Here is a 144,179-nt window from a genome sequence, read left to right as displayed (position 1 = left end):
CAAGGTTAGAAGCATCACAGTAGACAATGAAATCGTTGTTTCCGTCTGGCAACGTGAGAACGGGAGCATTGCAGAGCTTGCGCTTAAGGGTTTGAAAAGCAGACTCTTGTTCAGTTCCCCAAACAAAAGACCTGTCTTTATGGGTAAGAGCGGTAAGCGGCACAGCGATCTTAGAGAATCCTTCGATAAATCGTCGGTAATAACCCGCTAATCCAAGAAATGATCGGACTTCAGACGGGTTCTTTGGCGTAATCCAGCTTTTAACTGCTTCAATCTTCGCGGGATCGACATGAATACCCTGACTATTCACGATGTGACCCAGAAATTGAACCTCCTCCAACCGGAATTCACACTTGGAGAACTTGGCGTAAAGTTGGTTCCCCTGAAGTAACTCGAGAACCAAACGTAGATGTTGTGCGTGTTCGGCTTTCGACTTGGAATAAATCAGGACATCGTCGATGAACACAATGACGAAACGGTCAAGATAAGGCTTACACACGTGATTCATCAGATCCATAAAAACCGCAGGTGCGTTGGTCAGACAAAAAGGCATAACAACGAACTCATAGTGGTCGTATCGAGTGCGAAAGGCTGTTTTGGGTACATCTTCCTCTTGTATACGCAACTGATGATAGCCTGAACGTAAATCGATCTTCGAGAAACACTTGGCACCTTGCAGCTGATCAAATAGGTCGTCGATTCGAGGCAAAGGGTAACGGTTCTTGATGATCAGCTTATTCAATTCCCGATAGTCGATGCACATCCTGAACGACCCATCCTTCTTTTTGACGAAAAGGACTGGCGCGCCCCAAGGAGAGGTGCTCGGGCGAATAAAGCCTTTTTCAAGTAACTCCTGGAGTTGGTTTGAGAGTTCCCTCATTTCGGATGGCGCGAGTCGGTAAGGGGCTTTGGCAACAGGGTTAGCTCCAGGAATAAGGTCGATACGGAAGTCGATATCACGACTTGGCGGTAGTCCGGGAAGATCATCAGGGAACACCTGAGGAAATTCACGAACCACTGGAACGTCTTTGACTTCAACCTTCTTTTTCTTTTCCTTCTCCGCTACTACAATGTTGGCCAAGAAAGCGCTGTATTCCTTGCGGAGATACTTGCTAGCTTGGACGCATGATATAAGTTTAAGACCTTTCGAAGCTGTTTCACCGTACACACACAATAAATCACCATTCGCGAGCGAGAATCGAATCATCTTCTCGAAGCACACAACTTCAGCATGGTTTTCGCGAAGAAAGTCCATGCCTATTATGACGTCAAAGCTTCCGAGTTGCATCGGGATAAGGTCGATTGGAAAGAGGTGATTGTTGAGCTCGAGGGTACAATCACGGAGAACAGATTTAACAGCGACGGTCCTTCCAGTAGCAACTTCGACTTTGAATGACGAGGGAAGATAAGAACGCTTACGACTAAGGAGCTTCTCGAATTCAAACGACACAAAGCAGTTATCGGCTCCAGTATCAAACAAACATGATGCATAAATACCATTCACAAGGAATGTACCATTAACCACGTTGTTGTCAGCCTGGGCTTGACGAGCATTGATGTTTAAGATTCTGGCACGGGCTGCTGGCTGTTGCTGCTGAGGCTGCTGTTGTTGTTGCTGTTGCTGGGGTTCTTGTTTCACAACCCGGTTCGGGCACATGTTTGCAAAGTGGTTAGGGTCACCACATGCAAAGCAGACTCGAGCATTGACTGCGGGCGCTTGAGCTGCTGGTTGGCCTTGAGGGGCTGGAAGTAGAGCTTGATGAGCGGCGGCTTGGGCTGGGGCTTGACGGGGACCATAGCGGCAGTTTGTAGTGAAATGCCCGTAAAGATTGCAGTGAGCGCAGAAACGACAGGCGATTCCCACCGGATGATGGTATGAGCATGTCGGGTAGAGCGGGTGGGGACCTGTGTAAGCGCGCTTAGCTGGCGGCGCATTGATCACTAGGGCTTGTCGATGGTGAGACTGCTGCTGAGCCGGTACGGCCTGCATAGGGGCAGCAGTTGTTGTCACAGCACAATTCTTGTTGCTGGAGCTGTTGTTGTTGTGTTTCTTCTTTCTTCTTGATGACTTGGAGGGTTGAGCAGTGGTGGTGTCGACGGTTGACGTGGCGTTGGCTTGGTGCAGAGACTTGGTATGCTTATCCCAGAAACCAGACTTTACCCGCTTGTCATTGATCTCAGCGGCAAGCAGGTAGGTCTCTTCAATCGATGATGGCTTGGTGGCATGAACGAAATCGACAACACAATCGGGTAGAGATCGAATGTACTTCTTGATGGCCATGTCTGACGTCTTGACCTGATCGGGACAGATGATGCTGAGCTGTTTAAAGCGTGCAGTTAAAGCAGCGTTGTCTCCATCCTTCTGCTTGATGTTCCAAAACTCGTCCTCCAACTTTTGGCATTCATGGGGAGGGCAAAATTCGTCCATCATAATTGCCTTTAACTCCTCCCAAGTCAGCTCATAAGCTGCATCATTTCCGTGCTTGTTTCGTTCGGCCATCCACCAGTCTAGAGCTCGGGACTGGAAGACGCCTGTAGCATTGAGGGTGCGGAGATTCTCAGGACAACCGCTTTGGCGCAGAGTGACTTCAACTGAATCGAACCATTGAAACATGGCGGTAGGGCCATCTTCTCCGGTGAATTCCTTGGGTCCGCATGTTTTAAACTGTTTGAAGCTGAAACCAGTCTTGCTGGCATCCTTAGGAGCGTCGATTCGCGACTCTTCAGATAACTTGCTGGCATTTTCGAAGACATTACTCACAGCTTTTGCCACGCTCTTGGCGATGATAGTAGCGAGACGTTTGTCTCTCTTCTCTTGGCGAGTGAGTGGGGTTTGGTGTCCAGATGACAACATGGTCTGCAACAGACATCGTCGTATGTCTCAGACACAACAAATCGAATCTCACCTAACACGTCTACTACTTACTAAAGCTTAGAAACACGTCGAATCACGCATCACATAAACACGTAGACACACAACCACGGATTCACGTAATCACAGAAGCACATAGGCACATAGAGCACAGAAACACATAATCACAGAAGCACATAAGCATGTAGGCACTTAATCACGGATGAAGTCAGAATACAGAAACCTATTATTCACAGCTCGTGCGTCGTTCGTATATAGCGACCGTGTATAGTATATCGAATAGTAGCATATATTTGTATAGCATGTCGAGTACAACATAGCATAGTGTATATCCTAGCATAGTATCGTCTAGAATTGCAGCGACTTGTTACCGTTTTGAGATAGCAGGGCAATGCGAGTCGTGTGTGTCGATCGAAGTGATAGCAAAAATCGAACGAATCATCAAAATTAAACACATAAACAGGCAAATACGAATAAAACACATAAAAAAAATCGACGAAGCATCAGAGTCGGCAGTTGCGGGCTCAGAATCGAAACACATAAAATCGAGGAAATGGACTGTCTGCGGCTACTAGACATCGACTACCCAAAGTGATTCGACTATTCGCAGTACACTTGTCGTCATTTTCCGACTTTCGGGATCGCGTTTCTGCCTCGATTCTTGGGCATTCCACGCGTACTCCCTAGGTCATACTTGTGAGTTCAGGTCGTTGGAGTCCGTCGAGGCTTTGGTGAGATAAGTAAAAGTTGGAATAAGTTGCCAAGATTCGGGTTTCACCCCTGGCTTAGCAATTTCTTCCTTGTTTTAGTAAAATTTGAGGAGATTATTCATCAAAATATGGATTTCACTCCTGATTTGGTATAATTCTCCTCGTTCGTTATCGAAAATAATGAGGAAATCATTGATAAATTGATAAAATCGACATCGATCAAGTAATTTAGTCGGGAGTTTGCGGTTTTCACACCTAATCTTGACCAAACCGCTTGATTTTATTCGAAAATTCCGAGTGCAGTGATAGCGTAGGATAGCAGGATATAGCACCTAAACTTGGTCTGTTGGTTCCTAACTATTGTCTAGGTCTCTAAGACAGCGACCCGGACTAGGTCGTGTCCTGCCTAATTCCCTATAGTTATGGCTCTGATACCAATCTGTCACACCCCAACCGATGGCGGAATCATTGGGGCATGGCACTGAGCGAAACAGATTGTCCAGAAGTTTCCATAACAATTATCATCACTATTCAGTTTAAATTAACACGTCCCATACCGTGTCCCAAATAACAAACAAATTATTACAGATAACAGCTAGACAAATATTCTGTTCCGACAACTCAGATTTAAATAAAACAAATAAATATTGTTCAAATGCTCCTAAAGACCCAGCCTGACAAGATCTACAGACAACTATGCTCTAGTTGCTTTCTCCTGACAGACAACTATTTGTTGGGGGCCTCTAGAGCTTTATTCTAGCCTCGCTTTCCTAGCTAGCAAACATCTTAAACACCTGTCACATACGTTAAAATAAAGTCAATACACATAATGTAAAGGTGAGCATACAAGTTTGATAATAGCATATAGAGTTTAAAATAGTTTACGCGTAACCAGCACGTACACAGAAGAAAACGAAGCATGTTAATTATCGACATGGACCTATCGATACCAATGACTGCGGGTTGACCGTCCGAGACGGTTCGCAATACATGATTACCACCGTAATCCATGCAAGTAATTGTCCTTAACAACCCCCGTGTGAACGGGTGCTGAGTCCAAACTATAGTACTACGTCGTTAAGGCAGGTAGACAACATTCCACGTGTAAACACAATCAACAAGCATTCATTTAGTCACGTAATACATGCAATTCGGTTAGCGTTCAAACATTTGAGTGGTGTGTTCTATAGTGATTTTGATAAGTAAAGTATGTAACACCCAAAAGTGCTATAAGCAAAAAGGGATCGAGTATACTCACAGCGGTTGATTGATGGATTGAAGGGAGCGCTTGAGAGTAGGGTTAGCCTGAACAGTTCGATAGCATAACGATGAATACACGTAGAATGGAAACAAGTGTAAGTGGGTCGAACAGCCTGGTCGATCGAACGGCAGGTTCGATCGAGCGGGTTGTTCGTTCGGCTGGACAATCCGTTCGGACAGCCTGCTCGATCGGCCGGTAGGCTCGACCGGTTGGACTGTTCGAGTGGATTGTTTCTTCCCTTGAGTAGGATGTGTTTGTGTATGATGGTTTGAACTTTTGAAGTTTTTGTTGTAGCATTTGAGAACTCTGAAGTGTACCTACCTTTCAGGTCGATCGATCGAACGGTCTGTTCGATCGGTCGGCTTAACCGATCGGTTAGGAACTTCAGTAATAGTTCTCAGCAGTGTGTCACTCGATCGAGCAGCATATTCGATCGAACAGCCTGTTCGTTCTGATAGCATGTTCGATCGGGCGGCACTCCAATGCGTCGAACGAGTTGAAAATCGATTAAGTGTTGAAGCATAGTATCTCATGATCTGAAGAGTAATGTTTACCAATCATTCGTTCGATCGGACATTACTTCGTTCAATACCATACCTCATGAGCTTGTCAAATTGTGGGGCCACATGCTAGTCGATCGGCTGGCCTAGTCGATCGGCTGGCCTGTCTGATCGGTTGGGTTGTTCGTTCGAACAGCCTAACCGTTCGGTTAGCATCCTGACCTGGTCGGCTTGTTCGTCTAACACTTGGCTGTTTTGGTTATTTGACGTTATATCGAGGTAGTTTGATACCGAGCTGAACCATGGAACTTCCATTCTTACTTGTTTCACCTGTCCGGACAAGAATCACCCAAATCCGGCCAGTGAACGGTTCGGAACAGTAGTTTAATGTTTAACCCAAAATCGGTGAACCTCGTAAATAGAATCCGAATCTTGAACCACTCATCCACTAGAATATTTGGTGAGTTGGCTCGAGCTCCGTTTCTACCGGTTTGTAGGCATTGAGCGTAAAAGAGTTGAAAGAAAGTTGGAATTCCTTCTTTCAATCCTTCACATCATGGAAATGTTTAGATCTTCGGTAGATCTTAGCTTGCTTATGTGGAAATCGGTTAGATCCAAGCTATTCATGGTGGATTGAAGTCAGGACATGGTGTTCTTGAAGAACACCATGATGACATCACCCAAGAATGCCCAGATCTTGGTGATTTCACGGTTAGAAATCAAAAATCGAAAGATAGAAAGGTGTAGGAGCATGCTTTGATTAAGAAAGTACAAGATTTAGGTTGGAAACTTACCGAAATCGGAAGAAATCTGAGGAAAGAAGAGGAGCACGAGCTGGTCGGTCAGAACTTTCCAAAAGTGGTAAAGAGTGACAATGACAGCCCTATTTATAGGCTCCAAAAGAGGAAAGGGCTGGCCGATCGGCTGGCATCCCGATCGGACAGCCTGCCCGATCGAACAGTCTGTTCGATCGGCTGGGCTGTTCGATCGGCTGACAGCCTGATCGAATAGCAACCTGGTTCGAGTGTTCGGTGCGACGATTTTCGATATTTCGATTTCGATTGAAGACGATACGAGTACGATAGAGTTTCCTATTCAAATTACTTTCAGTCCCAACTACTATATCTAACATACAATCATCTATATTCACCCTATCCTAACGTTACCATTTGTCATAGTTCGATTTCGATTGCATTCGATTCGATTCGAGTTTCAAGTTTCGATTGAGTACCACACAAAACGTAAAGTAAACACACACAGGTAACACATAAGGCACACACACACACGTAATACAACAACCAGAGTTCGCGTAATTCGAGATTCGAGTTCGATGATGGTTAGATCGGTTTGATTACTGATTAGTTAACTTTATCGCATTGTTACTTCCTACTATTCACAGCCGTAAATCGGTTCGCGTCGATTAAACATTCGATTGCTTCGATTCTTTCTGATTACAACACTTACTCCACATAATACAAATAAAATATGAAATAGACTATTTACAGTCAAAGAAGTCAAAGTTGACTTGGACTTTGACTTTGACTTTGACATTCGAAAACACGGGGTGTTACATTTATACATTTTAACATTTAACAGCCAATCTTAAAAAAAACATTTTAACATTTAAACTTACTATTACATTAAGTAAAAACCTTTTGTAACACGTAAAAAACCTAACACGTGTTGCATTGGATGTATCATCAAGCTGAAGATGGGATTATAAAAAGGAAAATGCACAACTTTAAAACCGTTGTAACACGTGTTACAACGGTTGTTTTAAGAACTTTCAAATAAACAAGTGTTGCAAAGTGGATGTTTTTGAATAACTGTTTAAATCAACGTAATAGAGACGTGTAAGTAGGTAATTTCCTTTTGTAACACGTTTTACATTGGATGTATCTTTACGTTGAGGAAGGGATTATAAAAAGGAAATTGCACAGCTGAGTAAAAAGATGTAACACATGTTACAAGGGTTGTTTTAAGAACTTTCAAATAAACAAGTGTTACAAAGTGGATGTTTTAAAAAAACTGTTTTCATCCATTTGTAATAGAGACGTGTAAGTAGGTAAAAACCTGCTGTAACACGTGTTACATTTGATGTATCTTTACGTTGAGGAGGGGATTATAAAAAGAAAATGCACGTCTGAGTAAAACGTTGTAACACGTGTTACAACGGTTGTTTACAGAACTTTCAAATAAGTGACAAGCCGGACGATAGCCAGTGGTACAAATGGATATTTTGAAAAATCTTACACGTGTTGCGTTGGATGTATCTTCAAGCTGAAGATGGGATTATAAAAAGGAAAATGCACAACATTAAAAAAGTTGTAACACGTGTTACAACAATTGTTTTAAGAACTTTCAAATAAACAAGTGATGCAAAGTGGATGTTTTTAAATAATTGTTTAAATCAACATAATAGAGACATATAAGTAGGTAATTTCCTTTTGTAACACGTGTTACATTGGATGTATCTTTACGTTGAGGATGGGATTATAAAAAGGAAAATGCACAGCTGAGTAAAAAGATGTAACACGTGTTACAACGGTTGTTTTAAGAACTTTCAAATAAACAAGTGTTACACCGTGGATGTTTTAAAAAACTGTTTTCATCCATTTGTAATAGAGACGTGTAAGTAGGTAAAAACCTGTTGTAACACGTGTTACATTTGATGTATCTTTACGTTGAGGAGGGGATTATAAAAAGAAAACGCACGGCAGAGTAAAAAGTTATAACACGTGTTACAACAGTTGTTTACAGAATTTTCAAATAAGTGAAAGAAACAACAAAAACAAAATCATATAAACACATATTCAAACAAATCAACAATTCAACCAGGGGGAAACAAATTCATATAAACAGTGAAAGAAACAACAAAAACAAAATCATATAAACACATATTCAAAAACAAATCAACATAAAACCTATTCAAAAAGTTAAAACATAAAGTTCAAATGAGAAAAAGATCAAAATAATGTAACTGTGATAAAACAGTCCATTATATTATAATTCCTATGCAGATTTATGCTTGGAGATAACAAACAAACAAACAAACTAAGGAAACCATATAAACACCGATGGAAAAAAAACTAAGTAAGTAAACCATTAAAACAGACTATGCTTGAACATGTTTATGCTTGAACAAAACAAAGAAACAAACTAAGGAAACCTTTATACATGTTTATGCTTGAACAAAACAAAGAAACAGACTAAGTAAACCATTAAAACACATTACACACAAAGAAAACACACACCACACACCTGAAGAAGATGAACCACCGTGAGTCGCCGAAGATTCATCAAGGATAAAGCGGTTCGGGATAACATTGGTGGGAGAGTATGTAGGAAGATCTTCCATTATTGGTGTGGATCTCCCATTCTAACGCAGAGAAAATTGAAGAAAGAACAATGGAGTTTTGAAAAAGAAATGGTTTCTAAGAAGATAAGAAGTACAAAAAGGTGATGGATGATGGGTTGGGGTATAATCGAGTGGGGATGGTGGGGAAATGTGTTGGTTGGTGAAAAGTAGAAAACACATTCTTCAAAGAAAAGAACAAAAAGGCCAAAATACCCTTAAAGCATGGGTTCACTATATATATATAGGGTTAGGTTAACGTACAAATGCCCTTATCGTACATTACGTACGCTACAATCTCAGCCGTCCGACCATCTTCCCGCATTGAATTCGCATGTTGTTTTTTTGTAACAATTTCGCATGTTGGTTTTTTAACATGCGATTTCATCAAAATTACCACATGCGAAATTGTTACAAAAAAACAACATGCTATTTCATCAAAATTATCACATGCGAAATTGGTACAAAAAAACAACATGCGAATTCATCAAAAATTATCACATGCGAAATTGTTATAAAAAAAAACATGTTATTTCATCAAAATTATCACATGCGAAATTGGTACAAAAAAAGCAACATGCGAATTTATCAAAAATTATCACATGCGAAATTGTTATAAAAAAACAACATGCGATTTTAAAATGCGGGAAGATGATCTGACGGCTGAGATTGAAGCGTACGTAATGTACGATAAGCAATATTGTAAAGTACACTTTACATATATATATATATATATATATATATATAGGCTAATTATAAGGAGAAAACCCACTCCAGTTGACTAAACCCTGAAAACCCACATGTGTGGCTACAATTCAGCCACATCACATATGAATAAAGTTGAAGAGAGGGGTATTTACGTCAATTTACCATAGCCTGAAAATGTAACAGGTACATTTATGAGAATTCTGACAACTTTTTTACATATTCTCTCTCTAGAATTTATAATGGCTACACTTATAAAAAAAAACTTCCTTACTTCATTCCAGATCTAAGATCTGAAACAAAACTCCCATTTCCATATTCCAAACTCTCTGCTCCATTTCTCTACCATCAACATCGCCTCCTCCTTCCACCACCACCATCACCGCCGTAACCTACTTCCAACACCAACACCACCGTCGTAAACTATCATCCCCTTTCTTTCCCCCATCTCCCATCTCTCTCTTCGGAAATAATCAGAATTAAACATCACTCTTCCTCTTTCTTTCCACCATCTCCCATCTCTCTCTTCGGGAACCAGATCTGCAATGGTGGTTGCAGATTTGGTGGAAGGTTAGGGTTTGTTCGAAATAAAAATTTGGGGTTTTCAGATCTGCAATGTTGGTCGCAGGTGGGTGGTGATCGTTGAAGTTTGATGAAGGATGGTGGCAAGTGGAGTGGGTTTTTCATCTTACACGATTGAAGATCCAGATCTTGAAGATCTAATTCATTTTTCAGATCCGGTTTGATGTTGAAGATGACCCCAAAGATCCTCGAGGTCCATAAGTATGTTTGTTTTCAGTTTTTTTTTTCAGATTTGCAATTGTTTTGCGTTTTGTAGTTCTTCATTTTTTGTATTTTTTAGATCTGCAACTTTTTTCTGGATATGTTGTTTTTTTTTTGTTCAAGAAGATGAATGTTTTTAATTTCTTGATTTATCAATTTTTTAATTTCTTGATTTATCATTTTTTTTGTATTTTGTAGATATGCAACTTTGTTTTTTGTTCAAGAAGATGAATGTTTTCAATTTGTTTTTTTGTTGTGGTTTGTGGATCTGCAATTTTTTATTATTAAAAAAATGCATGTTACATTTTTTCGTGTTACATAAATAATGTACGTTACTGAAAATAAAGTGTGTTGTGTTTCTGGCATAAATTGATAATTAAAAAATGCATGTTACATTTTTTCGTGTTACATAAATAATGCACGTTACTGGAAATAAAGTGTGTTGTGTTTCTGGCATAAATTGATAATTAAAAAAATGCATGTTACATTTTTTCGCGTTACATAAATAATGCACGTTACTGAAAATAAAGTGTGTTGTACACTTTTTTAGACTGTTGTTTTTATTATTGATTGCATCATTTTTGTGTAAAATTTGTTTAGATCTTGTTCAAGAAGGTGAATAAGTATGTTTTTTCAGCTTTGTTTGGAAATCTACACTTTGAAGATGATGTTTCAGATGTTGAAGATGATGTTTCAGATGTTGAAGATGATGTTTCAGATGTTGAAGATGATTGCAAAAATGCATGTTACATTTTTTTGTGTTACAGAAATAATGTCCGTTACAGAAAATAAAGTGCATTTAATCATGTAAAAATTATATATTACGTTTCTGTGTAATATTTTATGTTATAGAAATGTGGCATAAATTGATAACTAAAAAATATGTGTTACATTTTTATGTAATAAAATACAGATGTTTCTAAAAAAGAAACAAAAAATCTGATTTATATAAAAATGAAAAAAACAAAATTACATCAAAAGAAATAAAAAATCTGACATATAGAAGTAGACTTTTCCTATTTTACCCTCCAAGTACATCATATATATTTAAATATTGAGAGAAAGGGAGAAAAAGCAACACATATCCCAAAATTAATCTTAGCCATCCATCATGCTTAATCAATGGTGATTAATGAGTTTTCAGGGTTTAGTCAACTGGAGTGGGTTTTCGATTTATCCTTGCCCTATATATATATATATATATATATATATATATATATATATATATACACTAGTTCGGTGCCCGCGCGATGCGGCGGGGGCGACACTTTGCATTGCATTGCGACACTCGTTTCTGGTAGTTTTCTTATTCGTATAATATTTATTGTAGCATCATTGTGATTAGATAGACGTAATAAGAATTACACATGTCTAGTAACTAATAAATTTAGCATTTAACCTGGCAATGTTTTAAGAAACCATTGATGCAATACAATAACACACCGATAAGGAAATTGTGCTTCTCTCATCCGCGCTCTCTCTCTTTCTTTATATTGTCTTTGTGTAACTAACTAACTATGAGAGGGAGAATAAGTAGTAGGTCATGGAGATGGATAGTAGTGTTAGTTTATTTTGAAATTTGAATAATCTTTTAAATTGAATTTTTGTTAGTTTCTGTTGACATTTCACATTTGACTAATTTCTTAAAATTAGGAAGTTTTGCTAAAATTTGAGCAAAGTATAAAGAAATTGTTTAATCAATTATTTGACAATAGTTTTTGTTTTAAAAATTTTAGAATGAAAATGTTATAGAACCTATTATTTAACTCATAAATTAAATGATTATATAGTATAGATTAGTTGTTATATTCTTCTTTAATCACTTGTACATTAAAGCATTATCGACTTGTACCTTTTAATCCGTGCGTCGATATTGAACAAGACAACTACCGAAATGTCGTCAAAAAGGTGTAGGTCATCATGCTATCTTTCGAATTTTTTTAAACACTATAGTTTATAAGATATGTCAAGAATACGTAAAAAGTTTATAAGTTTGTTGTGGATGGGTGAATTGTAATAATTATCTATAATTTTGTTAAATCCTCAGGGATTTAGGTGTAATAAGTTTAGGGGCTAAAAAATAAATAGTTTTTAAAAGACCAAACTACCCTCATTTTAGGGGTCTTTCTATAAATAAAGGAGAGGAAAAGTTCTTATTTTTTGGGTATCTTAAAATACCCCTCCCTCATTCATTATAATATAGTGTGTATATATATATATATATATATAGGTAAAGAGTACTGTACAATATTGCTTATCGTACATTACGTACGCTTCAATCTCAGCCGCCAGATCATCTTCCCGCATTTTAAAATCGCATGTTGTTTTTTTTTATAACAATTTCGCATGCGATAATTTTTGATGAATTCGCATGTTGTTTATTTGTACCAATTTCGCATGTGATAATTTTGATGAAATAGCATGTTGTTTTTTTATAACAATTTCGCATGTGATAATTTTTGATGAATTCGCATGTCGTTTTTTTGTACCAATTTCGCATGTGATAATTTTGATGAAATAGCATGTTGTTTTTTTGTAACAATTTCGCATGTGGTAATTTTGATGTAACCGCATGTTAAAAAACTAACATGCGAAATTGTTACAAAAAACAACATGCGAATTCAATGCGGGAAGATGATCGGACGGCTGAGATTGTAGCGTACGTAATGTACGATAAGGGCATTTGTACGTTAACCTAACCATATATATATATATATATAGTGGGGATCCTACGGAAAGTGTGTTTTTCCTAGAAAATCTAGGAAGCGATCTGGGCCATCCAATGGGTGTGTTTAATGGTTAAGATCATCTTGGTGGCATTTTGGTAATATGTGTTTCTTAAAAATAAGATTATTTAATTAATCAGGGGTAGATATGTCATTTAGTTTGTTTTAAATATGGAAATAATTGTCATTCCATAACCACCCCACATTTCATGCGATTTCTCTCTCTCTCTCTCTCTCTCTCTCTTCTATCCTTCATGAAGAAACACATCAAGAAAACACATCGTATTAATCTGCTTGCTAATCTGCTTGCTGTTAAAACACAGCGTCAAGAAATCCTCCAGCATTACCAGCATGGATGGTAAAACACAGCGTATGAATCTGCTTGCTGTTAAAACACAACTGTATGAATCTGAATGCTAAAACACAACTGTATGAATCTGCTTGCTGTTAAAACACAACTGTATGAAACTGAATGCTAAAACACAACTGTATGAATCTGCTTGCTGTTAAAACACATCTGTATGAATCTGAATGCTAAAACACAACTGTATGAATCTGCTTGCTGTTAAAACATAACTGTATGAATCTGCTTGCTGTTAAAACACAACTCTATGAAACTGAATGCTAAAACACAACTGTATGAATCTGCTTGTTGTTAAAACACAACTGTATGAATCTGAATGCTAAAACACAACTGTATGAATCTGCTTGCTGTTAAAACACAACTGTATGAATCTGAATGCTAAAACACAACTGTATGAATCTGTTTGCTGCTAAAACACAACTGTATTAATTTGCTTGCTGTTAAAACACATTGTCAAGAAAACGGAGATGATACAAACAGTATTTGAATGGTGATGATGAACTCGGAGATGGTGGAGATGGAGAAGTGTTTGATGATGACGAAGATGAAGAAGGAGAAGGTTGCGAAATACAAAAAATCTTGGAGAAACAGTTTCCATAATTATAGGCATTGTTAATTAATGAGAGATAAAATTCCAAAAATAAAATAAAATGTAAAATTACACAAGTGCCCTTTTAGTTAAAATCCCTCCATGCCACATGTCACATTCTTATTGCTTCTTAGACTTTCTAGGAAAAACCCACTTTCTACCCAACTCCTCCTATATATATATATATGTTGTACGTATATGTGTGTGTGAGAGAGGAGGCACATCCTCGTCGTCAAGGGCCGGACGATCTTGACGAAGAAGGCATGGCGACGAAGCTAGGGAAATGGAGAGGGGGGTCGGCGCCGCCCCGGGACGTCCCTCGAATGACCCTCGTACCGTATGGCGATAATAATAAGAATAACTACTTTGCAAATGATCCTAATAAATCGAGATATTGTGGTTGTTTTGACGCGAATAAACAAGTTTGGTCATTAATTTCCTAGCCCTGCAACTCTGCTATAGATAGATATACATATATGAATAATTTTTTTTTTCGAAAGGAAATTATGAATAAATATGGAAGCTGATAACATGTTTGATCAATTTTGTGGCCCTACAATTTTGCGATAATCAACGAGAAATTGGTGTTTTAAAAGCAAACGAGATACTATCAAAAAATAAGTTGCTAAGTCCATTATGCCAAGTTTAAGCACTACATACTCCAAATGTATAACTACAACAATGAATTAGACATTCAAGTAGATGGTAGCAAATATAATATGGTATTGTGTGATAGCATGTGTTGTGGTTGATGTGAAATGGGCGTGAATCCCGCTACTTAGACGTAAAGGGTATGCACACCACAACGAGGCATGGAGGGGGTGTGCATGTAGGTAGTAGCAAGCGTGGTTGCATGGCCGGCCCTGGGGTGGGCGGGGAGGACCACCGGCCAGGGCCCGATATTTTGAGGGGCACATTTTTTTATGAAAAAAACTCGATATGTATACGTAAAATATTTTTTTAATAGGGTACACCCATACAAACACCAACATAGGCCCCCTTACAAAATTATTCTTATGGTTTAGATTAGTTATTAACCCTTTTGGCATTAGGTTTAGACCTTTAGTGAGCCCAATACCCAATTTCGTTAAGGGCTAAGGGCACATTTTTTCGAGCTCGTACAGGGTACACGAATTCTCAGGGCCGGCCCTGTGTGGTTGGGGTTTAAATTAACTTATCTTTGTAAAATATTAAATAATATATAATCTAATCTTATAGAGCTATTTCAATCCATCATCACATTTCAAAACATATATCTATGTTGATAATCATATAGGACCAAAGTTACAACAAAACCTTATAACATTCTATGTCCAAATCTCTATTACAATTACGCCCTGCTTGCGTTGTGCACATATAAGTTATATACGTGTGGGCCATCGGGAAATTGCGCTAATTTTAATGTTATTTTACTAATTTCATGAAAATAACGCTAAAAACGGCAGACGGTTAGTCATGTATCATGTGGTGGCGTTGATAGCCTAAAAACAAAAGGGTACATACACTAATCGGCCTTTGTCCCAATTACTGAGTGTTATGTGCCCTATGACCAAGGCTTGATGCAAAACTACTATCGAGCCAGAGGTTTGACTAGAAGCATCCTCTCTATTTATACGGGGTAGAGGTAAAGTTTTCTATATCGTACACTTCTCAGACCCTATCTTAGCTTTGCTATTGATGGGATTTACTGAATATGATAATGATATGATGGGACCAAAGTTACAACTTACTACAAAACCTATTTTTAGGGTTGTAATATAGATAAAGACTTTGAAAAGAAATTCACCATTTATAACTTTCTTAAAAGACAAAATCGGTGGGGTTTCTATTGGCTTTGCCTCCTCTCCCTTAAAGTTCCATAAAATTGCAATGTAAGCCCCTTACTTTTAATAACATCAAAGTTTTAGAAAATAATAATTTTAGTCCCTAAACTGCTATTTCATTTTACGAGTTTTGTAAATTAATTCCATAGATTTCTAATATTCCAACTATACCCTTATACCATATATAATATACGTTTTTAACATATTATTTTCTTCGATAACTTTCGTTCATTAATTTCGTTTTTAAAGAACTAATTTGTCGCTAACATCCTTGAGTTTCTAAGTTTCAAGTTTACCCTTTTCGTTCATTTACTTTAAAAAATTAATATTTTTATTTACGTGCCGGTATTAATTTGAGTTGGTTTACGTTTAGACGTAAACGTTTTTAGTTTCTAAGTTTCGAGCTTACCCCTTTTGTTCCTTTACTTTAAAGAATTAATATTTTTTATGTACGTGTTAGTATAAATTTGAGTTGGTTTATGTTAGATGCAAACCTTTTTTTGGAAGCGAGTCAACTCAAATATAATACGTTTCCGTGTTTATTTTATGTACGCAGTTGGTGTACGTGTTAACGTAAATTTTGTTCCAGCCCAAGTGAGGTTAAATATAATACACTATCATTTGACGGTATATACTTGAGTTACTCTATGTTTCAACCTCACGCGATGCAAGACAAGTAAAATTACAATTATATTATTATTATATATCAATGCTAAAGACCAAAGTTGTTGACGTTTACACCTCCCAACTTTGGTCCTTTCACTTTACAAAACACTTATGGTTACCCTTAATGTGAATGTGTTTTCTTTTTTCCTTTTGTGGTTTCTATTCACGCTTTATGTTTCTTTGGTGCGTTACGTTTTAAAATTACAATTATATTATTATTATTATATATCAATGCTAAAGACCAAAGTTGTTGACGTTTACACCTCCCAACTTTGGTCCTTTCACTTTACAAAACACTTATGGTTACCCTTAATGTGAATGCGTTTTCTTTTTTCCTTTTGTGGTTTCTATTCACGCTTTATGTTTCTTTGGTGCGTTACGTTGTAACTATACGACATAAATTCGATTTACATTACGTTTTGATTCAACCACAATACTTATATAGGTTACACGGGGTTGAACCGAGTATGTTGAAACATATGTTTTCATATGGTTAATACATGACATAACGTTTGAATAATCTATTTGATGTTTGTAACGGCCCGCGGGTCATATTACTAGTTTAACATAATGAGGGACCAAATGTGTCTAAAGAGGAAAATTAAAATGAAACATGGTCAATCATATGACACATGGGGTAGCCACGTTTCATCAAAAAAGAACAGAGAAAAACAAAACACATTTGTATTGTGGTGGAATTTGACAACTCACCCTTTATGAATTGAATCATCGTCAAAACCTTTGGTAAGCTTCTTTTCTATCTGGCTCTCAATTTCTACGTTAAGACTCTTTAAGTCTTATGATAAATTCGAGTTTAAATTGATAATTAATTAATATATATATGCTTAGAAGCACCATTATTCATGTTTATTAGAACCCACCCTTCTTGATTACTTTATTAAAAGAGAAAATGATTTTTTGGTATTCTTGAGTGAAATTCGGGGGTTTTGCGATTTTCTAACCCAAGATTTAAAGATTTTCAAAGATGTTAAAACACCCAACCTGATGTATGACAATCAGTGGGAATTCAATTCATAATCATGAAATCTTAGTCAATTTTAAGAAATTTATATACGTGTTCTTGATGGGATTTTAACCTAATTTGACCAAGAGGAGGGTTTTGGGCTAAACATGATGTATTCGATTGTGAGTGATGGGAAATGGATAAAAATAATATTAAAATATTTTAAAAAATTATTAAAAAGGGGTCAAAATGATGAATTAGTAAATAATTTGATCGAAGTTTGTTTTAAAATATCATTTAGATTCAACATAAATTACCTGTATAATTTAAGATTATGGATCAATAAAAGTTTGATCATATGGTTTCGGGTTTGTAGACATCCTGCGTGTAATTACAAAAACAGTAGGGAAAACTTTACAGCTTTACAAAAGAGTTAACTGCCATTTTCGTTCTTGTGGTTTGGTTTGTTCAATTACGCCGGTTCAGACCAAATTTCAAATTTGTACCATTTCTGTCTCTGACATTTCGTCCTTGTGGTTTGGTTTGTCCAATTATGCTGGTTCAGGCCAAATTTCAAATTTGTACCATTTCTGTCTCTGACATTCTTGAAACATACCGGTTCCGTCCAAAAAGTTAACGGTCTTTAACTTTGACTGATAAATAAGGGGCAAAAGGGTAATATTACCCCTTATGCCATTTATGTCCCTGTGTCAGGGACATAAATGACAGTTAACTCTAAAAGGGGTAACATTACCTTTTTACCCCTCATTTAATAGTCAAAGTTAACGACCGTTAACTTTTTGGACGAAACCGGCATGTTTCAAGAATGTCAGGACAGAAATGGTACAAATTTGAAATTTGGCCCAGACTAGCATAACTGGACAAACCAAAGAGACGAAAATGGCAGTTAACTCTTTATAAAACATTGGGATAATTTATGTACATTGAATTTAGGCCACTGGAAGCCAAGTTGGTGTTGTTCTCCTTTTTCCTTTAAATCTTACTCGTTTGTTTGTTTCGTTTGATCATAAGCTACTGGTGTTGAGGTAAATGATTCTTTTCTCTTTTTCATAAACTCTGTTTTTTTAAATATATTTTAATGTTGAAAAAATAATATAGGCAATACTGGAGGTATAAATCATAAAAACTACAGAAGAATGGCAGATCTGTTCTTGAAACAAGCAAAGCAATACTGGAAGACTCGACCCGGTTATCCACAACAACTCTTTGATTTCATCGCCTCCAAAACGCCCTGCCACGACGTCGTTTGGGACGTTGGCACTGGCAGCGGTCAGGCTGCCGTCTCCGTAAGTTACTTTCCCCCTCACCCGTATCATTATTATCTATCATAGTTATTATTAATTAATTTTTGATTTATCACTTTATATTAGAATAGTTATTAACGAGTTAACGACCTATCATTATCGTTAGTTTGTTAGCTTTTTCGTTCTCTTTTTCTTAGTTTGTTCGTTTTCAGTAATTCGGTATACAGAAAATATTATCCACCGATATCGTTTTGTTTTTTCGTTCCAATGTTTTTCCATTACAAGTAAATGAGTTTTGTGATCGATCGTATTTGTTCATCGCAGCTTGCGAGCATATACAAAAGTGTAATCGGTACAGATACAAGCAAAAATCAGATAGAATTTGCTCCAAAGCTCCCCAACGTCCGTTACGAATGCACTTCTCCCAATATGTCTATGTCTGAATTGGAAGCGAAGATCGGGGCAGAGTCGAGTGTTGATTTAGTCACGGTAGCTCAAGCGCTCCATTGGTTCGATCACGACGCCTTCTACAATCAAGTCAAATGGATACTGAAGAAACCACATGGTGTATTCGCAGCATGGTGCTACACGACTCCAAAAATTGATGATGAGTTCGATCATGTGTTCCATAAATTTTACGCAGAATCAAAACCTTATTGGGAATCGCAACGTGGATTGGTGGATGACAAGTATACCACCGTCAAATTTCCTTTTGATCCGTTGGATGGATGTGATCACACGGGTCCGTTTGAGTTTGAAACCAAGCAGCCGATGAGTTTGGATGCGTTCTTTACGTACGTTAGGTCATGGTCAGCATACCAAACGGCAAAAGACAAGGGCGTGGAGTTGTTGAGCGATGGTGTGATCGAGGAATTCAAAAAGGCTTGGAAGGAAGACACGAGTGTAGAAAAGAGCGTTACGTATCCGGTTTATCTACGGATCGGGAAAGCTGGAGACGCGGTTAAACCGGCGATATGATTTGCATGTTAAATCCGTGGTATGAACAATAATTAGTGAAGTATCTCATAGCTGGTATGATGTATTTTCGTAAGGGGTGATTGCCTTTTGTACTAATGATGAAATAAAGCGGAATTTGAGTCCATAAATTATGTACAAGTTTCTAAACGTGACAAATACATATTTCATTCAGCTCCAAATGCAAATTTAGGTTTATAGCGTGGTAACTGGTAAACGTAAACATTGGGTACTCTTTTCTGGTAAAGGCTTTTGCCTTTTGAGGAGAACTAGTGATAAGACTCGCGCGCGTTGTGGCGCGGGTACATCACAAACGTCGAACGGATTAGTTCAAGCGTTTTGTGATGCGTTAATCATATAAAAATGTGTGTTTCGACGTATCTGGCTGAACTCAATGTAACCTATAGATGCATCGCAATAGGATTAAAACGTAAAGCAAATCGAGTTTATACCGTACAATCATAACGTATTATATCAAGGGCGGACCTAGTAAGATACCTGGATGGGCGGGTGCACCCCCTGGAAAAAAAAAATTTGTGTATTTTATAGGGTAAAATTCTGCCCGCACTCCTTGAAAATTTGGTTAAACCCCTCATCCGCACCCCTTGAAAATATTTTCTGGGTCCGCCACTGTATTATATGCGACTCGACTAACTCGAATTTATACCATTAAATCAAAACGTATTATATGTGACCCTATTCATATGTAGGAAACATACAAAATAAAGCACGTAAGTGTATACCAAATTTTCGTCAAAATATAAAAAAACAAAGTTTAAAAGTTGAGGGGTCAGTATAAAGCATATGTGCCAAAAACGTAAATTACCAAAGTATAGATAAAAAAATGCAAGTTATAAAAGTAGAGGGTAAGAAAAAGGAAAACTTATATGCAAAAAAAATATGAATTACAAAACTACAAGCTAAAAGTGAAAATTTTGAAAGTCAAAAGTGGTGAAAACACCATCGACTTTGTACTTTAAGTTATATAAAAATACATGGACTTTGTACTTTAAGTTATATAAAAATACATGGTTCGATTTCTGGGAACCAAGCTTTGTATAAGAACGGTAAAAACCAATATAACGTTGACATATAGCCAGTGGCGGACCCAGGATTTTTTTCCAATGGGGTCCAGTTTTTTCGATACATGGATTTTTTACACCCAAATGATAGAATTTTTGGGTCGGTCATTGTTTGGGTCGGGTCGGGGTGATTTATTGAGCTTGGAACCTTTAAAAAAAGATAAATAAATAACAAAACAACACATGTCTAAGCACAAAGGCATAAATTGAGTAAACTTTCATTCATTTTAACATTTTAAAAGTGTATTTTAACAAAAAATTGGTTGGTATTAGACTTGAACCCATGACCTCTTTGTTAGCAAACAAGGGATTAACCACCACAACAACTTTGCTTTTGATACTATGGGGTCCAACTAAATATTTTTATGGGATCCTTACAAAAATTAATATACCGAATCTACTAATTTTTTAAAAAAGATTGGGGTCCGTGGACCCCGACCCACTCAATGTGGGTCCGCCCCTGCATATAGCATATTGTGTAATTAGTGATTAGGGGTATTTAGATATAGCATTGAGTTGGTTTTTGGAAATTCCTAAATTCGTGCCATTTATTATCCAAAATATCATAATTGCAAATCATCAGAAGACTGAGTATGCATCTATAATCGATTCATGTTTAGCGTATGTGACCCGTTATCATATTATTGTTCTTAGATGGTCTGATTTTGAAGATTGTGTATGATAGTTTGATAATAGTAACACTACTATAAAACAAGCAACAAACACTAAATAAAAGTAGCAAAACTTATGCTAGAACTAGTTTAACTACAAAACTATAAATCTTCAGGTACCAAAACACCATTCTTGTCATAATGAAGCGCGCCCGACACGTTCAACGGTCGACACTTTCTCCCCATGATTATCCTCTTCTTACACAGTTCCAAGCTTCCATCTTCTACGTCTTTCGCTTCATGCATACGCATAGAAACCGCTCTACCAATCTTCTTCAAACCTCGGCTCGGGACCCTAACCAACGACGGCAGCAAACCCACTTTATAAAACACAGAATTAGAGAGCTTTTTATCATCTTCCATGCAAGCATTATCAACCTTATTATGATCATGTGCAACAAAGGGTTTGAACTTGAATCTGAACTTGCCGTGAATGATTGATCGTAAAAGTTTGCTTCTTTCCCTCCATTTTTTGGTGATCTGGAGTTCTGTTGTCATTGTGAGTTTGCATGTTTGTTTAATGGAAGGATGAATGAAGAAGATAAGGAAGGAGAATGAAGAAGGTGTTGGTAACTGATGGAAACGTGGGGTATATGGAACGTGAAAGGTTACATAGGACGTGGGATATGTTGTGGATAATTGTAACCAGATTTCGGTTAAGGTTTAATTAAGGAATCAAACCTTTTTTTGTTTGTCTTGTAATTCTATGTTTTGATTATTATATAAGGGGGAATGGGATCAAATACAAACACTTAAGTTTGTAAGAACCATAAGAACCAATACATAATTGACAAGTGTCCATCAATAAAAAATTAGTTTAGGGGTAATTTAGACTTTTTGACCATATTTATTTATAACTAATTAAAAATAATTACAAAAAATATAATCAGCACAACACTATATAATTAGCACAACATCATTAATCGTTCTTCATTATCAGCACATCGTCCTCGAATCGTTCTCCATTATCAACATAAACGACATTAGCACAACATCTTCAATCGTTCTCCATTATCAGCACACCAGATGTGCTGATTATATCTACTTTTGGTGTTTGTTTGTATTATTTTGTAATTAACACATAATCAGCACCTTATTAGCACAAATATAAAACACCTTTTGTTAACTTTTTTTAAAAAAACACTTTTATAAATACAAAAAGGTATAGCAATATGGTACTCATATTAAAGATAAAAAAATACTTGATTTTATGGTATATATTTTAAAAAAAAAATAATGAAGTATACAAAAGTTATTTTAGTTTAAAAAACCTTGGTGGAATTTGTATTTAATAGAAAATGGTCAAATGACTAGCAATTTTACAAAATTACCCCTAATTTGTTAGTAGTAATTTTTAATTATAAGAGTTTTATTTATAATCAATATCAACCCTTGATTTAAATTAACAATGGTTCAGATCTGTTCTTACGGTTCTTATAATTAGCACTGTTTGTACAGGATCTCAACCCTATATAAGGGTGTAAACGAATCGAGCGCGAGCTCAGCTCGTGAGTAGTTTTTCAAGTTTGGGTTCAACGTGTTTATTATTTGTTAATTAATTTTTATATAAAGGTGAGATAACGTACAAAGAGGTGTTAACCTACAAAGTGTACAAAACCACAAAGGAACGACATGTGTCCCTAGCCAAGAGGGTACTCTTGTATATTGCCATAGTTATCCATAAGCACACATAATTACGCACCTTATACGACAATTATGTACGTTGTGTTATAATCACGCAAAACATAATAACGCGTCATATTTCAAAATTATTCACTCTATTATATAATTGCGCACAACATATTGAGTTTTTTTAGAAACGAAGTTAGTTTTTTTTTTCTAGAAAAAGTATTGTAATGTTATACTCAAATTAAAAAGAATTAAATGCTCGTATTTATAGGGCAATCATTCAACACAACTTAAATGCCAATGGGAGTTAGGCATGTGGATAGTCATATCATAAAATATATTTATAACAATCATAAAATACATTTATAACACTCCCCCTTGACTATCCGCATGATAAAAGCAAAACAACGTATTATACGCTTGGTAGTGCTGCCTCGTTAAAAACCTTGCTAGGAAAACCCAGTGGGACAAAACCTCAGCTAAGGGAAAAAGAGTGCAGCGCGTATTGTCTCCCCCTAATACTTCTGGATCAGGTATGTTGCCTCATTAAAAACCTTACTAAGAAAACCCAATGGGACAAAACTTAGTCAAGGGAAAAAGAGTGTGCAACTTGAATAAATCTCCCCCTCATTATAATATGTATCCTTTAAGTAAAGTGTGTCCATCATCCTCGAAAGTTGCTCAAAACTTTTGTAGAATGATTTGTCGTTTGATGCCTTGAAGTGCAATCCTTTATATTGAGTAATATTGTAAAATCTTCTTGTGAGACTTCTAGTGCTTTTTCTTGCGAACAAATACCATAAGATCCAAGACTATTTGTGTTACATTCTTTATATCTACAAGACTAACAGAACTAGCTTTCATGGGTTAGTAAAATATAGACACATATCATTCTTACCTTTAGGGTATCGACATATCTGCTTTACCATTCAAATGTCTCTTCATTGGACATGTGCTATATCATGTTGATAAATTCAAATAAAAATATATATTATCATGCATAGCTAGAAAGTTAAGTTAATGCACAATTGCACTTTAGCCATGGTACTTTTTGACTAAGTAGTTCAACATCCCTTTCTTGGGTTGATAAGAATATTTTTTTCTATGTTAAGCGATAGGACAATCGTTCATGTACTCAACGAATGAGCTTTTTCTATATGACATCTTCTAGATGTAGTCAGATTGATGAGCAAAAATAGTACATATATACTCGATCTACAGGTCGAGAATAACTACACTTTGTAAAGGTCATTCAGAATTTTCCTCTTTAGTTTGAGAGTTCCCTCTCGATGATGTTTACATTATCACTGTAAGAGTGAAATCTTGTTTAAATAGATGTAGCTCATTTTATCAAAATTATACCTCTCTTTTCAGAGTATAGTCGACTGTACCACATACGAGTAGTTTCCTTTAAGATTCATATATATAACACCTATGGGGTTATTGTTTCATAATGCTTTGAGCATTTTTAATCCTTCAGGGGGTTTTCATACATATGTCATTTGCAATTATCTCATACATGTATATGGTGATGACATCCATAAGTTGTTTTATCTGAAGTCATTCTGAGATTGCGAGGCCGCTTAAACATCTAAAGATTATCGCATCCACTACAGGGGTATACGTTTCCTCATAATCAACTGCTGGGATTTGGGAAAAATCTTTATGTCAAAATGCGTGCCTTACATCGCAAAAACTCATTATTTACGTTTCCTTTTATTTAAAGACACCCATTTATAACCTACTGGTTTGACGTCTATGGGTGTTCGAACTGCTGGTTCGAAAACGTTTAGTTTGTCGAGCAAATTTAGTTCAACCTTAAGTCATGTAGCCATTTTGGCTATTTGTGTGCGTACACTCTTGCACACTTTCTATATATGTAATCTTTTTTTTTCATCGATTACATCTATTGCTATAGCATAATCAAATATATCATTTTACACGTGTTTCATTACGGTTCCATATTGTACTTGTTTTGTACATAATTCATCGCGATCTCATATTTGTTTGGTACTAGAGTTTCTTTTAGAACTCCATTAGCCTCTTTTGGGGTTTTGACAACAACCTTCTTTAAGGTTAAGTATGCAACCACTTCTGGGGTTTTGTATGCAACCACGTATGGTGTTTTGTGTGTCACCTCTTTTGGGGTTACACCAACTGCGTTACTCTTCTCTTTTTATGTTTGTGGGTTTTATCTTTTATGGAACCGGTTTATCTCTCACAATTTATTAATATGATAATCATTTTGTGAGTACTTCCATTCGAGTAGATAAGTTTAAGCTGGTATATGTGACTTTGTCACATTATTTGTGTTAGTGAATGCATCTTGTATTTCATTTGTTATTATTTGCAAATACACGCTCTTTCTTTTGGACTTCAGATTTGCATTGACCACTTCAGGGGTCGATATATAATATGATGCATTTTTATATGTTACCAGTCTTTCATTTTCTTGTCTCCCCCTAAGACTGGGAATACGATGTACATATCCCATTTTATATGTTATGGTGGTGCTATTGGTACATAGGCTACACAACAAAATATATATAAAAAAATGGAAACTTGGTTCTCTTCAGGAGACCAGTTGTTATGGGGAGTATTTGTGATAAGCAGTTGGTTTTGAATTGATATAATCAATCGACGAATTCTGTCTCGACTACATATGCCTCTCACTATATTTCACATTGTGCCCAACAATTGTCCCTACAATTTGGTTGTCAAAGAACAATGTTAAACCATGTAAAAAACAATGTTCCATAGTGTTGGGCATATGCTACATACGGGTAGCTAAAAACTCACATGTAACCATATATGAATGCCACAATCCACACAACAATACATTTCAATGGTCCCATATAAGAGGGATTGTTTGTAGGAGTTTATTGTTTGGAAGGGCATAAAAATTTATTTGCCAAAAAAAAAAACTAACTAGACATATGATAAGGCATTTCGGGAGCAATGTTTTTAGATTACTTAGAGGTGCTAAGGTGCCGATTAGCATGTTTGATTGTTTAGCATATCATGATGCTATCTTGATGACCTATTTGGTCATGCCATGTGGTGATCGTATAAATATTATAGTAACTTCTGGTTACTCACCATATTTGATTTAATGGAATATTGTGGAAAATTAGTATCATTTCTAGTAACTTCTAATATAGTCTTCTGGCCATATTTGCTATACTCCCATACAACATTCATGGTGGCATCATTACAATTTTCTTAGTTATGTTTATGATCATAACCTTTGAATTGATCATCATCACATTCATATTAGGGAATGGATTAGAACCACATAACTTTCATGCTTGTTGTTTCAAACTTTATATATTCTTTAACAATTAATGATATTTAACGATGGAAATTGTTTTGCTCAATGGATTATCATATATATTTTTCATTACATTCTCTTCAAGGAATGGAATAGAGTTAGACAACTTTCATAATGACTGTTTCAAACCTTATATATCAAGAGCGCATTTGAGGTTTGACAAGTGGAAATTGTTTTATTCCACATGTATAACTAATCTTTTCACCACATAACATCAATTATATGACCGAATCATTAAGATTTATCAGTCCAAAATCTTACAAGCATCAAAAAATTTACAATAAGCTTTAGTGAGTTTGAAACTTTGAATGTCATATTATAAATAAATCTTGCTCACTATTCAATCATGTTTATAACATGTGATCATATACACAACTTTAATTTAGCTGCTTCATTGAAGACTGTTTATGTACATAAACAATGGCATATTAATGTACAAAGTCAAATTGTACAATATATAATTGATATAAGATGTCTTCTCATCAAGTACAATATAAGAAAATACATATAATTAATTTGCCTTACTGTCATGATTGAATATTAAAATATATCAAGAACACTATTAAAAAGGTTTATGGTAATATGTAAAGGTGATGATTATACAATGCATCACTTTATATTAAGTCTCTATAAGAAATGACTTATGACACAACCTTATGAAATAATATTTTTTCATCACTTGTAAGAAATATATAATTTTTTTTTTATTTGACATATCATCTACATAAATTAAAGCATATAAAAGACGCAATAAATTGCAATAGTGATAAGCCTATTATTATAGGTTATGCTCTAATTTATCGACATCGTGTGCGTTAGCTTTCAAATTAGTGGTGTTCTATAAAGGACAAAGTTGATATATGATGAAAGCCACAATAAAATCATACATCTTGATTAATAGTAAGATAACATTTATAAAGAAAGATGAGTAAATCAATATATGATTTTTTTACTACTAAAATATAGCTATAACTTGTCATCAAACGGATTAAAAATTATATGATAACATCTCATGTAATGCCATATAAAGCACCAAATTTCTTATTCTTATATATCAAATAAGAACACTATAAACATATACTTATCATATTGTATTTCTAGTTAAATTGTTATGAACAATCACATTAAAATTTATATGTTAAATACAAGTTTTACACATCAGAAGTGAATGTACATGAACATATTAAATACTAAACAGACTTTTTTCATAGTATAATAATCTGTCAACTATTGTATACTACAAATTTATCTCCATCAAACGTTATAATGGAGAGTCACTATCACTTCTCAATGATGTATTCATAACATAGTCACTCTTAATGATGTATTCATAACATAGGAGTTAAGGATGTATTAATGATGTATTCATAACATAATTAACAATATAATTAAAATTAATAAAGAATGAATTAAATGATATTCAATGAATTTAATTTCTAAGCATTAACCAACATGATGGGAAAAATGATATTTAATGATTTTAATTTTAAGCATTGACCAACATTAATATCATTTAAGCGTTCTTTAATTTCTTAAGAATACAATTGGTTTATGCATAAATAAACGTATAACCAAATATTTTATCCTATAACATCACTAAATCCATTTAAATTATAAACTATACAAAATGAAATATAGTATATACATCATTTATATCTTACCACCAATACAAACAGATATACCTAATACAATTGCACTGTTTAGTCCATAAATATTGAGTTTCATACTTTGTGATATTGAATTTAATTATTTTTCATGAGTTCTAAAAACACATATAATATTCTCTAGATTGCAAATTAACTTCCTCAAATCAAAATAATTCAACAGTTTTACTTATAACTTAACAGGGTTAATATTTAACATCCTCAAATCAAACTAATTCAACAATTTTATTTACAACTTAACAGGGTTAAATATATGATCATGGTGGCTCAAGGAATATGCAGATGAGCATCACTAGATTGTAAACATTTTATTTTATGGATAGCGATCATGTGAGGAGATCAATGTTAATAATACTCATATTTATTGGGATAGAAGACAACCCAAGTATGTTTATTTAAAATTTAGAGATCATGCAAAAATTACTAATTACTGACACCTTAATAAATAATTACTGAAATTTACATAAAAAAAATCTAGTCCACATTATACGAATCTTTTTTTTTTCTAATTTTTTTTTATATTGGATCAACATCTACCTTTTTTTATAAGGTTGTATCAAATTCTTTCTGATTAGAATACTAAATATATCAACCAAAAATTTTATAGAAACCATTGTTTTTGTTAGCATCATTTTGATTTGTTCAAATTTAATTAAATAACATCTCAATGATTGAAATCTTCAATATTGATCCAAAAGATTTATTTTATGATATTCAAAAATTTCTTTTCAATATTTTTATGGTAATATGTATGATGGCTTTTGGATGCTTGAAATTGAAAATATAAATTAATCATCCAAAGATTTAATATGGATAAGTAATACAAGATTAATAATTAATAAATCTCATGAATCAAAATAAAACTTACTTGTAGGATAGTCACGCCGACTAATAATCTTTTGAGAACTTTGATTTTTGATGACGACCTGGATGTGAATTACCAGAATTCCGTGTTTAGAGTCTCGTGCTGATAACGTGTTGTGAAACAACGACATACTAGCAACCAACGTATAACTATAAACATAAAGAACAAGTATTATAGAAAGAGAGAAAGAGAATAGAAGAACTTATTCTTATTCATGTGTATGTATGAAATACAAAAGCCACTATTTATAGGGCAATCATTCAACACAACTTAAATGCCAATGGGAGTTAGGCATGTGGATAGTCATATCATAAAATATATTTATAACAATCATAAAATACATTTATAACAATACTCAAATTAAAAAGAATTAAATGCTCGTTTTTATGGTGTAGTTTGTTTTTTAAATAATGTTATATAAGTTATAAATATTTAAAAAATGTGGGGGAAATTTGAATAAGAAAAAACCATCAATGATAGGATATACCAATTTACCCTTCACTTTTTTTCTTCACTTTTTTTCTTACCTGAAAATTACTATCGACCATTCGTTCCCTAGTTCAATGGCTCAAAATCATTTTCTCTTTTCAGGATAAGAGCCCTTTGTAACTAATCGTCTCTCTATTTTTGTGTGTGTATATTATAAATATACATTTGTTGTGTTAAATAAAAATATATTAATAGGCTTATTTAGGTTGTGAGCCGGCTCAAGTCAATGAGTGAAAAAAGCTCATGATCATTTATTTAAAAAGTTTATTTTTAGACATGAGATCAGACTCGTTTAAGCTCGACTCAATTCAAACTTTTATCGAAGAGATCTTGAGTAGTTCACGACTGAAGGGCTGTTTGGCAACTTCTGAATGGTTAAGTGCTGAATCAGTAAGAGGTTTGAACCATTAAGTGCTGAACCAGTAAGAGGTCTGAACCATTAAGAGCTAGTATAATGCTTAACCGTTTAGAGGCAAATGTCTGACCAATTCAGATTAGAGGTCTTAACCATTCAGACTCAGTATAAAACTTAACCATTCAGAGGCAAGTGTCTGAACCATTCAGACATCTGCTCGCGAAACAAACAGTCTAAACCATTAAGTGCTAAATCAGTAAGAGGTCTGAACCATTAAGAGTCCCATTAAGAGGTAAACAAACAGCCCCTGAGTTGGCTCGTTTACAACCCGAGTTTGTAAATACAAAAATTCTGAAGTTTGTCGTACTTAGTCTGGAACCAGTTTAGCTTGATCCGATTGTCTGTTCCAATATTCTTAATTTTCTGCTCTCGATTCAAGCCCGTTTTGTCTTAACGAAACCAAAATTGGTGGGTGATGTTAATAACTAAACTTGTTTCACTAGATATATTATGTACTGCATTATTGTAAAAAAAAAGGTAAATACATTCTACCAAGCAACAAATACTGAATCAAAGCTGTGAAACTTGTAAAGGGTAGCTGTTTGCCGAAAAAGAGACTACGCTAAAACTAAAGGCGCTGCATAACTCGTTACCAGCAAACTACAAAAGACGGCACCACATAAAACCTTAAAAGGGGTGATGTTATTATTAGTGTAGTCATGAAAGCTAACTAATTCTTCCTGATCAACGCTGCAGCAATCCCGCCAGCTATAAGTCCAACAGCAGTAGCAGTAATACCGATTCCAATCACACCATCTGCGTAATCATAATAATACTATGTTTACAACCGAATGTTGACCTAATGACACAATAATAATATCCATAAATAACAAAACTGAGACCTTTAGTGATGCGATCTTCTATCGCCTTCTTAAGTGACAAAGCTTGGTTCCAATCCGGTGCAATCTATAACCACACCATCAAATCAAGATTTATACGAATATAAAATGTGGGGTCAAGTTATTCTACAAAGGCTTCTAATTGTAAGAAGTGTAAGAAGGATTTATAGAGTGATAAGTGTCCAATAAGCTAAAACTAAACCCATTACATCACCACCAAAAACCTAAACACCCACCCCCCCCCTCCCAAAAAAAAACCTAAACCCCCCCCCCCCCCCCGGGCAAAAAAAACAAAAAAAAACTATACATCACCAAAAAAACCCCCAAAAAACCTAACCCCCCCCCCCCCCACCCCCCAAAAACCTAAAAATAACCTAACCCCCCCCCCCCCCCAAAAAAAAAAAAAAAACCTAAAAAAAACTAAACACCCACCCCCACCCAAAAACCTAAACCCCCACCCCCTCGGCAAAAAAAAAAAAAAAATTTGGTAGGTGATGTGGGGGGGGGGGGGAGGTTTAGGTTTTTGGTGGTGGTGGATGTTTAAGTTTGTTTTTTTTTTTTTTTTTTTTTTTTGTAGTGGGGTTTTTTTAGGTTATTAGACACTTGTCACTCTATAAATCCTTCTTACACTTCTTACAATTAGGATCCTTTGTATTTGATCCTAATCCATAAAATGTGAATATTAAATCTTCTTTACAGGCATGATGAACGAAAGAGAAATAAACCTCTAAAGCTTGTTCAAGAAGCATCCTACTCTTCGGAAAGTCACCACTTCGGTAGTATCCAACAGCCAGTAGATATAGTTTCTCTCTCTTTTGCAACGGGCTGCTGGTGTTCACTAATGAAGCTGCGGATACAAGTTCAAAATTGAATCATACCTTAAACTAGAACTTTAAAGAGTACAATCAAAATGGAAATAGAAAATTATTATCCTTACCTTCAAGCATAGCTATGCCGCGTTGCACGTCTTCTGGTTGCCTAGAGTGAACCAACGCCCAAGATAAACGCATAATGCCCTCACTCTTTGCCTCATCAGAGGCATCATTTGAAGCCTCGGCAACTTCTTTTTCACACCCCTGTTCGGTATTAAGCTAATTAAGGTACTTCTTGAACAACAAACCAAAATAATAAACTGGTTTATCAATTAAAATTAGCTAATACATGCTTGAATTTACATTTTAGTTACAATTCCCATAACACAAAAAGGAATCAGGACAGCTGCAAATCTCAGTTGATTATGAGGTAACTTGTTGAAGAATATTAATAAACCTCAACATTAGCACATAAAACAAACAAAAATAATACAAAAAGAAACAACAAGAAGATCCCAAATGAATCCATAACCCGAAATCATTATTTTGTTCTTTAATTCAGATAGAAATCATAGAAGCATTATCATGATATCATCCGACCAATTATATGATGGATAGAGCCTAGCCTCCTCGCAGAGGTGCCAGGTTCTATCCTGAGCCCACCCAGGTTTTCGTCCCACCGTGTGTTACGCGAGAGAGTGTTCAGCTCTTGTGGTGGCACAACAGCTGTCAAGTGGCAGTCGACGGTATGGTTTCCCGGGGGATCGCCCAAGCCAAACTCTGAAGCCAGCATGGGCCCGGTTAAGACAACATAGCCTGTCCAGAGAGGAGCAACAGGGATCTCCAATCTGGGGAGTGTGGTAGCCTAATACAAGAAAGTCGTCGTTCTAAAAAAAAATATATGTATCTCATTTTGTTGGTTGTGGGCCCTACATGGGCTTAACTTGGGGAGCAAGTTTGCTAAACTTTAACTAGTCTAAACTGAACCACGTAATTCGTCGTGTTCGTTTTATTGCTTTTCGCGTGTAGTCGTTGTGTTTGATCCCAACACACTTTAACCACCAAGAACTAGGTTCCCAATTCTACTTTCAAATTAAGAACTTTAACTGAATCACTATGAAACACCAGTAATGCTATTTAACTATATCTAATTCAATAACTGCACATTAAAACCTTCAATATGTAAAAAGTAAACATATACATGTGAGCCATAAAAGCACACACATGTAACAAATTGACAAATTGGTCAGAATTGAATCAATCCAGTCTAGGTCACGAATAACTGCTAATCAACCTAAAAATAAATAACAGAATCGGAGAGTGAGAACCGATTATTGTTTCTTTCTTTACCGCAATGATATCGGGGGAGCACCATGGAAGCTGATCTCCACCGGTGAAGAAGGAATTGATCGATTCGAAAAACTGGTTCATCTTTCCAAAACCCTTGATGACTGACGTAATTGACACCGAAAGAATGATATATACAAGTTTTTGTGTAGATGTCAATTTATAGACTTTTTTTTAATTTTTTTTCTTGCTTTTCGTAGACGACATTAGTTTTTAACTTTTTATACAGATAACTCAAAACTAAAATAAATTATAATTTTCCTGTTGTTCCGAAGACACTTTGGTTTTTAAGAGACCTGGGTTTAATTCCTGCTTTTTCCCATTAGTTTTCGAAAGTATGAGGTGATGATGAGAGACTAGCCGAGTAGGCGGCGATCGCTAGTTCGATCCTTGAACTGAACGGGTTTTACCTCACCACACTGTTGTACCTTCGAGCGAGTGTTAATGGGCTTTTGCCCTAGGTGAGAGTTTTCCCCGGTTCGGAGGCGAGTGTATCTCGATGTGGTGAATTTCGCCAGTAACCCATTAGAAGGATTCGTTGGCCGCTTAAAACAAAATAACATGAGGTTTGATAATTGTTAATTAACGGAAATTTGCATGCTCGCGTGTTAAACCGTGAAGAAAAGTAACGTTGAAACGTTAATACAAACTCACACGTTGAGGGGGTGATTTGAAGCTTAATATAAAAGAAAATCTTGGCGCAACCTAACGCGATACAGCATGGACATTGGTATTATTCGAATCTTTATAGAAAAACGAAAGTGTTAAAAATATTGATGATGCCGCAGCTGAAATATTCGTTAAAAACTCAAAAAAAAATATGTTAAAGTTCAAGGGTTGTGGTTTAAATTGGTAAAAAAAAATAGGGTGAGGATCAAGTAGAAAGTTTATTTTGGCTAGAAAGGATAGGAAGTAATAGGATTATGACATGTGGCAAAATTTAAAATAAAGAGGAAGGGTATTTTAGTCAATTATATCATTTCTTCTTCCTTCTTCTCCCTAGTAACTTCAAAACCCACCATTTTCAAAACCCATCATCTTCAACCATTTCTTCACTTTCTATCTTAATAATCACTACATTATACTGCGATTTTCATCACCAATCAATGATTCAAACACCCGATCAACGGGTTCTTCAGCTTTTTGAAGAAAACGCAGTTTAATTTCATACAAAATCTCGTTTTTTCTGATGATTTTGAAGATAATCACTCGATCCGTTCGATTCGATCGCTGATAAGTGTTTCAATCATTCAAATTTCGTTAATCGTTGAAGAAATCGGCTCGATCCATCCATGTAAGAAATTCTTTAATTTCATTTTTACGATCTGGGTTTTTGATTTAGTCATTGCGTTTTACGATCTTGGCGGTGGTCCGGGGGCAGTGCCCCTGGTAGCAGGGTCCAAGGGGCGGCAGCCCCTGGCTGGGGTCGAGCTGCATTCGTAGATTAAATTGCTTTAATAAAAATGCATCAGAAAATTTAATTTCTGTAAATTGTCTCTGGAAAACCGCATTCGTAGACAGCTTTTGATCTCCTACTTCCTGGTTCAGACAATTCACAGACAAAACTATTGTCCTGGTTTAATGCATTTTAGAGAGAGAACACTTTCTTTGGTGTTTTTGGGCAATTGCGTTTTAAAACTAAGACATTTTTATGTGTTTTCTGGTCATTGCGTTTTAGGAAAACACATTTTTGAAGTGTTTTTAGTCATTACGTTTTAGGTAAAACACATTTTTAGGTGTTTTCAGTCCATTGCGTTTTAGAGAGAACACTTTCTTTTGTTTTTTTAGGCCATTGCGTTTTAGAAAGGAGACATTTTTAAGTGTTTTCTTGCCATTGCGTTTTATAAATAAGACATTTCTTTGTGTTTTTGGTGCATTGCGTTTTAGGCAAAACACTTTTTATGTGTTTTCAGTCCATTGTGTTTTAGAAAGTACACTTTCTTTTGTGTTTTTAGGCTATTGCGTTTTAGAAATAAGACATTTCTTTGTGTTTTCTGGCCATTGCGTTTTACAAATAAGACATTTCTTTGTGTTTTTGGTGTATTGCGTTTTAGAAAAATGTCATTTTTAGGTTTTTTTTCCATTGCGTTTTACGTAACTGGGTTTTTTCCATTGCGTTTTACGCAACTGGGTTTTCGATTTTTTTTTTGAAAATATAGCAATAGTATACTCGTTTTAAAGATAAAAAACGCTCGTTTTTTTGTGCAATTTTTGTAAAAAAAGTAATGTCGTATGAAAGAGTTACTAACGTTTAAAAAATGGGGGGGAATTGGAGGAGAGAGAAACTATTACCTAGGATTGACTGCAATGCCCCTAGATAAACCAACGCGCCTCCTTTTTCTCCTTCAATTTCACTCATTTAATCTTAGCTCTTGATTAATTAAATAGATGGTCAAGATTACTTCCTAGGCTTCCTACCCAAATAAACTTTCTATTATATCCTAAAAAAATAATAATAAGTTTATTGAAGTTTATGATGTCGCAACAAAAGATTTGTTAAAAAACTCAAAAAAAATTATAACTGTGTTGAAGTTTAGGGGTTGTGGACTTGTGGTTAAAATTGGTAAAGAAAAAAATAACTTTATTGAAGTTTTGGGTCCCTGTGATAATTTTATAAGTTTTAGAGTTAAAAATATAAAACAGATAATGAAAAAATATATAGTAGTTAAAGTGTTGGGATGTAGGTGAAAATTTTACGAAGGATTGTTCTTTATTTTTATATTCATTTTCAGGCGCTGTTCTTTATGTTTAAAATTGACGAGTTTTATCCTTTATGTTTTCATATCATACACGTTTTGTCCTTTAGGCCTAACTCAGTTAGTTTTTCAGTTAAATTTAGTCATATGCTTTGCACATGAGAGCATTTTTGTCAATTCAAATGTAAGTTCAACGGCAAATTTACAGCTCAAAGCTTCTGCAACCTTTGAATTGACAAAAATGCCCTCATGTGCAAAGCACATGACCAAATTTAACTGAAAAAACTAACTTGGTTAGGCCTAAAGAACAAAACGTGTATGATCTGAAAACATAAAGGACAAAACTCGTCAATTTTAAACATAAAGGACAACGCCTGAAAATGAGTATAAAGATAAAGGACAATCCTTGAAATTCACTCATAATTAAAAGGGTTAAATTAAAACTTATCTTGAGTCGTAATAAAAAAATAGAGGCTTGAGTCACCCGCATGTGACTCAAGTCAAACCCTATAGCCTTTTTATAGTATGTATAATATAATTAGGTTTCGCCCCGCCGCGTTCCGGGGCACTAAGCCAAATATTTCTCGTTTATATGCGTCTGTGTTTCGATTACTTGTACATACTACTTATAACACGATCTCAAAAAGCATTACATCGAGAAAACCAATTAAAACAAAACACTATCAATACTTTTCCTAAAAAAACTAAAACGATGGAAAGACTATAATTTTTAACTAGGGCAAAATTGTAATTTTTTAGGACAAATGAGTGTGTGTCACGCAATCGCCTGACACGAATAAAAATTACACCGAGTTAACAATTAAAACAAAACACTACCATAGATTTGTCAAAAAAAAAAAAAAAACTAAAACAATAGCATGACTGTAATTTTACACTGTGGGCAAAATCGTAATTTGACAGAAAAAACAAAAACAATGGGAAACCTATAATTTTGAAACCGATGGAAAATCGTAATTAGGATGGACGGGAAAAAACAAAACAAATGGCAAAACTGTAAATTTAAACGGGGGAAAATCGTAATTTCGCTGGACCAATGGGGAAGTGCCAGGCAGCTGTGGAAACAAAATCGTAATTTTTTAAATGGGAACAAAATCATAATTTTGAACAGAGGGCAAAAGCGTAAATATATTTTGAACTGGGTGCGGCATTATAATTTAAACTAAGGGGAAAATCATAATTTTGAGCTAGGGGGGACATCATTTTATTTTCCACTGTGGGCGAAAACGTTATTTTGAGCTGAGGGCAAAATCGTAATTTTTAGCTAAGGGGAAAACATAATTTTATTTTGAACTGGGTGCAAAAACGTAATTTTAAACGGAGGGTTAAGCTGTAATTTTAAACTGGGAATAAAATTAAAAAATGGTTTTTGAACTGAGGGCAAAAGCGTAATTTGAAGCTAGAGGCAGAAATATAATTTTATTTTAAACTGGGGCAAAAACGTAATTTTAAACGAATGACGAAATCGTAATTTTAAACTAGGAATAAAATAAATTAAAAATGGGTTGATCCAATAGGGAAGTGTTAGGCAAGCTGCCTGACACTATTCCCTCAACTTGAGATTGTATATGTATCATAATTTTGAGCTGGGGGGAGGGGGGGCATAATTTTATTTTGAGCTGAGGGCAAAATCGTATTTTTTTAGCTAAGGGAAAAACATAATTTTATTTTGAACTGGGTGCAAAAACGTAATTTTAAACGGAGGGCGAAGCCATAATTTAAACTGAGAATAAAATTAAAAAATGGTTTTTGAACTGAGGGCAAAAGCGTAATTTGAAGCTATGGCAGAAAAATAATTTTATTTTAAACTGGGGGCAAAAACATAATTTTAAGCTGAGAATAAAATTAAATTAAAAATTGGTTGATCCAATAGGAAAGTGTCAGGCAAGCTGCCTGACACTATTCCCTCAACTTGAGATTGTATATGTAGTAAATGTGACGGATCTAAAAAAACCTTTTGTTGTTAAATACAAGTTAAAGAAGCTTTAGTGCTTTACTTATACTTGTATCATGTACAAAAGAAAATTTATATGCGAAAAATAGGTGAGAAGGAGTGACAAGTGTCACGGAAAGGTGTTTTAGTCTTTTCTCAAGTGAAATAGTTTTCCCTTTAATTTTCAAACGACTATAACTTTCTAATACGTTAATAATTTTTAAAATATTACATTGTATTGCATTTCATTCTCTTTAATTGAAGTAATATATTGCTATAATTTTCTTAAATAAATTATAGGATTTTGAATATCCATTACGTGATTACGTGATTTTGAATACTTAGTACTCATTACGTGATTTTGAATGCCCGGTACATGTCTACGTGATTTTTGAATACCTGTTACGTGATTACACATTCAATATAAACCATTACACATTCAATACAAATTCATTACGTGATTACGCATTCAGTATAATTTGTTATAACTAATGTTAATACAATTATGTTTTGTTCGTGATTACATATTCAATAATAAAAACTTGATTATTTATGCTTTATTACATGATTAAATCTCTAATAGACGACATTATGTGGTTATTATAGGTTGATTTGGCTAATGTTTTATATTTAATTTAACCTTAATACGTGATTACACCTAAAATATTAGGTATTCCATATGAAATATTATGTATTACATCTTTTGCTTTTACTTAATTACATAATCACTTAATTAGGTTGTGGATATTCAAATGACAAGAAAAATTTTGTAAGAATAAAAAGAATAAGTTTTAAACTAATAAAAATGTTTCATTTAATTCATTTAATACGTGTATTTAATGTTATTAATAAGGTCATATAGGTAAATTTATAACTGTAATTAATTAGCTAACTAATTAAACGTGTAACTCACTTTTAAATATACTCTTTCAAGATAAAATAATTTATGGTGAAGGAAAATTTTCGACATGTGTAGGATAAATGTTAGTTTGTGTAGGATAAATTCTTAAATGTATATGATAAATTTAGATATGCGTAGCATAAATTTCGGTAAGCGTAAGATATATGTAGGATAAATTTTGAAATGTGTAGGATAAAATGTTTTGTGCTTTATTAATGAGATATAACATAATTAATAGGAGGAGTTATAAATTATTTAATGTTTTACCATTATGTCTTTTCTTCTTTTTTCTTCTCACATTAAATTTCTTTTCAAATGAACCTTCCACTAGTTAGGTTTTACATAAATACTATAATGAAATCATGTAATCACGAAATCACTATTCAAAATCAGGTAGTCATGTAATATACATAGTCAATTATTATTACGTAATTACGTAATCATTTAGTGAGGTTTCACATAAAATATTATAATGAAATCACGTAATGGGTATTCAAAATCACATAGTCACTTATTAGGTATTCAAAATCATGCAATCACGTAATGGGTATTCAAAATCCTGCAGTTTTTTTAAATTCAAGCCAAATCAAGCCGAGCCGAGGTAGCTCGGTTAAAAACCAAGTCGAAATCGAGCTTAAAATTTCAGCTCGGTTTCAAAACCGAGCCGACTCAGTTTGTCAGCTTGGTTGAAAATCAAACCGAGCCGCCAAACCGAGCTCGAACACAAATTTTCAGCTTAGTCTAAAAATCAAGCCTAAGTCTACAATTTTCACAAAACACACGTACCAACCGAGCATTTAACTCTCATAATTATTTCATGGGCAGATGGAAATTCCACAAGGGGTGTGTACCTAAAAAAAGTTGTCTGAATTATTAACCATTCCTTCTTCCTCCACTCAAAGCTACTTCCTCCTATTCCCATTACCTGCAATGGCGGATAATCCCGATGTTATCGCCGTCGAACCTGAACTTGAAGCCATGAGAATCGATGATTACTCTTGGCACCCTTGCCAGGTTTGTTTGAGGTCTGTTTCTTCCCCTAAAATGTGCTTCATCCATTCGATTTCATTTCCACTCGATATGTTTACCGATCATCTTAATTTGTAGTTGTTTCTTAGTGATCAGTTTGTACAGCTTGAATGTTTGCCGGATCCTTGTAGCTAGTGTCTGATTTTATACAATTACTGGGAATCTGGAATTCTGAAGATGAAATTGAAGTTGGTTTTATTAAGAGTTATTGTTGTTAGGGTTTTTACATTGAGTTTAATTACCTGAAATTAAATTATTAGTGGGATCCTTTAATTAAACCGTGTTTATATTTAATGTGCTTATTCATATCCTATTTAAGTAAACCTGTATTCTGTTAAAATCATTATTACTAAGGGCCTCAATTAGTTCAAACTTCAAACAAGCATTTCTTGAACACCATTTGGTCGGTGGTCAACGTGGTGTTACGCGATAACGTTGACCATACCAAACATTGCTACAACTTTTGCTAGAATGTCACGTTTTGTGCCTTTTAACCAAAATACCCATGACCCAACTTTGCAGTCGGATCCATGTATGATGCATAGTTGTCAATAGCGGGCGTAGCGATCGCCATAGCACGCTACGTAGCATCAGGGCCGACCCTGAGAATTCATGTACCCTGTTCAAGCTCGAAAAAACGTGCCCTTTGGCCTTATTGAAATTGCGTATTGGGCTCACTAAAGGTCTAAAACTAATGCCAATGGGCTAATAACTAATCTAAACCATAAAAATAATTTTGTAAGTGGGCCTATGTTGGTGTTTGTATGGGTATACCCTATTAATTTATTTATTTTTACATATACATGTCGGAGTTTTTAAAAAAATAATGTGCCCTTTGAAATATCGGGCCCTGGCCGATGGTCCTCCCCGCCCACCTTTAGGGCCGGCCATGCGTAGCATATAGGTCTAGGCTCGCTATTAGGGTTGTAGCGATAGATAGCGATAATAGAGACAATTTTTTTTTAAATATAAGTAGCAGTTAAATATAGCTATAAGATAGCTGGATTTTAGGTTTTTGTTAAATATACATGTAGAATAGCATATATACCAGGGTATTTTGATATAATATAAATATAATTTTTTTTCTAGTGTATCGGTATTTATAAAATAGTCGCCAGCTATTTATCGCTATTCGCTATGTAGCATATGGGTACCTTATCACTATTTGTCGCTATTCGCCGTTAACAACTATGGTATGATGTATGTGGTATGTGGTTTCAATATGTGTGTCCGGATGCACACTATCTTTGTTAGACCTGAATGTATATATGTGTGTGTATACACTTCCTTGAACGTTAAACAAATCACCAATCATTTATATCCAATTGGAAGCAATGCGTTAGAGTCGGATAACTATTATTATCTTTATCTTTACTTAAATACTAACGACGTGTTTTAAGGTAAATGGTAAAACATAATATAAACATACCAAATAATAATGATTATTTACAATCATGAAAATAAAAAAACGGTTATATCCATTCGGTTCCATTTAGGTTTCCTTTCTTAAAAAGAAAAGAAAAGAAGCAACATAGTTTATGCATTCTTCATACTTACGGTACGGTACTTATGTAATCGATTTTATCTGGTCATTTCTTTATCACATGATTATAAGTTATAACAATGTGACATCTTTTAATCTCAGCCCAAATGGTGCTGGCCTTGTTATAAAATACGAAAATAACGATTCTGAAGACATACTGGAGAGCGAAAAGGAAGCAATGATTCGAATTCGTGCCCGTTCACTTCCTCTTCAAGAAGACGAGTGCACTCTCATTAAACCAGGTGATCATGTTGTCGTTAGTCAAAACTCACAATCGGAGAACGGCTTCTTCGATGCAGAAGTAGAAAAGGTATGTCTTATAACTTATTACACCAAAAATTATTCTTCTAAATTATTTTCAGAGTGAATTTCAAGGATTGTCCTTTATCTTTATACCCATTTTCATGCGCTGTCCTTTATGTTCGAAATTGACGAGTTTTGTCCTTTATGTTTTCATATCATACACGTTTTGTCCTTTAGGCCTAACCCAGTTAGTTTTTTCAGTTAAATTTGGTCATATGTTTTGTACATGAGGGCATTTTTGTCAATACAAAGGTAAGTTTAACGGCGAATTTACAGCTCAAAGCTTCTGCAACCTTTGAATTGACAAAAGTGCCCTCATGTGCAAAGCACATGACCAAATTTAATTGAAAAAGCTAACTAGGTTAGGCCTAAAGGACAAAACGTGTATGATACGAAAACATAAAGGACAAAGCTCGTCAATTTTGAACATAAAGGACATCGCCTGCAAATGGGTATAAAGATAAAGGACAATCCTTGAAATTCACTCTTATTTTCACCATCCGTTATCTAATTTTCTACAATTTAACAGGTGCTGAAGGTAAGACATTCTAAAAGGGCAACGTGTAGATGTAGTTTCATGATTAAATGGCTTCAGCAGGATCTGAACGGTGAAAGTTTAAAAGTCCCTTCAAGTTCGGTAATGCGATTATCAAACAAAAGCATCACTGATCATCCAACAGTTGCAGCATTCATAGACGCAGTGGAACTAAATAACTCGAGTTTCTCATGTTTGTCTCCACCGCTTAACGTTGTTAGCGATTTCGATATGGATCTACATGTTATGTTGGAGAAACAAATAGAAGGAATCAAAAACTCGGTTCATGATTCCAAGAAAAGAATTAGAGACGAGATCTTCGGGTTAGATGGTAATAACTCCATAACCGACAACGTGCTTTAAGTTTATTTGTTTTTTTCAAGAGTAAACTGCCATTTTGGTCCCTGTGGTTTGGTCATTTTTGCCACTTTAGTCCAAAACTCAAACCTTTTGCATATGGGTCCCTGTGGTTTCACTTTTATTGCCATTTTGGTCCAAAAATGAAATCAAGTCATATTTGTCTTATAAAATCCTGCAATTTTGTCCTTTTCCTCAAGGGCAAATCAGGTTATATTTGTCTTATAAAATCTGGTATTTATTTATAAAAATGAAATGACCATTTTGCCCCTGATGAAAAAGACAAAATAGCAGGATTTTATAAGAAAAATATGACATGATTTCATTTTTGGATCAAAATGGCAATAAAACTGAAACCACAGGGACCCAGATGCAAAAGGTTTGAGTTTTGGACTAAAATGGCAAAAATGACCAAACCATAGGGACCAAAATGGCAGTTTACTCTTTTTTCAATTGTTTTTTTATTTTATAAAAAAATTGTTAATTTGTTATGAGGTTTGTTGATGCAGTTGATACTGATGAACAAGTAAAAGAAACCGATATCTCGATGCCAAACGTAAAAGAGCCAGATATTCAAGTTCCCGACACTAAGTCCCCTCTGAATCCTCTAGCTGCTCGTGCGGCTCTTGCTTCTTTGATGTCCACAGGGATTAACGAGATCTCCAAAATTACGGAAATACCCTTGGAAACGGAAGTTACTCCAAAACAAGATAAAACGAAGAAGAAGTCTCTTTTCTCTAAAAGTAAATCGTCAGATAACATTAAAGCAGAAGGCAAAGATGTTAGTACAAATGAAACCAGATGGACTCGTGGAAAAATACAGAAAGTCAAGGGCGTTCTTGATGATGATGATAATAAAAGTAGCAAGAAACCGAGCCCTGTGACTAACAGGAGGGTTACCCGTTCAGTACTTAACAATGAGGCTGCAGATATAAAAACAGATGCCGCAAAAGAATCAAGTGTCGATGAACTTCCAACTCGGGAAAACAACAAGAAAAGGAATAATTCTAGTGTTGCATGTGCAACCAAAGACTCGGCAGGTATATGGATTGATCACTTTCAACACATAGCGTGTGTGTAGGGCTGTAAACGAACCGAAGGAACACGAACAAGACCTTGTTCATGTTCTTTTGTTAAGAAATATATGTGTTCGCGAACCGTTCACGAACACTTATCGAACGAGATTTTATGTTCGTGTTCGTTTGTTAAGGAAATGAACTTGTTCGTGTTTGTTTGTTAATTTTAGGCAACGAACAAAAACGAATGTTGACGAACACAAATGAGCACAAACTAATGTTCATGAACACAAATGGAAACAAACGAACACAAACAATCGTTTCATGAACAGAATATATAATACACTGACACTTATTAGATATTTAATTAATTTTTCGGTATTTTGAAGTATTTAAATAGATATTAAAACTAAAAACACTAATGAACTATCAAACAGAAATGGACATGTTACCGAACGTTCACGAACATAAACAAACGAACACGACCTCTGTTCATGTTTGTTCATTTAACTAAACGAACGAAATTTCTTGTTCGTGTTCGTTTGTTTAATAAACAAACGAACACAAACGAACTTCCCGCCGAACGGTTCACGAACTATTCGCCGAACGTTTGGTTCGTTTGCAGCCCTACGTGTGTGTATAGAAATTTCGAGTAAAGTACACGGATGGTCCCTGTGGTTTACCAAAATTTTGTATTTGGTCCCTAGCTTTCCAAAAGTACACGGACTGTCCCGGTGGTTTGCACTTTGTAACGCATTTAGTCCCCAACTTTTCCAAAAGTCACATGGATGATCCATGTGGTGTGCACTTTGTAACATATTTAGTCCCTAACTTAGACCTGCTAAAACCTTTAGATTTGTTGGCTGGGACTAATGCGTTACAAAACGCAAAACGGACCATCTGTGTACTTTTGGAAAACTAGGGACTAAATCCAAAACTTTGGTAAACTACAGGGACTATCCGTGTACTTTACTCTAGAAATTTAGAGTTAATTACTGTTTTCGTCCCTGTGGTTTGTCAAAAATCACTATTTCAGTCCATTAGTTTAAAAATTGCGATTTCAGTCCCTGTGTTTTCACTTTCGTAACCATTTCAGTCCACCTCATAACCATTTCAGTCGCTGTACTTACAGAATAAATGGATTGAAATGGTTACGAAAGTGAAACCACAGGAACCGAAATTGTTACGAAAGTGAAACCACAGGGACTGAAGTCGCAATTTTTAAACTAATGGACTGAAATAGTGATTTTTGACAAACCACAGGGACGAAAACAGTAATTAACTCAGAAATTTATGATAACTTGTATATGATTTGTATTATGTGTGGCAGGGAATGTGACAAGCAATGGCGGAAGGAGTTATGGTTCTAAGCGGAAATCCGTTGATTTGGATAAGCAAAAAGTCAGGTCTTCACCGAGGTTTCTCTCTAAGAATTAATCACGAAACGAAGGCATTGTTTTGTGATCGTGTGTTAATCTGGTATGTATGGAATTTTCCTCATGTAAAAGAGGCTAAACTAGGAGTGGTAAGTTGGTAAAATATAATAATTTTAAAACTTTATTAAGTATAACCAATTAAAGACTAATTATGGCATCCTGGTTACTCCTTCCTTATGTATGTCAAGCATGTGGTTGTGAAACAGCTTTTGTTACATGTGGTTATTGTGGTCTTTTACAAATTGTTGTTGGTATTGGTTTAGGCTTTTATGGTTTACTTTTTGACAATATTAAAATAGGCTGTTAATTCATTTGTGTTACAAAAAATGTTTTTGATAAACCCGTTAATCTAAGAAAACTACCCGTTGGGTATACCCGAACAAAATACGTCGGGTATTTATCTGGTAACTATTAATCAATCAAATTTAACATATCATAATAAAGATATATCGAATAATTACAATGTATACAAATAAAATACTAAAATGTATATAAAAAAATATGCTAAAATGCATGGATGACAAAAATAGACTATGCCAATAATATATATCATATATACACATACTTAAAAAAAATTATATTAGGTATACAATAAGGTGAACGAGTATACTTTATCGGGTAATCGAGTCGGATAAATGAGTATATATCATCAAATCCCAAACTTGTCCCAAGCCCGCATAAAAAAAAAAAAAAGAAAAACTAATCCCAAGCTCGGTCTCATACCCGGTTACCCAACACAAACCCGTCCCAAATGTATCGGGTTTTGGTTTCAATTGCCATCCCTACATGTAGACAGTGGACTTTAACTGACCCATCTTTTTTTAACAAGTGCATAGTGGTTTAACTAAAAGATAAACAAAAGAACAAAGTTAAACAAAATTAGTTTGTGTACACATCTGATGGAGGGTAAACCCCAGCTCTCAATTGTGTTAGCGTTACGGGGTTGGCGCTCCCCCTTTGCACCCTCTTTTGGCAGCCGTCTTTTGGAATTTAGGGGCGGCATCAACTGAGCTGGCGTGGGGATAACGCCCACAACAAACAACCTAAGACCACCCGTAGTGGTGAACAAAAATAATGCCCCCACCATGGGGCATTATCCGACACATGGCATCCTAGTCAGCGTTGGACATTATAGCAAAAGTGACGTACTGGGGCATTATTCCAATAACGCCCATATTATTTTTAATGCAAAAAAAAAAAAAAAATCAAATGGATGTTAGGTTGAAAAGTGAAGTGTCGGAATTGAGGCATGTGGGTATCACAAAAGTCATTGGTGGACAAAAGTGGTTGTCAGAGGCATCTCAAAAGTGATTGGTGGGTCAAAATATATACAAAGCAATTTGAGCGTTTTAAATAAAACGCCAGCAACAAAATTTTTCAAACATAACGCCGGAAAACGCCGGCCGTAATGGGGGTGGGAGCGTTTCCGGGCGTTTTTTTTTTGCAATTTTTTTTAAAAATCACGCCCCACTACGGGTGGTCTAATGATGGTTTGGTGGTTGTCACATAACTTTTTTGCTTTCCATTTAATGCTCTTTTCTACCTGATACATTGATTTCATGATTCTTTTAATGAGTAAGAAACTTTGGTACATGTCACATTATCAAATATAACTTGTTCAACTAAAGGGGCTTTATTTCATACCATAGGTGTTAAGGGTGATAAGGGTGAGGGGCTTTAAAGCCCACCGTCTACGTGGCGCTTTAACGCCTCAAGGGGCTTTATTCCACACCCCCAAGCCTAACAATGATAACATGTCAAGTGAGAATGTAGGCATTCTATGTGTACCATAATCAAACCTAAAAACATATGTCATACATGCATATGCAATATAATCAATGTATCTTCAATTTTTCTCAGCATGCAATTTCTCAAGGTCTAACTGGAGGGAGCTTCAAGCAGCTTAATCCTTGCATTAGTACATTACACATCAAAAATTCAAAACATAAACACCATAAAAAAGTTATCGGATTCAGCTACATATCCAGCGCTATATTAAAAAAATTATCAATTGCCTTCATACTTGGTATCAGCCATCACAAAATGATAACCGATAACCAGAAAGAGAATAATGATGCCCAGAGAGTTGGCAAAGAATCCCAGGTCCTGATCATTAAACATCTGTTTAAATACATAAAACAAGAACATATATCAGAGATCAGAGCAGTCATTTGATAACGATTAGTCTAGCTGATGACAGTGTTTAGAACTTTATATTTAGTTTAAAGAATTTATTACATGAAAAGGGATGTATGCAAATCAGAAGTGACTAAATCCAACATGAAACTAGATAAAAGGATGACTTTAGATTATTAGAGATAATACATGTTTGATCTACAGTTGGATTCAGAATTCAAAGGAATGGAATTGCAAACATGAAGACAGCATTCAGAATTTGTAACTCCAGTGTTGGTAACTAAGCAGTCAATAGCGGTGCTATAGCGGTTAGCGGACCTCAGGGTGTGTAGCGGTCCAAATAGCGGTGGCCTATAGCGGTTCTGCTATTAGCGGTGCTAAATACCGCTATTTGGCCGCTATTTGGAAACCTATATAGCGGTTATAGCTTCAACTCATTAAAAACCCAAGTCGAAGAGTGTACTGCTTGGTCCTTAGTTGCTAGGTAATAATAGAGAAGAAATGGTGGCTAATCGAAGTTGCTGAATCGAACCTTACATGCTGATCGAACCTTACCTTCCCTGCTGTAACCGGAACAGAGCATCCATCATCATCATCGTCTAAAGAATGTGTATCTGGGAACAATGTGAATGTGGATGCGACCGTTCCTCTTGCAGTAGTGAAGAAGAGATGGGGAGTGGGAAAACCGCGTATGATGAAAGTGAGGATGTTTAGGGTTATTTAAGTTTGGGTATTTTAACATATAACCCCTCCATCTTCATTAGTTTATATTTAGTCCTCATACTTGTGAATTTATATATATTTTTTCCGAGATATATTTATATATATAAAAATACATAAATTATGCATGGTATAAAAATTACCGCTATATCACCGCTATACCACTGCTATAAACTATATATCATATAGCGGACCTTGACCGCTATCCGCTATTTTACCGCATTAACTGCATAGGTTGGTAATACTTTATAAGACCATTTGCAGTGCTATGTACAAAACTCACATCATGCCAAGTCAGCTTTTAAGCATAAGTATTTGTTTGGTCTCACATAATTACTATTTCATAACTAAACTGTTTATAAGACCATGTGTAGTCATAAAGCCCCTTAGGGGGCGTTATGCGACAAGTGGCGAAACGCGTAAGAGAGGGGCTTTATGGGGCTTTATATCCCAAGAGGGTGTAGTGGGGTTATATATGTATGGGGCTTTATATATATGTATGTATATATGCGTGTGAGTGGGGGAGGATGGGCCACGGCGTGATGATTTTCGCGAGGAGACAAAAAAACCAGCCCATAGCGCCGGCCGTAGCGGTGTGGGCGGGCGCTATGGGGCGTTATGGGGCAATCCGGCGGTATATACCGCCCCATTACAGACGGCCTAATAAGAACTACTTAGTTTGTAATATAGTGAATCATAATACAAGTTTAAAGTTAAGGTGAAACTTATATTGCATTGCTACAAAATCCATATAAATTTATCTAGTATATGAATAACTTGATATTTAAAAAAAATATCTTACAGCTTAAATTCAATTGTTAAAAAAATATGAACGAATAAGTATATTCTAAACACGTATTACAATTAAAAAATCAAAAGACTTTCAAAAAAGAAAAACTTCATTGCGACCACTTAACATAATTTTCAGTAGGTGCAAACAGTAAACAGGTAGATAATTCAAATGATTTTACCACAAATCAACATTCTGAACCAATCAGGACTTCTAGAGTTCTAGTTTGTAACAAATTTTCAGTTTGCCCTTGTTATTTTACGAAACTTCCTTTTTTTATCCATTTTCATCCCAACATTTTAATCACACTTAACACTTCAGCCTACAAGCAGTTTCATCTCAGATTGAAAGAAACACATAACTTGCCACAATCATGTTAAGCAAATCGCCCTCATTAAGGGGTTATTTGTTAAGCTCTTAATGTTCAGACCTCTTACTGGTTCAGTACTTAATAGTTCAGACTGTTTGTTTTGTGAGCAGATGTCTGAATGGTTCAGACATTTGCCTCTGAATGGTTAAGCATTATACTGAGTCTGAATGGTTAAGACCTCTAATCTGAATTGGTCAGACATTTGCCTCTAAACAGTTAAGCATTGGTTCAGACCTCTTACTGGTTCAACACTTAATGGTTCAGACCTCCTCTTACTGGTTCAGTACTTAACCATTCAGAAGTTGCCAAACAGCCCCTGAGTCTTCTGGTTCTTTTACCTAACCTCATCTTAACCGCAACGTTTTCATCCAAATACCCAAATCACACATAACCTAAACTCCTATTAAGCAAGATGCTTTAACTTTTGGCTCTGTTCATAATATGTAATTATCATACAAGAAGATAGACTATTACTATCACAATAACTTAAATTCATTTCCTTTTCGACATCTTTTCTCACTTTCGAAAGTACATTGCTTGCAAGAACTTTGTACAAGTCATTTTGTTTCAACATAGCAAATGGCGTCATGCTCCCTCGGCATAATTGTCGATAGCGAATCGCTATAGCGCGCTACGTAGCGAAGCGATGTAGTGTCGCTATTAGGGTTATAACGACTGATAGCGAGAATAGCGACAATTAATTTTTTTTTAATATAAATAGTGATTAAATATAGCTATAAAATAGCTGGATTATAGGTTTTTGTTAAATATACATGTAAACTAGCATATATACCAGCGTATTTTGATATAATATACATATAAAAGATTATATTTTTTTCTAGTGTATCGCTATTTATAATCGCTAATTCGCTATCGCTAATAAGAAGATGTTATCATCAAAATCTCACCAGAAACTCCCTATATCCTCAAATATCCCAAATTATACAGTACTTACCCCTAAAACCCTAAATCCATCACCAATAATAACTCTAAATATGTGACCAAATGAGATTAAAAATGTAAATCTTGTCAGAAACCCCAAACTAATCCAACAAGAACAATAGAAAACCTGACATCGGTTATCGACTTACAATCAAAACCCTAGATACATCTGAAACTGTCATGTTATCTTAACGGATCTAACATGCTGTGCGATCGTAATGCTTAACATGTGTATGTAAAGGATGAGTAGAACGAAACCCTAACGACGCGATTAGGTGAAATAAAAAGAAGTTGGTGATCTAATCGAAAGATAGATGAATGATTATAGTTAAAAGCACAAATTAATATAAATCGCAATAAGAAAAAACCTGACATTTGCTATCTTTGAGTGGACTTCTTCGTCTCGGCGATTGCTGCACACTGGTAAATGACAGTGGGGTTAATGAACCAAGTCGTGCTTGTATATAGTGAAGGTGTTTCCTCCCGTGGTGGTTTGAGGTAATTTTGCCGGTTTAGTTCAAAAATTTCATTTTTCGTCCGTGGATTTAAAAGATTTCATCGTTGCAATTTTAGTCTACTAGGTTAACTTCATCTATTATTTATGTTAACGAGAAGGGCAATTTAGTCATTTTATATGCTAAGCAGTTAATGCGGAAAAATATCGGTTATCGGTCAAGGACCGATATCTGAGATATCGTTTATCGCGGTGATATATCGGTGAGATATCGGTAATTTCTAATATAGTGCATAAATATATATATATACATATAGAACCTATATAAATTTATATATATAATGTTAAGTTGATACTTTTTATGCATAGATTTGTAAGTTTAAGGACTAAATATAAACTAGTGAAGATAGAGGGGTTAAATATTTATATACACAAACAAATAATGTGCTTTTATGTAAAAAAAATACAAGTTTAAAGGACTAAGTATAAACTAGTGAAAGATAGAGGGGTAAATATTGAAATACTTAAAACTTATTTAACCCTAAAAGTAACACACTGGTTTAGAGCAGCCGCTACTTTCTTCTTCATCATCATCAGCCGCTACTTTCTTCTCCTTCTTCCTGTCTCTTGCTGTTCCCTCACTGGTTTACAGCAGAAATTCCGGCAGAGGCGTCGGAATTGGCCGCCGGAGGTCGCTATACGGTCGATATGTGGTTGATAAGTGCCAACAGGTATGTTTCTTCTTATGTTTTCAGCCGCCGGAGGTCGCTATACGGTCGGAATTGGGCCCAGACGAGATATCGGCGAGACAACCGATATGATTTTTACAAAATATCAGCGATATTTCGGTGTTGACCACCGATATTATCGTTGACCGATATTTGACCGAGATACGAAACCGATATTTGGGGCTAGGTCCGATAACCGATATACCGGTGATATAGCACCGATATATCGGCCGAGTTAACTGCATAGTTTATATGGCCGAATTACCCTTCTAGTTAACAAAATTACATATAAAATGACCGAATTGCCCTTCTCATTAACAGAAATAATAGATGAAGTTAACCTAGTGGACTAAAATGACAACGATGAAACCTTTTTGGACCCACAGGCGAAAAATGAAACATTTGAACTAAACTGATAGAATTGCCCAAACCACATGGACTAAAATGACATTTAACTCTTTATTTTAACTTCTTTCAAAAGTGACGAAAAGAAATTAAAAAGTTTGCTAAAAAAATTAAAATTTTGGCTAAAAATTTTAATTAAGGTAAGGATCAAATAGGAAGTTTATTTTGGCTAGGAATGATAGAAAGCAATAGGATTAGGACATGTGTCAAAATTTAAAATAAAGATGAAGTGTATTTTAGTCAATTTCACCCAATCTTCTCCCTTCTTCTTCTCTCTGTAACTTCAAAACCCACCATTTTTTAAACACACCATCTTCAACCATTTCTTCACTTTCAACTCAATAATCACTACATTATAGTGCGATTTTCGTCACCAATCAATGATTCAAACACCCGATCAACGTGTTCTTCAGCTTTTTTTGAAGAAACCCAGTTTAATTTCATACAATATATCATTTTTTTCCTGTGATTTTGAAGCGAATCCCTCGATTCGTTCGATTCGATCGTTGATACGTGTTTCTAACACTCAAATTTCGTCAATCGTTGAAGAAATCGGCTTCGATCTATGTAAGAAAATTTTGAATTGCATTTTTACGATATGGGTTTTTGAATTGAGCCATTACGTTTTACGATCTTGGAGGGGGTCCGGGGGCAGCGCCCCTGGCAGGGGTCGAAAATTTAATAAAAATGCTTTAATAAAAATGCATCAGAAAATTTAATTTTCTAGAAATTGTCTCATTTCGAAGACAAAAATTCGTAGACAGTTTTTGATCTCCTACTTCCTGGTTCAGACAATTCAAAGACAGTTTTATGTGTCCATTGCGTTTTAGAAATAAGACAGTTTTATGTGTTTTATGGCTATTGCGTTTTAGAAAAACACATTTTTGAAGTGTTTTTAGTCCATTGCGTTTTAGGTAAACAAATTTTTATGTGTTTTTAGTCAATTGCGTTTTAGAAAATACACTTTCTTTTGTGTTTTTAGGCCATTGCGTTTTAGAAATAAGACATTTTAAGTGTTTTCTGGCCATTGCGTTTTACAAATAAGACATTTTTAAGTGTTTTCTAGCCATTGCGTTTTAGGTAAAACACATTTTTATGCGTTTTCAGTCCATTGTGTTTTACAAAGTACACTTTCTTTTTTGTTTTTAGGCCATTGCGTTTTAGAAATAAGACATTTTTAAGTGTTTTCTGGCCATTGCGTTTTAGGAAAACACATTTTTGAAGTGTTTTTAGTCCATTGCGTTTTAGGTAAACACATTTTTATGTGTTTTCAGTCCATTGCGTTTTAGAAAGTACATTTTCTTTTGTGTTTTTAGGCCTTTGCGTTTTAGAAATAAGACATTTTTAAGTGTTTTCTGGCTATTGCGTTTTACAAATAAGACATTTCTTTGTGTTTTTTGTGCATTGCGTTTTAAAAAAAGTCATTTTTTACGTTCTTTGTCTATTGCGTTTTATGCAACTGGGTTTTCGATTTTTTTTTCGAAAATATAGCAATAGTATACTTGTTTTAAAGATAAAAAAACGCTCGTTTTTTTGGTGCAATTTTTATAAAAAAATACTGTCGTATGAAAAAAGTTATTAACGTTTAAAAAATGGGGGGTATTGGAGGAGAGAGAAACTATTGTTCTTGATTGATTACAATGGCCTTACACAAATCCATGCGCCTTTTTTTCTTCCCTTCAATTTTCATCATTTAATCTTAGCCCTTGATTAAATCAATTGATGATCAAGATTACTTCCTAGCCTTCCTAGCCAAATAAACTTCATATTATATTTTAACCATTTTAATTAATTGCAGAAATTGTTAAAAAATTTAAGAAGCTGTGAAAATTATGAAAAAAAGTTAAAAACTGCGATTTTTTTTCAATTATTTATTACTTTTCGCAATTTTTAAATTATTTTAATCAAATTTTTAAGTTTTTTTCATAAATTTTTATAATTTTTAATACATGTTAGCATTTTTAAGTCATGTCATCATATAATAAAAAAGGAAAATAGAAGAAATGTTATGTAGGATTGGTTACATGTTATTTAGGTAAAATATATAGGATTGGAACATCAAAATAACCTTGAGATACCTGATTCGAACAAATTTTTTTTTATTGAGTGACTTGATTAGAATAATCTTCAAACCTGGTTACTGTTTTACAAAGTTATATAATTTTTTATTGAGTTAATTGTCATTTTCGTTCATGTGGTTTGTTCAATTTTGTCATTTCAGGCCAATTTTCAAAAAATGCATCATTTTCCTCCCTGACATACTGGAAACGTGCCATTTGAGTCCAAAAATTAAAACTCAGTTAAGTCAGACAGGTTAAATGAAGGGTATTATTGTCAATTCATATATCTTTTATTTTCACCTTATTTTATGAATTGACAATAATACCCTTTCATTTAACCTGTCTGACTTAATTGTGTTTTAATTTTTGAACTGAAGTGACACGTTTCTAGTATGTCAGGGAGGAAACTGGTGTATTTTTAAAAATTGGTCTGAAATAGCAAAAGTGAACAAACCAACGGGACAAAAATGGTAGTAACTCTTTTTATTATAATAGATAAATAATTTAAATCATGTTAGATTTTTTATAGAATCATAAGTTCAGTTCTTGTTTGTGATTGGTTTGTAAGATCACCTAAGCGAGTGGTTTGTAAGAAACGTAAAAGCACAACTAGTGTCACATCGTAATTGCACATATTCATGACACGCCGTAAAAGGATGAGGCGTATGCCTTGTTTAGTGCTTGTTTTAATAGGCTTTAGTCTTCTTGTGCTCTTAATGACTTGAAAGTTGCATCATAGTCCTTGTTAATGTGCATGATTTAAAAAGTTACAAGCTATTGATCAATATTTCAGCTTTTCAAGACGGTTGTGGTTATCTTGTTATTGTGTTATCAATTATAACGTACCAAATAAAACACAGATGATGAGGACCATTGGCGGACCTACATAGTGGTCAGGGTGGGCGGCCGCACCCCTTGAAAAAAAATTTTAGTGTATATTTTAGGCAAAAAACCCGACCGCACCCCTTGAAAATATGGTTGAACACCTCATCCGCACCCCCATCAAATAATTTCTGGGTCCGCCACTGATAAGGACCGGTGGCCAAATGTTATCCTCAAATTTCACGTTGTCATCTAAATATTAATAAAAGACTCCAATTAATGCCATATGACATTTTTTCCTTCAACCTAAATATTTTTATTTTATTTTATTTTAAATTTTTAAGAATTAATTAATGCATGGTTATCCTTATCTATATCTATTTATCTATACCCTTATTATTATAATTATAATAAATGGTTATAACCTAACCATAGATCCGTGTATGATAAAAATTAAACTTAAATAAATATGATAAATAATGAATAAATTAGGTATGACAAATGATGAATTTCATATGTTTTATCCTTACTAAACTCTAATCCTGTTTTTACGTAATAATTTGTCGTTATTATGTTTCCGTTATAACCATAGGTTTATTATTATTATTATTATTATTATTATTATTATTATTATTATTATTATTATTATTATTATAATAAAAATAAAATTCTACAAGCTACTAAGATCCAGATATATAAACAAAATATGATTTAATTAATATTTGTTTCTTCTCCCACGATATCTTTATTACCATGTAAAAGTAAATGTTATTATTCTTTAATTAAAATTAATTATAATTGATTGTATTTGTATATAAGTCACCCATATATATATCAACATACACTACGAAATGTAGGAAGATCTTTAGAACAAATGGGATCAAGATGAAATTTTTTAAGCATATACTCTTTACTAAAAGCATATACCCTTTGTTAACAGTATTATAAAGCGAATTATACATAAATGATCAATGGTAGGCAAAATATAAAATTGGAGCCTTACATAGGGCCTTGGTATTTGTAGCAGCTAACATGTGTAGTTGTGGTTAATGATCGGTTGATGTCACTGTTTTCAACCGAAGAAATAAAATAGCTAAGTTTGGATAGTTTATTAAAGTCAGAGTATCGTCATAATAATTTTGATGCAAGTCTATACTCACTAGATGTCCGGATGTGTATAATCCGAGTATTTCAATATTCGTGAATTTATTCGAATATCACTACTATACATATTGGAATTTAATTACAATTCAATTGCCACAAAATTATACCTTACAGTTTATTTTTAAAAACACTTACAGTCTTATCATCATTATTTTTATTTTTTAGTGTTACTGTTTTACAGACATAAATAATAAGATGGCGTATAGTGGACTCAAGGAGAGAGGTAAAACTTAGAAAATTATATATGGATACCAAAAATGTAATTTTTCATTATGTTTCGTTGTTTTATGTAACAAATCATTTCAATTATAAGTATTCTATACAAATTTATGATTTACATTTTTTTCGATATCAACATGTGTAATACACGGGTTTATAAGCTAGTTATTAAAATATATACACTCAATTTCGTCGTATTTAAACGTATTTGTGTTTATTGGTCATTGGGCTGCTAAGATGTTATGGGCTTATTATTGCAGGCGCCTGATGGGCTTCAGAAGTATAAAAGAATGTGGCTTGGCTCTCAATTTTGGGCTGGGCCATGCCGAGTTGCTGGTTCTCATCTTCTGTCTTCCTTAAAATATGGTCCAACCAAAGTTTTATTAAAGTTGTTCGTTTGTTCATTTGATAACACTAGTAGTTTGTATTGTATTTTGTATCTTCTTTACGTCATCTTGATGTAAAGATCGTTTGTGTTCTTTGTTGTAAACAATTTAAGGTTTGGGTAGTTTATGTGTTAAATCCATACAGTCACAATGATGACCCCACCATTTTCAACATTTATATGGAGCATGTTGTTGCTGTTTGTATGATCTTGTAACAATAACAAAGATTCCATTAAGAAAGAGTGTAAGTTATAATCTGGTGTAAAGTCATGTGATTTTCCTAATTCTTTGTATAATTATGTGTATAATGGACTGTGTATGGTTAATGTGTTCACTCTTTTTTTTTTCTTCTAATAGTTGCACCTTTATATATACAGTATACTCTATTAGATAATATTTGTACACGTGTATTTATTCCTTATTTATTGTCTAGATTGTTCATATTCATCAAGTCTATATATTGTACACTGTAACCTATTGCAAAGTAATGAGAATTGATTCTTCACATGGTATCAACCCTTTACCCTTCTAGTTGTTGAGTTTCTCAACCTTTGGCACATTGTCTTCTCTCTATCCGATCATCTTCTTTCTCTCGGTTCTATCCTTCCCTTCGTGTTTTCTGATCACTCTTTCCTCCTTCTTGCTCATCGCATTCTGCCCATCTTTCCATCATCCATCATGGCTTCATCCTCTTCTTCTAATACCAATCCTATGTTTAATGGTCTTGCCCCCATGATTGCTATCAAACTCACACCAAATAATTATATTTCTTGGAGAACCCAAATGGTTCCTATCCTCAGTATTCAACATTTATTATCACATGTGGATGGATCTCTCACTCCACCTACTCCTACTATACTATCCGGAGAAAAAGAAGTTACAAATCCCAATCACACAACTTGGATTAGGGATGAACAACAAGCCATCATTCTACTTAATGCCTCTCTGTCTGAAGAGGTTTTCTCCATCACTGTTGGGCTTTCCTCGGCTCGAGAAATATGGGTGGCTCTCGAAGCAGCTTTTTGTAATGCATCTGTTGAAAGGGTTCAAAATCTCCAGGATAATCTCCGCGTTCTCAAGAAAGGTAAGAAAGGTGACAAATCGGTTACTGATTTTGCCCGATCTTTTAAAACTATTTGTGATCAATTGACGGCTATCGGGCATCCTATTGATGCTATGGATCAAGTCCATTGGTTCTTATGCGGCCTTGGTACGTCTTTTGAAAGCTTTTCCACTACTACCCGTTTGGTACGTCCAATACCTTCTTTTGTTGATCTTGTTGCGAGTGCTGAAAGCCATGAACTCTTTATAAAAAAACTTACATGACACGTTACACAATGATACTTCAAATACTCTTGCCTTAATGGCTCAAAGTTCCAATATCACAAATAATAATAATTTTCGGCAAAGTAATTTTGGTGGATCTACTGCCAACAGTGGCCACCAGTTCAAGTCCAATAGATCTAACAATAATAGCCGCTCAAATAGAACCAATTATAACAGCCGTTTTGGCGTCCCAACAGGCAATTTTTTCAGAGGTCAAAACAAGACCAACAGGCCTCCTTTTAATAATTTTCAAAGACCCACTTTTCAATTGTGTCATAAACCCGGGCATTCCACGGCCCAATGTTTCCACCTTGCGTCCTTTGCCCAGTCCACCGCTTCGCCGGATCAGTTGGCTCAAGCTTTCCACGCTCAGTGTCAACTAAATGCTACCGTTCCCGACTGGACATCCGATACCGGGGCTACTACACATATGTTACCAAATGCTTCGCCACTTCAAAATACCGCTCCTATGCAAGGTAATCAAAAAGTGTTTTTTGGTAATGGTCAATCTCTACCCATTACACATATTGGTAACACAAGAATTTTTGGTAATATTGCTGTAAATGATGTCTTGGTTGTGCCTTCTATTACTAAAAATTTATTATCAATTGGAAAATTAACCGAAGACAATCCCGTTGATGTTTTTTCTCACCCTTATTTTTATATTCAGGATCGACAAACCAAGAAAACGCTAGCCCAAGGATGCCGTGAAGACGGCCTTTATGTTCTTCGTCCAACTCATGAAGCTTTGGTTTCCATATCTTCTTGTCCACAAGCTTCTTTTGAGTTGTGGCATTCTAGACTTGGGCATGTTAATTCTGAGACTTTATTTATGCTTAAAAATAATGGTTGTGTGAACTTTACTTCTATTTTGCCTAAACCGGGACTTTGTTCCTCATGTGAGATTGCTAAGGCGAAACGCCAACCTTTTTTACATAATGATAAACGTGCATCTATGCCTCTTGACATTATACATTGTGACTTATGGGGACCCTCTCCTATAATATCTATTGCTAACTTTCGATATTATGCGGCCTTTGTTAATGATTATTCCATATTTACTTGGCTATATCCGCTTAAGGCAAAATCTGATTTTATTGATGCCTTGACTATTTTTATGTCATTTGTTCAAACACAATTTTCCACAAAAATTAAAATCTTTCAAAGCGATGGTGGAACCGAATTTACCAACAGTCGCGTTCGCTCTATGTTTGAACAAAATGGCACTTTGCATAGGATGTCTTGTCCTTATACTCCGCAACAAAATGGTCGGCAACAAAATGGTCGGGTTGAACGAAAGCATCGTCACGTTGTTGAAACCGGTTTGGCAATGTTGTTTCATGCCAATTTACCTGCTACATATTGGGTTGATGCTTTCTCTTCGGCTGTTTATACGATAAATCGTTTACCATCCAAATTATTACAAGGAAAATCTCCGTTTGAAATTTTATATAATCAACGACCAAACTACACTTTTTTCAAACCGTTTGGTTGTCGTGTCTTTCCATATCTTCGTGATTACACTCCTCATAAATTGTCACCCCGAAGTATCCCATGTGTTTTTGTAGGCTATTGCTCGAAACATAAAGGTTATAAATGCCTTGATCCGAATTCCTCAAGGATATATATTACCAGACATGCTCGACTTGACGAGCACCATTTTCCGTTTGACAAAAACACCCACTCCACTAAACCTATTAACCTAATTTAGGTGTCTACATTTTTAGATACTTCTCCTTCTGTTATGAAAAATTCAAGTTCCACAACTCAACCCACTAATGTTTCTCCATTGGGCCGATCCACTAGCCCAACTACATCTTTGCCAAACTCCACTATTACCCTACCATTCTTCTCACCTAGCCCACATATTCAGCCTAACATGGGCTCCTTGTCCGGCAGCCCGTCTGTTTCATCGGCGGGTAGCCCAACGCCTGAACCCGGTTCATCGACCTAACCGACTGGAGGCCCAAATCCTGGCGACATATCTGAATCTGAGTCTTCTTCTGGCCCAGATTCACCTCATGCATCTGGCCCAGACTCGCCGCATTCAAAGGATCCTAAATGGATTAATGCTATGGAGGAAGAATTTCATGCTCTGATACCATGTGAAGAATCAATTCTCATTACTTTGCAATAGGTTACACTGTACAATATGTCACAACCCCCGATCCCTCAGGAACGGGCGGCCGTGAGCCAGTTTTGGTGGTATCGCGTATTGTCTAATTTGGCAGCAGAAATTTTCATCAGGACCGTAGTTAGGAAATATTTTATCAGAGTAAAACCACCATATTTTCATAATATCAAACACATGGGATAAAACCCAAGTTTGCAGTACACACATTTTTATAGGAATAAATTCTATTTTATTTATTAAAAACATCTATTTCATTTTAGGTAACTTTATTGCCACTTTTCCAAGCCTTCAGTGCTCTCCAGCTGGCTTTTATTGACTTCACACTAAGTTACCTGGAACACGTGTTTAAAACATTTTATCAGCAGGAAATACTGGTGAGTGAATCCCAGTTTAATCAAGTTTAAATAAAAACCAATTTGCAGTATTGAGGGCACATCCGCAATTACATTTGTATCCAAGACATCACAATTAACATCAGTGGTACGGTCATACTCAACTTATGGGATGTTACCACGCCAGTAACCAATTTTGTATACAAAACCCCAACATACCCACTATAATTGTATTCTTTACAAATACTCAATAACTGCTTTGTATATATTTAATTAAGTGAGGTTTTGTAAAAACATTTAACAAAAGAGGATTACTCACATTGCTATTATAGGGCTTTCCTTTGTGACTTTCTGGTTATAATCTAATTAAATAAACAATGCACACTTGTTAGTATAATAACCCATTTTAACATTAGTAATACCCTCCCCGAGACTTCATTCCAACGACTACGTCGGGCAGAACCACGACAGCCGTTACGGAACCCTAGATCAATCGGGCAGAGTATCTAATACGTATCCAGGGGTTATGATACTTACAAAGAGGCAGAGCTTCGCTAATTAGGGGGGTATGATACCCGAGTATAATAAGCCTACTATCAGAAATTTGAGAGAAAGAAACGTTTGTGAGCGAATTCAACTGAAGATCCGATGGCCTGCTTATATAGTGCTTCACCTGGGTTTTCTCGCGGCCCGCGTAAGGGTAGACCAAAGTCTACGCGGCCCGCGTCAACGCTGGTCAACAGCGTAGGTGATCCGGGTCACTATCTAGCTTCGACATGTGTTGGGCCACGTGGCGGCCCAGAGCTGCGCCACCTTTTGTGACTCTCGCGGCCCGCGTTAACTAATCGAGGATCTTTCCGTGGCCCGCCTAAACTTATATTTTCTTGTTTTTAATTATTTTTAATAATATATTGTATTTCGGGCTCGATTTTCATATACGGGGTGTATCTTAGGAAGTGTAGGGTGTCAGAAAAATATTCGGGAGGGTTGTTATATTTTGAGTACAACTCCTGGATTATTTAATAAAATATATAGTGCACTCACATTAAGTATAGTGACCCAATTCTACTTTATCCCTACGTCACGAGACAGAACCCCAACGAATTTAGGCAGAGCCTTGACATACGTTACGGGGCCCTACGTCACTTGGACAGGGTATCAGTAGTCAGGGGCTACCATACTTAAAACAGGGCAGGGCTTTGTAGTATTTAGGGGTGTAATACTAAAGAGAATGGGAATTACTAAAGAAATAGAGTGGCCGAGAAGAAGGCTGAGCAATTGAGAAGGTTGAAGTCACCTTCTATTTATACTACATTTGGTTGACTTAAAGTTCATGCAAATCTCCACAATTGGCCACGTACACTTTCATCAATTTGTTATACGTATACATGCCTGTACAAATTTTGAATTTCATGCATATTGAATTTTCATGCATATTGATTTCATGCATTTACTTTAGGTAAGTATTTTCAGTTTATAATTCATAAATTTATTTTATTATTATATTTATAATTAATTTAACTGCTTCAATCATTGGGCACTTATTATTTTCATAATATGACGTTTTATAAAATAATAAACATGCCATTGAAACAAGAATAATTTTATCTACATTTTGAACCAAGTTTCATTAAAACAGAGTAGGTTCAAATATAATGTATTTTTTTATAATTTAATTATTAAATGGTTCCTACGCTTGCCCAAAATACCTCATATTTCAACTTACCCATGATGTATCCTTTTAATAACATAAGTTTTTATATATTTTATAAAAATTTTGGGAATGTTACATCCTCCCCACCTTGTTTTAAATCTCGTCATCGAGATTCCCTGAAATATTTTTAGTTAATTTAGTTTCAAGGTGTATTCTGCTCTTTGTTTTGAATTTCACTTTATTTTGACCAGAACTATTTTCTATGCTTTGAGATTCTTACCTTTAATTTGTATGATCTTTTAGTGGATTTAAATTCTTCATTTACTTCTATAACTTTGAAGAGGTATAGCTAAAGATTTATCAGTTAGGTATGTATTCCTGTCATTTCAAATAAATTTAAGGGTTCCGAATGGTAAATCTTAGTAGAATCATAGGGGAAGAGAGTTCTTGTAAGTATATCTAGTCGTGATTACTCTTATCTTCTCAAGAGCTCTTAATAAAGGTAAAACGACTCTCTATAAGTTTTTAGATGTTTTGTGTCTTAGCACAACTTTTGGTTACAGGCTTCCTAATGTATTAATAATCACAAAGGGAAATCTTATACTTTCCATGGCGTCCCAACTTATAGGGTTTCCGTCGTTCATCTTGTTGCACGAGTTTCGAGACTGATGATCAAACGAAATAGTGTTTGATATCGGAATTATAGACGTATACGAGAGATTCCTGATAAATAAATGTAAAATTATCATTGACACAACTGTTCGTGATTTATTCCTAATTGGAAATCAATATGGTCCTTGGATTTCCTCATAGACATACATGTCTATATAATCATATATTTCACATACTGTAATATACACACCATCCATCAGGTCAGTGTATTTAATAGATTCATATTTCCAAAAACAGGTCAGTCATCAAGTCATGGTACTATTTAGGGAATTCCATATACCCCATCTCACCCAGTTTCGCCGGAGAGGTACCCTCATCTTACCCGAACAAGCTGGAGTGTATACCACATCATACCCAGACTTGCCGGAGAGGTAGTTTATCATTATATTTCCCATAAATAGAATTTTCTCAAATAATGATTTCAGAAGTACATCATTTATTATGGCTTGTATTAAGGAACAAGGAAATTAGTATTCTCATGATGGATCATATTCTAGAACCGAGTAGTATCAATAAACAAGAAATAACAGTGGCCAGGTATTATTGCTTATTTATCATACAAGCACTGTTCTAGTCATCATCCTCACGGGATACCAATAACCATCACATTTTATCCATGCAAGTAATTAGCTTATCTCAAAGCTTTATACTAAGGCATTTTTCTTAGATTCAAGTCTAAATATTGTCCTGGTTGTTACCAGTGAATATCAATATCGTAACTCTTTCATTTAAGCATAGATATTATTATGGTTGTAGTTTTCTTTTGGTTGGAGAATGGAGTTTCAATTATATCATTGTCTCCATTGATATTATAGCTAGGTTCAATGTAATAAATATGCTTCCAGCTAATTCTATTCATGCTTATATATTATAAGATTCCGATGCACGGAATATTTTATTGAGACAGATAGTATTTTAAAACATAATATGTTTCAGGATTTATTCTTATATGACTTCATATTTTCATAAGAATCACCAATGATATTTTCTCTTATGTTTATCTTACAGAAGATATTATGTTGGGTACACTATCAAGAAATTCTTATTGGGTATATGCATATATGTGTATAAAATATCAAATCTCTAGTTAATATTAAACTTACGGAATATATACACACATATATAAAATAATAACTATACATCCGATGGTATCAATCATCAAGTTTATTTCGATGACTTATTTTTATCCTTTTATAAAAGTAGTATATTGAAATAAATTTCTGTTAAATTTATTTTGGAATCAAAGGATGGATACTTTAACCAAAATATAAACTTTCTGGACTCATAGGAATAATTTCATTTTTTTTTCAAACCTTATGTAACGTACTTCATCCCATACTATCAAAGTATGTCTATTTTATATTCAAAATATGTTAAGATTAATACTTTATTTTGTACATATTTGAGATCTATTTTTTTTCAAGTATTTAATTAAATAGATCTTTTATAGATTCATGTAACCGACTTTATAAAATTTATTTGTGTCACGGTTACATCACTGGTATTTTATTACTACAGTTATTTTATGAGAATCTCCATCTCCATTATTTAACCAATCACAATTCAATCTCATCTCTTTTATTTTCATTATAATCTTTTTAAAGTATAAGAACTTCGAGACCACTTAAGGTAAGTTTAACATCCAATTTATCAACTCAACTCATTTACTAATTGACTATTATATATCAACCAGCTGACTCGAATCTTTTTCTTTATAATTTAGGATACACAATCCTATAACTAATATGATTGGTTAATCTTATATCAATTACTTCCATGCATAAGACCTATTCTGGACATACCTTAAAGATTTGTAGAAATGCTTTTAATGTTTAGTTAGGCCTTTCTACATAGTCCAACTAACCCAAATCTAAAAAAAATTTAGATGATTTTATTTAATCATGACTACCCATCATATTCATTTAACCATTTATTTTATTGCTAAGTAGCTTCGCGATCTTCTTTATATAGCTTTCAATATCGATAGATAAGTCATCCTTATGAAAACAACTACGATATCATTTTTTTTATAAAGCTAAAAGTGATATAATTCAGCTAGGATTATATTTACTGTATTTTAGAGTAGCTACATAATTAGTCATAACTAATTATAAAAATTAATTATTTTACATAGTTATGTAAAATAGTTATATAATTTAACGGTAGCTATGTATTAGCTAAATTAGCTAATCTGACATGACATGAATTTAAAAGTTAATACAACAAAATTGATATAATTAGCTAACTAATTTACATAATTTAAAATCTAATATATAGCTAATTAAATTAATTTTTCTACTGGTTACAAACCAGAAGGAATAAAGTAAAGTGGGAAATTAATACACCTAGGTTTCAAAACTGGCTTTGGCTTGATCCACTAAAGCAATCTTTTAAATTTTTTTTTATCCTTTCGGTTAATAGCTTTGGTTTTAAAAATTAATTTGAAACAATATTATTAAAACCACAAAGTTACAAAACTTTATACCATATATTTCAATATGTATTTTAAACCAAAGTAAATGATTGGTTCCAAAAGAAAGTCATGAACATGATTGCTTTGTTAACAACTAACTTAGTTTGATGTATATTATAATGTTATTTGAGTAGGTGGTATTAATTATCACAGACAAAATTCTAGTATAAACATTTGGGTACAATCATAAAATAGATTGATTAAAAACGGCGAACATTGCAACTTATATATATGTGTGTATTTATTACAACTACAACTGGGGTTCAAAATATACTAGTGATTATACATTCATAACTTATTTTAGTCTATCTAGATTATAAGAGTATTATGCTCAACATGCCTTTATGTAAGGTCTATTCTATCTCTTTCCTCTACTAAGTTGTTTATTTAATGGGCAAAGTTTCTTTAAAATTTCTGACTCATAGGTGACATGGGTGCTGGTACTAGTTTGGTGGTTCAACTATTTAATATAAGTTAGCATTTACTGCCGTAGTGGCTAACAAATGGAGATTTACCCACTGTTTATCTAATTCATTTTCCCCTAGTGGGTTATTGTCTGTTTCCTGAGTTTGTGCATTTATTTCCTTATTAATTTTCGTTTCCTTTGGTTGTGACTTCTTTATTTTCTTTATTTTCTCTTGACTTTTTCTAATAATTCTACTTCTCTTTTTAGTGGCAAATGGTTTCTTAGACTGTGCCTTACGAATGAATATTTCTTCCTCAGTATCTACTGAGTATCCTGAGGGATTTGGTTGAAATGATGTTCCCTTATCTTTTGGTGAACTATCTAATTGACGATAGATATCCGAAATCTTTTGCTTACCCATACTGTAAACTAACAAATAAGCAAATAATATAAAACACATAATCACATAAGTTATTTCCTAACACAGAATTTAAAACTTAAGTGTCAGCAGAACACTTCTTTGGATTGAACCAGTGGCATAGCTCTGATACTACCTTCTGTCACAACCCCCGATCCCTCAGGAACGGGCGGCCGTGAGCCAGTTTTGGTGGTATCGCGTATTGTCTAATTTGGCAGCGGAAATTTTCATCAGGACCGTAGTTAGGAAATATTTTATCAGAGTAAAACCACCATATTTTCATAATATCAAACACATGGGATAAAACCCAAGTTTGCAGTACACACATTTTTATAGGAATAAATTCTATTTTATTTATTAAAAACATCTATTTCATTTTAGGTAACTTTATTGCCACTTTTCCAAGCCTTCAGTGCTCTCCAGCTGGCTTTTATTGACTTCACACTAAGTTACCTGGAACACGTGTTTAAAACATTTTATCAGCAGGAAATACTGGTGAGTGAATCCCAGTTTAATCAAGTTTAAATAAAAACCAATTTGCAGTATTGAGGGCACATCCTCAATTACATTTGTATCCAAGACATCACAATTAACATCAGTGGTACGGTCATACTCAACTTATGGGATGTTACCACGCCAGTAACCAATTTTGTATACAAAACCCCAACATACCCACTATAATTGTATTCTTTACAAATACTCAATAACTGCTTTGTATATATTTAATTAAGTGAGGTTTTGTAAAAACATTTAACAAAAGAGGATTACTCACATTGCTATTATAGGGCTTTCCTTTGTGACTTTCTGGTTATAATCTAATTAAATAAACAATGCACACTTGTTAGTATAATAACCCATTTTAACATTAGTAATACCCTCCCCGAGACGGCATTCCAACGACCACGTCGGGCATAACCACGACAGACGTTACGGAACCCTAGATCAATCGGGCAGAGTATCTAATACATATCCAGGGGTTATGATACTTACAACGAGGCAGAGCTTCGCTAATTAGGGGGGTATAATACCCGAGTATAATAAGCCTACTATCAGAAATTTGAGAGAAAGAAACGTTTGTGAGCGAATTCAACTGAAGATCCGATGGCCTGCTTATATAGTGCTTCACCTGGGTTTTCTCGCGGCCCGCGTAAGGGTAGACCAAAGTCTACGCGGCCCGCGTCAACGCTGGTCAACAGCGTAGGTGATCCGGGTCACTATCTAGCTTCAACATGTGTTGGGCCACGTGGCGGCCCAGAGCTGCGCCACCTTTTGGGACTCTCGCGGCCCGCGTTAACTAATCGAGGATCTTTACACGGCCCGCCTAAACTTATATTTTCTTGTTTTTAATTATTTTTAATAATATATTGTATTTCGGGCTCGGTTTTCACATACGTGGTGTATCTTAGGAAGTGTAGGGTGTCAGAAAAATATTCGGGAGGGTTGTTATATTTTGAGTACAACTCCTGGATTATTTAATAAAATATATAGTGCACTCACATTAAGTATAGTGACCCAATTCTACTTTATCCCTACGTCACGAGACAGAACCCCAACGAATTTAAGCAGAGCCTTGACATACGTTACGGGGCCCTACGTCACTTGGACAGGGTATCAGTAGTCAGGGGCTACCATACTTAAAACAGGGCAGGGCTTTGTAGTATTTAGGGGTGTAATACTAAAGAGAATGGGAATTACTAAAGAAATAGAGTGGCCGAGAAAAAGGCTGAGCAATTGAGAAGGTTGAAGTCACCTTCTATATGCAAATCTCCACAATTGGCCACGTACACTTTCATCAATTTGTTACACGTATACATGCCGTACAAATTTTGAATTTCATGCATATTGAATTTTCATGCATATTGATTTCATGCATTTACTTTAGGTAAGTATTTTCAGTTTATAATTCATAAATTTATTTTATTATTATATTTATAATTAATTTAACTGCTTCAATCATTGGGCACTTATTATTTTCAGAATATGACGTTTTATAAAATAATAAACATGCCATTGAAACAAGAATAATTTTATCTACATTTTGAACCAAGTTTCATTAAAACAGAGTAGGTTCAAATATAATGTATTTTTTTATAATTTAATTATTAAATGGTTCCTACGCTTGCCCAAAATACCTCATATTTCAACTTACCCATGATGTATCCTTTTAATAACATAAGTTTTTATATATTTTATAAAAATTTTGGGAATGTTACACAATATATAGACTTGATGAATATGAACAATCTAGACAATAAGAATTTCATGCTCTTACCAAGAACAATACCTGGACTCTTGTTCCACGACCATCCAATGCCAATGTTGTAGGTTCAAAATGGATTTTTCGTACCAAATTTAAATCCTATGGTTCCATTGAACGATACAAAGCCAGACTTGTTGCTCAAGGTTTTACCCAAATTCCGGGCCTTGATTATTCCCATACTTTCAGTCCTGTCGTTAAAGCCACTACTGTTCGTACTGTTCTTGCTCTAAGTATAATTCACAATTGGCATCTTCATCAACTAGATGTCAATAATGCCTTTTTACATGGACATCTGTCAGAAAACGTTTTTATGGAACAACCGAAGGGTTTTATTGATGTTCGATTCCCATCTCATGTTTGCAAATTAAACAAAGCTATATATGGCTTGAAGCAAGCCCCCAGAGCTTGGTTTCATCGTCTTAGCATGTTTCTTGTCAACAATGGTTTCACATGCAGTCGTGCTGATCCTTCTCTATTCATTTATAACCATAACTCCTGTATCATGTATTTACTTGTCTATGTTGATGATCTTATCCTTACTGGTAATCATTCACCAACCACTAAATCCTTTATTACCACTCTTGGCAAGGAATTTGCCATCAAAGATCTTGGGAGACTCAACTACTTTTTGGGATTGGAGGTTACCTACACTACAAATGGTCTTTTCTTGAATCAATCAAAATATACGATGGATATTCTGACTCGGGCTAAAATGTTGGATGCTAAACCAGCACCAACACCTTTAAGCTCCAATGTTTCTTTTGTCACTGCAGGTACCCCTTTTTCCGATGTTACGCTTTATCGATCCGTTGTAGGTGCTCTCCAATATTTAACGATCACGAGACCTGACATTTGTTATGCTGTTAATCAAGTTAGTCAACTTTTACATGCTCCAACTGTTGATCATTTTAAGGAGGTAAAAAGGATTCTTCGGTATCTCAAAGGTACTATTGCCTTTGGGTTACACTATAGTCGTCCCACTACCACATCGCTACTTGGATTCTCTGATGCAGATTGGGCCCGTTGCTTGGAGACACGTTGCTCCACTTATGGCTATTCAATTTTTTTGGGTGGTAACTTGATCTCTTGGAGTGCTAAAAAGCAACCAACTGTTGCCAGAACTAGTTGTGAATCTGAGTATCGTGCTATGGCCAACACCGCCGCTGAAATTGTTTGGATCACTCATCTTCTTCAGGAGTTACATGCTCTTCCGCCTGATAGACCAACCATACTATGTGATAATCATAGTGCTTTATTTCTCACACAAAATCCTGTTTCCCACAAACATGTTAAACACATTGATTTGGATTATCATTTTCTACGAGAACTTGTCAATGCTAGAAAATTGGTTACTAAATTTGTTCCGACCAAGCTTCAGGTGGCTGATATTTTCACGAAGAGTCTTCCTTCGTCTCAGTTCGACATTTTTCGTCAGATGCTTCGTATCGGTCCACCACCGTTCAGCTTGCGGGGGGATAGTAGATAATATTTGTGCACGTGTATTTATTCCTTATTTATTGTCTAGATTGTTCATATTCATCAAGTCTATATATTGTACAGTGTAACCTATTGCAACGTAATGAGAATTGATTCTTCACATACTCAATGCTTTAAAATAAGACAAAAAACATTTGAATAAGCTTTAACTGAATATTGACTAGTTTTATCTAGATGTTATTGATATAATATACCCAAACTAAGAGCATTACAGATATGTAAGTGTTTTTGATGGATGTTTTTTATGTGACACATGACACTTGTCCTACTAATAGGAGCATTTCTCTCTCTCATACCCTACACACAAGACATAAAAACACTCACTTCCTAATCACGCTCACATACACTCTCTCATCCACATCACCCTCTTTTCTCTAAAAAAATACACTAAAAACATCTACTGTGGATGCCCTAAATGTTTTTATTTGACATATTAAAAATACTGCCTTTAAATATGAATAGTGTTAAATCAAATATGAATGAACTATTCGGCATTTGTGCGCCTTATATAGTCACTTAGACCATTGGTAGTGGTACCAAGATGTGAACGTGGGGCGCTCCACGTAGGCAAGTGTGGGCGTGGCAAACCGCGTCGAGGTTGGCTAGGGTGTGGCTACGGAAGAAAAAGAATATTTTCACACCCACATGAACACTACACTCTTCTACTTAGGTGGCATTGAGATGTCGTCTAGTATGCAACACTTTATATCACCAAGTTATAATATTAATTATTTTATCAATCAATCTTGATTTTTATCGTTGTTTGCAATTTTAAACAACAAACTCAAAACACACATCTAAAATTTTAAACAATCAATCTTGTCACCATGATTCTTGAATCCTAAACACTATCTGAATTCTCGTTAAAGAACATCTTAGGTTCACGCTCCAAGCTATTGTTGGACCTCATACAATTGTAACAATTCCTCTAGATCGGTATTGGTTGACTTGGTCAAAACCGATTATGCGGTTATTTTAGGACTGGTTAACCTATAATCGGTTATTAATAACCATTTTTTTTAATTAAGTTACCTGTTTTTAAGGTAAAATGGTAAAACAAACTTAAAAAAAGTAAAATAAAGTTTAAAAAAAATGGAATAACTGGTTAATATATTAGGTTAAAAAAACCAGGTACTAACTGGTTCTTGTTCTAAATCTCCAAACCAGTTGCTAACCTATGGTTTTTTGTAACCTAAACTGGTTTCTAGTATACTGGTTAATAACCAGTTATAAATATATTAACTACTAGCCTAAGATCCCGCGACTTTCGCGGGTGGCTTAACACAAACATATAATATCTACCGGCATTGAACCCCATGTAGGTCATCATTTTTTTATAGGCCTTTCCAAATTAAAACATAATGTATGATAACTACACGCAATAAACATACATTCACAACCCCTATCTATTGTTGTGGTTAAAAATGTTGAGTTGCTTTATGTACGCCTTGACCTTACAAAAGTCTTTCTTATTGTTGTTCATTCTTGGCTACCTTTCTTGCTTTATACTTCGCACACAAACAAAGTGAGGTGTAGATTTATGTGTGCTTAAGCCAATAAGGGATCATGTAATAATCAGTAAGCAAATACCATCCTCATAGCTTGATTAAAGTAAAAGATCAGCTTGAAGCCTATAATAATATGTGGTGAATTGTACCTTCATTAAAGCTTACTAAGTGGCTTGGTTTCCCTTCGGAAGTAAGTGAGCCATTTAGCAACTTCATCTCCCTCGTCCAATGCAGAGCCTAAGGAGCCTCGTAATCAACTCCAGATACCAAACAATGAATCATCTGGACTCCATATTACACCCTTCAACTAAGACATCATGGTTTTTTACTGAAAAATGCACATAAAAAGGCTTACTAAACCGTGCGGTTATATATTTACATAAATTTGACATGTTGAAGATTATGGATCCAATGAAAGCATGGTTTATAAGGGTACACTAATTTGCCAATCATAGAGAAATTAGACTACAAAATAAGCCATGGTACCATATTTAAAGACACACACACACACACATATATATATATATATATATAACATACCTGATACCCCTACTACTTCCACCGCAGTTACAGTAGCTGACTACCAGCTTCTGAAGCTGCCAAACACCCCGTTGTGACATCTGCCAAAGATCAAGAATCAGACTGCTGAATTATACCGATATTTTTCTGGTACATTTAAGATATATTATACAATTTATCAAGAATTAGTAGGAGGTATATCACAATAAAATAAACAAACAATGGCGGTACGTGTGGTTGCCACAAAAGGCGTATTGATATCCAGTTAAAGATTTGAGGCTTTGCAGGTTTCTTAAAATGAAGATGTGAGAAAATAGGCATTTGTAATACACAATTAAACAAATGGGTAACTCAATGGAATAGGTTAACCCGCTGACTCTTTTGTTAAGATAATAATATTCTGAATTTCAAAAATAACTCACAATCTCACATATAAAACACCTTATAAGAAAATTCATTCATTGTACACCAAAAAAGAAAGATTTAAATTCAAAAACAACTCTGGACGTTGCCATTTGACCAAAAAAAAAGCAATTAGAGGAGAAAGACGAAGATAAGAAAGAACTATTATTTATGATGAAAACCAGTGAATTAAAAAATCTAATGGCTTTACACTAACGGCTAGATAGAGTGAGCTATTTCGGCTAGATGTAGTTAGCTCCAAATCTGGGGAAACAATAATGTGTTCATTAATTTGCACCTTAGTGTATAAATGCTTGATGTATCTACTATGTAGATATGAGTCAAGATACAACAAAGTGTAGCCAATCTTGTAGATAAAAATACATACCAATGAAGCATTTCAAATCTCATTTTTAACTTAATAATAACCAGTTAGAAGCTAGGAATAAACCAAATATGAAAGCGAATGTCTTCTCCTCGTTCATGAGAATCTATACACCCTCTCGCTAGGTAGTCACTGACCCGGGTCAAAGGCGATTCAGGCGCGCGCCTCGATGCTCAAGAGAGCCCAGGACCCCAAGGCCTAGTCCACTCCAAGAGACAAAGGAATAGCCTTTAATTTACAATGTCAAAGCCCCCATGGCTAACAAAATGTAAATCAAACCAAGAAACAAAAACACTCATGTTCGTGTGTAAAGAATGATTATCCCCGCAAGTGTTTAAAACTACAGCACCACTGCACCAGTACATTTAATCTATCTACCTCAATGGCTATCAAATCTACAGTTTCTATAGGAAAAATTTCAACATACATTCTACTTCAAAGAAAGCATCAAAAGATTTGTGCAAGTTGGTGTTCCATTTCAACATCATCAAACTTACACTGCCATAAAGCAGAAAAAACATACAGAAATCCTAAAACAAACAAGAATTAAATAAATATTTAAACATTAACTAAATATCGATGAATACGAACTAAAGACAGATTCATACCGTCGTAATAAAGAACTTGTTCGAAGTTTTATCATCCCAAACCAACAACAAAACCCTAATCCCTTGCTGTGACTTATACTTCAACAGTTCAAGAGTCAAATCCCAATCACTTCGCAACGGTTTCATAGGCTCTCTAACCAGTTTCACGGTATCAAGATATATAAATCGGATTGAAACAATCATCACAAAACTTTATAAAACAAATCTAAAAAATGCTAATAATACCTGGTTTTATACCCTTAGAAATAAATATCATACTTTATAGTCTACTTACCTTTGTTTCTTCAATTCCACCGGTACCTAACCTTGATTCCACGTCACATGGCAAATGAAAAATCAAATCCCTAGCCACTTTTGAAAATTTTTGTTCCTTTGGGACTTTCAAACACGTAAACCTATAGAAAATTGCAAAAATCATATAAAGAAGATGAGGGTTAAAAGAGTTTAATTGTTCATCAAAGGGGAAAATGCTTCAAACAAAATTAATTATCAATTTATATTGTTTATGATCCATAAAATGCTTCAAACAAAAAGACAGGAGTACCGTTCTCATTATATATGTAGATCTTGAGGAAGATGACATAAGTACAGATGGGTAGATGTTGTAGGAACCGTTCGCATAAATAAATAAAATAAAACAAATTTTTTTAATATGATTACAATACAGAAATTAGAAAGCTAAAATACTAGTACGAATACAACTGAAATAAACCAAAATACAAGAAAGGAGTAGAAGCAGAGTGGCTGAGTCACGTGTTCAACACGCTTCCCTTAAAACAAATTCCGAGTCTCCCAAGAGTACTCGTTTTGTTTCCCAGGGTACAACAGCCGGAGCAGTAGTACTGCCGGAGTTCGCCTACAACCCGAAGGTTACCTTGAAAGCTGCAAGAAAATTCTGGAGAGAAAGTTTAGATTGCTGTTGTGGGTGTCCCTCTGAAGTGGGTATGGAGCTGTATTTATACAGCTCCTAGGTTGAAACAGTCAAAATGAATTAAATGAGAGGTTTAAATTGCATTAAACGTCTTCAATGCAATTTAATACGTCATTTAATTCTCAGTCAAAGCCTATTAACTCGTCAGTTACGAAGCTGGACTGAAACTGCCCTGTCATTCAATGCTGGAAGCTTCTGCGCGCGCGCGCGCCCATGCGCGGTGCGGCATCTTGGCTCACTGCCATGCGGCGTGCGGCATCTTGGCTCACTGCCGTGCGGCGTGCGGCCTCTTGGCTCACTGCCGTGCGGCGTGCGGCCTCTTGGCTCACTGCCGTGCGGCGTGCGGCCTCTTGGCTCACTGCCGCGCGGCGTGCGCCACGTCCCTGTGAGTCTATACGTGTGCGCCACACAGTCGCGCCGTATTGGCTCACTCTGGTGCGCCGCACACGGCACAGCAGGACCCATACACCATGCGCCCAACCGCGCGCCTCGTGTACCCGCGCGCGCATGCGCATGACTGCCACGTCATGCGCCGCATCACCTACCACTTGGTCCTTGCAACCCTTGTGCTTCACCACGCGCGCGGGGTCAAAAATACAAAGGCGGCTCTCAAGCGGCTCGCGGCGATGCGAGCGTGCGAAGTGCAAAGTGCGCCATCAAAGCGCCACATTGCGCCTCATCGCCCACGCCACGCGCGCGCGCGTGAGCGTGTGCGAGTGCGAGTGCGAGTTAGGGTGCTCCGCACCCTTCGCGAGGACACTAGTGTGTGCTTCCATGAAACAATAAGGATGGAGAGTTCCACCTTAAATACCCATTTAAGTTCCATCTCTCCTCCTATGTGGGACAAGATGCTACTTTCCCTTTAGTTTCAACATTGAATGTTCCAAACACCCAACTTTGAGCATCGATATCTCATTCATCTTAGCTCGGTTTTGGACGCGGTTTAGTTCGTTGCGAAGCTCTTCCAACATAGAACACAAACCCACAAATAAATACATAAAACCCGCTCATTTTATTATATTTATTTCTAGTCCAAAATAGGAAAAAATCATTTTCCTATATTTGTGAAAAATGCTATTTTCACTTATTTTCCAACAATCCCCCACATGAAAAATGCTATTTTCATCAAATTTCCAACAATCCCCCACATGTATGGAAATGGATCTTTTCCTTACACTTTTCAACGATAAACTTCGACAGTTGAGTATTGCAAGATAGGTAGGTTGAAGCCTTTGAACCTTCTTTTGTGAAGCGCACTTAGCTTACTAGCGGTGTGTAGACGCGATGTCCTTGAACATACCCCCATTTGTGTAAACGACAATACACTTCACACAATACTCTCCCTGGTTTGGCCAACTCCTCATTGTCGTGTCCTATTATGGTCCTGGAACACTGGCCTGGTTCTGCGAGAGCTCTAGGATTTGCGCACCCCACAAATCCATTTGAAGCGACCTCACTTCTCTCTAACATAGGTGATTCCCATGAATCATTAAAAGCATCATGGTTATTTGATTTCCCGAAATCATTAACCTTAATATGCTTAACCTCACTTCATGTCACTGATTGGAATGGACTAGGAAGTATATGTAACTCCCTTTTATTTAGTTTGGGGTACTCCCCCACAGTGACTCCGTTTTGGTAATATGATTAAGTTGTCCTATTGAACTTAGATCTTGGGATCTCCAGTCAACTAAGTTAGGTTTCCCTCATATTCCCATTAACCACGGGCTTTAGTCCCATCCCTCTTGACGACGTTTCTACTAACTCTCTGCTTAAGCCTTTTGTAAACGGGTCCGCAATGTTATCCGCTGATCTCACATAATCAATTGTGATAACACCCGTTGAGAGTAGTTGTCGTATCGTGTTATGTCTACGTCGCATATGCCTTGATCTGCCATTGTACATCAAGCTTTGAGCTCTACCAATCGCTGATTGGCTATCACAATGTACACATATGGCTGGCAAAGGCTTTGGCCATCTTGGAATATCTTCCACGAATTGACGTAGCCATTCCGCCTCCTCGCCTGACTTATCCAAGGCGATAAATTCAGATTCCATTGTGGATCTCACTATGACCGTTTGCTTAGAAGACTTCCAAGCAATAGCAGCTCCTCCAAGTGTAAACACGTAACCACTTGTTGATTTGGAATCTTTATTATCCGATATCCAGTTTGCATCAGTGTATCCTTCGATCACTGCTGGTTGTCGGGTATAATGCAGTCCATAGTCTCTTGTGTATCGTATGTATCTAAGCACCCTCGTGATAGCCTTCCAATGATCCGCGCACGGATTGCTGGTGTATCTACTTAGCCTACTCACCGCGTAAGCCAAGTCGGGTCTAGTACATGTCATTAGATACATTAGACTGCCTATAATTCTTGAATACTCTAACTGAGCAACTCCATCTCCTTTATTCTTCTTGAGATGTTGGGAGGTATCAACTGGAGTTCGAGCGACACTCGTATCTCCCGAGTTGAATTTTTCAAGAATTTTATCCACATAGTGAGATTGACTTAACACAAGACCTTCTTGGGTTTTTATGATCTTTACTCCAAGAATCACATCCGCTAAACCCATGTCTTTCATGTCAAATCTCGCTTTCAACATGCTTTTAGTAGCTTTGATAATTTTATCATTACTCCCAATGATAAGCATATCGTCTACATAAAGGCATAAGATGACATAACCTTCATTTGTGTCTTTGAAATAAACACATTTGTCGCACTCATTTATTTTGAAACCATTGTCAATCATGACATGATCAAACTTTTGGTGCCATTGTTTTGGTGCTTGCTTTAAGCCACACAAAGACTTGACGAGTTTACATACTTTACCCTCTTGACCTGGGGCGGAGAAACCTTCAGGTTGCTCCATGTAAATTTCTTCTTCTAAATCGCCATTTAGAAATGCGGTTTTAACGTCCATTTGGTGAACTTCCAAATTTCTTAAAGCCGCTATAGCAAGAACCAATCTAATCGAGGTTATGCGCGTCACAGGCGAGTAGGTATCAAAGTAATCTAGACCTTCCTTTTGTCTAAATCCTTTAATCACCAACCTAGCCTTGTACTTATCAATACTTCCATCAGTTTTCATCTTCCTTTTGAATATCCAACGATATCCAAGTGGTTTGCAACCAGGTGGAAGATCTACTAACTCCCAAGTATGATTTTGCAATATAGAATCTATTTCATTTCTTATTGCTTCTTTCCATTGAGGTCCTTCTGAAGAGGAAACCGCTTCGCGATATGTATTGGGCTCGCCCTCAACCATATAGCTAACGAAGTCTGGACCGAAGGATTTTTCAACCCTTGGCCTTTTACTTCGCCTACGATCACTTTCTTCAACCTCAGGTTGTTCATGTGTGTTATCATGAACCACCTCATCAACTGGTGTAGATGAACTTTCACCTACTTCAAAATTAGGTGTTGATGAAGTTGCATGTGTTTGTCTTCTCAAAGGAAACACATTTTCAAAGTAAGACACAACGTTAGAATTCACCTCCATAATAGTGTTTACGTGTACATCAGGATTCTTGGACTCATGTACAAGAAAGCGATGTGCACTACTTTGATGTGCATACCCAATAAATATGCAATCAACAGTTTTGGGTCCTATCCTAAGAGCCTTAGGAGGTGGTACAGTCACCTTTGCTAGGCACCCCCACACTTTCAAGTATTTGTATGAAGGTTTCTTCCTTTTCCATAACTCATATGGAGTTTCGTCTCTCTTTTTGAGTGGTATCCTATTCAAAAGATAATTAGCCGAGAGAATGGCTTCCCCCCACAGTTCGTGGCTCACCCCAGAACTTATCAACATGGCGTTCATCATTTCTTTCAATGTGCGGTTCTTTCGTTCCGCCACGCCATTTGATTGTGGAGAGTAAGGAGGTGTACACTCATGTACAATGCCACTTTTTGCGCATAACTCGGCAAAAGGTGCAACATATTCGCCTCCTCGATCGCTTCGCAAAGCCTTTATCTTCTTTTGAAGTTGATTCTCAACTTCATTTTTATACAAGATAAATTTACTTATTGCTTCATCTTTACTTTTTAGTAAATATACATAGCAATATTTAGTACTGTCGTCAATAAACGTGATGAAGTACTTATTTCCACCTGTTGTGGGTACCGCTTTTAAGTCACAAATATCAGTGTGAATTAAATCAAGGGGTTCGGTTATTCGTTCAACCGATTTTGATGATGTTCTTGTAAGTTTGGATTCAACGCATGTTTCACATTTATAGTGTGAATCAATATGGAATGTTGGTATACAATTTAAATTGATTAAACGGCGTATATAATTAAAATTTACGTGACCTAATCTACCATGCCATTTATTCGATTCAGAAAACTCAAGCATATAAGTAGAAGTAGTAGCAATTTTATTCATGTTCTTGACAGCCATTACATTCAATTTGAACATTCCATTTTGGGCATAGCCCTTGCCTACATACGTTCCTCGTTTAGTTAGTACAAATTGATCGCTCTCAAAAACTAAACGAAAACCAAACTTGTTAAGCAACCATCCCGAGACTAGATTCTTACGCAAGTCTGGGACATACAACACGTTGCTTAGAGTGAGCTCCTTCCCCGAAGTCCACTTCAAGATCACCGTTCCTTCACCCATGATGTCAGCGGTGGCTGCATTTCCCATATACAGCTTCTCTTCTCCAGAAAGCGCCTTGAAGGTGGTAAAGAGACTTTTGTCTGCACAAACGTGACGGGTCGCACCCGTATCAACCCACCAACCTTTTGGAGTATTGGTCACCGTATTGACCTCATTCATCATTGCGCTTTTGTCGGAAATCATTGCCACCAAAGGCATTCCGTCTTCATCCACCATGTGCGCACGCTCACGCTTTGGTTTCTTGCATTGGTTAGCCTGATGCCCCGGCTCGTCACAGTTGTAACAAGTCCCTTGGAACGTTTGAGGTTTCTTTTTCACAACCCCTTTCTTCGGTCCAAGGTTGCTAGCCTTTGCTTTCCCTTTCCCTTTGTCCTTTTTCCCCTTGCCCTTTGTGCCTTTAGAGGATTGCCCATGCTCAACCACGTTTGCACTAGCACTAGGCTGCACAAGGCTGTTTTTTAGGGCAATCCTATTCTCCTCTTCTATACGAAGACGAAGAACAAGGTCCTCCACCGACATTTCCTTCCGCTTGTGTTTAAGATAATTCTTAAAATCCAACCAAGCAGGAGGTAATTTTTCAATCATGGCTGCCACTTGAAATGTCTCGCTAAGTACCATTCCCTCGGCATGGATGTCATTTAGTATAATTTGCAACTCTTGGACTTGGTTCATAACCGGCTTGTTATCAACCATTTTGAAGTCCAAGAAACGGGCGACAACAAATTTCTTTGTTCCCGCATCCTCCGTTTTGTACTTTTTCTCCAAAGACTCCCACAACTCTTTGGAAGTCTTGATATTGTAGTACACATTATACAGTGCATCCGAGAGACCATTGAGTACATAGCCTCGACATATGAAATCCGAATGCTTCCACGCATCTACCGCGCTCAGAGCCTGAGCGTCGGTCTCCCCTTCCGCAGGTTGGGGAGCGGTTTCCGTCAAGAACCTCGCAAGGTTCATGGTGGTCAAGTAGAAGAACATCTTCTGTTGCCACCGCTTGAAGTGTAGACCCGAGAACTTTTCAGGTCTTTCAGCATGATTTGCCACTGTGGACGCTCCCACAGTGTTGGCAGGGGTTCCAACTACAACATTCGTATTGTTGTTGTTTGAGGTCGACATTCTGAAAAAAATTAAAATTACAATTTTTAGTCAATAAATTCTGATTTACGCACACACCAGAAGGAAACTACTAAATTTTAATTTTACCACAATTTACTGTTTTGGCTTCTAAGTCCAACTTTGAAGACCAAAGACAGAAAATTTATAATATTTAGAACTTACTAATCGGCTTCTAAGTCCAACTTTGAAGACCAAATCAGAAAGTTTAGCAAATTTTTAGGACAAATTCTGATGTAACCAAAAATAGTTTTCAACCAAAGTCGCTCCTTTGAAGATGAAAACTAAAAAAAATCTGTTTTTAAAACACAAACTGAGTGAAAGCAAAACTGGTTTGAATCACAATCAGAATGGTTTTGATTACACGAACGGTTTTAAAAATTTGTTTTAAGATTGTAGGAACCGTTCGCATAAATAAATAAAATAAAACAAATTTTTTTAATATGATTACAATACAGAAATTAGAAAGCTAAAATACTAGTACGAATACAACTGAAATAAACCAAAATACAAGAAAGGAGTAGAAGCAGAGTGGCTGAGTCACGTGTTCAACACGCTTCCCTTAAAACAAATTCCGAGTCTCCCAAGAGTACTCGTTTTGTTTCCCAGGGTACAACAGCCGGAGCAGTAGTACTGCCGGAGTTCGCCTACAACCCGAAGGTTACCTTGAAAGCTGCAAGAAAATTCTGGAGAGAAAGTTTAGATTGCTGTTGTGTTGCTGGTGTCCCTCTGAAGTGGGTATGGAGCTGTATTTATACAGCTCCTAGGTTGAAACAGTCAAAATGAATTAAATGAGAGGTTTAAATTGCATTAAACGTCTTCAATGCAATTTAATACGTCATTTAATTCTCAGTCAAAGCCTATTAACTCGTCAGTTACGAAGCTGGACTGAAACTGCCCTGTCATTCAATGCTGGAAGCTTCTGCGCGCGCGCGCGCCCATGCGCGGTGCGGCATCTTGGCTCACTGCCATGCGGCGTGCGGCCTCGATGCTCAAGAGAGCCCAGGACCCCAAGGCCTAGTCCACTCCAAGAGACAAAGGAATAGCCTTTAATTTACAATGTCAAAGCCCCCATGGCTAACAAAATGTAAATCAAACCAAGAAACAAAAACACTCATGTTCGTGTGTAAAGAATGATTATCCCCGCAAGTGTTTAAAACTACAGCACCACTGCACCAGTACATTTAATCTATCTACCTCAATGGCTATCAAATCTACAGTTTCTATAGGAAAAATTTCAACATACATTCTACTTCAAAGAAAGCATCAAAAGATTTGTGCTACAAGTATGTTTTGTTCACTGGGGCATTTTATCGAACAGTTGGTGTTCCATTTCAACATCATCAAACTTACACTGCCATAAAGCAGAAAAAACATACAGAAATCCTAAAACAAACAAGAATTAAATAAATATTTAAACATAAACTAAATATCGATGAATACGAACTAAAGACAGATTCATACCGTCGTAATAAAGAACTTGTTCGAAGTTTTATCATCCCAAACCAACAACAAAACCCTAATCCCTTGCTGTGACTTATACTTCAACAGTTCAAGAGTCAAATCCCAATCACTTCGCAACGGTTTCATAGGCTCTCTAACCAGTTTCACGGTATCAAGATATATAAATCGGATTGAAACAATCATCACAAAACTTTATAAAACAAATCTAAAAAATGCTAATAATACCTGGTTTTATACCCTTAGAAATAATATCATACTTTATAGTCTACTTACCTTTGTTTCTTCAATTCCACCGGTACCTAACCTTAATTCCACGTCACATGGCAAATGAAAAATCAAATCCCTAGCCACTTTTGAAAATTTTTGTTCCTTTGGGACTTTCAAACACGTAAACCTATAGAAAATTGCAAAAATCATATAAAGAAGATGAGGGTTAAAAGAGTTTAATTGTTCATCAAAGGGGAAAATGCTTCAAACAAAATTAATTATCAATTTATATTGTTTATGATCCATAAAATGCTTCAAACAAAAAGACAGGAGTACCGTTCTCATTATATATGTAGATCTTGAGGAAGATGACATAAGTACAGATGGGTAGATGTTGAAGATTGATCATAACCTGTTTCAATCATAGATCAACCCACAGTAACATCAATAGAAAGTTTAATCACAAAATTTAAAACCCTAATTGGGTATCATTTAGGGGATTTAGATGATGCTACTGGCTACGATTACACCATACGAACAAAAAAAGGCCATCAATTTTAGGGTTTGAAACCAATGCGACAATGATCTGCGTCCCAAAAATATCTTCAGATTTCAAGACCGAGAAAAAAAAAGTGGAAGATCGTCTTAGTTTTAGGGTTTCTGAGATGAAAAAAAAAACGATTGAAAGGAAATGGGATTATAATTATCGAAACTACGTTTTGATTGAAAGTATAGATGAGAGAAAGGAGCTGTCTGATTAAGAGATGCAATGATGAGTTAGAAGGCGTAGGGAAAGATTGAGAGGAAGGTTCAAGTACCATAAAACCACCGCCGCCGCGACTCCTCCACCATCAACATTAGACCACCACTGCCGCCGCTAGACACAACCACTGCCTGGTTTCGCTGCCTCTCTGTCATGGTTGATATTTCAATTATGGTTTTGATAGGTATGAGAAACTCCAATTTTGATTGAATATGACTGTCAATTAGGGTTTTGATAGGTTACGAAGAAACTGAAAGGAGTTTAATTGGAGAGAGAGAGAGAGAGGTTTAATTGGAGAGAGAGAGAGAGCACGCTCGCGTGCGAATGTAAAAAAGATAAAAGAAATTAGAAGACTTTGGCGCTCAAAAGGAATTAGGAGATGGTTCTAGAGTGACATGTGGCAAGTAATGGTTTAAGCAAATGCCAAGTGGCCCAAAATGTATTGTTTTAATATACATAATAGATTTTTTGTGCAACTCTAATAATATATCTGGCTAGAGGCCCACATTAATGTTGGTTCCACCAAAATCCAAATAAAACCCATTTGAGTCAAATACTTATAATTAGAGTTAAATGCCAAAATAGTCCCTGTGGTTTGGGCTGTTTTGCCAGTATAGTCCAAAGGTTTCATTTTTAACATCTGGATCCAAAAAGGTTTCATCGTTGTCATTTTGATCCAACTGACTTAACTCCATCCATGCGCCTCAGTTAGTCAAGGTGTATTTTTGTCATTTCATGTTTTCTGAATTATATTAAAGATTATAAAAGGAGAACAAAAACTGTTGTGAGGGAGGATCGAACCTGGGCCTCTGGCCGATTCACTCACAAATGCACAAGACACTAGCCAGTGAGCCATGCTCACATTTGTGCAAGAAATGGATCTTTATTGATTTTATTCTTTGATTTAGTTCATCACCTACACCTGCAAACAGATGACCAAGGAAACCCTAACCTTGATCCCTTCGTCTTTTAACTCACAGTGACTGCAAGCGTAAAGCAGTGGCGGACCCAGGAATTTTTTCCTGGGGGTGCGCAATATTTTCAAACAGAGCCGTCCCCGAAAACTTTTGAAAAAATTTAGGCCTCGGGCGACAAAAAGAATTGGGCCCAAAATTATGGTTAAGGGTATAAATGAATTTACAAAAATAAAAACTTAGTGATGGAGCAAAGATGAGCAAAGACTTGAACTTGAGACCTTTGCATTATTTTGAAGGGGTGCGGGTGAAAAATTCTAAGGGGTGCGGGTGAAAAATTCTAAGGGGTGCGGGTGAAAAATTCTAAGGGGTGCGGTCGGGATTTCCGACGAAAAATAACACTAAAAAATATTTTTTCATGGTGTGCGCCCGCCCACCCTTGGCTTAGGGTGGGTACGCCCCTGGCGTAAAGTAAACTCAAGAACGTAACATCGTTCGGTTCGAACCCTTCGTTTTCCATTTGATTGAATAACTCGACTGCTTCTTTTCCCATTCCGTGAAACCCATACGCTGCGATCATCGAATCCATAGAACAACGGCATTTCGGAAAACGATTTTAATGAATCTTTAAAGCACCCGCATTTCGAATACATGCTAATTAACGAGCTAATGACAGAAACTGATAATGTGGCACGTGTTTGGTCATCTGTTTGCAGGTGTAGGTGATGAACTAAATCAAAGAATAAAATCAATAAAGATCCATTTCTTGCACAAATGTGAGCATGGCTCACTGGCTAGTGTCTTGTGCGTTTGTGAGTGAACCGGCCAGAGGCCCAGGTTCGATCCTCCCTCACAACAGTTTTGTTCTCCTTTTATAATCTTTAATATAATTCAGAAAACATGAAATGACAAAAATACCCCTTGACTAACTGAGGCGCATGGATGGAGTTAAGTCAGTTGGACCAAAATGGCAACGATGAAATCTTTTTGGATCCAGATGTTAAAAATGAAACCTTTGGACTATACTGGCAAAACAGCCCAAACCACAGGGACTATTTGGCATTTAACTCCTTATAATTATATCTATATCTGATTTAAGCCCAATAATTCATTACCGAAATCCCATTTGATTGAGTCAAATACTTGTATCCAATGTTGCAGAAATCGGCCTAGGCGGCCGATTAATCGGCGCCTAGGCGCTAGTCGGTGGGTTACTGCCTAAGTTTAAGCTAGTCGGTCAAAAAAATCGGTTATGGTCAAAATCGATCAAAGTCGGACTAAATCGGCAAAAATCGGTCAAAATCAGACTAATCGGGCCATGTTTTTTTTTGAGTCAAAAATCCCAATTTTTGAAACATGGCCCATTGTTTAAAGTCCAAATTTTAGTTATAAACCTATTTTAACATTTAAGTTTAGGTATTTTAACATTTAACCCCGTCTATCTTTCACTAGTTTACATATGGTTCCTAAACTTTTAAATTTAATAATAAAAAGTATAAAGTTATCTCATAAACTTGTAAATTTATTAATAAAAAGTAAAAAGTTATCTATATATCTATAAATTTTTGTAAAATTATACTTAAAAAGTCCAATCCGCTTAATCCCGATTAATCCCTATTAATCCCGATTAATCCCTAGGCTGTACCTCACCGCCCGACTAGCGCCTAGCGCCTTCTACAACATTGCTAGTTGTATCAACTCATAGAACCGGTGATTGGTCGACTTAAGCCCAATAATTCATTACCGAAATCCCATTTGATTGAGTCAAATACTTGTATCAACTCGATAGAACCGGTGATTGGTCGACTATTCATCTGAGCTTCAATTGGAACCAGTTTGAACTAAGCCATCAGTTAATCTCATGTTCTGATAGAACCGGTTGAGTGTTTTAGTTCTTTCCTTGATCTCCACATATGCTCAAGTGTAAGGGTTGTTAGATATTTTAGTGTAATCGGGATTAAGTTGGTGATCAAAGCAAATTGTAATACACATCAAGCAACTAAATTATAATACCTAATGTTAACTCCTTTCCATATGATTGGAAATTAAAAATGACATGTATTTCTAAATGATCAAAAAATTAAGAAAATTAAATGTCAATGTCAACGATAACAAAAACAGCGAGTCAATGACATCTATAATACGCGGTACAAACTCATGTTCTGTGCATGAAGCTAACATTTCTTATCATTCAAGCTCGAGTTTTTTTCCAAAGTATTGCCGAGGGAAAAACTATTTACCATTTTGATGTTCCTTACAAACTATTTACCAAAATAGTATTTTCATTACTTTTTATTAACTTTTTCATTCTCTATTATAGGATTAATTAAAGGCATATTCCCTCTCACGTTTCAAGTTTCAGTGGTTTAAATTTTTTACTTTTTATTCAATTACTCATATATTTATTTATTTAGGTACTGTTTTTATCGTTATTTTATTTTGAGTTAATTACATAGTTAGTCCCTGTGGTTTGCACAAAATAACATAATTAGGTACTAATAGTTTAAAATCACTTTCTAGGGTATTAACTTTTCATTTTGTAACGTTTGGAGGTATTAACTTCTAGTGTATTAACATAGTTAGTCCCTGTGGTTTACACAAAATAACATACTTAGGTAATAATAAAATGTGGTTTTAAACCTACAAATAACGTTAATACCTCCAGACGTTATAAAATGAAAAGTTAATACCCTAGAATGTGATTTTAAACTATTAGTACCTAAGTATGTTACTTTGTGAAAACCACAGGCACTAACTATGTAATTAACTCTTTTATTTTCTTACAAACTTATTACATTTCAGTTTCATTTTTCTATCTACTAAACTCATTATATTTCATTTCTTTAATAAACTTAGTGCTTTTTTTTATTTTATTTTCTTAGCAACTCACTATGTTTCAACTTTTTTCGATCAACTGATATCAAATATAAATCATCTCAAATAAATTTGAAGAATGAAATACGAATCATAACAAAGATAATCAAATATTAAAAATGTCAAATACAAACGAAAATAAAAATGTCAAATAAAGTCAATAAAGTCGAGTCACTATTGATCTCAATGCCAAAAAACTAAAAGAAAACATGTCAAAAAAATCAACCCGCTTGATGATCATTATTTATTCTTCTAGGTATTGCTTAAGGCATTTTATCAACAACTTTAATAATAAGTTTCGCAAGTCACAACTAAAACCTTTAGCTAACCGTGTCGGGGGTCACTAAGTGGTTTGATTTGTTTACATGTTTCGTTTAAATTTTTGGCATTTGAGATCAATAAAAATCACCCAGTTGATCGAAAAAGAAAATGAAATATAATGAGTTTAGTTGATCGAAAATTGAAACATAATGAATTTGTAAGAAAATAAGACAAAGATAAAAAACAATATAATGCGTTGATGGGAAAAAAAACTAAATATATGATTAATTGAATAAAATTAATTTGAAAAACTAAAAATCTGAGAGAGATTGTGTTTTTCTTAATTTATTGATCCAATAAATAAATAAATAAATGAGACAATGAAAAAGTTAATATAAAGCAATGAAAACACTATTTTGATAAATAGTTTGTAGGGAACACCAAAATGGTAAATAATTTTTTCTATAACACCAATTTAGGAAAAAACTCATTCAAGCTATATATTAAATCAATCATTTTATTTTTATTTTGAAAAAAAACATATTCCATTATCATTTTCCGTTCTGAATTATATTCCAAAACAAATATCATATTCCATTATCATTTTTCGTTCTGAATTATATTCTAAAAAAATGTTATAATTTATTGGGTTTTCTCCTGAATTTGTGTATAGACATTATTGTCTAGTGGAGATGGATATGATTAGATGGTTCCGCTAGTGACACGATGATACTCCAGTGATCCATCAGTGATACAAATTTGCCGTTAAAAATAATGTTATAATTTATTCATGGAATGCTTTTAAAGTAAAAAAGCCTTACCACATGGAACCATTTATGATTGCTTAAGTTGCGCTAAAAGGTTGGCATGGTCCTAAATCATGAAGATTCATTACTTATTTTATTCTATATTATTCAGTGTGTTAAGCTTTGCATGTCTCAACGTGACAAGTAGTAATCACGTTATGTCATGGATTCTCCCTTGATTTCCTCTCTTACAATCCCCAATCTTCCTCAACAAAACCAAAACACATCTCCTGCAATTTTGTTGCTTTACGAATGTGTAAAAATGGAGATCCGGAGAACCATGACAATGAATTGGGAGGGATTAGGAGACCTCGATGACGACGACGACCTTTTTTTCGACGCTCAACGACTCTCCGCTGTCGTCCCACAGGATCTCGGTTCATCGTCATCTGATGAAGAGTTCGACGACAGCCGGATGTCGTTCTCCTCAGCCACGGATTTCCCAGACTTCCAGACTAGTGAATATGACTTGTGGATGGCCGCGCCGGAGTCAATCGCCGATAGGCGGCGACGGCTTCTCCGGGATATGGGATTGGGGAGCAGTAAAAATATGTCAGCTTTCGCTGGCTCTAATGGAGCTTCTTTGACGGATATACTATCTGTAAAAACTGACATTTCGCCTTTGGCGAATGTCGGTAAGCCTGTAGAGAAAGACTTATCACCTGTTTCAGTAAAACTACTGAAACAGGATGTGAAACTGCCATGCGAGCCTGTTTTTTCAGGCTCGCATGGTTTACTGTTGCGTTCAAGATCACATGGAAGTATAGATACATCTTCCATGGATTTGAACCGGAGGAAAGAAGAAATGATCGGTTCCATATCGAAACAACACCTTACCCGAACATTTTCCAGCTTTTCGACACCGTTAGTTGGTTTATCGTCTCCAAGCAAAGTCCAACAAAGGGGGATTTTTGTAGCGAAAGACGATACTAGCAAAAATGAAGAAAATGATGACACGAAGCCGATAAGTCTAGAGGAATCCATCCTCTTGATAAAAAATTTGGATAATGGGAAAGAGTTTATGGTTCAAGAGTGTAACAAAGAAGAAAGTTGGAACAAGTTGAGTGATGTTAAAACTGGGGAGCAAATTACAATGGCGGAATTCGAGAGAAGCGCAGGGTACTCGCGGAAGGTGAAGGAGTTAATGAAGAAGGCGGTTAACGAATGCGGAAATGATTCCGATGATCAGAATCTAACTCCAGGCAACTCCTCCTTCCACAACAGCTTCAAAAAGAGCAAGAAAAAAGGGGCTGCGTTGTTCAAGAACATAAAAATAGGATCAATTGGCGGATCAAAGTCGGATAAAGAAAAAACTTCTACAATTACCAGTTCTCCTTCGGTTAATAGTAACAACCCAAGATCATCTTCACAATGGGTGAAAGCTAGAGTTTATGGAAAGCCATACAAGGAGTTTACAGCATTGCATATGAGTCAAGAGATTCAGGGTCACGACGGATCGATTTGGGCGATGAAATTTACAAATGACGGTCAATATCTAGCGTCCGCAGGTGAGGATAAAGTGATACATATATGGGAAGTGTTAGAATTCGATGTAATGGCGATGTGGAATGGAGATGATTTGAGTTCAGCTGGTGGCACACCGGTTCACGCTATGGCTATGGTAGCTAGTCCTGATGGCAGGCCACCGTTGCCTGATGCTACGCTGGAGAAGAAAAAGAAAGGGAAGAAAAAGAAAGGGGTACCGGACTATGTTCATGTGCCGGAAACTATTTTTGGGTTGTCCGAAACACCAGTTTGCACATTGGAAGGTCATGTGGATGATGTCCTAGACCTATCATGGTCAAGATCTCGGGTCAGTTAATTTTATAAACTTTTCGTTTTAATACAGTACATAAAGTTTACATCAGGGGCGAAGTATAGAAGGGGCAGGGGGGGGGGGGGCGCCCGACCCCTCGAACTTTTCGCTCAGTAGTGTTACATATGTAGTTTTTGTATATAATTTTTTGGGTATATACGTTTTCGACCCCCCAGTTCTATAGAAATATTTGGGTGTATACGTTTTCGACCCCCCCGTCATTCGGGTCAAGCTTCGCCACTGGTTTACATTATTATGCTTTAACTTGATCACCACTCATAGAACCATAACGAAGCAAATTCGTATATTGCAGCTCTTGTTATCCTCTTCGATGGATAAAACAGTAAGGCTATGGGACATTGAAACCAAGAACTGTTTGAAGATATTTTCCCATACTGACTATGGTACGCGCATTCATAAACAGCTGAACATGTTTTTTTTTGAGTAAACTGCCATTTTGGTCCCCGAGGTTTGGTCACTTTTGTCACTTTAGTCCAAAACTCAAATCTTTTGCATCTGGGTCCCTGTGGTTTCAGTTTTATTGCCATTTTGGTCCAAAAATGAAATCAGGTCATATTTCTCTTATAAAATCATGCAATTTTGTCATTTTTCTCAGGGGCAAATCAGGTCATATTTGTCTTATAAAATATGGTATTTATTTATTAAAAAAAAATTGCCCCTGCGGAAAAGGACAAAATAGCAGGATTTTATAAGACAAATATGACCTGATTTCATTTTTGGACCAAAATGGCAATAAAACTGAAACCACAGGGACCCAGATGCAAAAAGTTTGAGTTTTGGACTAAAGTGGCAAAAGTGACCAAACCACAGGGACCAAAATGGCAGTTTACTCTTTTTTTTTTGTTTGGTTAATGTCCAAAGACAAATCTTTTTTAGCTATATAACTTATATGTGTGACAGTGACTTGTGTTCAGTTTAATCCGGCAGATAATGACTACTTTATAAGCGGTTCACTGGATGCTAAGGTTAGAATATGGAACATACCAGACCGGCATGTTGTGGACTGGATCGATCTTCATGAGATGATCACTGCGGTTGGTTATTCTAATGATGGCAAGGTAATTTTGATCTATAACCTCTACTACTGGTCGGTGATTTTAGATTGAAAATCGCTGAGTTATTTATATTTGTACAAATGAAGGTTTCGGTTGTTGGTTCCAATAAAGGGATCTGTCGATTTTACAACACTGCTGGTATGACACACTATTTCTATAACTGTTAACTATATATATCTCTTATTTACTTTATCGTATGCGCCTTTTAATTGGATTGCTTTTGTCCTAGATTGCAAGCTTGAGTTTAAGGATCAAGTTGAATTGAAAACTAAGAAAAAGCCACAGCCTAAAAAGATAACCGGTTTTCATGTACAAATACGACTTTTACACGTCTTTACCTTATAATTTCTGTATGTCGAGATAACAAATCATTTCCACATGCAGTTTTCTACATTGAATCCATCTGAAGTACTCGTGACATCAGCGGATTCACGGGTTAGGATCTTAGATGGAACAAAACTTGTCCAAAAATTCAAAGGTATGCGAAATTTGACTTTCTTCAGGACAACTGGGATAAGTTTCAAATCAAAATTGACATGATATTTCTTTATTTTGAGTTAATTACTGTTTTCGTCCCTGTGGTTTGTCAAAAATCACTATTTCAGTCCATTAGTTTAAAAATTGCGATTTCAGTCCATCTGGTTTCACTTTCGTAACCATTTCAGTCCCTGTACTAACAGAATAAATGTATTGAAATGGTTACGAAAGTGAAACCACAGGGACTGGAATGGTTACGAAAGTGAAACCACAGGGACTGAAATCGTAATTTTTAAACTAATGGACTGAAATAGTGATTTTTGACAAACCACAGGGACTGGAATGGTTACGAAAGTGAAACCACAGGGACTGAAATCGTAATTTTTAAACTAATGGACTGAAATAGAGATTTTTGACAAACCACAGGGACGAAAACAGTAATTAACTCCTTTATTTTTCTGGAAAAAAATTAATGAACTGATTGAGCTCTAGACAGAGAAAGCAAATCTAGAAGTGAAACAAATATATTTTATGAAAATCATATGAAAATTGAATTGAAAAAAAATAAAATCAATTTGACCTCAAATATCAAGGTGTGCTACTGACTATTGAATTGGCAGGTTACAAAAACAATTACAGCCAACTTTCAGCTGATTATAGTCCGGATGGCAAATACATAATCAGCGCTAGCGAAGATTCACATGTATACATTTGGAGGCACGAAGAAGCCAAAGGGAAGCATAAATATCCGATTATTACATCTTACGAACATTTCCCTTGTAAAGAAGTTTCTGTCACAGCACCATGGCCTGGAGGTAGGAAACTTGAACAACCGCTTGTGGCAATGCATTCCAAGAAACACTCAAAAAGATTCACAACCACCCTGCTACCACCCGTAACCAATTCTTCTTCTATACACGATGACATTGGCCATAGTAAACCATTGTCAACGCCCTTGCCACCGCTTCCTAAAAGGAGCAATCCCTCAACGGACAGTGTTGAAGACATAAACGACCATGCACATTCTGACTCGAGTGTAGGGCCCTGTGAGTCATTCAGTTCGGTAATCAGTTCATCAGGTAGGTTTGATGAAATGACATCACCTTCACCAAACTCCATGTCGTCTCCTCCTGGGTGGGGTGGTAACCGAAGTCACAAGACCATCCAAGCAACGGCATGGGGCTTGGTGATTGTGACTGCAGGGTTGGGTGGTGAGATCAAGGTTTTCCAGAATGTTGGTCTGCCTTTTAAGGTTGGCCGCTTGTAGTTGGCTTGAAGTGATATAATGATTCATTGTGGGGTCTTTGGAACGGTATAGTCTGCCATTAAGGTACGCTAGTTGTTGAGTTTTGTATACTAAGAAGTTTTGTAGTTTGGAAATGCGCGAGTTATCTGTATCACATGTGATCTCCTTGAATTGAACAGTGTACAATCAGGGGCAGAGCTAGCATATAATTCCCTCGAAAGGACAAGCTGAAAGCTTCGTCTAAACTAGTTTTTCACGTACCTTGGTGTTTAATTATTGGTATTTGTTATATATTTTTATTTAATTGAAAAGAAAGATTCATGTATACAAGAACATGATATCCATAGTTGTGCCAGTTGATGGCCCAAAGGATCGATTAATCACACACGATTGTGAAATATAAACTTGCATAAACACAATCTATGAAGAATGAACAATTTCTACATTAAACTAATTATAAATTGATTGTTGAGTAAACTGCAATTTTACCCCCTGGGGTTTAGGCCAATTGGCACACTTACCCCCCTAACGGAATAATTGCAATTTTACCCCCCAATGTTCGCTGTTATGTCGCAAGTTTACCCCTGGCATCAAATTTGTTAACCGGTCAACAAAAAAATGTGAGGGTCAAAGGGTAAATATGTAATTTCACCTTAATAGTACCTTATATATTAAAATTACCCTTAATATAACATCCTATCTCAATCTTACCCCCTAAGATTCCACCTCCACTCCTTCTTCTTCACTCCCCCCCCCCCACCGGCGACGACCACTCCTTCTTCTTCATCACCCACCGGAGACCGGCCACTCGTTCTTCTTCATCACCCACCGGCGACCAGCCACTCCTTCTTCTTCATCACCCACCGGCGACCGACCACTCTTTCTTCTTCTTCATCCACCTCCACCGGCAACCGGCCACTCCTTCTTCTTCACCACACCACCGGCTACATTTGGGCCAGCAGAGAATGAGCGAACCACAGAATGCAATGATGCATCCACCTCCACCGGCAGAGCCAGGGCCGGCGACCACACCACCGGCCACCGTCGATCCACCTGTGGTCCAGCGATCCTCCCTGTTCTCGCAGTTTTCAGGTAAAATCAAACAAGTATTTTTATTGTGGGGTAAAATCAGGTCAGAACTAGTAATGTGAGGTTAAAAAACAGGGGTTATTGAACATGGATGTTTCTGTGTTTGCAGTGGACATGAGGATTCATGTTTCACTACGATCGATTGTGGTCTCCTTGGTTGTCAAGATGCGAGGCCGCCCTTTTCCTGCATTTCCAGTTTCCCCCTCAGCAGGAAATGGTTGTGTAGTGTAATTAAACTCTAATATATTAGGATCTTTTGGTTTAATATGTAGTGTAGTTGAACTCTAATTATATAATGTTAGTTAGTAAGATTTTGACCAGGTATGCTTGATCAGGTATAATTGATTGTACAGGTTATGTTTGATCATAGAACAGATATGCTTGGTTATGTGCAGTTATGTGCAGTCCACAATTGCATTACAGGTTAGATGTGTAGTTATGTTTGATGTTCAGTCCACACTTGCATTACAGGTTAGATGTCAGTTATGTTTTACTTGTTTTATTCCAACACAAGTTGCTGCTGTTAAATGGTTATATCAAGATTGAATGATACAGAGTAGCCAAACACACAAGATTGAATGTTGCTGTTAATGTGTCTGTTCTTGAACATATGGCAATACAGAGTAGCCATCTTTTAAATCAATATGAAAAGTTTGAAAAGTTAAATGGTTATATCAAGATTGACTGTTAATGTGTCTGTTCTTGAACATATTTGCATCTATGATTAGTGAGTTTGTTTCAATTACTGGAATTGTGTGTTTGGTTACACAGGCTGTATAACCTTTGCTGCTGATCATGGCAATAAAAAAACGACACACAGTTGTATGATGGTTTTTGCAAAGGAAATGTGCCAATTTATGGTTTTATGGTATACATGAGTATGACGTGTGACGTTAAAGATGGCAATGTCTCTGCAACTGCAAGTATGTCGTCTTTAACTGAAACATTCTACATTGAAAGAAATGAAAGAAACATAGTTCACATACAACATGTAATAAGTGGAAGCTATCTACAGGTTGATTGTCATCTTCATACATTTCTGTAGTCTATTGTGTCATGCAACCAGTTTATGTATTTCTTAGTTATACAGTCTATTGGCTTTGATGTGTTTTCGATTGGTTCTGCAAGTGTTAAAACATAGCTTCTTTTATGTGGCATGATGATGCATCATAAGTTATCAATGGGTTGATTATTAAGAGCAGGGGTTTATAATAATCGAATATGGGTGGTGGCGGGAAGGGTTTTGGAAGTTGCAGGGGGTAATATTGCTTCGTAACACAAAGTATAGGGGGTAATAAGAAAGGGCATTTTAGTAATTTACATGTGAGGGGTAATTTTGCAACATAACAGGAATGTTGGGTGTAACACCTCGAATTTTTGTGTCCAATAATGTGTTAACACGTGTCATTTGATTACACGTGGCATTAATATTAAATAAAGGACTAATTTTGACAAACCTTGAAAGTATGTAAATTCGAGGGTTATAAATGTCAACCAAGGGTAAATATACTGTATAGTAACCCTAAATGATGCTCGTACCTTCAAACGAATAAATCATGGATCGTACGGAAGCGAAACGCGGAAGAAAGTGAGAGATTACAAGCTACAGGGGTTAACTGTGTCAACATGTTTAATTATACCTCTGAGTGACCCTTTAACGTTCCCGAGGCTTTATAACAGTATAATACACTCACTATAATGCAATATATAAATTTCACGAAGTTCCGTTTTAAAACGAGAAAGTTATGGTCAAATTCGTAGGAGAAGGGTTAAAAGCGTCAATAATATAATTTAAGGTTTTCCGGATAATAAATAAACTAACCGGGGGCTTAACAATGCGGGTAAATAACGCAAGGTCCTTAAATGTAATTAATCGAGGGCCATATCGCAAAGTTACCCCTTCAAACCCGAAAGGTCAGGTAATTAATTACCAAGATTTTCTAATCATTACAAAAAGATTTAAAAAGATCCTATTCTTAACCCTTACGGACCGTAAAGGTCAGGCCTTGCGGACCGTAAGGGGGTGAATGATTGCTGATGATCCGCCTCTGGCTTACGGACCGCAAGGCCGAAGCCATACGGTCCGTAAGAAACGCCCAGCGACAGAAAATTGGCTGTTGGCTGTTATAAGCGGCAAAACAATAAATGATGGGTCTTCCAGAGTCATGGGCGCCCCCTACTCGACCCATAGCACCATGGGACACCTGCCCATCATCCATGATCAGTTATAGGCCAATGTGTGATGATCTTAGGAGCATTCTTGCACTATAAATAGGCCTTCTTTGTTCACAACTTAAACATAACTCAAACACACCTTCTCTGATCATTCTAAGAGCTTCCAAGTGTTCTTCTTTGTTCTCTAAGCAAGCCTAAGCTTCTGTAAGTCGTTTAGATCCTTTGTGGTTCAATTTTACTTAGTAATGTAGCTAAAAACCAAACCGTCGTAACTACGGTTTGACTTCAAAATAAATCCGTAATGGCTCAGTCTTATGACGGATAAAAGTAGTTATGAGTTGGTATTTATATGGGTAATAAACCTCTAAAAGGGTTCCCTCTGATCACCACTCTAACTAGCTCAAATGTCGAGTCAAACGAATGCTTAAAAAGTCAACAGAAAGCTATTTTTGCGATTCTTGCATAATCTGTGATATAAATGATATGCAACCTGTTTAGACACTCATAAAACATGATATTAAGTATATAAACTTGTTTACGCTCGTTTGAATCGACCATTTGCTATATTGAACCGGTTCGGAGCCGAATGTCGCAAAAGTTTGACTTTTGCTTTGACTTCAGTTCTGACCCGTTTTAGTGAGGTATAGATATGCCTTAGGACTCTCTTAGGACAAGGTTACATGATGGTATAACCCTCTGTGACCGGTTCATGAATTGTCCGAGTCTTTTACGCATTTCCGTTAATCGCCTAAAAGTTGACCGTAACACCATTATTAAAATAAAGCGAGTATTTCGGATACGTGAACGGACCATAACCTTGCTTAGTAAATTATAAGCATGTTCTTAAAGTTTCACATCAATCCGAGGTCTAGAATGAGAGTTATGCTAAATAGCGCAATTAAAGTAAACTTTTGTTATAAACGGCGCAATTAGCATAACACCTATCTAAACCAAGATTTCGTCACTAAAACTTTTACCCACTGTTATGAAATAATATTTTTGGAATTTTAAAGATTTTTAATAATTTTACCTTGCTCATAACCTGCGGTTATGGCTACGGTTCGATAAATACCGAATATGCCCTTTTCGGCCAAAACTTGAGTTCTACAAGGTCTTTTGACCCGATTCCAGTTGCTACTGATTTTAAATAATAAATAAAGTATTTTAGACTTTATATACTGTTCGGGAAACTCAGATTTCCTGTAGAACTCGAAAAGCTCTTTAAAAGTCTTTAAAATGACCGAAAAACCCCTACGGGGCGATATATTAACTAAAACTCGTTACGGACATCACGGAAGGTATCCTACTGATACCACAACCTCTTTAAGGCATATTGATTTAGGAAACAAGCGTAGGACTCTCATGGTTAACCGTTTCGCCTATTGCGCGCACGCTTCGGCTTATGGAACTAGTTTTCATAAATTAGCCGATATGGGTCAAACCATATTATTTTGACCCTAAAATCCAGAGTGTGAACTTTAAACCCATATAAAACAAGTCTCTGAACTTGTTGGGTCAGAATCACACTCCATTCTCGGTTTTCGCCTCTTCGCGCGATTAAACCATATCTATCTTTTGAAACCGACCGGTCTAGGCTACGGCTAATATAAAGACCCGTTAGGATTCTAATAGGTTAATTAAAACCTTCGTTCCAGAATAGGAGCCCCAGTAAAAGCTATCTGTGACATAATCCATTAAGGAATATACTTGCAAAGGTAAATACTTTTAACTTAATTTCCCTTATACGGGCTTGGGTTACGGTATATAAAATACCGCTTGATTGAGCATCATATCTTCTATCGCTTAGGTGGTTAATTGAATAATGTGATCGGCTCATTTAAACAGTCTTGTTACTTAAAAGCCTTTGGGGGGTTAATGACCGTTGTCCCGGATATCCTTGGCATCATTTTACGAAATGGCCACGACCTCGACATCCCGGTGTAGGCGTACACCCGGTATATTATGTCGACATTATTATTATTAAAAGACGTAGCCGTTGGTTTTTACACCACGGTTTTACGCAATGTGGTGTGTCTATTAATCTTTAACCCGGACAGGATCCGGGCTACTGAACGCATAAAAGGACATGTAATTCGTTCACAAGATTTTAATAATTTTCCCAAGTTATAAAAGAGTTTGTGCCTCGTGCATTCAAATCAATTTTAATAAACATTTTCAAATGTGTCAGTTGAACGTATTTACCAGTGTAAACTGACGTATTTTCCCCAAAAGATTAAGTGCAGGTACTACACGAAATTTGGCTGGTAATAGCTTCCTAGCATCACGAATAGTCTCGCAAACTTGATGCTGTATCTGACTGAACAATACTTTATTTTATTTATGATCCCCTGTGGATACAATTCGACTTCTGTAATACACTTGATATTACATTCAAAAGGTTGAATTATATTTATCTTTATGCTTCCGCTGTGCATTCATATAATTGTGTGGTTTGACTATATTGTTGCCAACTACGTCACGGTAATCCCCCACCGGGCCCACCGGTGAGACACGTGGAAATCGGGGTGTGACATTGGGGGGGGGGTAAAATAGTCATTTCACCGCTAAGTCAACAGATCAGTCCACAAATTTGATGCCAGGGGGTAAACTTGCGACATAACAGCGAACATTGGGGGGTAAAATTGCAATTATTTAGATGGGGGGGGGGCAAGGGTGCCAATTGGCCTAAACCCCAGGGGGTAAAATTGCAGTTTACTCTTGATTGTTATACAAATGACTATCGGAGATGGGTATTTATACCTGCTGGTCATACTACGGTGAAGGGTTACTACAGTTCACTAATAAAAGTGTGGTTCCAATTTGTTTTATACAAATTACAACATTGGCCAAACTGTCTAACATGTACATTTAGGGCACCAACGATACTAGCTAAACTTTATAACTTAACTAACGAGATTAATAACGATACTAAATGAAAGCTTCATCTAAACTAGCATTTCAAGTACCTTGGTGTTCAATTATTAGTGTTTGTTATATATTTCTATTTAATTGAAAAGAAAGACTCATGTATACAAGAACATGATATCCACAGTTGTACTAGTATCATCATAGACATAAGAAACAAATGTTCATTCAAATTCAGACACTTAACTTAATACGATAAAAACCAACATTATAACACAAATCACATCCACAGTTGTACCAGTATCATCATAGACATAAGAAACAAAGGTTCATTAAGATTCAAACACTTAACTTAATACGATAAAAACCAACATTATAACACAATCACATACTAGCTTTTGGGGTTGCAGAACTTGATCTGTGGATCTTACACAATTCAAGATCTAGTTGCAACTGTTATTGAGAAGAACTCTTGAACAACAGTCCCAATATCCATTCGATCTTGTGGAGACCTGAAGAGCATTGCACTCCAATTTCCACTAAAGAAATCAAACCCTTTTCATCAACATCCTCATTTAGAAGCAATGGATCCAGAATCTCAAGCACAGAACCATCAGCCAAAGCATTGCGAGCATAGGAATGCAAAGTTAGGCCTTCTTCAAACATTGGATCAACAAGTTTCTTCCCTGTCATCATCTCCAACAATAGGATACCATAGCTATAAATGTCCCTGCTGGTTGAAACTTCACTTCCAAGTCCATATTCTGCAAATCATATTGCAAAGTTAATCGTATAGTATCACGTAATACAAAGCAGTCAAATGCACTAGTCATCATTAGCTTACCTGGAGGTGCATATCCAATGGTTCCTCTGAAAACACTTGAGCTTTTGTTGTTTGCATTTGGAACTCCTTTAAGGGAAAGAATTTTTGCAAGCCCAAAATCTCCAACATGAGCTACCATATCACTGTCTAATAAAATGTTGCTCGGCTTCAAATCACAATGAACTACTACGTTTCCACAGTAACAATGTAGATAATCAAGAGCACAAGCCACATCGTTGAGAATGTTGATTCTTTGAGCAAGATCTAGCACTTGGTGTATTGAATGCAGCCAACTATCCAAACTCCCATTTGGCATGAAATCATAAACTAAAGCTTTGAAATCATTGCCTTGGAAATCGATACTTGAACAAGAAGTTATGATCTTCACCAGGTTGCGATGGCGAATATTTCTCAAGGCATCACACTCGGCCATAAAACTCCTAAAACCTCCTCGGAGATTAAGGTTTCGTACTAAATTGCCACAGTGAAGCCACTTTCATCAAGAACTCCTTTGTAGACTGAAGCAAAGCTACCTGTACCAATCAGGTTCTCTAGAGAGAAGCCTTCAGTTGCTTTGAAAAGTCTTCCATATGAAATTTTTTCGACAGATTTTGTCGATATTGTATCTAATTGTTTATTTGTATTCCTTTTTTTACAACAGTAAAACAAGAGAAATGACACAAGAGCTAAACCTACAACAATGGAAGACATTGAAATCGCTACAACAACACCAGCAGAAAGTTTTCTAGTACGTCTTTTGGAGGCGCTGGTTGTGCATTTGGGTAGGTGAAGCTCAGCTATGCCACCACAAAGTCTACGATTCCCAATGATGGATACCATACTTGTGTTGGCGAAAACACCTTTAAAAGACACCTCTCCCTCAAAGTTGTTATATGAAAGATCTAGATACCTAAAATCCATTTTCTGCAAATATGTTGGAATAGACCCAGAAAAGTTATTACGGGACAAGTTAACATATTCGAGGCCTCTTAAAGAACTCAATGCCTCTGGCATCGATCCATGGAAGAAATTTTTGGAGAGATTTAGTGTTTGAAGGCTGATGCAACTGCTAAAACTGCTTGGAAGCTCACCTGATAAACGATTCTCTAACAAATCAAGATATTCTAAGATCTTCAGGTTGCCAATCTCTTGTGGGAGCAGTCCAGACAGATTGTTTTGACTCAGATCTAGCAAAATCGAAAGTGAAGTCAGTTGGAATATATCTTTGGGTATACTTCCTTTGAGGTTATTTCCATTAAGGTCTAGATATAACAACTTTTTGTAGCTGCTTAAATTCGATGGTATAGTCCCTTCCAATCTGTTTGCACCCAAATCTAGTTCCGTTAGAAATGACAGGTTTCCTATAGATGGTGGAATAATCCCAGAGAAAGCATTAAGGCCAAGATATAGTCTTTCCATGTTTCGAAGCTTTCCTATGCTTTCAGGAATCATGCCTGTGAAGTTGTTTTCTTCTAGATTAATCAGTCAGGCCAAACAGATTTCCTATAGATGAAGGAAGTCTGCCTGAGACATAATTCCCATAAAGTGCTAGGTAATTCAGTTTTGATGAGAAGTTCCCAATAGAATTCGGTAACACCCCTGTTAGTCCGGTTTGGTAAGTTCTAAAGACTCTAAAATGCTACAGTTGGACAAAGAATCAAAGAGATTCTTGCATTCAACAGGGTTGCTTTCAAAATCATTGGAAGCAAGACCCAATATCTGAAGTTTTTGCAGTTTTCCAAAATCAGTTTTTATTCTCCCCTTGAAATCATTATAAGAATCTTCAAAAAGTTTCCATTCTGAACAGTTTGATATCGACGGTGGAAGGGGTCCACTAAAGTGATTAATAGCTATTGCTACATGCCTGAGATGAGGTTGATTCAAACATAAGTTAATGGGTAGATTGCCATGAAGTTGGTTTATTGCTATACGTAAAACTTCTAACATTGAAAGGTTGTAGAAAAACAATGGAAACTCTCCAATAAGGCGATTCCTTTCAAGGGCTACTGTTCTCAATTTTTTCAACTGATTGAGGGAATCAGGAATGTTCCCTCCTAATTGATTATCACCTAGATAGAGGTCTTCAAGATATGCAAGATTGCCAATGGATGGTGGAATCCCACCCGCGAAGTTATTTTTGCTTAAAACTAATGTTTTCATCATCCGCAGAGAACTAAAAATATTTGGAATTTTTCCTGATAACTTATTTGAAAATAAGTTAACTAACCATAGTTTTGAGCAACTTGATAAGTTGGCTGGGATATCTCCGGTGAAAAGATTGTTGCAAAGGGAAAGCTTTTGTAATCGTGATAAATGACTTATTTCAGGTGGGATTGTTCCATAAAACTGGTTGTCATCTAAGATGATGGACCTGAGGAAACTGCGGTTTCCAACAGAAGGAGATAAAGAACCTTCTAAACCTCTTCCTGTTAGATGAAAGCTTGTGACTCTTCGGTGCCTGCGACCGCATGTCACTCCTCGCCACATGCAAAATGGAAGAGAATCATTCCATGATCTGAGAACACCCTGAGGGCCATCCGTAATCCTGGATTTGATTTGAAATAATGCAACCTGATCTGCTGGAAGATTCGAACCAGATCCAGCAGCGTTTATTTGTATAAGAATAGCAAGATTTGCAAATGTAACGCCCGTCTCAATTTAATATAAATTTACTACTAAATACGCATTTATTTTGCACAAAATACGGGATAACAAAAACTTTGTTAAGTTTAACATTCATACATGATTTAAGTAATTGGGATTCACATCCCTACAATTTAAATCATACAGAAGTAGCATCAAGAGTTACATGTTCATATTTATTGGAAACAAAATATATTAATGCGGAAACTTCAAAAGTATATGTTCGGTTCTATGACATCTTGCTTGATCACCATCCGGAGTATCACCAACATCACCTAACATCAAAACCAACTTAAATGTTAGTTTTGACAACATTTCAACAAGCATAATCAAATTTCGATATCAAACATATGAAAATAAAATATTTTTTTCCAAATCGTGCCTCCCGCGACTCGCGGGTCGCGCCCTAATTACTAGATCCCGTCGCGTGGCGCGGAGGAAACTAATTTCCAGCAGGCCCGTTTCTGGACCTGCATTTTCTGCCTAGCTCAAGTTTTTAACAAAAATTAAACTTCAAATGGCCATAACTTTTAATCTATATGTCCGTTTTACGCGATTCTTTTTCCTACGTGTTCGTAATTTGATTCTCCATCATATGGAGTTAAAACCTGATATTTAACTTCTCAAAAATATAGAATTTCAAGCCTTCGACTTGAAATTATTTTACTAAAACTTTTGACCCGTTTAAGTTTAAAACCATTATCTTGTTTCTAACTAACCAAATACATGCTCCAATGCATTTAACACGAATTCTTAAGCTTAGGTTCATAATTCTTATGAATTACACAACTAGCACGTAAGCTATGCGCATAGAACCGTTTTGACCCGTTTAAAGGATTTTAAGCAATTTAGTCTATAATCCGCTCTTTTCTTTTCACACTTCAAAATTCCACCTTCAAGGTATCTACCTATATTCCATAAATATAACGCAAGCTCCTAAACAATCCATATGGGCCGTTTACCCGTTTTACCCATCAAGGGCGTTTTGTTCAACTTTAGCCCCTCATTTACGATGACGGGCTTCCACTAAATATTTGACCCAAAATCGCGCATATAACTAATATCTTATTTATGCGTACCTGGCTCGGTCAACATATAGACCCGTTTCATTTTTATACCTTGCTTTTATTAGCCGCTACTCCAAAGCGACGCAATTATTCAATTTCTGTTCAATCCTGTGAACATATAACTTGACAACCAAATGTTAGTCGATATTGCCAAATGGTGTTATCATCACCATTTGGCTCGTTTGGCCTATGACCAAATGTTTACATACATAACAAAACATGGTTTTTAACTACCAATTCGCCCATCCGACCCATTTCGGATTTTACCATTAGATCCCTTTTTCCATTAACCAAGAATTTTCATCATTTTATATGTTCCGATCCGTATTATTTCGTGTCGGAAACATATTTTGGATATAGCTTTCGTCATATTTACAATCTATGAATAAATACATGTCTTATAAAAAGGGTGTAAGCTTTTACTTACCTTGCATCTCGAATACGTTTTTCCTTTATGCTTGACTCGATTTGACCCGCTTTCTCCCCAAGCTTCCACCTAGCTCGTTAAGCGTCAAACTATCATCATCATTCACAAGGTGGTTAGATTAGTCATTATTACCACGACTATTCCACCTTACGTATTTTCTATGTCAAAACTACTATTCGACTCCGTCCATTGTTAGTTTAACTTTTCAAAAGTTAACTACCCTTAATTATATGATATGTGCATATAAGCTAAATCGACTTCAAAATTAAAATTTGTATTACCCCACATCACACGTAATTAGTCGAACTAGGAAATTACGCGTTTGATTCATAATTTCAACATATGAACATTCACTTAGGCATTTTAACAAACACCTTGTGGGCATAATTTATAACATCAACAATCAAGTTTCATAACTAGTTGTTTAGCCAAGCTTTAACATTAATTAGGCAAGTTCATATCATTGAAAATAGGCTGTTTTTGGTGACCTGTTTAACCTGTTTACAAGTCTTCAAAAATTATGATTTTTTTATGTGACGTACCTCTCGGAGGGTTAGGCCTTGTGTTAAAATTTCAAGATCTAACTCTTTACCAAAAATCCGTAAAAATTCATTTACTAAGCTGCAATCGGATTCGTCACTTCTGACTGCAGCTTACGAAAAAATTCATTTAAAGTTCCTCGTTTATCCGATTGACGAAATTCCAGTTGGAGATTTTTGGAATTACCTCTAGCTACCTACAGTAAAAATTTGAGAACATAAATCAGTTCTTAAATTGAGTTATGACATTTGTAATGGGCTGCAAATTCTGCCAAAAAACGCAGCCTGAACCTTCGATACCGAAAAATTCATAAAACATTCAATTTTCATCGAAAAAATGCAATTCCAGTGGGGTTTTAAAGATATTTCCTGGAATTACATTTTAGACTCAAGAAACACATGTTTTTGTCACGTTTTGTCCATGTTACAGCAAATACAAGTCGGCAGTAAATTCTGATCAGAAGCTGTTTGAAATCAGCTTTCAATTAAAGCATGTTTATGACATCATAACACTATTTTTAGCAATTCAAACCCTAAAAACATCACATACACGAATTTAGCTCAACAAATCTGAATTTACTTCATGGAACTCAAATTACACTAGAATAACTATCAAAATCCTAGTGTTTAACATGTTTCTACAAAACCCACTTAACACCTTCAATGGTGATTGTGGAATTCTCAAGCATTGAGCATAATTTCAACAATCTAATGACTAGGGTTTATTCCTAGACACTATTTCATTCTAATTTCATCCAAAAAACATTCATGTAATACTAATTTCGGATTATAATTGTTCATCCAGAATTTTGAATAGAATCAAACAACGAATTTTGACATACCTTGTGATCCCCTGGGCTTGGTGATCACTAATTTATTAAAAGCCCCAAATTTTAGCTTGATTCTCCTTCGATTAAGTTGGATTTTATGAGTTTTAGGGTTTTGAAAGAACCCACCCCTTGGCTCCTGGTCGTTCCTACGCGCACACACACACTTAGGGTGTGTGTGTTGTGTTTTATTATTATGTTTAATAAAACATGTTTGCCCACTTTGCCATTTTAGTCCTTCATGTTTCATTTTTGATCATATAGGGCTATAACTCATAGTTTATCCTTAAATTCATATTACTTAACTAGGTTAATTATTGCTAGCCAACTTAGTAGGTTCGGGAAGTTAAAAACCCGTTTTATTTTAAGTCCCGTTAACTCGGGCTCCTTATGAACTTTGTCTTCTCAAGTCGTTTGCTTTCTTTTTATTTATTATTAGGCTTATTTATTTGAATCCTAATAATTTCCGAGTTAATCTTTTCTGCTAACGGTATTCTACCCGCTCTTTAGTATTAACGGGGTTTAATTACCAAACCCGTTTTCGGGGTGTTACAGCAAATGTATTTGGAGGAGTCAAGGGTTGACAGAAGCTCCGAACTTGATGTGTTGGCTTTTTGGAAAGCCAATGAGTTTAGATATCCCGCACTTGCGAGAATGGCAAAAGACTTTTTGACCATTCCGGTGTCTCCTGTCGCATCGGAGTCTACATTCAGTGCAAGTGGAAGAGTACTTAATGAACATCAAAGTTCACTTAGCAAAGATACCGTTGAGGCTCTCATATGCACAAAAGATTGGTTATTTGGAGATTACTGTAATGTCTTTTCTCTTGATTTTTCTATGTTTTCTTGCATAGTATTCTATAAATGTTATTATGTATATTTGTTTGTACTTTGTAGGTTCGAACCAAGTTAGTGTAGATGAGTTCACAGACGATATAATGTCGCTTGAGATTAGCCGTGAATCAGATGCTTCATATTCTGTGAAAAATCCTAAGGTATCCACTCCAAATGCTTTAAGTAGTGTTGCTTTTTAAAATCAGAGAACATCTTAAGGTACCCACTTCAAATGTTTCTAGAAATGTTGCTTGATAAAACTATATGAATGAGTTTATGTCAAATTGTCTATCCTAATAGGACTATAATTATTTGTGTGTAGGTTTAATTGTTTAGAAGTGAAGCTCTTGAGAAAGAAAGACACATGGAAACTTGAATGTTGAAACTATTTGGATGTTATGATTAGACTTTTATGGATTTCATTTTAAGTTTGTTAAGACATTATATGTTTATGCATGTTTTGTTGAAACTATTTGGATGTTATGATTAGACTTAAATGGATTTCATTTTAACTGATTTCATTTTAAGTTTGTTAAGACATTATGTGTTTATGCATGTTTTATGACTTTTGTGAACCTTTGGCGGCTAAATTTTCACTAAACAGGTTCCTTAATCGCTAATTTCAAATATGGAATAACAGGTCATGTTCATGTCTTACTAGGTCGGGGTCGTATCTTAACAGGTCGTGTTTGTGTCTTAAACAGATCATATGATATGTTGGTAACATTTTCGTGTCTTAACAGGTCATTTCGTGTAACCTGTTTATTAACATGTCCGTGTTCGTGTTTGGAAAATCTGACACGATAAGATTCGTGTCGTGTTCATGTTTACATGTTTCGTGTTCGTGTCTTCACAGATCGGGTTGACCCGATATGCCAACCCTAAACGCAGGTGAGGTGCGACCGTGCGAGTTCAAGGCTGCAGGAGGTGAGATCGCCGGCTGCCTGGCTGTTCTTTCTTAGTTCAAACTTCGAACTTTAGTTTTCCCGCTTCGTTATTGTTCCATTTCCGCCCCCATAATCAACATATAAATGGGTTGTTTTATTATTATTTTGTGTCTTGAGCTAATGAGCTAGCTTAGTAGGCTATTAACAATTATGTTTAGGCTTGTAAAAAGAATTGGAATTACACTTTATACTATCTTATTTTTATAGTTAGGGGTATCCTTGTATTTTTTCAGGGTATCCTTTGTATAAAAACGAAAAAAATAACACTGCGAATACGGGCTACGGCTGCTTATACAGTGGTTCCGCCCCTGAGCATAGAACCATCAGCCTAGGCATTCCTAGCATATGAATGCAAAGTTAGACCTTCAATTCCTACATTAGATCAACAAGTTTCTTCCCTGTCATCATCTCCAACAATAGGATTCCATAGCTATATATGTCCCCGCTGGTTGAGACTTCACTTCCAAGTCCATATTCTGCGTCTTATGTAGAGTTAACCGTAGGGGCGAAGGTTTGTTTGTGCTCGGGGGTGCACCCGCCCACCCCAATATTTCGATTAGAAGTGTATAGGTTCCGGTTTTTCGTCTGGAAATTTTAAAAATTATATAGGATCGCCTCTCCCCAATTATTTTTCCTAAATATTTATACAATATATAAATTAAAGTAAAGTTTGTTACCACTTTGTATATAAGTGATAGGTAGTTTTGTAAATATATTTTAACTCTTATTTGTTTAACCCTAAGTTACTCACCACACAATAAACTTAATCACAAATTTTTATGTCTAAGAACGGATCTTTTGAATGAATGAAATTTTTTAGTTTTATTTGGAACTATCATTATTTGACTTGACCCGAATCGATAGCCGACCCGACCCGAAACATAGAAAAAAATTTGGGTCCAATCACTTTACGCCCCCTCGAAACTTTTGGTCAAACTCTGCCACTGGTTAACCGTATAGTATTACGTAGACTAAAAGAAAACAGTCAAATGCACTAGTGACCATTAGCTTACCTGGAGGTGCATACCCAATGGTACCTCTGAAAACACTTGAGCTATTGTTGTTTGCATTAGAATCTTCTTCGGGGGAAAGAATTTTCGTGAGTCCAAAATCTCCAACATGAGTGACCATATCAGTGTCTAGTAAAATGTTGCATGGCTTCAAATCACAATGAGCAACTACGTTTCCACAAAGACAATGTAAATAATCAAGAGCACAAATTCTTGATGTATTGAATGCAGCCAACTCTCCAAACACCCATTTGGCATGAATTTATAAACTAAAGCTTTGAAAAAGATTTAGTCGATATTGTATCTAACCGTTTATTTGTATTCCTTGTTTGTATTCCTTTTTTACAATAGTAAAATAAGAGAAATGATAACAGATCATCTTGAGTACTTTTAAGAGCAAGTTCCGTTAATTTTTGTGTTAAGTATTGATAAAATGATCAAAATGTCATCTAAGGACTACTTTTGTCATTAAGTTTATTTGACTAGAGGGATCATTTGTGTAATTTATTCAAAAGTTAAGAGAATAATTAATAGATGTTTGCCGTGATACCTAAAATTACTATACCCTGAACCCCCAAACATACAACTTCTTAAAGCTAGCTAGCATCCAAACTTGTTACTTTACTGAAACCATAAGAACCATCTGCGTAATTAACTCGAACAATAAAAAAGAATAGCATTTTAAAACGATATCAATATATTACAGATATACACATACTTTCCGGTTGGAGCCGGCAGTCTCCTAGCTAGTCTAGTCGCATCATGTGTTTATCTCTACCAAAGTGGTGCATCACGAAATGGGATTAGGTGGATTTAATTTAGTAGATTTTAAAGGAATGTGTTGAATAAAGCTTTATTTTTCCAATATTTGAGGGTTCAATCGGTATACATAACTCATGTAATTTAAGAGTAGGTTAGAGAGTGTGTATCCATAGTTACCATTTATCCATTTTAAAAATGAAAGCAATGTGTGTTCCCTATCAATTGAATGATATGAAAAAAAACTTGCTAGTTGAACGAGATAATTAGAATATCGCACTTGTAGTACTTAATTATTAAACCTAGACTTGACTTTATGATTGATACAGTAATTGAAGTCTTCTTCTTCCTCTACCAAGTACCAACCACGATTAGCTGGCATGCCCCACATTGCCAACAAACCTAAGTAACCATGCATACATACTAACACACACGTATATGCACAATGCACATAAAAGATATCAGAACACTTGAGAAGGTTCCTTCAACAACGTTGTTGGGGATTTTCTGTCCACATACTGGTCCACCTGACTTCAAGACCCGATGTGATAATGGTTGCTTCCACAATGTTGTTGGGGAATTTCTAAATCAAACGCTTGGATTCGATTGAAACAATTCGAGTTCTCAACCAGATAAAACTCGGAATTGAATTTTTGAAGAACAAGTATGGATTGGTATGAATTTCGTGAACCAGTGTTTTTGACAAAATGAGGTTCTCAAATATTATAATCGTAATAGACCAAAACAAGCATGCCTTTCTTAACTTGTTTATGCCTTTGTTAACTTGTTTGATGTATGTTAAGATACATTTTGGTATCCAGTTACACTCAAATATCAACAAACGTACTATTCCTTTGGAGCAAATTATTCGTTGACTTTATGCTCGTTGACTAGTAATATTTTGACAAATAAGTTAGCTCTATTTTTTTCTTGGTTGTTAGGGTGTCCGGGGCGTACTCGGGGAGTGGTTTCGGTGATGGGTTTCCCCGATCGGGAACACCGCCGCCATCACTGCGGGGTCCCGAATCGGGGTGTGAATTGGGTGTGGGTTCACCGCATGAAGAAGGAGAGATGGTGGGGCCTTTCACATTTTCCAACCAATCACTTGTTTTTTTTTTTTTTTTTGAATAAAAAAATAAGGGGAGTTAAGAGGGGAGTGCCGCCATCAATTTAGGGTGTTAGGGAAGTTTAAGAGGGGAGTTGACGTGGCACACGAGGATTGGTTTAGCGTAAGAGAGGGGACTCACCTATTAGGTGAGCACCCCCTTCACCCTTACAAGATGTTTACATGCCTATTATCTATATTTTTGTTAGCTGTCAGTACAAGACGTTGATACAACTCTTTTAATAAGTACAAATTGTTAATGGATTGCCATTTTCTATTAATTAATCTAGACTTGACTTTAAGACTAGTTCAAAATCTGAAGTCTTCTTTTTTATTTAGAACATAAATTCAACACTGCCATACACATGCATATATATAATAATACATAAAAAAACGTATACCTATATTCGTTTTCTCCATCATCCAGTTAAAACATCGATATCTACCATTAGTTGGCATGTCAACAAAATATCTAATTATGCACGCAAACGTATATGAGGTGATGTAAATAGATAAATATATTCAAGAAAATATACATTTAATTTGCATTAATTAAAGTAACTAGGTTAAAACCCCGTATATTACACGGGTTGTATAAGTGTAAATTTATATAATAAATAATAAAAAAATTGATCTTAAAAAAAAACCATGTATTGAACGTATTGAACAAAATATAATGTCATATATTAATACATATAGTCGTTATGATTTATCTTTCAAAAATAAACTTTGATGTACTATTTACTTATTATAACATTTTACTTTGTTTTTTATATTTACTATTAGTTTAAAAGCAGATGTATTACATGGGTTGAATAATATTTTCATGGTGCATTCGATTATGAGATACAATTATTTTAGTTAGTTTTAAGGACCTTCATGCTTGTTTGTTTATTTTGATAGATAAAACACTCGTCTCAATTTTGTATTCAAGAGAGTTTATGGTACAAAAAAGTGGAGATCGATCCCCACATTTTTATGTATTTCATAATTTTTTTTATGAATTATACCGTAAGAAATAAATTCTCTTTGAATGGAGTATAGAATTGTCATATTTTTAAAAATGATGTTCTTTCTAAATGTTGATGCAATGTGCGATGAATGATAGGTGTAAACCAATTATAACACCACGTCTAACATTACAAAGGTGAAACTAAATCTAAAAACACTTATAGTTTGATAAAAGCATATGCCCTGACCCTAGAATTATTTAATTCTAGGGAAAGAAAAAACAATAATGCAATCTAATCTAATCTAATTCTAATAAAGGATTCCAAATAATGTCACGTGACGCTCTCTCCTTTAATTTAATAATAATATTATTAATAATGATATATTAGATTATTATTATTGTTATATCAAACTAATATTCTTAATATATAATCTTTATATTTTATCTTTATTATCATTATTATTTAATGTTATTTATTTATTATTCAATTATATTGTTAATGATAAGCCATAAAAAAGTTTTTTAGTATTGTTTACTTTTTATTATTGTTGTTATTATTATTATTATTATTATTAATATTACTATTATTATTATTATTATTATTATTATTTTATCTTTTATATAGTAAATGAAAATCTTTTATAAAAAGGTATATCCTTATCTAAATTTTTAAGCCGTAATAAGTTTTTTAGTATTGTTTACTTTTTATTATTATTGTTGTTGTTATTCTTCTTCTTCTTCTTATTATTATTAATATTATTATTATTTTATCTTTTTATATAGTAAATGAAATCTTTATAAAAAAGGTGTATCCTTATCTAAATTTTTGTTTAAAATTATTTATAGAAAAAAATATTTATTCTTATCTAATTTTTAGTTTAAAATTATTATTGTTATTTAACATAGATAAACAGAAAAATAAGGTGAGAAAGCATGAGGAAGTAACATGTGTCAAAAAAGATTTTTGTTTATTAGTATAGGAAGATATACATTTTATTTTAAAATCTTAAAAAGAGAACATTTGGCTTGATTAGAAGGTAAGACGTTTTTTTTGGATAATAAAATATATTAGAGCATTCACATCCATTCCACTATTTTTTCACCCTAAATTACACTAAAAAACACTACATTTTCTCACTCCTATTCAATTAAATAATATTTTTTATACCTTTATCATTACCTTTTCTCTTTCCTCCACTCACAACCACTTTCAAAATATATTAAAAAATTATAGGGAGTGAACAGTGTCCCCCCAAATATACAGATGAACAGTAACATTTTCTCTCTCCTCCACTCACAACCACTTTTTATACTCTTTATATTATAAAAACTCCACACACAAAATTTAATGGATTGGATGTGAATGCTCTTAGTAACAAAATATTTAGGGTGAACGGGATGTACGGGGATGGCGTGCAGTGAAGGTGTTATCACACGGTAACACTGATGTCATCCCAATTGTCATGCAGTAAACTATTAAAGCCGGGGAGTTGTTACCGCAATGGAGGACACCTGAAATAAACATGCTGGCCATTAATTCTTATATTGCAGTGAACAAATGGTTGGTTTTTTTTTTTTTTAACGGCCAACAAACTCAATCCCGAGCATTTTCGGGGCACCTACTGGACAAACGGAGTACTCCGAGAGTATCCGAGTCCACCACCAATTCCGAGGAAAACCCGGTAACCCACCCGCCCGTGGGCACGACAGTGAAATTACCGGTAAAATCCGTTTGGCTCAAGGATCCAACCCAGGTTTCCCTGGGTCTCCTATCATTGTCCACCAGTGCCTCACTCTGCATCAAGTGGGAGTCGAACCTACATCTCTCAAGAGAAATGCAAGCCCTCCACCACTTGATCTAGAGATCATTGACAAATGGTTGGTTTTTAAGGGTATTTTTTTGCTGAACATTAAATCAAGTTTTTTACTTTTGAAGATTGAATCTTGTATAGATTAACAAGTTAATACCCTGTTTGCGTTGTGGGGCGCTATGCCAAATATTTCTTCACCAGTTAAAACAAAACGCTATTATATATAGTTTTACTAGAAAAAAAACTAAAACGATGAGAAAACTGTAATTTTAAACTGAGGGCAAAGTTGTAATTTGTCTTGACCAATGAGTGAATGCTAGCGAATAAAAATTACATCGACTCAACCAATGAAAACAAAACACTACGATAGGTTTTGAAAAAAAAAAAGAACCGAAAACCATGGCAAGACTGTAATTTGAACTTTGGAAAAATCGTAAGTTTGACTGGGATAAAATCGTAATTTATCAAAAGCTACAACCATGGAAAGATTGTAATTTTGAAATGTGGGCAAAATCGTAATTTGTCAAAATCTACAACAATGGCAAAACTAGAATGAATTTTGAATTATGGGCAAAAATGAAATTTTGAACTGGGGGAAAATCGTAATTCAAAACTGGGGTAAAATCGTAATTTGTTCGGACCAATTGGGAAGTGCCAGACACCTGGCTGACACTATTCCCCTCCATTGGTTTTGTTTATATATAAAATTTGAACTGGGGGCAAATTCGTAATTTGTCAAAATCTACAACAATGACAAAACTGTAATTTTGAACTATGGGAAAAATGTAACTTTGAAATGTGGACAAATCGTAATTCAAAACTGAGATAACCAATGAAGAAGTATTTGAGAGATGTTTGAAACTATTCCCCTCTATTGATTTTGTATATATAAAATTATAAATAAAATGTTTGGATCTAAGGAGAATTTTCAAGATGTAAGGGCCCTACAATAACACAAGGTAAGTTAAAATGAATGATAATATGGTATGATATTTTTTGTTGTATTTTATTCGATGCAGATGAATTGTTTTATTTTATGGTATAAATTGTTTGATGATTTTTTTTTTGTTTTGTTTTATTTGATTCTAGTTTAAGGTAAAATTTATTTAGTTTAAAATATGTTTTAAATATTATGTATAATTTTTAGAAATAAAAAAAATTAAAAATAGAAATGGACTACTCTTCACGAGGAGAGCACTCCTTACGTTTGAGGCAAAATGAAAAGTTAAAAGGAAAGTTGACATGAGTGTGATTAGCTGTGGCAGAGAGGTGGCTGCTCGCCACAAAAGAAACACCCCTTACCCCTTGTTTAAAAGTCACCATGTAATATATTTTTTCTAAGACCATGTGTAGTGGTGATACACTATAATGCCTCCACCATGGGGCGTTTTGCGCCATGTGGCGTCCTAGTCAGCATGAGGGCATTATAGAAAAAGTGGTGTAGTGGTATAATGCCCCATTCAATCATTTTACAATCATTTCCCAATTATTTTTTTAAATTTAAAACATAAAAAAACTTCATTAATTTAAAAATAAAATTACATACCATGAAAAAAAATAAAAAAAAAACTAAAAAAAAACCGAAAATAAAAAAAAACAGAAAAAAAAAACCGAAAATAAAAAAAAACAGAAAAAAAAAATACAATACTAGAAAAAAAAAAAACTAGTTTTCGTCTTCGCTTTCGTCACCCTCGCCAACTTCGTCTTCCTCGTCCTCCGTTTCTTCCTCTCCCTCAGGTGGTACGTAACGAACCGACCATGCGTGGTGTACCAAATCAACCATTAACTGGGAATGGTACGGTTCGTAACGCAACTCTCGCGCGTTACTCACTCTTTCTTCCATTGACGCCTGCGGATGCTCCTGGTGAACGGCTTCTGGCACATAATTCTGGCATATCGCCTTTCCTTCGTCTTCCAAAATCATGTTGTGCATGATTATACAAGCGTACATAGCATCTCTCATTTTTTGCTTGCTCCATGCACGACAAGGATTTCTCAAGTATTGCCAGCGTTGTTTAAGAACCCCAAAGCATCTCTCAATATCTTTTCGTGAAGACTCTTGAACCTTTTTAAAGTATGCTCTTTTCTCATCAATAGAATCACTAAACGTCTTCACAAAAATCGAATACCTAGGATAAATTCCGTCGCTCAAATAATATCCATGGGGGTAGTAGTTTCCATTTGCGTAAAACGACGCTTTTGGAGCTTTGCCAGAAATCCACTCCTCTAACAACGGCGATTGTTCTAAAACATTGATATCATTGCATGACCCGACCACGCCAAAGTAAGCCGACCAAACCCAAAGATCCTGTGAAGCAACCGCCTGAAGAATAATAGTGGGTCCTTTTTGGTCACCACGTGTGTGTTGGCCTCGCCATGCAGTCGGGCAGTTATCCCAACGCCAATGCATGCAATCTATGCTCCCGATCATACCAGGCAAACCATGCTCGGCATTATGTACCTCGTAGATCTTTTGAAGGTCCTCCCATGTAGGCGTTCTAAGATAACGCGCACCGTACACATCAATTATACCTTTATAAAAAAAATATAGACAAACATAAGATTCAAAAAAAAAAAAAAAAAAAAATTCTAAGCATACGCGTCGTTTAAAAAAAATAAAACTAAAAAAAAACATTGTACCGCGACAAAAATGTTCCAAGCTATCTCGTGTTGTTTTCTCCGCCATTTTTAGATACTCGTCGTTGATGTCGGTAGTGTTACCAAAAGCAAGGATTCGTAATGCCGACGTACACTTTTGGATACCGGTGAATCCAAGGTACCCTCTCGCATCCGGTTTTTGTTTAAAATAATCGTAGTTGGCTTCCAAGTCGTTGACTATGCGTAGAAACAACCGTTTACTCATCCGGAAACGACGCCTAAAAACTTCGTTTGAAAATGTCGGCGCCTCGTCAAAATAGTCTTTCATCAAACGCTCGTGTGCCGCGCGTCGGTCTCGTTCAACATAGCCTCTTTTATTTTTTGGGGCTTCGGGCCGACGAGAATGGTTGACATATCGAACCGCTAGTTGACATGCACTCGTAACCGCCTCTTGCTCAAGCTCCTCATCGGTCGAACCATCGCCATCCGCAAAAAACTCGTTGTAGTAAAAATTCATCATGGATGAAGAACTAGGAGAATCCATCAAGTTTTTTTATAAAATGTGGGATTTTTTAGAGAGGTTTTGAGAGTGTTTTTGTTGAAAATGGATGAGTTTTGATTGTTTATATATATATATATATATAATAGATTTTAAAAAAAATAAAAAATGGTCAAACTAGCCGTTGGAGATATTACCGTTGATTGGTGGATTAATGGATTGTTTGGCGTTTTAATTTAAACGCCGGCCTCAATTTTTTTGAATTATAACGCCCCAAAACGCCGCCCGTAATGGGGATGAGGGCGTTATAGGGCGTTTTGGGGCAAAAAAACTTATGGGAAACGCCCCATTACGCTTGGTCTAAATCATTAATTTTATTTTATGTTCCCACATGACGATTCTTCCACCCCTTAACACCCTTATTTAAAAGTCACTTTGTAATATATTTCTTCTATATCACTAATTTTATTATATGTTCCCATATCGATTCTTCCAACCCTTACACCCTTATTTAAAAGTCACTTGTAATATATATTTTTTTTTTCTAAATCACTAAATTTAATTTATGTTCTTACATGTCTATTCTTCCTTCCAGGACGGCATCTACCATCATCCACCCTAGCTTTACCACTAACCATCATCACCATTCATCCCACATTTTTTTTATACGAATTACAATACTTCTATTTTCTTTATCTAGTAAAAAATTTTACTTTTCGGCTCACCAAGTACATTAATACCGGTTTTGAGGGTAAATACAGGATTTCCAGTTTGTTTTATTATTGGTGATGATTTCCATTTCAACTTTATCTTTGAAAAGAAAATTCTTATGACGACTGTAAATTTACTTGGGAAGAAAGTATCGTTAGTACACATTTAACAACTTATTGACTACTAGCTTAAAACTACCACTTGTTAGCCCAAATAATGTACCCTAATACTCCACTAGATGTCTAGGATTTGTAACATGTTTGAACAAGCAACCCATTAGATTAGCGTTTTTCTATCGTGTGACAGGTTAGAATATCATGTGACACAAACACAACCCATTCAATTAAATAGGCGAACCTGAACATGTTTCTTAAAAAGATCCAAAACGTGATTGTTTTCTTATGGTATTGGAATCGTGTTGGAAATTGTCATCCCTGCACTAGGTTTTTTCAATGAAAAGGACAACATAATTACCAATCCAACCAAACAATTATTTAATGTTTTATGTATTTATTTAGTTTTGCTATCTCCGTTAGATAAGTTGTTTATATGCAATTATTATGCACCATGGGCCCGTTTTCTAATTAACGTTGACTTAAGGATGATACATTGGATATAAATTACGGAATGCATGTTCATATGATCACTCAACTCAAGGCCTTTCAGTTTTCATATTCCAGAATCATTCTATTACGCAGAGGTATTATCATACTCACCCCATTAAAAATTGTCATGCAATTTCAGCTAGGTTTTAATAATTGTTATTACATATGGTGTGACTGTGCAGATGGCCCAAAGAGAAGTGCAGTTAGCTTCAATCGTTGAGGATAAACTCTTGAGCCACCCCCAGCCACAGTCCCAGCCGCAGCTGCCGCCGCCACAGCAGCAGGAAATCAATAACAGACGATTAAAACCGAACCTACCTCGCCGATATCTTATTGCAGGTATATCTGCTATCCATACCATTTTTACATTGAAAGGAAGGGTTTTTTTTTTTTTTTTTTTTTTTTTTTTTTTTTTTTTTTGATAATTCAGTTTTAAATAAATGTAGGAGTGAATGTTCAGTTTTCACAAACTTTGCACTTATTACCAGAAAGTAGCCAAATTATTTTTTTTATAGAATTAATTACACTGTAGCTGTGGTTTACTCATTTCGCCATTTTCAGACGTATTTATTGAAAATTGCACCATTGGTACCAACTTTTACAAATCGCAGGTGCTAACCATGTAATTACATGGTTAGCACCTGCGATTTGTAAATAAATCGGTATGAAAATGGCAAAATGTGTAAACCAAAGGTACTAAACAAGTAACTAATTCTTTCTTATATCCATCATGAATTAATATTTCAGTCCTAAATTTATCAAAAATTTAAATTTCACATCCTATTGGTAAGATATAACTCAGTCACATTGTCAAATTTGATAAGCAGATTTATAGTATGCTTGATGTAATCATGTTAAACCAAATTGAAGAGAATACTGAGATGAATAAGGTACTAACTATTTGCTTTAAATGGAACTACTTTGAAGGACCTAGAGAAAACTACCTCAAAGTTGGTGTCCCTCTTTATGAAGCAGCGATAAAATGTAACTGGAACGCTGCCAAAGCCATTCTTGAAAAGAAAAAGGAGTTGGTGAGGTTTAGTATCACCGAAAATGGGGAAACTGCACTTCACGTAGCGGCATCTTCAAAAGGTGATCCTAAAAATGTGGAAGAGTTCGTGAGAAACCTGGTCGATTTGATGGAAAAAGAAGACTTGGCTCTTGAAAATGAAAGCTTCAACACGGCCCTCTATCTGGCAGCTGCTGCTGGAAACATTAAAACTGTTAAGATTATGGTGGAAAAGAACAACATCTTGCAGACAATCCCAGGTTCTGGACAAATGCTGCCACTATATGTGGCTGCCTTGTTTGGACATTATGATGTTGTTAAGTATCTTTATGAAGTATCAAACGAGTTGCGTGATGATTGTTGGAATCCTGAGAACCGTGGTTGGCTTCTCGAAAAATGTGTCGAGAATGACATGTTTGGTAATCAATATGCTTTTCTTTTATCGGAGACTTTGTTGTAACATTTCCCTTATTGCGAAGTTTTTTTTTTTCTTTTAAATTTCAGATATTGCACTAGAGATAGTGAAAAAGTATCCAGATCTTGTTAGGGGGGCCATACTGGGAATTTTGGCTCGTAAGCCTAAAGCATTCGATGAAACAAACTCTAATATCATAACGAGAACCATCAAGACAGGTAAACAACTCAAATATGACAATGTTTTCACCATATTTGAGTTTCTTATGTGATTCTGGTATCATCCATATTTTTTTATATCATAAATATCTGGTACCCTCAGTTTAGCTTCTTTTGGATTGTTTTTTTTTTTCCAGTTTTTACATTCATTGGTTCAAAAGTGGGTGCTCAAGAGAAGGAAAATCAAGCATTGTTACTATTAAGAATCATTTGGGAAGACGTTGCAAAAAAGCCCAAGAAAGAAATCGATACTATACTCAGAGGGCCAGTGGATTCAATTAAGCAAGACAAGTTAGCTTCCGGAAGGATGGTTTTAGCTATTCAACTACAAAAACTCATTTCGGAACTTCTTGGCAAAATGGAAGTTGAAACCCAGAAAATAATCAGAGGGCAACACGATTCGACAACACAAGACACCAACCCAACTTCTGCGAAAGTAGATCATGCTCTGCAACTAAAGAACCTCATTTCTGACTATGTTGTCAACATGCATATCGAATCCCAAAAAATTGTCAAGCAAGACAACACAGTAGTTGTTGGTAAGGGAGATCAAGCTCTGGTACTAACAAAGCTAATTTCTAAGCATATTGTGAACGTGCATGATGAAACCCAAGACATAATTAAGCGGGGATATGGTAAGGAAGATCAAGCTCAACATCTACAAAAGCTTATTTCTAAAAGTGTTGCCACAATGCGTGCTGAAACAAACTTAAGGGCACACTCTACTCGGGTATTGTTTATTGCTGCCGAAATGGGCAATACAACATTCTTAGTTGAGCTCATACGTAAATATCCCGATCTGATATGGAAGGTAAATGACAACAACCTAAGTATATTCCACATTGCTGTCAAACATCGCCACGAAGGTATCTATAATTTATTGTACGAGATAGGTGCAATGAAAGACTTGATAACTCCTCTCAAAGATGAACATGAGAACAATATGTTACATTTAGTTGGGACACGTGCCAAGCAAAAACAACTCGAGGATGTGTCGGGAGTTGCTTTACAGATGCAACGAGAACTGTTATGGTTTCAGGTACATATTGAATCTTCTTTTCTTTAAGGATAAGCGTAGCCATAAAGTATTTTATAACTGTTTTAGTTTGTTTGTGTTGTGTTGTAGGAAGTAGAGAAAATGATTCCTCCTTCTTATAGAGAACGGAAGAATAGAGATGGTTTAACACCACATGAGTTATTTACAATGGAGCATAAAGAATTGGTTATACAAGGGGAGAAATGGATGAAAGACACGGCTAGTCAATGTATGGTTGTTGCAGCGCTTATTGCGACCATAGTGTTTGCTGCAGCTTTTACAGTTCCCGGTGGGTATGACCAAAACAATGGTATCCCCATATTCCATTCGAAAGCAACCTTTATGGTTTTTGTTGTCGCTGATGCCATTTCCCTAGTCGCGTCTTCTGCCTCAATTCTTATATTTTTATCCATCCTCACGTCTCGTTATGCTGAAAGTGATTTCTTGGAATCATTACCAGAAAAGTTGATTTTAGGTATACTAACTCTTTTCCTATCTATTACAACCATGACCGTCGCTTTTGGTGTCAGCTTTTTTGTACTTTACCATAAAGGTTTATTATGGATGCCAATACTAATCTGCGTGTTTGGGGTGTTGCCGGTCCTCTTATATATATCTCTGCAATATGGTTTATTTTTCGATGTAATTCGATCAACGTATCGTTCTAGGTACCTCTTCAAGCCCAAGAAACATGTTCTTTACTATGAAAACCCCAAGGTATAACCATAGTGGTTGCCTGGTTGTAATGTGTTTGTTTAAATATGTCCATTGTAAAGTGGTTGTAAATTCCATATAGATTAAGTATCAGTTGTAATGTGTTTGTTTGAATATTTGCTTTGTAAAGTTGTAAATTTCATATGGATCGTGTATTTTTTTCAAATATAAATATGTTCTGTTTGCATAGTTGTTTTATCTGCTTCAAAGCCATAAACTTTGCGACTTTTAAGGTGTAAATTTAGAAGGTTTAATTTACACCAATCTAGTTAGTTTGTTGTTCCTTAAAAATGGAACCAAAATGCACATACTATCTGATCAAGAATCTAATCAGACCAAGCAAGTTATAATTCAGTTGAATTGGTTTCATAATTCGGTTTCTACATTCTAGGTTTTACGATATAAAAGAACACATTCTTGAGTTTTGTTGATAAATTGATCATTAACTAAAGTCGATTGGTGATCATAAATTAATTGAGTTGCAAACTTGAATCAGTGACGAACCCATGAATTATTTGATAGGGGTGCGGATAATATTTTCAAGGGGTGCGGTCGGCTTTTTTTTTTTTGCCTAAAAGTACACTAAATTTTTTTTAACGGGTGCGCCCGCCCACCAACGCAGAAACTTAGGTCCGCCCCTGACTTGAATTAAGCTTTCATATAGTGATTACTGTTAAAATAAATTATAGAAATATGATAATTCATGTTGCAACATCTTTGTTATTTTCGTTACAGTACAGTTGTGAATATTGTTGGAATGTTTTTAACCACTTTTGGGTAAGAAGTGTACAGGTTAAATGTTCAGGGTGTATAGTGTATCTTTTGAGGTGTAAAGTGTTAAAGAAGGAACTTGAAGGTCTTTTATGAAAGTATCTTTTTCAGTCATTATATAAAGAAGTGAAATAGTTGAGTTGTAGCTGGTTATCTTCTCGAAGACTCTATTCTCTCTCATCAGGCGATTTAGGGTTTGTTTCGTTGTGTTGAAGCTGATCGTCTGTGATTGGCTTGATCTCGTGTGAGATCTGTTTGTTTTGGTTTGGTTTGGTTTGTATAGATCAACTGATATATTTTGTACAGTTTTGTGAGATCAGTTGATCGTCTTTCTTTTGTACAGTTTTAGATTTCATATTTTGTGAGATCAAAAGGGTTTTGGGGGCTTTTTTGGTTTGGGTAATCAATAAAGTTTTGTCGCTGTTTTTTGTCGCTTATCTTCGTGTTGTTTGTTCTATTTTGATACCACATACCATTTTTACAATTACTGTGAACAAAAGAAACTTACAACAATAGAAAGAAAGAAATTGAAAGACCTTATGTGATAACTCTACGCATACAATGAAAGTGGTTAACTAACTCTTGACGGACAATTACCCTAGTAAACTTGATACTCTTTAGAATATAATTACACAATCAATATCATATAGAGGAGAGTTAAAACAAAAGGGTAAAAATCATGGGAAAGGTAGGAAGGAACCAACACATGCCATTTATTAATTGGAAAAGGGGCAAGGCGCCCAAGAAGAAAAAGATGGTTACATATACAAATCACATGCTAAGAATCCTACACATGTAAACACATGCAAGTTTCTCCCGTTTATTTAAACATCATGTTTTCTAAAAAAACTATACTATAAAATCGAGTGTTTTATCTTTAATATGAGTATGGTATTGCTATACTTAAAACTATTTCAAACACTCAGGATTGTAAAACACCATGTGTAATTTGACAATCAGGTGTAGAACACCATGTACATATAACACCTAGATAAAACACTATGTGTAAATTGACATCGGATGTAAGCATGTCCATCATAAAAAGTTCATGACATCATGTGTTCACTACTTACTTGGCCAGAGTAAGCGATCAACACCTGACACTCATGACCTTTTTATAATTTTCACATTACACTCCATGTAACTAACGCCTCTATTTAGATTTCTTGGAAATAATATCCTGGATAGGTATTCTATTCAGGTTTTTCCAAGTTTTTAATCTACATATGCAATGGTCAGTCTCTATGTATTTGTTGCATATTAGTATTCGTGTAAAAAGATTTAAAATGTGCACCTGTAATGCTTGTCCTAACGGGCTTTCCTTGCTGTTCACCTTACTCGCGACTGTTACGCGATTTGGGTCCTTGGCGAGTACGCTCTGCTCGTCATACTTCAGACCGTTCCTCCGTCATATCCGAGATTTGTTACACTCCCGCTATCTTCAGATGCGAGTGCCCTTCGACTAAACATTTACAAAAGTTAGTAATTTCGACATTAACAAACGCTCGTATTGTAATATAATGCTTTTTATTGTACGTACTAACGCACGTAATTTCGTCAACTATGTTTATCATTTAATTGAGGTAACGTGAATTACACGCTAACCCTATGTGTTGTCCACAACACTTTAATCATGTTAATCATTAATATACATGTACTTACCGGATTTGCGATCAAGCCTCGAACCGAACACATTTGCCAACAACCTTGAGCTCTGATTACCAACTTGTAACACCCGTAGTAATTTTTTTAACATTTCTACAACATTAAAGTAAGCATTTTATATGAAAAATGCCACTTAACAAAAACTTTTATGTTATAAATAATTAAATATGTTTACAACATTCCAAAACATAATTGAATGTGTTTTCATAAATCCACTTTTGATAAAACAAACTAAAACAACTGCGGAAGCTTCATTTGATGTGTGTTCGGTTCGTTCCATCGAGCTTGATCGTCCTCCGTTACGGTACCATATACCTACATTCCATAAGACATGAATTGAGTTAGTCATTTGGCATCTAAAAACATGTTTGAGCCAGTTTGTGCGTCAAAATACGCCAACAATAAGTTTAGCAACAAATTTCCAAAATATCAAGCCGTCGCGTGTCGCGACGGCATTCCCATGTTCTGTCGCGTGTCGTGACTATTGTCGCGTGTCGCGCCCGGATTCTGGTCTCCTGTCGCGTGCCGCGGGGAAGTCCAATTTCCAGCAAGTTTGCTTCTGAAACCTGCATTTCGCCCAGCTATGTTTATTTATCAAAAATCAACTTTCAAACGCCATAACTTTTTATCTTCGGGTCCGTTTTAGGTGATTCTTTTTCCTACGCGACCGTAATTTAATTCTTCATCTCATGGAGTAAAAATCCGACATTCAAACTAATAAAATTCTAAATTTTTAAGCATTCGGCTTATTGCTCAAAATCAACATTTTGACCCATTTGAATTTAAGACCTCCCAACTTGTTTCTAGTTAATCAGAAACCATATTCCAAAGTGTTTAACTCAATCCTCTATCTTGGATTCTTAACTTTTGTGAAGTACGTGGCAAACACCTAAGTTACGCGCGTAATTTATTTTGACCCGTTTAGATGACTTTTGTGCATTAAGCATCCAACTCGCCATTTTCCCTTCGCATCTTGCATTTCCATACTAGTTAACTAATTATTTTCCACCACAACTATTTTTGTGGTGGATTTAAAGTAAGGAACCCCAAATCCCAATTTTTACCCTTCGATTAGTCATTTTACGCAAATGAACCATTTTTAGGCATTTCGACCCACAAATGTTTTGCCTACACTTTTATATGTATCTAAGGGTTTCATAATCAATAAACAAGTTTCTAAACAACCTCTAACGGTCGTTTACTCGGTTCGCCTGTTAAGGGCTTTTTGGTCAATTGTAGTCTCTTATTTTATGACAAAAGACTCTCACCAATTATTGACCAAAATAGCACTTTTAACTACAACATAATTATGTGTACCTGGCTCGGATCAATACATTGACCCGTTTTAATACCCTGTCTCGAAGATTTGCTAATTCATAGCAACACGAATTCATAAGCCACTTCATCATGTAAGCATAAGACTCGACAAGTGCTTATTAGTCGATATTTGTCAAACGGTATCCTCATTACCATTTGACCCGTTTTACTCTTTTTATTCATTTAGGCTTACTTATAGTAACCGTTCTGTAACGCCCCAAAACCGAATTATTAATTTGCTAGTTTGTTATCATGTTTAACAAAAGGGGGTATAATAACTAGGTTAGTAAACCTAGTTAAATGTCTAGCAAATTAAGTAAAGGATTGAAACTTGTGGTAACTATGATGGGTAATAAACTTGAGGGACTAGGATTGCCAAAGTTGAAAGTGAATTTAATTAAAACAAAAATCTCACACACACAAGGTGTGTGTGTGCGTGAGAACGATCAGGAGAAGGGAGTGAGGGGTGTAAACCCTAACCCTCAAGAAACCATCAAATTGAAGAAGGATTTCAGCCTAAACTAATGCATGAACACGTTTTCTTGATGATCTAGCCCTATTAAACATGTGGTAAGTTGTAATTTACGATTTAATGATCTTGCTATGAAGTGGGTTATGAACAATCCATGAAATTGTACGAAATTGATCATGTACATGTGTTAGAATCACTATATAGAACATGAACTATGCAAGATTCTAAGTAATTTGATGATTTTGGATGAAACCCACTTGTAGTAGTGAAGATGATGATATGGATAATTATACATGTTTAATTGTTGTGTAAAATTAATGTATGATGTTGTATGTAATGACTAATTGTTAGTTAATTTGGGTATATTATGAGAATTTTATGATTCTAGTGGAACTTGATGATCTTGATATGAACATGTAATATTATGCATAAAATACTTGTACATTAGGCTTAGAAAGTTGTACGCACACCAAGTGTTTGATGAAATGTCTAAATGGAAATGATGTGTGAAATTGTATGCAAGTAATAGGTAATTATATATAGAACGTGATAATAATGTATTTGATAGTAAACTAACATGAGAAGTGCGTTTTAGATATAGTTCATGCGGAGGCTATGTTGAAAGGATGTTGGGTTAGCTAAGTATGAGTTAAGGTGTTAGTTGTGAAGATATGAAAACGTTGGTGTGGAAGAAAAGGATTATGTATGTACATGTGTATATAATTAGGTGATCATGTAGTTTAATATGTCATATAATACGATCATGAAATGCGTATAATGTTAATACTATGCTCTACCATATTAAGATGGATACATGTTCATAAGTTGAAAGTGTGTAAGTAAGACAGTTGACTTTTTGAAAGTCAACAATGAATGAATAACATGGTTAGCCTTTCGGACACAATTATAATAGTAGAGAAGTAATGTGTTATGTACTAGATGATCTACATGTCGTGTACGATGATGATTGAGATGCGTGAATGTGGAACAAGGTAACTTTTAGTCTATGCCTTATGTATGTGGTATTTGGTTAATAAAAATGCAAGTAATATATGAATGGAAGGAAATGAATGTTAGTATGAATGAGCATTTGTGCTAACCATAATGTGATTGTAATGACATGAAAGGAGAGGGATCACATTAGCATGGACTCAAGAACGGAACGTTAACGGGTCATGAGGAGGTGAGGAAGCAAGCTTGAACACGGACGCTTAAGGTAAGTGATTCCGCAATCACTTCTTAGTTGTTATGTAATGTTATATGCAATCTAATTATATGTGATAATTGAGGTCAAATAGGAATGAGTTGTATGATGTCAATAAAGTATTAAACGGATCTTAGTTTGAACCAAGCTAGGCAGGTGTGATTAAGAAATTGTAGCTAAGTAGTGAGATTGGTCACTCATGCAAGAAATTCCTTTGTTATTAAGGATATAGCATAATTGACTAAAATGCCCTTGATAGGTATATCGGGCAAACGACCTTAGAAGTTGTTTGGAATCAAGATATTCGATTAGTATAATACTTTGGTCAAGCATGAAAATGTGGAGTATGTTTTTTGTATGTCATAAACTACTTAATGCATAAATACCCATAACGGGTCAAGGTAAGCTTCTGACCAAAAATATGTTAAAAATAGGTAAGACATCCAAGAATTTAATCCTCTATGATAAATGACGTTGATATTAAAAGGTTCATGAGGAGTCGAGGTTAAGTAATCAGATTATGTTGATAAATGCACGAACGGGTCAAATAGTTAGAAAAGGGTAATATGTCGAATGCATGTAAGTTAAGAAATTCCTTATTCCGGAGGTAGGATTTTAAGTTAATATGATAGAATGTGAATTTACAAGCATGTAGGAAGAAACGGGAGGTTAAACGGGTAAACGGTTCAAAAGTTATGCGCGTTTTAGTGCGTACGGACGACGAAACGGAACTGCAGAAAACTGCAGTTTCTAGAGGGCGTCGCCGACGGGTATGGGGGCGTCGCCGACGGGCTCCAGAAAGTGAATTTTTGTGCTGACGGGTTAATCTCCTGTCTACGGGTTTTTGGGCTACGGGTAAATGCAAGGCCCGTCGCCGACGGCCCTAGAGGCGTCGGCGACGGCCTCCCCAAGTTCCAAAAGCTGAAATCTTGTTATTTAAGTTATTTTATGTATCGTAGGCTTCGGTTTGTCATCCGTGGTCTACGGCGGACCTTCCAAACATGATTTTGATGGTTCCTTAGATGTTTATGAGCTATAAAGCTAAGTCTAAGACCCATGTAAATAATGTATGATTATGTAAGAGGTACGCGTGATCTAGCACGTGTACATAAAGGTATGCATGTAGGTAATGACGTAGGAAGGGTATGAACAAATGTAGATGTGCATGTATGTATGTATAAAGATATGTACGAGTGTATGCATGTATGTAATGATGTAGGAAATGTTTGTACGTATATAGATGTGCATGTATGTATGTATAAAGATATGTACGAGTGTATGCATGTATGTAATGATGTAGGAAAGGTTTGTACGTATATAGATGTGCATGTATGTATGTATAAAGATATGTACGAGTGTATGCATGTATGTAATGATGTAGGAAAGGTTTGTACGTATATAGATGTGCATGTATGTATGTATAAAGATATGTACGAGCGTATGCATGTATGTAAAGATGTAGGAAAGGTACGTACGTATGTAGAAGTATATGTATGTATGTAATAAGACATGTATGAGAGTATACACGTATGTAAAATTGTAGGGAAGATATGTACGTATGTAGATGTGTATGTATGTATGTAATTACGCATGTATGCATAATTTAGTCACGTTGAGGGCTAACGTTATTAATGGTGCACCTTGAGAATGAAAAGTAATGCAGGTACATTATTGAAGCCTCACCAGGAAATGGATACGCATATGAAATGCTTAAAGTTTGAAAGATGACGAAATGTGAAGTGTACGCGAATGAGTCTTGTTTATATAATGTGTACTAATGTTATGAATGTATGTGGTGAGTGCAGGTTATACGGATAACGGGCGGATTATCACAAGAATTAGAGATCGAAGACCGAGTCACGAGATAGATTGTACGGGAATAATTAAGTATGTACTATTAGTAAACATGACTTATATTTTATCTTTGTAAAAGATACATTTTTAAAACGAACTTTCAAGTAAGTCAAGACGTTTGTAATGAAAGAAATTTTATGGTACGAATTTCCGCTGCGACTTCTGACAAATACGAATTAGGGCGTAACACGTTCAAAAATCCATTTTTACAATTAGCTTTCCATGACTAATTTACCGTTTTATTTCTTTTACCATTAAACATGGTTTTTATCATTTATATTAGTTCCGACCCGTATTATTTCGCGTCGGGAACCATATCTTGAATATTATCCTGATTGTATTTGCAACTTATAGAATAAACATTTATTCTACTAAAAGGTGTAAGTTTGTCACACCCCGATTTCCACACGTTTCACCGGTGGGGGATTACCGTGACGTAGTTGGCAACAATATAGTCAAACAACACAATACTTAAATGCACAGCGGAAGCATAAATATAGATTTATTTCAACCAACCAAATGTAATATCAAAGTATCACATATTAGCTGAAATAGATCCACAGGTGGATCAAAATAAAAAGAAGATATTGTTCAACAAATAATGGCATCCAAGCTTGCGAGACTCTAACGATGCTAAGGAGTGGCCAGCCTATTTCGTGTAGAACCTGCATTTAATCTTTTTGGGGAAAATACGTCAGTTTACACTGGTAAATACATTCAACCGACACTTTAAAAAAAAGTTTAATGAAATTGATTTGAATGCACGAGGCACGAACTTTTATAACTTGGGATAATTAATCAAATTTAATCTTGTAAAATAATTACATGTTCGTTATGCGTTTAGTCGCCCGGTTCGTGCCGGGTTTAAGGTTAATTGACACACCACATAGTACAAAACCGCGGCGGGAAAACCAACGGTTATACCTTTATAAGTATGGACACATTTTCGGGTGTACGCCTACACCCGCGTGTCACGGTCGTGGCCATTTTCTAAGCAACTTTGACCCGACATTTGGACTAGTTAGAGTGGAAATCAGAGGGTGCCCTTTTAGGGGTTTAATGCTCACATAATTACCAACATATAACTACCTTTGATTCGACTAATCACTGGACCATTAGTGACTAATCGTTAAGTTAACCGTGAATTACGACGGTTTGACTTCTAAGTTTAACTAAGCAAAAACTTAACTAAGAAGGGTTAAGCATACTTACTGAAGTCTAATGATCGACCAGAGATGCTTAGAGAAGACACTTGAGCTCCAGAAATGATCAGAAGTGCAGATTGAAGGTGTGGTTACAATGGTTGCATCTCATGGCCTTTTATAGTGAACTTGGATGCATAGGATCATTACAACTAAGTCTACAATGGTTCCTAGATCACCAACAAGTGTCCCTGAGTCCTAGGGGTCGTTTAGGGGGCGCCCATGCTGATAATATGGCTCCTAAGTCGGTTAAAACAGCAAACAGTGCTTCTGTCCGCATTTTCTGTATCTGGGCCATTGACGCGACCCGCGTAAAGGTCCTCTAACCTTTACGCGGCCCGTCTGAATCCTTCTGACAGAACCCATATCTTTCAACTGCTAGCGCGGCCCGCGTAAAGCCCTTGCTAACCTTTACGCGGCCCGCCTGAGACCTGCTGTAAGATTTTTCAAATCTTTTACAATCATTGCAGTTGGCTCTTGGATTTAGAGAGGGGTAACTTTGCATTTTGGGCCTTTCTTATTTTCGTATAAGGGCCTCGTGACTTTTACCTAACTTATTAACCCTCGGTTAGTTTATTACTACCCGAAAAGTCATAACTTTCAATGTTTGACGTTTTTAACCCTTCTTAAACGAATTTGGTCATAACCTTCTCATATTATAACGGAACGTGATGAAATCTATATGGTGTATTCTAGTGAGCATATTTTACCGTTACAAAGCCTCGAGTTTGTTAAAGGGTCACTCAGAGGTATAACTTAAACATGTTGACACAATTAACCCCTGTAGCTCGTAATCTCTCACTTTCTTCCACATTTCGTTCTGTATGATCCATGATTCATTCGTTTGAAGGTACGAGCATCATGTAGGGTTACTGTAAAGTATATTTATCCCTTGTTGACGTTTTGAACCCTTGAATTCACATACTTTCTATGTTTGTCAACTTTAGTCCCTCTATAGTATTCTTTAACACGTCCAAGCTTATGACACGTGTCAATACATTATAGGACACAAAATTTTTTTTGAGGTGTTACATCCTCACCCCCTTAAAAGAAATCTTGACCTCGAGATTTATGGAAACAAATGAGGGTACTTTTCTTTCATCGTGGACTCTACCTCCCACGTGTACTCGGGACCTCTACGGGCATCCCATTTTACCTTTACAATCGGTATATACTTTCTTCGAAGCTTCTTAACCTGTCGATCCTCGATCGACACCGGTTTTTCAACAAACTTTAAGCTCTCATCGATGTGTACATCTGTATGCGGTATAACTAGCGATTCATCAGCGAAACACTTCTTTAGATTGCAGATGTGGAACACATTATGGATACCACTGAGCTCTTCCGGTAAGTTTAACTTATAGGCAACCGATCCGACACGTTCGATTACTTCAAAAGGTCCAATGTATCTCGGGCTCAATTTGCCTTTCTCTCCGAATCGCGTCACTCCTTTCCAGGGTGATACTTTAAGCAATACCTTGTCACCTACTTTGAAGTTAAAAGGTTTACGCTTCAAATCTGCGTAGCTTTTCTGCCTATCTCGGGCAGCTTTCAAACGGTCACGAATCTGGACAATCTTGTCCGTCGTTTCAAAAATTATATCAGGTCCTGTCATCTGGACATCTCCAACTTCTGCCCAATAAACGGGCGTTCTACACTTTCTACCATACAAGGCTTCGAAAGGAGCAGCTTTAATGCTCGTATGGTAGCTGTTGTTATATGAGAACTCGACTAATGGTAGGTGGTTATCCCAATTACCACCTAAATCAATCACACATGCACGAAGCATGTCTTCCAACGTTTGGATTGTACGCTCACTCTGTCCGTCCGTCTGAGAGTGGTAAGCCGTACTGAAGTTTAAGCGTGTGCCCAAAGATTGTTGGAAACTTTTCCAAAAGTGTGACGTGTATCTGGTATCTCTGTCAGAGATAATAGACACAGGCACGCCATGAGGGGATGCAATCTTATCTACGAACAACTGGGCTAACATATCGGAGCTATAAGTCTCCTTAATGGGTAGGAAATGTGCTGACTTAGTCAGTCTATCAACTATTACCCATATCGTATCGTTTCCCTTCCTTGTCTTTGGCAACTTGGTGATGAAATCCATCGTCACCATTTCCCACTTCCACTCGGGAAGTTCAGGCTGTTGCAGCAAGCCTGACGGCTTTTGATGTTCAGATTTTATTTGCGCACAAGTCAAACACTTTGCTACATAGGTGGCTATAGACTTCTTCAAGCCTATCCACCAAAAGTTTGCCTTCAAATCCTGGTACATCTTGTCCGCTCCAAGATGAACGGAATATCTGGAACTGTGGGCTTCCTGAAGGATAACGTCCCGAAGACCTCCATAAACAGGAACCCATATCCTTCCATTTAATCTCAGAATTCCGTCTTTGCCATAGGATAACTGTTCCTCAGTTACTCCTAGCTTCTCATTAGGATAGTTAGCTTCTGACACAGCTTCCTTCTGTGCAGCTAACAATCGTTCATTCAGACTGTTCTTGATTGCAATGCTCTTGGCATTGATCCTTATTGGTTTCACTTTTTCTTTTCTGCTCAAGGCATCTGCGACTACGTTGGCCCTGCCTGGATGGTATCTTATTTCACAGTCATAATCGTTCAGAGTTTCCATCCAACGTCGCTGCCTCATATTCAAATCTTTCTGATTGAACAGATGCTGAAGGCTTTTGTGATCAGAATAGATCACACACTTAGTTCCATATAAATAATGCCTCCATAGCTTTAATGCAAATACAACTGCACCCAACTCCAAGTCATGGGTGGTGTAGTTCTTCTCGTGCACCTTTAGTTGCCGTGAAGCGTAGGCAATGACCTTGCCTTTTTGCATTAACACACAACCCATTCCGGTGTGTGATGCATCACAATAGACTACAAATTCATCAATTCCTTCAGGTAATGTCAACACTGGGGCGTTACTCAACTTTTGCTTTAAAATATCAAATGACTCTTGTTGCTTAGGTCCCCAATTGAACTTGCTATTCTTGCGAGTCAGCGAAGTTAGGGGTGCTGCAATCCTTGAGAAATTTTCGATGAAGCTCCTGTAGTATCCTGCCAGACCTAGAAAACTGCGAATCTCTGTAGGTATCTTGGGCTCCTGCCAATTCATGACAGCTTCAACCTTAGCGGGATCTACTTGGATACCACGCTCACTGACTACATGTCTAAGGAATTGGACTTCTCGTAGCCAAAATTCACAGTTAGAGAATTTGGCGTAAAGCTTTTCTTGATGAAGTAGTTTAAGAATACATCGCAGATACTTCTCGTGGTCAGCTTGACTTTTTGAGTATATGAGGATGTCATCGATGAAGACAATGACAAATTTATCCAAATACGGCTTGCAGACGCGATTCATGAGATCCATGAATGCGGCAGGTGCATTAGTGAGCCCAAAAGGCATCACTAGGAACTCGAAATGACCATAACGAGTCCTAAATGCAGTCTTGTGCACATCTTCCTCCTTGACCTTCAATTGATGGTAGCCTGATCTTAAATCAATCTTGGAAAAGTAGCTTGCTCCTTGCAATTGATCGAACAGATCGTCGATCCTGGGCAAGGGATACCTAATCTTTATAGTAACCTTATTAAGCTCACGGTAATCGATGCATAGACGCATCGAACCATCCTTATTTTTGACGAACAAGATCGGTGCTCTCCACGGAGACGAACTAGGTCTAATAAAACCTTTGGCTAGCAGATCGTCTAGCTGCGTTCTTAATTCTTTCATTTCTGTTGGCGCCAATCTATACGGTGCCCTTGCAACAGGTGCAGCTCCTGGAATGATTTCTATTCTAAACTCCACTTGTCTACCTGGTGGCAAACCAGGTAGTTCTTCCGGGAAAATTTCAGGGAAATCAAAGATGACTGGAATGTCTTCAATCTTGGGTCTTTCCTCACCAATGGTTACCTGAGCTATATAAATGACACATCCTTTCTTCAGACATCTGGATGCCTTCAGCATAGACATTTGCTCAGGCAATCCATGCCGAGTGTCTCCTTGAATAGTAAGTGGTTCACCAGACGGAGTCTTGATTACCACTTGCTTCTTGTTGCACACTATCTGAGCTTGGTTATGCGATAACCAATCCATACCCAACACTATGTCGAAACCAGCTAGCTTAAAGGGTAACAGGGATACAGGAAATGAGTGGTTCCTAATGGATATGACACATCCATCTAACACAGTCGAGAAGGTTTCCATGGTTCCATCAGCTAACTCTACCTCATAATTCACCCTTAAGGCTTTAACAGGTAATTTTAACAATTCACAAAACTTATTGTCTACAAAGGATTTATCTGCTCCAGAATCAAATAATACCCTTGCGAATACATCATTAATAAGAAACGTACCGGTTATAACGTTGTCGTTCTGGATAGCCTCTTGAACATTCATCTGAAAGACCCTGGCATTGGTCTTTTTCCCTTCTTCAGCCTTCTTCACCAGCTTTGGGCAGTTAGTCTTAATAAGCCCTTTTTCATTGCAACTATAACAAGTTGCATCCTTCAGTTTCTTACATTCAAGGGTCCTATGCTCAGAGGACTTGCAAATCCCACACGCCTTCGGCTGGGATTTCTGTTCATACCTGCACCTCCCGAAATGGTGCTTCTTGCAAACCTTGCACTTGGACCTATCGCCCAACTGCTGATCACCCTTCTTGGTCTCAGACCCCTTCTTGTGGTCACGGTTCCCCCGATGCTTCTTGCTTGACCGACGTGAATTATCATCTTCACGTTTCCTTTTCTCAGTGTCAGCATTTCTCAATGATCTCTGTCTCACTGCATCCAGTGTGAGAGACAGAGATATATCTGCTACAGATCTAAATGTAGCGGGCCGAGAGGCCTTCACGCTAGCTTTGATTTCTGGGGCCAGACCCCCAATGAAGCGCGCGATCCTTTTGGGTTCCGGGGTCACAAGGTACGGAACCAATCTGGACAGGGTGTTGAAACTTGTAAGATATTCCTGGCAATCTAAGTTCTTCATGACCAGTGATAGGAAATCAGATTCTATCTTCTCGACCCCATGTTGAGGGCAGTAGTTTTCTTTGATGAGAGCAACAAATTGCTCCCATGACATGCTGTACAAAGCAACCTTTCTAGAGGGTTGAACCAATGACCTCCACCACGCTAGGGCTTCACCCTTAAATGACTGGGATGCGAACTTTACCACATCCCTCTCAGCACAACCACTAATGTCCACAACATTGTCCATTTCGTCCAGCCAGGTCATGCAATCCACAACCCTTTTTCCCCAGTAAAATCTCGGGGCTTGCAGGAAACAAAATACTTATATGTGCAACCCTTGGCGCGAGGTGCATCATCGAACACTGTCTTCTTAGGGCGGACACTATTCTCATTTGATGAGTGTCGATCATCATCTTTCTTAGGTTTAGACTGGGTAGAGGGTGGTTTAGATCGGGTCCTACTTCGAGACCCGCTATAATCCTCATACTGCCGTTCTAAGGCCGTTTTAACAGCGTTGTCTACTAACGCTTTTAATTCAGCACCCGTTATATTAATTTGGGCGTTATCATTCTCATTCTCCTTTGGGTGACTATTATTTTCGTCCGAGTCAGCCATTGAAATCTTGAGCTGCTACAAAAGATAATAACAGAAGTCTTATTCGGGAGTTTATTATGGAATTACCCTTATTGGGTAATTCATCAACCATGGTAAACATAGACCATATCTGGTTAATTTGTTACTCACATTTATTTAGGATTTTAATATAACTTATCCTAATTATAAACAATTTTTATTAGTGGCACAGAAGCCTAGTCACAGGGACATTCTAAATTTTAAGCCAGGATTTCAGAGAATCAAGGCATGCAGGTTTGAACATAGTTCTTTACCTTTCTGACAGAGAGTCATAGACTACGACTGTCTTTTGTCTTATATGACAATGAGTATAGCCCGTAGGCATTACATCACTAAGGGATGTTTGATAAGTGATCATCTTACTTCAAGATTTAAACCCATGATTTATAAATCATTAATTTAGGTTTTGAAATCCTTAGAAGGATCCTTGAGTAAAATGACACGTGTGATTTTAACGAATCACGTCTGCCAGGAGTGTTAACATGTTTACAGAGGTTAACCAGAATCTGAATCTTTTAATCAGGTCTACCATCTCGGCCGGGTCTTATAATGACACAAGGCTAGGTTACACCATTAAGATTCTTTATTTAATAACTGGTAGGCAGACTAATTTAAAAGGAATGATTTTTGATTTATTTATTTCACATAATAATGCATATAATGACAAAAATGAAATTTATAAACTTAACATTCCAATACGTATTAAAGGTTACACACTGCCCTAAACGGGACTTTTAAACAGACAAAGTACCTACGCAGAGGTTATACAGAAAAACAAGTCCTCGCAGGGATCAAATACTATGATAGATGTCCACACAGGGACTGAAAGATAAGTCCACGCAGGGACTGAAAGGCAAGTCCACGCAGGGACTAAATACACAATAAATGTCTACGCAGGGACTATAAAACAAGTCCACGCAGGGACTAAATACTAAGATAAATGTCCACGCAGGGACCTGATTAAATTAGGAAATACGATAGTACATATAGAGACTAATGATCTCGCTTCTTCTTTCCTTTTAACAGGTTTGCTAGGCCTTTGAGGAATCCACGATTGTTCTTACGCTCTTGCTCAAAGTCTCGTTCCACTCTGTTCAAACGGTGGAGGATTTCTTCCTGCTCCGGTGGGGAAAAACGCGGCTGCTGCGATAAGTGCTGAGCCGGAGGTCTAACAGGTATTGGATACCCATGAGTTGAGTATCCCATTCCCCAAGGTGTTTCATAAGGTACTTCAGGATGAAGGGCATGGTAGTTTGCCGCCGCTTCTATGTATGGGTCGCCACCCATATAGTTGTAGTGAGTGTGAGCTGGCTGCTCAAATGGGTTGTACGCTGTGGAATCGGCGTACGCAGGTATCGGGTTATCATAGCCGAATGGTGGCGGAGGTGGTGCAACAGGTGCAGAATTCACCTCTGCAGGGTGACTCGAACGTCCACCCATTTGTGGGTCTTCAGGCAGTGGCGGAAAGTGACTGCCACTGGAGTGGCGATGAGTGCTAAAGTGAAAATCCCCTCTTCGTGCGGACATCCGCCCGCCTGTTCTCCTACGCCTTGGTGGATCCGGAGGTGCTTGCTGAACTGGCGTCGGTGGAGGCGGTGGCGTGACTGCCACGAAACGCGAATCCTCGGAAGGATCCTGCTGCTGCTGTTGCTGCTCATGAGGCGATGAGTGGTGAGATGGTGTAAAGTACCACTCGCACTGGTTGAACCTCGCCTGGTAACTGTCTGGACCCTTACAGGGTGTTCCATGGAAGGATGACCCATCAGAGATCTCGATAGGATGGTTGGGAGTACCTCTTGCAGGCTCGATGGGATCCGTGTCCTCGTCCATATCCATCGCATTATCTTCGGAGAAATGATCCTCTGGTCCTAGAGGGTTAAAACCCACTGGTTCTTGGACACAGTTTGCCGGGTTGAACTGGCCTTGGAAGAAATGTGTGGGGTCGCCATAGGAACGGTGCGAAACAGAACGCTGGAGAGGTATGAACGAAGGTTGAGGGTTACCGGGCTCATTTTCTAAGTTCGGCCCAAAAGAGTGACGGTATGAAGGTGTCGAACTGTGTGAGGTAGACCGTCTAGCGGGCTCAAAGAGGTTCCTCCGAGGTTCGTCACTTCTTGTGCTGGAAGGAGCTCGCATGTGTGAAGGTCCGGCCTCGTGATCATTGTGAGTAGTGATCGGCCCTTTGCCTCTTCATCCTCTTCTGATTGCTGGTGGCATATTTCCTGCTTAACAAATTTTAAATCAACAACAAACAATAAAAGACAAACTAGAACCACAATTCGAATTTGTCCTATGTTCTTGTCTAGACTCGAGTATGTGCAATTGTGTCATTGAGATTAAACACAAAAGACTAGTGTTTAATTCACTCAACGTTGGCTCTGATACCAACCTGTCACACCCCGATTTCCACACGTTTCACCAGTGGGCCTGGTGGGGGATTACCGTGACGTAGTTGGCAACAATATAGTCAAACAACACAATACTTAAATGCACAACGGAAGCATAAATATAGATTTATTTCAACCAACCAAATGTAATATCCATGTATCACATATTAGCTGAAATAGATCCACAGGTGGATAAAAATAAAAAGAAGATATTGTTCAACAGATAATGGCATCCAAGCTTGCGAGACTCTAACGATGCTAAGGAGTGGCCAGCCTATTTCGTGTAGAACCTGCATTTAATCTTTTTGGGGAAAATACGTCAGTTTACACTGGTAAATACATTCAACCGACACTTTAAAAAAAGTTTAATGAAATTGATTTGAATGCACGAGGCACAAACTTTTATAACTTGGGATAATTAATCAAATTTAATCTTGTAAACGAATTACATGTTCGTTATGCGTTCTGTCGCCCGGTTCGTACCGGGTTTAAGGTTAATTGACACACCACATAGTACAAAACCGCGGCGGGAAAACCAACGGTTATACCTGTCACACCCTGGCTTTGCGGAAGCGTGGTTAATTTGATGTGACTTCTTAATACCATAGCTTAATCATAACAAAGCTATATGAATTAAAAATATGCAAGATCATCCATTAAGATAAAATCAAAACATTGTCTTAACGGGTTAACACCCAACAACCATAAACTTGTCTAAACATTACAAACCCAATCATAACATAAACATGATTCAAGGACTGTGACTTGTCCAGGAAAGAGTCACATTCCCCGAACCCTGGATGACCCTGTGACTTATGCAGCGGAAAACATGCCATACCGTGCCAGATCTTTAATTCCCTGAAATACATGTAAGTTGAAAAATCAACAATAATGTTGAGCGAGTTCATGCGAAAGTGAGTAAATAAACCTTTGTATTTATCAAAAATCCTGGTATGTAGCAAATAAGGAAAAAAAAAGAGATCACCAATGGTTTGCAAGTCCATTGATATGTGTGAAGTGCAAGTAGGAAGACTCAAACCTAGCGGATTTTGCGTCGGGCACAAAGTCACCCCAAGGTCCGTTATGCTGGACCTGGAGTTGGGCTCGCTACACCCAGATAGATCTACCGCTTACATCCCTCGGTCCTACAATGAGGATTAATGGCCTCCAGTTTCCGCCTACCCACTCACATGATCTAAGTAATAACCCTCCTTACGCTAACCATACCATGTATCAAGTATTCATAATCATAGTAACATGTATTTCACCCCCGCAGTTTATAAAACTGAAAAGAGTTAAGAGAAAAGGGGGACATGAACTCACAGTCAGTGCGTCGCTATACCAAGTACTCCAAATATCCAACAGCTGTGCAACGACCTACATGTGCTAATTCTATTAGACGGATGGCCGTGCCTTAGCTTTATAGTTTAAGTTTCGGGAAACAGTTAGACAACCGTTCCTTGTATATACTTGGTAATTTAATCTCCTTCCCAAGGATGGGGGATTTAATACATGTGTATTTGTATCATCTCATTAAGTCCCACTTAATATATTTTTACTTCTCATTCCAAAATATAAATATTTTTCTCAAAAATATTATATTTTCTCTTCTCATATTACTTTCCAAAATAACACGTTGACAAAGTGCGCGTTTATGAATATTTCCGCATAATGCGTAAGTTACGTTTTAACGATTAAGTGGTAATGGTAATTACCGTTGTAACTTATATGTTTGTCGTGTAAGCGTTTGTATTATTTTGGGTTCGTCAACGTTTGTAGATATTATTTTTACTCTAAAAATAATATTTATATATTTTCACAAAATAATCATAAACAGTGTGGTGAAAAATATATTTATCGAATAAATATTTATCACGTTTAGTTTTTGTGAAAATCCCACCTCCGATTATTTAATAAATAAAGTCATGGCGAAATATATTTTGAAAACATCTCAAAAATAGTCTAACACTTGTAAATAACTCTAAGTGTTAGGTTTTTAGAAAAAATTTCGCCAGAGTTTCCCCTGTAACTGGAGGTGGCCACGCTTTCAAGCGTATCATTTTCTTTTACGAAATCACTTCAACACTTCTTTAAATCAACCAATCAATTTCCAACACATCAACTAGTTTTCAACTAGTCGACAAGTATGTAAAATCGCATTATTACATGAACTTGTAGTTTTTCTGAAAACTATTTTGTAGATCTCCTTATATTTAGTGGATCTATGTATAAAATAGTTTAGTCTCGTAAAAACCCCGTTTTTAGAATAAATCATCCTTTACAACTTCCCGACAACTTTCATAAAAATGGTTACTTTGTCGGAACTTCTTATTTCACAAGTGTTTATACACTTGTGGTTTGTAAAATCACCTTTGTTAGACCCGACTTTTATAAAACATGATTTTCTCGACACTTGGTTCTACGAAAATACCACTTGCAGATACGTAGATCCGCTAGTTTTAAACACCATTTTACTAGTAATAATACTTTACACAAGTTCATGTTTCTCGTGTGGTGGAGTTTCACCTTTTAACCCTCGTACCGACAGAAACAAGCTTATGTCAAGATCTATGATCTTAACAAAGTCGGGTTAAACGATGATAAGAGCCACCACATCATAGATCGGGCCTCGACAATCAACGTATTCAAATACTACAACTTTTACACAAGACATGACCTTTTAACCAACAAAATTCAAGTTTTAGTAGACTTTAGAGATTCAAAACGCATGATTCCGACTTTTAACCGTTATAACTCATATTAACCACTTTAGATACGTTCGAGAGTGAGTTTTAAACATTATACCTCTAGCTCGGGGCTAGGGAAGAATCTAGTCGAAAATGCGGTGGATAAGAGCTAAGAAACGAGGTCCTTCTACTTCCGCTTGCTTCAAGCTTCCTAATACGTGACCCGTGAGGCTTGTAGATACTTGGAACTTGCAAGATGGAAATCGAAATGGATGGATGGATGTGGGGTGCTCTCGGCCGAGAGTTGGGAGGAGCAAGAGAGAGAGTGTGTGTTGAGTTGTGAGGTGTGTGAAGTCTCTAATGTGAGGTGATGTATTTATAGACCAAACTCATGTCCATCGTCCAACGATTTTTATGTCTTCAAGATATTAGACATAGGGGAATTAAATAATGAAAGTTGTACTCCCTTGGTCCCACCTAGTTGGCCGATTCCATTGAGGGGGGGGGGTATCCGGTTCGTTTTCAATCATGTAGTTGGAGTTCAGTTACATTAAGTAGGTTAACTTTAGGGATTAACCCCGTTAGTTGCATGATGCGTTATATTGCGAGTGTTAGGGTAATCAGGGACCCTAACTGGCTCAGAAAAAGACCAATAATATTTCTGGCAATATTTTTATGTTCCGGGTATAGTCCGGTTGTTCGGTTGGATAGTAATCCGTTAAAGTGCTTAAGTAATCTTTTAAGCATCGTAAGTAATATTTTTAGTGACACAATTTATTCTGCAAAGTGTCAGGAATATTTCCTCATGTTTTGGCACTTTATTAGTTAGCTAGAAGCTAGTATGTCGATAAAAGTGCTGTGTTTCGTGCTTAGAGTACGTTTTAGGCACATCCAATCATTACATCTTATTCCTAGAGGCGCAGTTATACAACCCTTGTATCCCTACACACACTATGGGTGTAGTAAAATATTTCTGGCTCATATAGGCCTTTAGAGGCAGTGTTTGCCTGATGCTGGCTATATCAGCATGTTCAATAGGTTATCCGTTCAAATGCTACTGTGCTTTTGTGCATCATGTTTGTCACTAGAGTTCAGTAAGTAAATAATGTAGTGACGGAAATCAAAGTATGATGCAAATATGTACAAGTATCAACAGTCAAGTAGCAGTTCATCAGGAATCTCAGTTAAGCACAGTAATTAAGCAACAATTAATGGTTAATTAAGTCGTACAGATACCTGGTTTAGTGAGGGTTGTCACAATACCTTTATAAGTATGGACACATTGTCGGGTGTACGCCTACACCCGCGTGTCAAGGTCGTGGCCATTTTGTAAAATGATGCCAAGGATATCCGGGACATGGTCATTAAACACCCAAAGGCGTAAAACAAACAAAACCAATTTTTTAAACGGGTCATATTGATAATACTCAACTACTAATGAGTTGAGGTCAATTGCCCGACCAAGCGGTATTTTATATACCATACCCCAAGCCCGTATAAGGGGAAATAAGTTAAAAGTATTTACCTGAGCAAGTAATAACCACAACAAGCAAATGCAAGTATCTTTTACTGGTCTCTTATTCTGGAACGAAGGTTTATAATAACCTATTAGAATCCTAACGGGTCTTTAATTTAGCCTAAGCTTAGACCGGTTAGTTTCAAAGGATAAATACGGTTTAATCGCATGAAAGGAGAAAACCGGGAATGGAATGTGGTTTGGACCCAACAAGTTCAGAGACTTGTATATTATGGGTAAACTAAACACATTCTGGATTTTGAGGTAAAAACGACAAGGTTGGACCCGTTTCGGCTAGTTTATGTAAACTAGTTACATAAACCGGACCGAACGCGTAAATGGCGTAACGGGTAACCGTAAGAGTCTTACATAGGTTTCATAAGTCAATATTCTCTAAATAGGTTGTGATATCAGTGTGATATCTTCCATTATGCCCATAACGAGTTTAACCCCAATATACGCCCCGTAGGGGTATTTTGGTTATTTTAAAGGTTATAAAAGAGATTTCCGGGTTATACAGGAAATCTGAGTTTTCTGACCAGGTTATAAAGTTCAAAATACTTTATTTATTATTTAAAATCAGTAGCAACTGGATTCGTGTCAAAATACCATGTAGAACTCATTTTATGTCCGAAAAGGGTATATTCGGTATCTACCGAATCAAGGCCATAACCGCAGGTTATGAGCAGGTTAAAAATAATTAAAAATCTTTAAAAATCTCAAAATATTATATTACAACAGTGTGTAAAAGGTTTGGTGTCGAAATTTGGGTTTAGATAGGCTTTATGCTAACTGCGCCGTTTAATCATTAAAGTTTTCTTAATTGCGCTATTTAGCATAACTCCTATTCTGGACCTCGGATTGACATGAGATTTTAGGGACATTTTAGAAATCAGTAACTAAGGTTACTGTCCTTTCACATATCCAAAATTCTCGTTTTAAGGTAAAAAGGGCATTATGGTCAACATTCAGGCATATAATGGAAATGTGTAAATGACTCGGACAAACAACGAACCAGCCATAGAGGGTTATACCATCATGTAACCTGGTCCTAAGAGAGTCCTAAGGCATATCTAAAACATACCAAATCGGGTCAGAACTGAAGTCAAAGCAAAAGTCAAAGTTTTGCGACTTTCGGTTCCGAACCGGGTCAAAACATAAAATGGTCGGATCAAACAAGCTTAGACCAGTTATAATACTTATTATCAAGTTATATGAGTGATAAAACAGGTTACATGCCATCTACATTGTTAATTATGCTTTAAATCGAAAATTAGCATTCTGTTGACTTTTTCTAAGCAACTTTGACCCGACATTTGGACTAGTTAGAGTGGGAATCAGAGGGTGCCCTTTTAGGGGTTTAATGCTCACATAATTGCCAACATATAACTACCTTTGATTCGACTAATCACTGGACCATTAGTGACTAATCGTTAAGTCAACCGTTAATTACGACGGTTTGACTTCTAAGCTATAACTAAGCAAAAACTTAACTTAGAAGGGTTAAGCATACTTACTGAAGTCTAATGATCGACCAGAGATGCTTAGAGAAGACACTTGAGCTCCAGAAATGATCAGAAGTGCAGATTGAAGGTGTGGTTACAATGGTTGCATCTCATGGCCTTTTATAGTGAACTTGGATGCATAGGATCATTACAACTAAGTCTACAATGGTTCCTAGATCACCAAAAAATGTCCCTGAGTCCTAGGGGTCGTTTAGGGGGCGCCCATGCTGATAATAATGGCTCCTAAGTCGGTTAAAACAGCAAACAGTGCTTCTGTCCGCATTTTCTGTATCTGGGCCATTGACGCGGCCCGCGTAAAGGTCCTCTAACCTTTACGCGGCCCGTCTGAATCCTTCTGACAGAACCCATATCTTTCAACTGCTAGCGCGGCCCGCGTAAAGCCCTTGCTAACCTTCACGCGGCCCGCCTGAGACCTGCTGTAAGATTTTTCAAATCTTTTACAATCATTGCAGTTGGCTATTGGATTTACGGAGGGGTAACTTTGCATTTTGGGCCTTTCTTATTTACGTATAAGGGCCTCGTGACTTTTACCTAACTTATTAACCCTCGGTTAGTTTATTACTACCCGAAAAGTCATAACTTTCAATGTTTGACGTTTTTAACCCTTCTTAAACGAATTTGGTCATAACCTTCTCATATTATAATGGAACGTGATGAAATCTATATCGTGCATTCTAGTGAGCATATTTTACCGTTACAAAGCCTCGGGTTTGTTAAAGGATCACTCAGAGGTATAACTTAAACATGTTGACACAATTAACCCCTGTAGCTCGTAATCTCTCACTTTCTTCCACATTTCGTTCCGTATGATCCATGATTCATTCGTTTGAAGGTACGAGCATCATGTAGGGTTACTGTAAAGTATATTTATCCCTTGTTGATGTTTTGAACCCTTGAATTCACATACTTTCTATGTTTGTCAACTTTAGTCCCTCTATAGTATTCTTTAACACGTCCAAGCTTATAACACGTGTCAATACATTATAGGACGCAATTTTTTTTTTTTTTTGAGGTGTTACAAAGTTTCACTTACCTTGCATTCGGTTATGTGCTTTTTCCGCGTACTCGGTTCGTTTGACCCGCTTCTTTTCCAAGTCTTCATCTAGCTTGTCTAGAGTCAAACTATCATCATCACAATTCGTAAGACGGTTAGATTATCATAATCGTTTACGACTATTCCATCCTACGGGTTTTATGTCGAATTTATCATTCGACCATATCAAAATTATTATTTGATCTAATCATTGGTCAGTTTGACTTTTTAAAAGTCAATTGACTTATCAACATATTCAAATGCACATTTGGTTCATTGAAATCACTTACGCATGTTTCATCCAAACTCTTAATGAAATCAAATTTTACACACAACCAAGTAGACCGCGATTTCATTCAGGCATTTCATATTACTGAAAAATGGGCTGTTTTTGGTGACTTGTTTAACCTGTTTACAAGTCTTCAAAAATTATGATTTTTTTATATGGCGTACCTCTCGGAGGGTTAGACCTTGTGTTAAAATTTCAAGATCTAACTCTTTACAAAAAATTCATAAAAAATCATTTACTAAGCTGCAATTAGATTCGTCACTTCTGACTGCAGCTTACGGAAAAATTCATTTAAAATTCCTCGTTTATCTGATTGACGAAATTCCAACTGGCTATTCTTTCAATCACTTAAAACTTTCTACAGTAAGAATTTGAGATCATAACTCAATTCCTAAATTGAGTTATGAAATTCATAATGAGCTGCAAATTCTGTCAGAAAACGCAGCTTGAACCTTTGATACGGAAAATTTCGTAATGAGCTGCAAATTCTGCCAGAAAACGCAGCTTGAACCTTTGAAACGCAGCTTGAACCTTTGATACGGAAAAATTTATATACGCTGCTAACTTGATTAACTCATAACACTAACTTAGTTAGTGTATTTCTTTTTATAGAGTTAACTAACAAACTAACCTAGTTAATCAAATTAATTTATTTTAAAGTTTCAACCCCTAAACTTATAACTTTAATTAACCAACCAAATTAACTATGTTAATGTTTCACTTATATTTCTCTAACTGAACTAATAAAAAAATGCTCATAAGTTCAACGTTTTTACTCCAGTTTTTATCCAACGCAACACGTATCCAATATTAAATAATAAAAAATAATAATAACAATTTCCATTTTTATTTATTTTTCTATAAATCTGGTTTTGTAATACGGGCCTAGTTTCTACGATCCGTTTTTTTTGGCGGGGGTTACAGCCGCCATCGCGCAAGTGGGTTTCCTACTAGTACCTAATAAAAAGATTGCATTGTTCATTTCTCAAATCAAACGTATCATCTTATTCTTCCTTAAACCCTGTTTTGCTCCTCCTGTTTCGTAAAATCTGGTCTTCTTCATTTGAACAAGCTCGAAATCACAAAACCCTTGATTTGCTACATTGAGTTTTCCGAATAGTTAAAAGCATGTTAGCTTACGATTTTGTTCCTATGATTTATTTGAAAATTTTATAATTTGGTTTTTTTACAAACATTTATATACTATTACTAGGATATAACCCCGTGTATTACACGGGTTGAATAAATGAATTTTATATACCAAATAATAAAACATTATCTTTTTAAAAGCCTCCTTTATTGCACGGGTTGAAGAAATGTAATTTTATATATTAAATAATAAAATAAGTTATATCTATAAGAACCATATGTATTGTACGGTTAATAAATGTAATATTATATACCAAATAATAAAAATATTATATCTTTAAAACCATTGTATTACACGGGTTGAATAAACGTAATATTATTTACCAAATAATAAAAAAAAATATTTTTAAAAACCCCCGTGTATTACATGGGTTGAATAAATATGATTTTATATACCAAATAATAAAAAAATATATTTAAAAAAACTAACGGATTTATATTTACAGATGCGTCTCTGAGAATTCACATACCCTGTTCGAGCTTGAAAAATGTGCCCTTCCGTTAAGTTTTGTTATTATTTAAAAAAAAAAAATCAAATTAGTATTGGGTTAAATAAACCTAATTCCAAATGAGCTAAATTCTAAACCATAATTTTTTTTTGTAAATGGGCCTATATTGGAAGTGGTATGTGTTTACTATTAAAAAAAAAATAACATATACATATCGGATATTTTTTTTTAAATCACATGCCTCTCGAAATCACGGGCCTTGTGCGGAGATCCTCCCCGCACACCATCAAAGCCTCCCATGTATATTTAGATTCTGGAACTAAAATACGTGCTTGACAATAGCCTTCACTTCTTTTCTCATGTTTAGTATGTTAAGCTCATTTTTACAATAGCCTTACTCTAATAATAATAATAATTACTCTAATAATAATAATGTTACGATTATAAGGTTTTTTATTTACAATCTCTTTGTTTAATTAATTGATATCCCAACTATTTTAGAACTTTATATGTGTAACATTTCTTTATC

The 144,179-nt window shown here is 36.1% G+C and overlaps 10 protein-coding genes, 4 long non-coding RNA genes and 1 pseudogene across 16 annotated transcripts in view; 6 read left to right on the top strand and 9 right to left on the bottom strand.

Annotated features, from left to right (window-relative positions):
* LOC110935279 overlaps positions 1-8,868 on the bottom strand; it is a 14,103-nt gene extending 5,235 nt beyond the window's left edge. Inside the window, exon 1 of the long non-coding RNA XR_002589008.2 lies at positions 8,605-8,868. This is a non-coding gene — a long non-coding RNA (uncharacterized LOC110935279). The remainder of the gene's footprint in view (positions 1-8,604) is intronic.
* An 8,136-nt stretch (positions 8,869-17,004) lies between these two features.
* Positions 17,005-19,732, top strand: LOC110937936 (putative methyltransferase DDB_G0268948). Of its 2 annotated transcripts, XM_022180403.2 has the most exons (4): positions 17,011-17,098; positions 18,273-18,364; positions 18,438-18,625; positions 18,908-19,732. In XM_022180403.2, the coding sequence occupies exons 3-4, from the start codon at positions 18,476-18,478 to the stop codon at positions 19,559-19,561; spliced, it is 804 nt and encodes a 267-aa protein (XP_022036095.1). In that variant the 5' UTR covers positions 17,011-17,098; positions 18,273-18,364; positions 18,438-18,475; the 3' UTR covers positions 19,562-19,732. The 2 variants fall into 2 exon arrangements, with proteins under 2 accessions (XP_022036096.1, XP_022036095.1); XM_022180404.2 differs by lacking the exon at positions 18,273-18,364 and having other exon boundaries at positions 17,005-17,098.
* A 1,681-nt stretch (positions 19,733-21,413) lies between these two features.
* On the bottom strand, positions 21,414-21,809 carry LOC110934182. The gene has a single exon (XM_022177369.1). It carries the CDS (start codon positions 21,807-21,809, stop codon positions 21,414-21,416), a length of 396 nt encoding a protein of 131 aa, XP_022033061.1.
* Positions 21,810-30,190: 8,381 nt separating this feature from the next.
* LOC110937937 (mitochondrial fission 1 protein A) lies at positions 30,191-32,860 on the bottom strand. The gene is made up of 5 exons (XM_022180405.2): positions 32,706-32,860; positions 31,481-31,619; positions 31,269-31,390; positions 30,547-30,610; positions 30,191-30,460 (listed from the first exon to the last, which is right to left on the bottom strand). The coding sequence occupies exons 1-5, from the start codon at positions 32,784-32,786 to the stop codon at positions 30,375-30,377; spliced, it is 492 nt and encodes a 163-aa protein (XP_022036097.1). The 5' UTR covers positions 32,787-32,860; the 3' UTR covers positions 30,191-30,374.
* A 6,211-nt stretch (positions 32,861-39,071) lies between these two features.
* LOC110937938 lies at positions 39,072-44,711 on the top strand. Its single transcript, XM_022180406.2, has 5 exons — positions 39,072-39,275; positions 40,925-41,132; positions 41,655-41,991; positions 42,527-43,057; positions 44,364-44,711. The coding sequence occupies exons 1-5, from the start codon at positions 39,181-39,183 to the stop codon at positions 44,468-44,470; spliced, it is 1,278 nt and encodes a 425-aa protein (XP_022036098.1). The 5' UTR covers positions 39,072-39,180; the 3' UTR covers positions 44,471-44,711.
* A 1,553-nt stretch (positions 44,712-46,264) lies between these two features.
* LOC110937939 (dolichyl-diphosphooligosaccharide--protein glycosyltransferase subunit 4A-like) lies at positions 46,265-49,863 on the bottom strand. The gene is made up of 2 exons (XM_022180407.2): positions 49,801-49,863; positions 46,265-46,590 (listed from the first exon to the last, which is right to left on the bottom strand). Exon 2 carries the CDS (start codon positions 46,588-46,590, stop codon positions 46,477-46,479), a length of 114 nt encoding a protein of 37 aa, XP_022036099.1. The 5' UTR covers positions 49,801-49,863; the 3' UTR covers positions 46,265-46,476.
* A 17,979-nt stretch (positions 49,864-67,842) lies between these two features.
* Positions 67,843-68,826, top strand: LOC110934183 (uncharacterized mitochondrial protein AtMg00810-like). Its single transcript, XM_022177370.1, has one exon. The coding sequence runs from the start codon at positions 67,843-67,845 to the stop codon at positions 68,824-68,826; it is 984 nt and encodes a 327-aa protein (XP_022033062.1).
* Positions 68,827-70,134: 1,308 nt separating this feature from the next.
* On the bottom strand, positions 70,135-72,867 carry LOC118491215. Of its 2 annotated transcripts, XR_004890847.1 has the most exons (3): positions 72,804-72,867; positions 72,534-72,654; positions 70,135-70,965 (listed from the first exon to the last, which is right to left on the bottom strand). It is a non-coding gene; the product is annotated as an uncharacterized LOC118491215 (long non-coding RNA). The 2 variants fall into 2 exon arrangements; XR_004890846.1 differs by lacking the exon at positions 70,135-70,965 and having other exon boundaries at positions 72,355-72,654.
* Positions 72,868-86,483: 13,616 nt separating this feature from the next.
* Positions 86,484-91,161, top strand: LOC110937941 (WD repeat-containing protein YMR102C). The gene is made up of 7 exons (XM_022180408.2): positions 86,484-88,034; positions 88,351-88,441; positions 88,959-89,116; positions 89,200-89,251; positions 89,343-89,422; positions 89,498-89,591; positions 90,211-91,161. Exons 1-7 carry the CDS (start codon positions 86,484-86,486, stop codon positions 90,855-90,857), a joined length of 2,673 nt encoding a protein of 890 aa, XP_022036100.2. The 3' UTR covers positions 90,858-91,161.
* A 566-nt stretch (positions 91,162-91,727) lies between these two features.
* LOC110934184 lies at positions 91,728-99,240 on the bottom strand (annotated as a pseudogene).
* Positions 99,241-99,390: 150 nt separating this feature from the next.
* LOC110934185 (LRR receptor-like serine/threonine-protein kinase EFR) lies at positions 99,391-100,275 on the bottom strand. Its single transcript, XM_022177371.1, has one exon. It carries the CDS (start codon positions 100,273-100,275, stop codon positions 99,391-99,393), a length of 885 nt encoding a protein of 294 aa, XP_022033063.1.
* Positions 100,276-100,498: 223 nt separating this feature from the next.
* Positions 100,499-103,438, bottom strand: LOC110935281. Its single transcript, XR_002589009.2, has 3 exons — positions 103,307-103,438; positions 101,926-101,994; positions 100,499-100,706 (listed from the first exon to the last, which is right to left on the bottom strand). It is a non-coding gene; the product is annotated as an uncharacterized LOC110935281 (long non-coding RNA).
* An 8,932-nt stretch (positions 103,439-112,370) lies between these two features.
* On the bottom strand, positions 112,371-113,403 carry LOC110935282. The gene is made up of 2 exons (XM_022177733.2): positions 113,349-113,403; positions 112,371-113,240 (listed from the first exon to the last, which is right to left on the bottom strand). Exons 1-2 carry the CDS (start codon positions 113,392-113,394, stop codon positions 112,372-112,374), a joined length of 915 nt encoding a protein of 304 aa, XP_022033425.2. The 5' UTR covers positions 113,395-113,403; the 3' UTR covers position 112,371.
* Positions 113,404-115,301: 1,898 nt separating this feature from the next.
* On the top strand, positions 115,302-118,702 carry LOC110937942. The gene is made up of 5 exons (XM_022180409.2): positions 115,302-115,460; positions 116,049-116,549; positions 116,635-116,763; positions 116,901-117,802; positions 117,890-118,702. The coding sequence occupies exons 1-5, from the start codon at positions 115,304-115,306 to the stop codon at positions 118,520-118,522; spliced, it is 2,322 nt and encodes a 773-aa protein (XP_022036101.1). The 5' UTR covers positions 115,302-115,303; the 3' UTR covers positions 118,523-118,702.
* Positions 118,703-122,482: 3,780 nt separating this feature from the next.
* Positions 122,483-125,858, top strand: LOC110937943. The gene is made up of 3 exons (XR_002591124.2): positions 122,483-122,836; positions 123,866-123,954; positions 125,748-125,858. It is a non-coding gene; the product is annotated as an uncharacterized LOC110937943 (long non-coding RNA).
* The last annotated feature ends 18,321 nt before the right edge of the window (positions 125,859-144,179 follow it).

This window comes from Helianthus annuus, chromosome 4 (assembly GCF_002127325.2).
Source record: "Helianthus annuus cultivar XRQ/B chromosome 4, HanXRQr2.0-SUNRISE, whole genome shotgun sequence".
NCBI classification, from domain to species: Eukaryota; Viridiplantae; Streptophyta; class Magnoliopsida; order Asterales; family Asteraceae; genus Helianthus; species Helianthus annuus.
Note: the sequence above shows the minus strand (reverse complement) of the source record. Positions and strands in the feature narration are given on the sequence as shown.

Bases quoted from the DNA above. Each gene is read 5' to 3' on its own strand.
- LOC110937937 (XM_022180405.2), bottom strand. From the start codon at position 32,786: ATGAACCAGTTTTTCGAATCGATCAATTCCTTCTTCACCGGTGGAGAT. The intron at 31,620-32,705 runs GTAAAGAAAGAA...AATACCGAACAG, and splicing joins GCTCCCCCGATATCATTGCG to GGGTGTGAAAAAGAAGTTGC. The intron at 31,391-31,480 runs GTAAGGATAATA...TTGTATCCGCAG, and splicing joins CGGCATAGCTATGCTTGAAG to CTTCATTAGTGAACACCAGC.
- LOC110937942 (XM_022180409.2), top strand. From the start codon at position 115,304: ATGGCCCAAAGAGAAGTGCAGTTAGCTTCAATCGTTGAGGATAAACTC. The intron at 116,764-116,900 runs GTAAACAACTCA...TTTTTTTTCCAG, and splicing joins AACGAGAACCATCAAGACAG to TTTTTACATTCATTGGTTCA. The intron at 117,803-117,889 runs GTACATATTGAA...GTTGTGTTGTAG, and splicing joins GAGAACTGTTATGGTTTCAG to GAAGTAGAGAAAATGATTCC.
- LOC110937941 (XM_022180408.2), top strand. From the start codon at position 86,484: ATGGAGATCCGGAGAACCATGACAATGAATTGGGAGGGATTAGGAGAC. The intron at 89,423-89,497 runs GTACAAATACGA...TTCCACATGCAG, and splicing joins AAAAGATAACCGGTTTTCAT to TTTTCTACATTGAATCCATC. The intron at 89,592-90,210 runs GTATGCGAAATT...TTGAATTGGCAG, and splicing joins ACTTGTCCAAAAATTCAAAG to GTTACAAAAACAATTACAGC.
- LOC110934185 (XM_022177371.1), bottom strand. From the start codon at position 100,275: ATGTGGCGAGGAGTGACATGCGGTCGCAGGCACCGAAGAGTCACAAGC.
- LOC110937936 (XM_022180404.2), top strand. From the start codon at position 18,476: ATGGCAGATCTGTTCTTGAAACAAGCAAAGCAATACTGGAAGACTCGA. The intron at 18,626-18,907 runs GTAAGTTACTTT...TGTTCATCGCAG, and splicing joins GCGGTCAGGCTGCCGTCTCC to CTTGCGAGCATATACAAAAG.
- LOC110937938 (XM_022180406.2), top strand. From the start codon at position 39,181: ATGGCGGATAATCCCGATGTTATCGCCGTCGAACCTGAACTTGAAGCC. The intron at 41,992-42,526 runs GTAATAACTCCA...TTGTTGATGCAG, and splicing joins CGAGATCTTCGGGTTAGATG to TTGATACTGATGAACAAGTA. The intron at 43,058-44,363 runs GTATATGGATTG...TATGTGTGGCAG, and splicing joins TGCAACCAAAGACTCGGCAG to GGAATGTGACAAGCAATGGC.
- LOC110935282 (XM_022177733.2), bottom strand. From the start codon at position 113,394: ATGGCGGAGAAAACAACACGAGATAGCTTGGAACATTTTTGTCGCG. The intron at 113,241-113,348 runs GTACAATGTTTT...TTTTTTATAAAG, and splicing joins CTTGGAACATTTTTGTCGCG to GTATAATTGATGTGTACGGT.
- LOC110934183 (XM_022177370.1), top strand. From the start codon at position 67,843: ATGTATTTACTTGTCTATGTTGATGATCTTATCCTTACTGGTAATCAT.
- LOC110934182 (XM_022177369.1), bottom strand. From the start codon at position 21,809: ATGACAACAGAACTCCAGATCACCAAAAAATGGAGGGAAAGAAGCAAA.
- LOC110937939 (XM_022180407.2), bottom strand. From the start codon at position 46,590: ATGTTTAATGATCAGGACCTGGGATTCTTTGCCAACTCTCTGGGCATC.